The 136,082-nt window shown below is 37.1% G+C and overlaps 1 protein-coding gene and 1 pseudogene across 1 annotated transcript; both read right to left on the minus strand.

Annotated features, from left to right (window-relative positions):
• Window positions 1-32,425: 32,425 nt before the first annotated feature.
• Window positions 32,426-120,020, minus strand: Frk (fyn related Src family tyrosine kinase). The gene is made up of 8 exons (XM_069986952.1): window positions 119,086-120,020; window positions 77,183-77,304; window positions 50,421-50,584; window positions 49,351-49,519; window positions 45,520-45,678; window positions 36,345-36,526; window positions 34,769-34,934; window positions 32,426-34,381 (listed from the first exon to the last, which is right to left on the minus strand). The coding sequence occupies exons 1-8, from the start codon at window positions 119,454-119,456 to the stop codon at window positions 34,170-34,172; spliced, it is 1,545 nt and encodes a 514-aa protein (XP_069843053.1). The 5' UTR covers window positions 119,457-120,020; the 3' UTR covers window positions 32,426-34,169.
• On the minus strand, window positions 54,387-54,803 carry LOC138803142 (coiled-coil-helix-coiled-coil-helix domain-containing protein 2 pseudogene; annotated as a pseudogene).
• Window positions 120,021-136,082: the final 16,062 nt, after the last annotated feature.

The raw sequence follows: 136,082 nt of genomic DNA on the forward strand, positions 1-136,082 counted from the left end.
TCTAGACCAAAACATACATAATTTGAAGTTTCTTTAAAAATCTAAGTGTTTTCCATGATCACAGAATGAGTGTTCAGAAAGGAAAACAAAAACAAAAGCAGGCCTTGCTTGAGGGGATCATTTTACTAGAAATGGTTGGCTTCTGTATTGCCCTTTCCACACTGCAATGCAGGATTACACAATCTGTACTTGCTTGCCTGATCATGGTTGGAAGTCTGCCCAGGCAAGAAAGTCTGTCAGACTCTTATATATCCAATTAAGCACCAAAAATGTTGCAAGTGGAGCTGTGGCTCAAGTGGTAGAGCACTAGCCTTGAGCAAAAGAGCTCAGGAACAGCACCCAGCCCCAAGTTCAAGCTCCAGGACATGCACAAAATAGTGATGATGATGATGATGATGATGATGATGATGATGATGATGATGATGATGATGATAAGGAGGGTACACATGTGATGCTTCTAGTAAGCACTGTATTTAGACTTCTGCCGATTTACAGGACAGAGGTCTCAAAAGAATGACATAACAACAAAAGGTCATCTATTGACAAAAAAAATTAGGTTAAGGTAGTCTGTGAAATATGACATATAGAAGCTCATTTTATCGTTACCAAGGTCCTGAGAGATGTGAGACAAATATTAGAATTCCTGCCTCACAAGTCAATATCCAAACTGTAGTTCCAATTCCAAGAAGCCTGTGAAAATCTGAGAGCCACTCTTGGCTACTGAGGAATTTTTTTTTGTGAAAATACTGTACAGAGGGGTTACAATTACATGGGCAAGATAATGAGAACATGTCTTATCAAGCATTGTAGCCTCCTCCTTTGTTTCCCCTTCCCATCCTCCCCCCGCCCCCTCACCCAATCCTCCCCGCCCTCACCCCCCCAACCAAAGTTGTGAAGTTCATTTTCGACATAACGACGTGTATATCTCATTGTTGCAATGGGGCTGAGGAATTCTTCTTGCCACCACAACACATAGGATACAGAAGAAAGCTTTATTCTTTGTACCATTATTTACAGAGTTGAAAACTTGAGAGGTTATGATGTGCCAAATGGTATATAATTCAAACAGGCACAGCGCAGTCTGTATCCAGAATATTTTAATTGAGTAAGAAGTCACAATATTTATGTGACATCCTTAGTAAACCATTAAACATAAAGTAAATTGCTACTGATGAAAACGGCCCATCGAAACAGTAGGGGAAAACAAAAGTAAAAGTTGGTTCATGTGATTAAGTTAAAGCACTGTGCTCTTGAGTAAATAGCACGATAGTCGGAAATTGTTTGGCTTTTTCATTTAAGGGGCTGGAGGACAAGATAAGAAATGGACAAAACCCTAGAGACAGAGATGTGCCTAGAAGTCCTATTGCTGTCTGTTTTTCTCCAGCTGAAACATTACAGAAACCAGAAAAAGTAGAGCAGAAGCGCCAAGTAAATTATTGAAGTGCTGTGCCATTTCCTCAGCAGCTGGAATCCCCTGTCCATAAAACATTAACATGACATTTCAGTTTTGACAGATTCTTTGGAAGAGAAAGGGTGAAGAACACACCAGCCCTTTGGTGGAGATGGAGAGATTTGTTCAGATAAAAACAAACAAGAACTATGGCTGGTCCACATGCCAGCTTTCACTGAAAATCAGGAAGAACACATGAAAATTTAAAGCTTAACATTGAAATGGATTAAACTTGATTTGTTCACTATATGAACAGGCAGGGTTAGAAGCAGCCAAGACTTTCTTATTCTCTTTAGTCTTTTAGGAGGGATTTTCAGGCATGTGAACTATGCTCCGCACTTAATTTAGACCCCTAGTAAATAACTGAGCTGTGCATCCTTTGTACACAGTAAATTAATGTGTTTATCCATCTTGACTAAAGGGGATAAAATATTTTTTTAATGTAACACTGGGCACTGGTGGCTCACTTCTGTAATCCTGGCTACTCAAGAGGCTGAAATCAGAGGGCAGTTCAAAGCCACTGCAGGCAAGAAAGCCCATAAGACTCATCTCCAATTAAACAGCAAAAGACAGAAGTGGAACTATGGCTCAAGAGGTATAGTGCTAGCTTGGAACAGAAAAGCTCAGGGACTGCATCATGGCCCTGTGTTCAAGCCTCAGGACCAACACACACACACACACACACACACACACACACACACACACACACACACACACACACACACACGTTAGTTTCCTCAGCTGGCAAAAGGCTCATTCTTTTTTCAGGTAATGATTTTTTCATGGTGATTCATAAAGAGGGCAACCTTAACTTTCATTTAAACCATTATGGGGGATATTGGTGAAAGACCATCTGCTACACCATATATAGTAACTAATACTAACAAATACTAGCCCCTAAAAAAAGAGTCACTTCTTTGGCTGTAAGCACTAAGGTTCCAATGAATCTTCATTTTCTTAAAAAGTAAGCTTTTTATTGTGAAAATATTGTACAGAGGGGTTACAGTTACATGAGCAAAGTAATGAGTACATTTCTAATCCAGAATTGTTGGCTCCTCCTTTGTTTTTCCCCTATTCCCCTACCATCCCTTCCCTCCCATCTCTACAACTTCCCCCTACCTCCCCGCCTGGCCTAAATTGTAAAGTTCGTTTTTCGACATAACGTCGTGTACATCTCATTGTTGCAATGGGTCAACCTCTATCCCTATTTAAACAATTTGTTTTTTCCCTTCCCCTCCACAAATTATACCAACATCAAATACAGTGAAAACAGGGGTTATACCATGGAGAAGGAGCATACAAAGTAACAAACAAAAAACACATGGTACCTTATAAATACATTAGAAGCAATAGCAAGAAAGAAAAATCCACTTGTGTCCCTATCTCGGATTCATTTTGCTTAACATCATCTTATCTGACCTTTTCTGCTTATCCCAGACATATACTAGTTATTGCAAATAAGGGAAACCATGAGACCTATGTTTCTTTGGGTCTGGCTTACTTCACTTAATATAATTTTTTCCAAGGGAACCCTACTGCATTGTTGGTGGGAGTGTAAACTTGTTAAAACCACTTTGGAAAGCAGTATGGAGGTTCCTCAAAAGATTCTATGTAGAGCTCCCCTATGACCCAGCAATCCCAATTTTGGGCATTTACCCGAATGATCACAAACAAGACCATACTAAAGCTACCATCACAACTATGTTTATTGCAGCAGTATTTACCATAGCTAAGATATGGCCCCAATCCAGATGCCCCCTCAGTAGATGAATGGATCAAGAAAATATGGTATATGTACCATGGAATTCTATGCTTCCATCAGAAAGAATGACATTGCCCCATTTGTTAGGAAATGGAAAGACTTGAATCTTCATTTTTGATAAAAACATATTTCAGTAAACAGCTCACAATGTTCTGTGAATTGATTGGTCCCTGAAATCTTTTCTATTTAAAAAATCTATACATATATAAACTTTTCTTAGAGAAAGTATAACACAATGGAGTTTTTATCCTATTACCATTAAGACACATCCCTTGTGTCCAATCACATTTCTAGATGGCTGTCCATTTTCATCTGGCCTTAGCATAAAAAGCAGACAGCTTTCCCTCACTCATTTTTTCTTCATGTCTGAAAGTTCCCTTGTCACATATAACTTAGTATATAACTGCATGATGCTTTACTAATATAATAACCTGTCTCCTGTTACAAGATTGTTAGCATGGGTGAGGAAAGCTACCACATCTATGTTTCCTTACAATCCAACAAGTTTCATGGGAGATATGACCACTCCACAGAAATCAATACTAAAGGGCTATTGATAAGAGTCAGCCTGAGATCCCAAGTTCAAGCCTCAGCGCCACAAACAAACAAACAAAAATTAACCCCTAAGCATCATTGGAAGACTCCAAAAAAGTCTTAGCTCTCTTAAATTACTCATTACAAATTGAAAATTGACTAATTGATTCAAACTCATTGTGGAAATTATCTATTTCATTTTCTCTCATCTTTTTATAAGCATAAAGAACCAAAGACATAGGCAAACTGTTTTCCATTCCAAATTATGTTTTGTACATCAGTTCCAGTATTTGATTTCTAACTGTTGTGGTTACTCTAGAAATGACAGTGACAATGTGCATACCTGTATGTTCAGCCCAGCCTTGTCCCCGCTCTGAGACTAACTTGATTCCAAAGCAGGAATAATACGATCATCTGTGAAACCAATATTTGAATTTACAGCTAATTGTCCCAGTACTCAAAGAATAGTTAATATGTGTATTATGCTATCATTCTGGTGATAAGTTTCCCAGAATCCTTTGGTTGGTGCCATTCCTTCCCTTCTCTTTCTCTCTGTGTCCTGGCACTCCAGTCTTGTTCCTCAACTCTAGTTCTTACAATGCTCTCTATCCCCTCCTCCAGTAACCCTTGGAGGTATACTAAGATCATTCGTCTGTATCTCCTCCTGTAGCCTATTCTAACTTCTGTCCCATCCTAATGCAGACACTATTTGGCATCCATCCTTTCACAGAAAAATGTGTCCTATTACTGCCAATTCAATTTATAACTCATTTAAGCAGCAAATATCACCAGTAAATTTGTGAATTTATCATATTATGTAAACTTTCTACAGCTTTCAAAAAACAAAAATTAAGTAAGTTATCTGCTCTTTGTAATTAAGGATCTCCTCAGAAGGTAATGGGATATCTTTCAGCTCCTCTAGAATAATGATGATGTTTTTAAATTTATTTATTAAACATTCTGTTTTCTAACTTCGACATACTGCTTATAAGTGACATGATATGTGACTCTTGCTTTTAAGTTCCAGAGAGATAAGAAAATAATTTTATTGACATTTGTAAAGCCAAACTATACCGGATAATGTTTTTCCTCTTTCATTGTGTGTGTGTGTGTGTGTGTGTGAGAGAGAGAGAGAGAGAGAGAGAGAGAGAGAGAGAGAGAGAGAGAGAGAGAGAGAGAGAGAGAGAGAGAGAGAGAACAGAGAGATGAAGATTTAGAAGGTATGGAAATGGAGATGATAATGATGAGAGACAGAGTGTGTCCTGACTGCCTTACTCTCTCTAGTTAAACAGGCTGTTGGTAAAAAGGAAAGGATAGTAGAGATCATTATCACTTGATGCACAGAAGCATGACTGACATATTGTGGCAGCAAAACTGCTACATTTTAAACAAGGATCCAGATCCTTTGTTCTACCAACTGCCTATACTCGAAGCACCACAGAAAAACTGGAAAGGCAGGAAAAACTATAAAATACACACACACACACACACACACACACACACACACACACACACACACACACACACACACACACACACACACACACACACACACCGGTGGTGAAGGAGAGTGATGTGAAGCATCACTCTTGAAACAAATGAAAAGAGAATGAGAGGGTGGAGAGGGTGGAAAAAAGAGAGATATACAGACAGAGGGAGCTCTGGGGTCTTGCAAACTCGGCTCCTCACACCCCCATTTCATGCTGGATATGTTGCTTGATGTTTCAGCTTTCCTTTACCCTTACATTTATTTTATTTTACCTTTGCTTTTTTATTGTAAAGGTGGTGTACAGTAAGGTTACATTACCTAAAAGTCAGGTAAAGAATATATTTCTTTTCTCTTTTTCTTTTTTTTTTGTTGGTTGCGGGGCTTGAACTCTGGGCCTGGGTGCTGGCCCTCAGCTTTTCAGCTCAAGGCTAGCACTCTACCACTTGAGCCACAGGGCTACTTCCAGTTTTCTGAGTGGGTTATTGGAGATAAGAGTCTCACAAACTTTCCTGCCCAGGCTGGCTTTGAACCACGATCCTCAGATCTCAGCCTTCTTAGTAGCTAGGATTACAGGCCTGAGCCACCAGCACCTGGCTGTACATTTCTTTTTGAACAATGTCACCCCCTCCCTTATGTCTTCTTTTAGAGTAACTGAGAATGAAGACTTTGAGGTGCTGCTGAATGAACAGTGATGAGCAAAGAAATAATATTAACAGGCAAAAGAAATCAACTGAGGACTGAGCCCTCCAGATGGCCATCTTCTCCTGCCCCCAAGAAGATGATGGAATTCCTTACTTGGCCTGCTTCAGATCACTGTACATGGTACAGCTATAGGGAATGGCTCAAGGCAGGATTCCTGGTAACTGAGATAAATTCTTCCCCCAAGAGAAGCAAGTTGATAACACAATGACTGAAGCCCTAGATTAAAACTCAGAGGCCAGTTGGGATTCCCAATGTACTGCCTCCAACATTCAAGTCACTTATCTTCCCAGGGAAAAAGAGTTCAACTGTGAAATGGGACTGTTCATTTTAATGAAAAATGATGTATATGCTAAAAAGTTCTTTTAATAGTAGTTATGGCTGTTTAACAAATTAGCAGTAATGAAATGATAGGCTAACCAGTGGTTTCCTAATGCTGTTAAATTTTATGCTGAAATCACTTAGGTCTTTGACATTAGTGACAAAACAAAAGATAAAAATGTAGTAGTAGGAAATAAACAAAGAAGGGGTAGCAGTGTTCAACAAGAAATGTATTCATTACCTTCCTCATGTAACTGTAACCCCTCTGTACAGCATCTTTAAATAAAATAAAATTTTACAAAAAGATAAAAATGAATGTCATCTGTAATTACCATCATAGAAAAGCTAAAGTAAGGATTCTGGTAAAGTCATATGGGTTTCATAAATTTTATTTGAAGAAGAAAGACAGAGCATCATATGTGTAGATTCAAAGTTGGCTCTGTGGGTTTTATATTTGCTAAAGACCTTAGAAACACCAACAGCCAATAGGGAGAAAATAACACATGTATGAGGAAATTGGCCAAAACTGTTGACTCATATTTTTAGTAACTCATTTGTACAGTGCTGTATGTCAAGATGTTACAGTATGTTAATAAAACATACTCTCACCTCAAGTGTTTGCCTTTAATGACACACTGCCTTCATTCTGGTCATTAGTCTAATGCCTTTTGCCCAAGAATGGAGCATATGCAAGATTGTATGTAGCGTACTTGCCAATTATTCGTGTTGGAAGGAGTGTTTGGTGAGTCCAGCCCAGAGGTGGGAGAGACAGCACCCCACTGGGAGGTGACAGTAGTTTGGATCTTTCTTTCTCAGGACAAACATACCCCCGTTGGTATCAGAAGAGATTCGCATTGTTCTTGCTGGCTCCTGCCTCCGGGACAGCTCCTTCCACAGCCCTCACTGTGGGGCCCTGCATCCGCAATGTGCCATCTGGAGAGAGCTGGCCTCTGCTCCCTCTGGAAGTTGTTAGCTCTGTGCCACGGTTGGCCTCCAGGCTCCCAGGGGACTTGACTCCTTCACAGGCTTTTCTCCGGTGTCAGGAAGCTGATTGTATCCTTCTCTCTCCACTGTCAGCCTCTACTGGTTCTCCAAATTATAGGACTATTCTCTAAAGCAAACCAGGGCTTCCCATGAGAAATGCAAGCTGCTACCCTGAGAGTCCTTCTTAACAAGCACAAGGACTGTGTGGCTAAACTTAAAGAGAGAAACAAACTCACTCGGCTTTCTTTTTGTAGCTTTTGAAAGTAATTTGAAAATTTAAAAACATTGGGGAAAAAACAAGTAATTGAATAAACTAAATAAATCTCTCAATGTAACAGTTTAAGACTTGGGAGTGAGAAAGGCTTTGTGGGGTTGGTTGATCCTGGACTACCTAATAGCTATGATCAGAGACAAGTTACCTGACCTGCTGTTCCTTGTTCCTCTCCTTTTGCATCTGTGCGAGGAGCATGTGGGGCGTGTGTGTGTGTGTGTATACAAGTGTGTGTATACAAGTGTGTGTATACATGTATCCATGTGTGTGCCATAAAAGTTGTTTAACTTAGTATTCACACTCCAAAATGCCCCTAGAAACAAATTATGTTCAGTGAAGTTAGGCTCAATAAATGGGATGTTTTCTCTCATGTATAGAAATTAAGGTTAACCTTGAAATATATATGCCTATACATACATGTATGCATGTAAAACACATACAGGGCCATATGCATGCATGCACAATCAAACTGCCTAAACTATGATATATGAAGGGGTTGGTTCCTATGTCTGAACTCTTTGAGCAGTTAACTAACAAGATGAATACCAAAAAGCTCATATGCATTTTCTCTTAGAAGAGATGGGTCTTAAGGAGAAGGAGGCAACAGATTCATAGAAAGATATAATATTTAATGTACATATGTATAAACGGAAAAAGGCAACTGAGGGGATGGGTGGGATTGGATGGATGGGAGAGGTGCTGAAGGGTGTGACATTGTTCTAGAAGTACTGTGCTCACAAGAAGACTTGTTGACTTGAAACCTCCTTGTTCAACTACTTGGATAATACTAAACTTTTTATATTAAATACATTAAAAATGACATTAAAATGGTTAGTGCTTCATTACATACTTCTACTGATAAAACGAACTTACTTAATTTTCCTACTAGGTAGAAAATCTTTGTATGAACTAATTAGAGCAAAAGCAAACCAAAAAGAAAAGGCAAACAAACTTTTCTTTGTCTCAAAGAACCTTTCTTATGGTAATGAAGTTATGTAGTCTGAAGTCAGGTTTGAATAGCAATCTTTTATGATTTCTAAACTCAGGACTGTAAGGTAACATAAATGACTATCTGAACCAACACCTTGTACTATGCTTATAATCTTTACTATTCTTACTGCAGAAAAAGTATTAGCCCTCCCCCTCCCACATAACCAGACAACTTTATATGACAGTTCTTAGAGAAACTTCATGCTTCAATAAAATGAATGCTGCTTTTAAATGTATGTTATTGGCTCCTTTTTTCTTTTTTTCAATTGTTGTAAAGGTGATGTGCAGAGAGGTTATTGTTACATAAGTCAGGTAAAAGTACATTTCATTTTTAACAACGTCACCCCTTCCCTCGCTTTCTCCCAGTTTTTCCCCCCTGAACCCCCCCACAAGTTGTATAGTTCATTTTCAGCATAGTGTCTAGTGAGTATCACTGCTGCATTTGTTCACCCTTTGTCCCACCATTTCTGTGATTCCTCTCTTGCCCTCCACAAAACAGACCAACTTACATATATGACAAAAGATATAGAAAACAAAAACAGCAACCAAGGAGAGAGGGGGAAAAGCCCCCTTTTCAAATCAGTTTCTTCAAGACCCACTCTTCCCTTCCAGATAGATCCATGCTACCTTCCCTTCTTTCCTAAGTTTCTTGACATCTTCCTCTCTTATCATCCACTAGACAATGGGAGAAATAATCTTAAGTCTCAGTGTGGGGAAAACAGACTGAAATTTTGAAGTGTCAGAAAACCTAAAGCTAATGAGCCTCCCTCTCCTTTCTTCCTGCAATGTGGTTCTAATAAGGAACATGACGAGATTTGAAATTCTGAGGCCATGCCCTCTCACTGTCCATAGCTCTAACAAGTGACCCCATAGCCTTCCTGATCATGAGCATGCAAACCTCCACTGAGCACAAGTCCCTCTGTAGATTAGGCTGACTGCTGGCAGCCTCCCCTTTATACTCAGTTCAGCACTATCAATGGAGCTTTCTGGTCAGGTATCTATCTATTCATTCATCCCCTGACCTTTATGCTCTCCTCAAGAATTGTTTGATGATCAGGACAACATACTCTTTATTTCTCTCTGTTTCTGTTCCTGCCCTGCCTTTCCAGTACCTCCCTCCCTCCCTCCTTCCATTTCTTGTTTTAAGATTTAGGATAGATGTCCTGGTCTCCAGAAAGCTGACCATGACTACTGCTATAAAGCAAAAACTTATTCAGTGACACATGTCAAAACCTGGGAAGGACCAGGAAAAGATGCATAGGAATGAAGGAAATGGCATCTTGTATGTGGGCTCAACTCCAAATACAGTATGAGCAAGTGGGATTTATAGCCAAGGAATGACATAATGGCCAGTTATGGAAACTTATTAAAAAGAAACAGTAGGGGTTGGGAAGGTGGCTCAGTGGTAGAGCACTTGCCTTGCATGCATGAGGCCCTGGGTTCCATTCCTCAGCACCACATAAGCAGAAAAAGCCAGAAGATGGCACTGTGGCTCAAGTGGTAGAGTGCTAGCCTTGAGCTGAAGAGCTGAGGGACAGGGCCCAGGCCCAGAGTTCAGGCTCCACAACCAGCAAAAAAGAAAAAAAAGAAAGAAAGAAAGAAACAAACAAACAAACAGTAGGAGTAGCATGGATTCAGACTAAATCTTCCTGAAAATATTTCGGCCAGAAAGAGGCCAGGGTGGTCACACATTAATTGAATTAGGATGGTGGAGACTGAAGAGCCTGATCAGATGTCAAGGGCTAGAACTTCTTGTAAACTAACAGCAGAGTTCTTTACTAAAACTGGATTTAATGAAAAGAAAAAAAAAACCAACTGTGAATCTCTTGAAGGCCTATGATATGTCTTCCTCATGGTACTTACTGTAAAATGGTCTCAAAAATGCTTGCGGAAGGAACGAACTGATTCTCTTTCTTTTTCTATCATTCATCAGCTCTAAATTGATTACATAGAACTATAAACAATGCTAGCTCCTCTTTAACAAATTCCCTCATTGGACTAGCACATACTTCATTCATAGCCTTGTACATGACAAGTGGAATGGTAGACATTATGGAAAAGAATAAATGAAGAACAAATGCAGTTATGAAGAATATAATTTTGGGGGATAATTTTCTAGGTTTCATCTTCTCTATTATTATTATTCCAATTCTTCATCTGAAATATATCATTTTTTACATTTTTTCATTAATACAATGTGGTGTGTTGAGAAATCTTACTCTCATACCTATCTCTCTCTACTCTATTCCCATTCTACCTGCTATGCTATAGGTTCATATGTTGTTAAAATCATTTTTTTACTATTTTGGGATCTCTTTATGCAAATAAAAATATGATTATTCATATTTCCCTCATTTAAATAAAAAGCTCTGTGATATCGCTACCATTGGGCATCATTTTTTTAGTTTCATAATGTATCTTCAAAATCCTAATCAGTACACTGGAGTTCTTCATTATTTTTCATTACTGCAGAGTATTCCATCTTGAGAATTTATCACGACTTATCGAATTAGCATTCCAAATGACAGACTGTTGCCCCATTCCCACTGTAAGCATGCATCAAGTCTGAGCAGGATGCTGCCATGCTCTCCCAAATATTAAACCGAGGGCTGTCCCAGTATTAAAGCCTTCATCTCACCCAGCTGCATCATTAATACACAAGCTCTTATAAGTAAAAATGCAGGTCTTTTCCTCATGAAATAGTACTAAATCATTCCTCCTCCATTCTCTCTTTAAGTGATTTATTTTCATAGGAAGGAGAAATTTTACATTTATCATCATGAAACTTCATTTTGTTTGTTTCAATTCATCATTCTCGCACTCCCAACACAACTTCTTAAATCTTGACTCTATTATTAATCATATTAGCTACTCCTCACAGATCAGATCAGTAGCATGCACAAATTTGATAAGTGTGTTTCTATTCTTATCCAAATAATCGATCTTCTTGCTTCCTCAGATTAAATCTCTTCCTCAGAGGATAAAAATCTCTTCCCTCCTCCCAAAAGCTTACTTCGCCCCCTCTTGACCTCACCTCCTCCCTCCCACATTCAGCCCGCCCCGCTTTTCATCTCACCTTCACACCTCCTTCCATTCAAACTGTTCCTACCATATTCTCAGATTACATCCTTTCCCAGTTATAGCCACCTTAAAGACATTCCACTGGATCCTGCAATATCTAATTTATGTTGTTCTTTTCACAGTTAAGTTTCTTGAATGTATATCCTGTGCTACGGGACTCTGATCTCTTCTTATTTTTTCCATCATATGACCACCAGTGGCACCAGTCATCTCTAAGTCACGAGTCTCTCTCATGTGCTTATACACTAGAGGTCTGAAAACATCAGGGACATCATGGTGTCAGGCACATGGCTCAAGCCATAAACCTACCTCTTTGGGAGACAGAGGTCAGATTATGGTTTGAGGTGAGCCCAGGAAAAATGTTTGCAAGACTCTACCTCAAATGGTAGCCTGTGATGCCAACTCTGTGGACATGCATAAATAGGAGGATCACAATCTGGACTGGCTAGGTTTAAAGCTAGATTGAATCTGGAAAAGAAAGTAACACACAAAGGGCTGGCAGAATGGTTTACATGGTAGAGTTATTGCCTAGCAAATACAAGGCCATAAGTTAATCGCATACATGCAAGGAATCATGTGGAATATGAGACTTAGCTTTAAGGAAACAGGACTGAGTTCTAAATAAATACTCCCAAACCTGTTTCACATGACCCCTTCAAAGAGATAATCTTTGTATAATAAACATTTATTACAGTGATTGGTCATTGCTTAAAATACTTTAGCAACCTACCTGTTGTGCATATTTCTATGTTATCTTAATCATTTTAAATTTCTTTCTTGAAGGACATATTTAAACACATATTTTAAACAAAAGTTATTTTTTAAAGGTATAAGATGATGCTACACAAAATGAACCCCAAGATAGGGACAGAAGTGGTTTTATCTTTCTTGCTATTGTTTTTAATGTATTTAGAATGTACTATGTGATTTTTTGTGTGTCTTTTGTATGTTCTTCCCCCATGGATTAACCCCCATTTTCACTGCATTTGATTCCTGTGCCCTGCATCTTGTATATACATTTTTTGTAAGTTAGGGAGGGGAAGGGAAATAACAAAATACTGAAATAAGGATACAGGTTGCCCCATTGTAACAATTTACCCATTGTTACCCATTGTAACAAGATACTATATTGAAAACAAACTCCACAACTTTGGGGCAGGGAAGGAGGAGTTGGGGAGGTAGGGAAGGAAGGGATGGTAGGGGAAAAACAAAGAAGGAGGTAACAATGTTCAATAGGAAATATACTTATTTCCTTACTCATGTAACTGTAACCCCTCTGAACAGCATTTTTCAATAAAAAATATAAAAAACACAAAATATATATGTTTACTTTGACTAATCATGTTTTTTTCAAAAGTAGATTGGAAGACACTACAGATTAATTTTCTTATATAACTGCTTTAGAAGGCAATTTTGGAAAATTGGAATTGTTATTTATTATAATTATAATGACATCATTTTCACTAAGATAAATGCAGTATTTTGTTACTGTTATCTTTAAGGAAAGTACCTAGAAATTTGGTCCTTTTTTAATTTTTTATTTTTTGTCAATTATGGGCCTGGGCGCTGTCCCTCAGCTCTTCATCTCAAGGCTAGCACTCTACCACTTGAGCCACAGTGCCACTTCTTGCTTTTTCTGCTTATGTGGTGCTGAGGAATGGAACCCAGGGCCTCATGCATGCAAGGCAAGCACTCTACCACTGAACCACCTTCCCAGCCCCATTTTTTAAAAATTTTTTAACAGCATAAATTAATGAGGCATTTCATTATGATGTTTTACATACTTGTACCTAATCACGCATGTAATGATCAAATTCACTCCATCTATATCATCCTTCTTAGCCCATCACTTTCCAATAGTTTATAGTTGGTGTCATCATGGTATTTTCACAAGTACACATAACATATCTTTGAGCATATTCACTCTTTCACACTCTCTTCTTTCCCCTTCTCTTTCCAGCTACCACACCAGTCCACAGAGGCTTCCTATATAACCCAGTCTGGGCTGGAACTCATGATCCTCTGCCTGGCTTCACAATTACATGCAAGCAAAGCCACAAGGCCCGACTCAACATGTCTTCTGATTATATTTACTGTTTTGTTTGTTTAAAACTACGATCTCTGAACTTATTTACCTGAAATAATGTAATAATAACTTTCCCTAGCTTTCCTAACATCACTTTCTAATGGGGGTAGGGAGTGAAAGAACTTTGATTTAAGAATTCACTAGTTCACCAGGCACTGGTGGCTCACACCTATAATCCTCGCTACTCAGGAGGCTGATATCTGAGGATCAGGATTCAAAGCCAGCCAAGGCAGGAAAGTTTGTGAGACTCTTATTGCCAATAAAACCACCAGAAAACTGGAGGTGGCACTGTGACTCAGAGTTCAAGTCCCATGACCGACAAAAAAAAAAAAAAGAACAAAAAATAATTTACTATCTTCTGCTGTCACTAAGGAAGCAGCCAGTCACTGACCACCAAAGTGGTTCATACTGATGGAAGAGATCACTGAAAGGGAGAGAGAAATGAAGGAAAGTCAATAATATAGTCAGCATACAAACTTAAGGTCATTGTGAGACAATTTTGAAAAGTATGGAGCAACTAGGAAAATGTTTATGTGTCCTTTGGTGAGTTTCATATAAAGTATTCAAATGAGAACACCAGCTTTTGGACTTTTTTTGAAGGGTTTTAAAGCATTAATTTACTTTATTTTGTTTCAATTTCCAGTTAACTGTGAACACTTGTGTCAATCAGAGTTCTCTAGAAAAACTGAACCAATACGAGATAGATGGCTAGATAGATAGATAGATAGATAGATAGATAGATAGATAGATAGATAGATAGATAGATAGATAGGAATTGGTTTATGGCTTCAGAGAAAACTTATGCTCTGAAGTCCCAAAATCTATAAAGGACAAGCCGCAGACCTAGAAAAGTAAATGATGAGCTGGGCACCGGTGGCTCACACCTGTAATCCTACCTACTCAGGAGGCTGATATCTGAGGATCTTATTTCAAAGCCAGCCCTGGCAGGAAAGTCCATGAGACTCTTATCTCCAATAAACCACTAGAAAACCGGAAGTGGCGCTGTGGCTCAAGGGGGAGACTTCTCACCTTGAGCTGAAGAGCTGAGGGACAGCGCCCAGGCCCAGAGTTCAAGCCCCACAACCAACAAAAAAAAGAAAAAGAAAAGAAAAATCAAAGATGTTATTGCTATAGAAGTCCAGAGGCCTGAGGACCAGAACGATTGATGATATGAGTTGTGGTCTATAAACTGGTAGGTTGAAGACCAACCCAGGAAATACTATTTTTTTAAGTCAAGCCCAGAAGTTCCAGCTCCAACAGCCAGACAGGATGAATTCCCACTTACTTACTTATTTACACCAGGCAAGTCTTCAATTTTAGCTAGATGTGCCCACGTATATTTGGAGAGCTATCTTCTTCACTCTGTTTATCAATTTAAATATTCATCTTAACCTAAAACATTTTCATAGACAAATGCCCAGTCATGTTTAAACAAATGTCTTGTACCATGGCCAAGTCAGGTTGATACATAAAATTAACCATCACAATGTTTCAAATATATATATTTATTTATTGTAAGGGTTATGGATTTCTGGATCTTCTTGATGTGATTCAAATTGAATATCAACACTGCAGACTGATCTATTTAGCACTAAAATGATAGACACAAGAAAAAGTCCCCACCCCTCCTTAGGCTACTGTGCCCCTTGGTGCATTTGATTTTCCTGGATCATGTCTGCACACATTTGAATTTTGGGTTACTCTGATTTAAGTTGCATTGTCTAGGACAGTTAATGTTGACAATAGAAAGGGTATAATTGTGTGTGTGTGTGTGTGTGTGTGTGTGTGTGTGTGTGTGTGTGTGTTCCTATAGCTATTATCTAGTAGAATCATATATCCAGCTTAAATGAACTTGAACAGTCCAATGAGAATTGAAATTGAGGTAGCATGGACCCCCTAATGCGTTCCAATGGATCTGAAATTCCCAAATCCCTTCTCCCAAGCTCCTGATTACCTTAAGAACAGTGGTAAACAGCCACCACAAACTGCTCTGCTGGGCTCCTGGAGCACTATTCTAGATCACGCAAATACAAGAACATGTAATGTTGGGCAAAATGGACTGAGAGTTACAGCAGCACAAGTCCTTGAGCTTACGTGCTGATTGAGATAGAAATGATTCTGCAAGTGAGTAAATGCCCCCCAGGAAATCAGTAACCATGCACTATTTTAAAGGAAAAATTGATTTTGCAATCCTTAATTTCAGACAAATATTGGCAGTTTCTTATTGCCAGGAGGTATAAGTGAAGATTAAGCAGTAAGCCAGACAGCTGCTTTGAGCTAGAGAAAAGAAATTCAAAGTCCATTAACAAAGTAGTGAAATAAGTATGAAATAAATTGAGGTGTGGCTTCTAACTACCTAGATTCCTGAGTTCCTCCACCAACTCCTTTCTCTCCTGAATTGAGCATCATACTGCAGTCTGGTGGACTTGATGCTCTGTCAAGGCAAAAAGGCATATTATATTCTTCTACTGCACATAGCTCTTAAAATTTCTGTATATGGCTAGCTCAATAAGGAGATGTACTAAATAAATGGATTTAATTTCTTAAATATATTTCTCGCATTTCTTAATTTCAATATTAATATTGGTTAAGGCACTGCTAATTAAGGAAAATGAAATGTGTATATCATCACTTGTGCACACGTGCATGCATGCACACACACACATGAAATCAGCTGACCCTATCTTGCTGTTATTTGGTCAACATGGTAGATGGAGGAAGTGAAAGCTAGCTCTCATATTTATAATTGCAAGCTCAGTCACAGTTGCATGGGGCCTTTGTAAAATATATTCCTTGAATCCTGTAGATATTAATATTCCTAAATTAACACCTGTATCTCACAAATAGCAATGTCTGCCTAACATACTTAAAGATACACACGGAACTTGTAGTTTTTCCATGTACAGAACCCAAAAGAATCAAAAATCAAGGACAGAAGACTCACCTTGAAAATAAAATGAGATAAAGAGAGCAGAGCTAGAGCAAGGTTTTCATAATGTTTCCTTTTTGTCACAATTTTGAGACATTAGTGTTAGTGATGTTTTAAAAGGAGTAAATTGATGAATTGGTTTTCGAGGAAGAAATAATAGCAGCTTCCTCAAACTCTGTCTTTCTGAGGCAGAGGACACTGGAGTAAGCAGTAATCCAGGTAGAAGGAAATAAGTTTACACCAGGACATCACTCGAAAAAACATCAATGTATATAAAACATATTTGGAAGGGAAAATTGACAAGGATTCATATATGAAAAAGGAGGTAAGACCAAAAAAAATCAAGTACAGTATCAGAGTTTATACTGTTTATGACAGAGATAATGAGGAATCTCTTGATAGACATAATACTAATAGAATTCAAATAATAAAACGGGTCCTGATTCTACTAAAGCTGAGATGTCACTAGGATATATCTGCTCTGTGCCACAGTTTTCTCCTCCATAAAGCTGTGACAGCATCTTTTAAAAGACTTTAATGGGGATTAAATAAAGTAGTATAAAGCAATTAGAACAGTGTCTGGCATTTCTGCAAGCACTATCTAAGTGCCAATATTCAAATAAAATTGTCTCTTAGTATCATGGGAGATTAGTTCCAGCACCTCACACAGGATGCCCAGGTTTCTTATACAAAATAATACAATATTTGCATTATAGCTTATGTACATCCTCCCATATAATTTTAATCATCTATAGATTCTTATAATTACCTAACACAATATAAGGAAGAAGGAGAATGTTACCACTGAAATGCATATATAAAAAAGGATGAAGACATGTTATCTGAGCTAAGAATGGCTTAAAAGGGGAGGGGGATAGGGCAAATCTCCAAGAGCTAAAGTCAGACACTTGGTTGGAGGGGAGGGACACTGGGAAATACCAAGCCTCAACTCATTTGGCCCCCTCTTTTCATTATCTGACGCCAAACAGAGACCAGAGAGTGAGGGGATGAGAGTGGGCCCGTCTGCAGAATGCAGCCTCCTGTGACACCACATGAGACAGGGAAGAGCCAGCGCAGCACACAATGAGCACTCACAGGTGTTCAATCTAGGTATCTGTGATAGCACACACAAAAGAAATAGACTACAACTCTCCAGAAGTGCTTAGAGATGAACAGAAAATCAAGACACAAATTCTAAAAGTCGACTCTCGTTCAGGATATAAAAAAAGAAAACCCAAGAGAAGCTTGAAAAAACATCTATAACATTTGCTGAGAATCTCTGCATGTTTTTTATCTCACTGTTTTCCATGTGCTGACTCTATCATTTTACTTGAGCCTATTTTTAATGATCAATTCTCCTGTTCCCCTTTTTTGATTGAGGCAAATTCTCCTCTCACTTTGTGGCTTCTGGAATTCATTTCACCTCATTAGAACATAGAGATATGCCTTTGAGATCCCACTGGCAAAAAAAGAAGAAGAAATATAATAAAAAGATAAAAGTTGATTGATTGTTGCAGTCACCATATTTCTAAGCAAATTACTTTCAATATCTTTAAGACAAACAGAAAAGGTACAGCAAGTAAATACCAAAATATCTTGCCTTCTCAAAGAAGTTAGAAAAGCAGGAGAAAAGCAGACAAAGGAGTAAGGTCAGTCTGAAACCTTCAGAAACATTTGAAGAAATGTTTCCCTGGTTGGAAATGGAACCTGCCATGCACTGAGTCCTTCAAAGAAAATTATACCTACAACATTTGGTTAGGAATCAAACTCTATGCACAGTTTATTAGATTTTTCAGTGATCCACAGCCCAAGATAAGATCCAAGATTTGGGGCAGCAAGAAGTCTCACACAGTTCTTCTGTTAGAAATGAATTCAGTGGTGGTCTATTTTCTTTTTTAATATGTTTTTTATTGTAAAAATACTATACAGAGGGGTTACAGTTACATGAGTAAGGTAATAAGTACATTTCCTATTGAGCTTTGTTGCCTCCTCCTTCCTTTTCCCCCTACCATCCCTTCCCTCCCCACTACTCCCCACTACTCCCCATGCCCCCCACACCTTTACCCCCCCACACCCCCACCCCAGCCAAAGTTGTAAAGTTCATTCTCAACATAATGTCTTGTACATCTCATTGTTACAATGGGTCAACCTGACCTGTATCCTTATTTCAGCATTCTGTTTTTTCCCTTCCCCACCCCAAATTAGAAAAATGTATATACAAGATGCAGGACACTGACATCAAATACAGTGAAAACAGGGGTTATACCATGGGGGAGGAACATACAAAAGAAACAAAAAAATCACATAGTACATTATAAATATGTTCAAAACAATAGCAAGAAAGAAAAAAAAAACATTTGTATCCCTATCTTGAGGTTCATTTCCCTTAACATCATCGTATATGGTCATAACTTTTGACCTTTTTGCTTGTCCCAAACATGTATTAGTTATTGCAAATAAGGGAAACCATGGGACCTATGTTTCTTTGGGCCTGGCTTACTTCACTTAATATGATTTTTTTTCCAAGTCTTTCCATTTCCTGCAAATAGGGCTCAGTCCATTATGGATAAATTGCTTATTGTAATTTCCCAGGGCCTGCCTATCTTTGAGCTTAGACAGGCAGGTGTATTTCTCAAAATTCATAGCTTTAGACTATGAATCAGATGGGGGCTTTAACAAACAGACACAGATTTGGTCATGGGGTATTGGTGTTGTTGGGGTGGTGGCACAGTTGCAGAAGTACCACAGCTGATAAAACTCAGATATCTCATCATATGGGGACTGAGTCAGATGTGAACAGTATTCTGTTGTTATAATTTCTCTTTTAAGAGACCTACAATTTTTACCAGTGCCCTGTGTTGTATACCTCCTAATCCTAACCATAGCAACTTGAAGTTTAAACACCATGTATTTATTGTGAAAAGCAATAAGATTATTTCCTACGAGTTCTATTTAAAATATCTCTAGAAATTCTTTAGGCTGGAAGAAAGCATCTGATGATTTTTTTTCATAAACAGGTAATATTGTCATTTCTCTGATATTCAGGCATGGAGAAGTTGAGCCTGATTTCAAATAATTATTAAACCCTTGGAATTTACTTTAAGGAAAAGCTCAACCACATAGCTACCCTGAATAAGCAGGCAATTCTTTGGAACATAGAAGATTAACTACATAAATTGATAGCATTTTAGGTCTATTTTATCTTTATAGCCACATAGTATTGACCTTTGATTATGAAACTGGATGATTCCAGCAGAAATACTGGACCAAAGTAAATGTCTAAATAATCCTTAGACTTTGGAGCAGAGAATTATTTTATTTGCTCCATTTTCTTCAGAGCCTAGAAAATAACTAAAACATCATAAACACTTGATCAATAGTTGTAGAGTAAAAAAATGAATGAATGAATGATCTCCTTAACTTAATCTAAAACATCCAGCTCCAGAGTAGAGAAAAGCACTCAATAGTAGATCAGCTTGTGACCTTGAGTGGAAGAAAACCTATGGGTAATTGAATTGGGTTATAATAATGAATTTGTCTGGCCTGAAAATTTATTTATGGTTCAGGAAGCTCTTCTAGAGTCAGCCTATAATGTCAGAATCAGCCTATCCTGACTTCAAGTATCCTGAACTCATAAGCCTTGTGACTCTATCAGCCTTTCTATATATTTTAGATATATTGGTATATTTTGTTTCTTAGCATAAATGGTCATTGAGATAACAAATGTTCTCTTCCCTAGTTCAAGTAAGCGAGATGATCATCATCATAAATTCAGTCTCAAATCATCCCAACCCCAGGTAATTTCTTCTTTGATTTCACATTAATACAAAGAATGGTATTGTTAAAATGGCAATGAATCCTTGTAAAATTCAGCCTTGAAGAAAGATCATGTCAATCCATTTGTTTTTAAATCTAACCTGCAAGCAGGTATTCTAGTGAGTCAACCAGGACCACTATCTTTTGCTTCTCTGCAGACTTTCAAGGAAAGATTCTGCATCACCTGATTGATCAGAGAAACGGCACTGCGAATAGGTGACATATGGAGAATGTCTTTAAACTTGGCTTTTAGGTTTCACTCTTGGCATTGACTTATGTCACCAGCTAGATGGAAGTCTTGACCAGAGGAAGAAAGTAGGAATAAACAAACAATGCTACCTTCAGTATGCCTTTGGGAAATGTTTATATTGCCACCTGCTCAGAAGCCAAAAAAAAGTGTGTTTCTAACTTAGGACATTTTGCTTGGGTGCTTTATTTTATTCATGTATGTAGTATGTGCTGGTTGTTCACTACACTGTAGCCACTAGGCTAAGAGTAAGTCAGATGTCATAATGTTAGGTCAAAGGAAACCTTTGAAACTGCAATAGGGTTCTTTTTATCAGCATGAACTGGGCCCACTTAGGCTGTTCAAAGCCTTTCATGAAGTAGTCAATTCCAGATTAATTGTTCCATGTGAATCATTTGTATCATTTTCATGATGAGGCAGAGTGATCAATCACTCAGCTCAAGATTACAGGGAACAGAGGAAACAGAGGAAATTCCAATACAAACTGAGTTCTTGCTACCAAAGCTCCCCTGCAACATGTTATATTTACTTCATTGAAATCAGCTCACCTACGTTGGCATTTTTCCTCCCATTATATTCATATATAATGCATGAAAATGTGAGTCAAATATCTCTATCTAATGAGGATTGAAAAAATTCTTTGATTCCTTAAGGAACTAAAATTTTAAATAGAAATAAAATATGCAAAATTATAAGTAGTTCAAGAGATATTGCAAATGAAGTAGATTAAAATAGATTAAACATAAAACTAGATTTGATAAGATAAAGAGATCCCTAAAAATCAAATCAATCTCTGATGGGCTAAAAGTGTCTAAAGCTATGTATTTGGAACACTTTTTCCATGTCCTAAGAGGCAAGTCTTACATTGACACCCCTAATGAGAGATTTCTGAATAAAAATCTACTATATTTGAAACTTAAACTGAAAGCTTACAGTTTGTGTTTTTCAGGCTAAAATCTGGGTTCTTAACTTAGTCTTCTTTTCCCTTGAAGGTCTAATACTGAGATTTTCCTCTGACTCCTCTTCCAAGTCTACTCTCTTAAGCAGATTGTCAACGTGGCTCTTGAGCCCTGGTAATAGCTTATGCAAGTCTGGAAAATAGCACTTATTACCCTGTATTATAATCATTTGTTACTTATCCACATTCCTCACACATAATAGCTTTGGAAAACAGAGATTAGATCATTAGAGCTAGCACATATTGAGTGCACAGTCCTGGGGTAGACACAGCTCAATATGCCCTGCTATCTAACTTAATTCTAAAAACAAGTCTGTGACCTAGATAATCTCCCCATTCTCCAGATAAAACAAGTAAAAGACAATTCATCTTAAGACAGGATAGCTAATGGAAAGTGACAGGAGAATTAGAAAATATATCAGATATTAAGCCAGTTTCAGGAGCTAAGACAGACCAGAAAATAAAACTAAAAAAAAAAAATCACTAGAACAGCAGGACATTGAATTAACTTATACAAGAATGAACAGATTTGAATTCTACCACTCTCTATTTTCTCTAGGGATGTTAAGTGAGATACACTATCCCTAGAGTAGTAATTAGGTCTGAGAATAGAAACATATGGTTTTTGTAAATCTGTATCCAGGAAGAATACCTTCACACACACACACACACACACACACACACACACACACACACACACACACACACACACACACACACACACACACACACACACACACACACACACAGACTCCTATGTCATAAAACTCATTTAAGACCAACTCAGAATCATGGTCTCCATGACATATTCAGGTGAACAATTCTGAACTAGAAATCTCCAGCCCAGTTAAGGAGCAATACTCTGGGCCAATGATTACCCACTGAGTCTTGGCTCTTCACCTTCTAACACCTGGAGCAAATTCAAGCCCACTCTCTTCTTTATTTGCACACTGCTTGGTCTTTTCATCCTAAAAAAATCCCTGCTAATTGCTAGCTATATGCTAGCACAAGTGTTCTGATAACTTCAAAATAGATTGCATCATTAATTCAAGTTCCTGGTTGTGTCAGTAGAATTTGAAAATTGAGTAAAAGGTCTCTTTGGAAGTCTCTCCAATATGTAAAAACTCAAGTAAGTTAAATTCCAAGGACATACAACTTAACCACACTTTGTTCAAAGTTTTATTTGCCAGTCCCAATCCAATCACTACCACAAAGCACATGTTCAATAAGTTATGTATTAAAAGTTGAATGAAAGACCAAAATAGATCAACCACTAGTACTCGCTCACTCCCTTATGCCTCAGCCTTCACAGGAAGAGACTTACAGCCCATACAGAGATTAAATTAAATTGCTTAACTATACAGTGACCAACTTATGCAAGGAGGTATTTCAAAATTATGTGATATAGCAGAGGGACAGAAATGCAGAAGTAGGCTCTCCACACACAAGGCACCAAGTGGAATTTCATAGTTGGCTCTATTTAATAGCATATACTTAGATCCAAATATCTCAAGACCTTCATGAAATATTCAAGGTTTTATATTCATGAAACCCTCATTGGGATTCATAAATACTAACACTAATATTTTGCCAAGGGCAAAAAAAGGTTATAAAATTAAGTGATTTCATTTGGCAAAGATCTGTCAGTAAATCTATGGGTATGACTGAAATAGAGGCTATAAATCTAACTACATAGTCTCAAGAGACAGTATGTTTTCTCCACAGCTCTGCTGGACTCTCTCCTAATGTGTTTTCTTCTTCTTCAACCTCCTCCTCCTCCTCCTCCTCCTCCTCCTCCTCCTCCTCCTCCTCCTCCTCCTCCTCCTCCTCCTCCTCCTCCTCCTCCTCCTCCTCCTCCTCCTCCTCCTCCTCCTCCTCCTCCTCCTCCTCCTCCTCCTCCTCCTCCTCCTCCTCCTCCTCCTCCTCCTCCTCCTCCTCCTCCTCCTCTTTGGGTAAACATGCAAGGTATGAAGTAGGGAAAAATGGGAAAAAAAACTATGGAAAATGGAATGAATATATGGGATCTGGAAAGCAGGATATTCTTAAATCCCTTTGTGAATACCCATTTTCTTTCTGCTACATTCATTTTTCCCAGTCATTCCTCAGTAGCTATAAAGGTGTTACTGACAACACCCTTTGTAGGTGTTCTCTTAAATGAGCCCAAAGATAAAATTTTCTTTAGCTCTACAGTCTGTCAGTATCATTCTGGGATTCTCACATTTCACAAATTCTTATCAACTTTGCTCCCAAATTAAACAGATTAACAAGATAGAATACAACCTTCCACTGGTATTTTTCCAGCATTAGCCTTAAATCTTCTTGCTGTGATACTTGAGCATGAGACTAGTGGAATTCAACACAGCAATGTCAAAAGTGAAAAAGAAAATACAACTATCTCAGCAGATGCTGGTGGCTCACATGTGTAGTCCAAGCTACGCAGGAGGCTGATCTGGGGATCACATTTTGAAGCCAGCCAGAGCAAGAAAGTCCTTGAAACTCTTTGTTCCAATAAACTACTCAGAAAAAGCCAGAAGTGGTGCTGCAGCTCAAGCAGTAGAGCTCTAGCCTTGAGCACAAAAAAGTTCAGAGAGAGCACCTCTGGGTGCTCTGAGTTCAAACCCCAGGATCAGCAATGTGGTATGTATAATAAAATGGAATGCTATGCTTCCATCAGAAAGAATGACACCACCCTATTTGTTAGGAAATGGAAAGACTTGGAAAAAATCATATTAAATGAAATAAGCCAGACCCAAAGAAATATAGGCCCCATGGTTTCCCTTATTTGCAATAATTAGTATACATCTAGGATAATCTTATCAGATGAGCAGAAAAGCTCAAAAACTATGTACATACAACCATGTAAGATGTTGCTAAGAGAAATGAACTTCAATATATAGACACAGAGGTCTTTGTTGTTGTTGTTTTTAATGTACTAAGTGATGTTTTTTGTTTCTTTTGTATGTTCTTCCCCTTATGGTATATCCTTTGTTGTCACTGTATTTGATTTTGGTACCTTGAATCTTATGTATACATTTATCTAATTTGAGGAGAGGAAGGGAAATAACAAAATGCTGAAACAAAGACACAGGATGACCCATTGCAACAATGGCACTCACAAGACACTATGTTGGAAATTAACTTTACAATTTGGGGCTGGGGAAGAGTAAGGGGGTAGGGGAGGGAAGGGAGAGTAGGAGAGAAACAAAGGAGAGGGTAACAATACTGAATAAGAAATGTACTCATTACCTTACTCATGTAACAGTAACCCCTCTGTACAGCATCTTTACAATAAAATAAAATTTAAAAAAATACATCCGTACATATATACATAACCATTTCATTTATGCAGAAACACATGTATCTATCTAATTGCTCACATTCTTTAGAAATCTGTCAGATTAATTAGAATGGACCAAAGAATGTAATTCTTCTTTATTCAACTGATTGATTTAGAATTATAATATTGGGTAGATAATAAAGTATAGATTAACTTGTTTTTAGACACACAAAAAAATCAATGTGATTTAAATAAGCCTAAAATGTTAACATAAAATCAATATTTAACACATTAATATTTAAATTTTATGCTGAAGATGCATTAAGGATTTAATGGGAAAAATAAAATTATTCTAAGGTTCAAAATTAAGTAGAGTTAATACCACAAACAACATATCATTTTTGCTGTTTCCAGAGCTAAAAGTTCTAAAGCACAATGGGAGGTAAAATGTCTCACTGGAATAATAATAATTTAACTCTCCTACAACTGAAAAAAATGAGCTATGATTAGTTGTCAGTTTGTGAGTTCATATTGAAAAATGTTTTGCTTCTGTACTAATAAGAATCTAAATGCTTATAATTTTTCAAAATTAATTTTATAGAAGTCTATTCAGAATTCTTTGTTAAAAGAATGAATAAGCAAAGTATAAGAGTGAAGATATATAAAAAGTATTCCAATGCATTTGAAATATAATTGGGCATGTGGGAAGATATTCAGGATGCATCATAAAAATACATATAAAAGAGCTGAAATAGTAAAATCTACATATCAAAAAGGAACCTTCTCGAAGGAGATATGCTGTTAGCTCTATTTTGGTGCAGAGTACTCAGTTATTTTTGATAATGAGAGTTCAGTAAGACATGAACTGTGTGATTTTGCATTGCTATAAAGTGTGGAACACAGTATAGTGGGATATAATCAGTTCCTTCAGTGCAGATCTGCACACAGATACTCAAGTTGAAGTAAATGTTCTTTCAGAATCTGTTTTTCTTTTTTACACAAGCCGGATAGTATATGAAACTTTTAAATTATTTTTTAAGATCCTTTCCTTTTTATCTTATGATCACAAATCTCCACAGCAGTCTGGATCCCCATCTGCTGGTCAGCTTGAGAACTCACGAAAGCAATATATGCTGCTTCTTTGATTTATTTTGGAGCGCCGGGGGTGGGGGTCGGGTGGGGGGGTTCAGGGGAGATAGGGGGTATCTTTTGATGCCAACATCGCTTCCATTTGCACAATATCATACAAGTCACTAGCTTTACAATTTTAATACATGGCTACAAAAAATACAGTCTGGAATCAGAGTTTTGTGATTTTTTTATACTAAGTGCTGTGAGTTTCAGGGAGAAAAAGAGACAAATTGAGACATTGCTTTTGTCATATCTGTCTTTGAAGATGTTGAATAATTCTTGCAGTAGTTTAAAGAGTTCATAAAACAGTTTCATTCTCTCTCAAATGACTAAATATACCTTGGTTTTTATTACTTTTGCTTCTGAATTTCCTTCCAAAAGAAGAGAAGAGCCAGGCACTGGTGACTCACATCTGTAATCCTAGCTATGCAGAAGGTCAAGATCGGAGAATCGCAGTTCGAAACCGGTGCGGGCAGGAAAGTCCATGAGACTATTCTCACCAATAAAGTGATCAGAAAAAGCATGAAGTGACACTGTGGCTCAAGTGGAAGACCACTAGCCTTGAGCCTAAGCCCTGAGTTCAAAACCCCAGGACTGGTTTGAGGGGAAAGAGAGAGAAAGAGAGAGAGTTTCTTTCTGCTAGTCTGACTACATGACCTCTAAGGGTCTTAACTACTTTAAAATTCTACAGTTTTTCTCCAAGAATCCCATTGATTTTTAAATTCTGTAATTCTATAAAAAAAATAAATTGATGAAAATAATTAATTCCCATGATGTATTTTATTCCAGAGTTACTTTGGTCTGACTCAGGTACAAAAAAACTTAGAGTTGAAACTGAGGATATTTTAAGAACATTTCTGCATTATTCTTCAGCCAATCAACTAAATGAAGGAAGAACATTTTCTAAAGATTTTGATGATACATTTTCTTAAAATAGCTTTACCTTTCTTTTTTTTCTTCATTTGCCTCTGTTTTTCCCTCTTAGTCTTCCTTATAATTAGATCCATTAGGATAGTTCCAATGTCCTCCCCTTGAGATATTAAAACCTGAGCTTCTTATCACCTCCTGGACACTATTTTAACCTACTTACAAATGGATCTCATAATTCATCTGCAATGAGCCATATTTTTTCATTTTGTACAATTAGACCTCATGTGCACATTCAAGGAAAATGAATAGACACTGTACTTGGAATCACTTGAAACTTTTTTCTCTTTGTTTCTATTTCTCTAATCTAGATCAAACATATTTCCAGAGAAAAGTAATCTACCCAAAGAACATTAGCAAACTAGGTCAATCTGGAGTAAATAGGCATGATTTTTTTCCTCATGTAGCCTTTTATTACCACAAAGTCAATGGTTATTCCTGAAACTGGAGATCCTCACTCAAAATATTTATTTTCCTATATCCCAGCCTTACATTTATCTAAGGGAAAGATAGAATCCAGACCAATTTGATGAATAAGACAATCTGACTTGTTTGCATCACAAAATGTCTCTGTATATTATATTCCTACTGAAACTAGCTTCTTATGACCATCCTTTAAATTTTGAAAGAAAACCTAGTCGCCTATTTTTAAAATCTCTCTCTCTCCTCTCTCTCTCTCTCACACACACACAGACACACACAAAATTTCATATTCATAGTTAGCTGGTATCTATGTCTCATCTGACTTTTATACCCATCTACAAGAGGTGCTCCCAGTGTGATAGTATGATAAATGTTGCCCCAAATTCTTTCTCACTTGTGCCTTATCCCAGTATAGTCTGACTTTTGCTTCTCCTTCTCAGAAATGCTCTTCCTAAAAACCTCAGAGCTGCTTAAAGGCTAAGGCACAACCATCACTTTCCATTTCTCTTGACTTCTCTTTAATATTCAGTACAACAGGCTATGCTTTATTGTTTTACTCCAGGGATAGCATTCCCCTGATTGTCTGCCCACTTCTCTGATGCCCCATCTCTTCGGGTTCTGATATCAGATGAACCCTTTTGTTCTGTGTCTCTCTGTCTCTCTCTGTCTCTCTCTGTCTCTCTCTGTCTCTCTCTGTCTCTGTCTCTCTCTCTCTCTCTCTCTCTCTCTCTCTCTCTCTCTCTCTCTCTTGCTCTCACTGTCTCTTTCTTCAGACTATTCCCCTCAGCATGAATCTATACATTTATTTTCCAATACCTCCTTAGTTTTCAGTTAGCATCATACTTCAGTTCTACTCCCCAATTACAAGCACCCAACTCCTTCATTAACTCTATTTGGATGTGTTGTAATAACCTTAAACTGAGCTGCTATCTCTTGCAGTCATCCTATCCATCTGCTTCTCTTCTGTTGTCCCAAATCTCCGTTGCTCTTTGAGGATGCATGGAATTGTTCTTGATACATAACTCTGCCTCCAAATGTCTCACCAGTTGTTATGATTTTCTGCATGTTTTTCATCCACTAATATAACCACATAGAGTATAATCCCTTACCCAGAAAATCTGCCTTCCTAAATTATCCTCTCTGCCCATGCTTATTGTCTTTTAAGCCGTACTTTAGTGAAAATAGTATTTGAAAATCCAGATTACATTTCTAAGTGTTCTCAGTAGCTGTCCTGTGAGATTAAAAAGTATTATTAGTAGCTCAAACTATACTGTCCTCCATAACCTGGTTAGTCCTAACCTGGGTCTTTTTTCTCCCTCACTCCTGTATTCCTGTTGAAACAGATTGTTTCTGTTCTTCAGCTGCATCATTTTCCTTTTCTCATAGACTCACATTCAGCATTAGGGTGTCTGGGTGCAGTCATTATGCTATGGCTTGACAACAATGCTGTTGTCGGTGAGTATGAGGAAAAATAACAGCATTGTACCTACTGGGTCCAAAATTGCTCATTGGAGGTTCACCAAGGTTCATATTTCAACCACCAATGTAAGTGCTGGTGACTTCTCCATCAGCCTAGTTCCTTGATAAAGGTGACATATTATACCTCCTGGATTCCTACACTCACTGCCTACACTGTCATACACACTCTTAAATAACTCAACTGATAAATTATTTTACTTGCTATGAAACATACTAATTTTATGCTATATAGTCACAACTACTTTCACCTCTGAAGCTCTCAACTTTTACAAGCTAAAAATAATCTGTTTTTATAGCTATCAGCATGATTAAAGATAGCAATTATGGTAAACTATATCTCCAAGAGAAGCCTTTTTTTCCTGAGTATTTTAAAAATACAAAAATAGACTACTTTAATTAAATACTTGCATTTGAATCATAATTACTAGTAACATTATCACAATGGTACAATTAATAGAGGTCTTTTTATCATTTGTTGCATATATAATCGTGTAAAATATTTCTAATATAACTGCACATCTAAGTATGAAAGCTCATAAGAGATAGAATCTCACTCTCTGTCTTCAGAGTATGGTTATATTACTAATTGGTTTTATTTGTCACCTTCTCAACCTATTAGTAAGTGTAGATTTTAAAGATTGGTTAAAATATATGGTATAGGTTTTTCCGCTGAAATTCTATGGAGCATAAAATTTAGGTGTAAGTTGGTTAATAAAAATCAGTTTTATATAATTCACAAGCAGTATAATGAAAGACTATATACTAATATCTAAGAAATTGTTAAAATATTTCACTTATTCCATATACAATACTTTTAGCCATTTCTTCCCAACATACAATTTCATGGTTATTATAATGTATGTCTGTAAACCTCTGAACTATACTATAACTGGACACTTAAGGCAATCAGAGTTGCTTCCTCTATTTTTTTTTGGTCAGTTGTGGGACTTGAACTCAGGGTCTGGGTGCTGTCCCTGAGCCTCTTTGTGCTATGGCTCTACCACTTGAGCCATAGCACCACTTCTGGCTTTTGAGTGGTTAATTGGAAATAAGAGTCTCACAGGAACTTTTCTGCCCAGACTGGCTTCGAACCACAATCCTCAGATCTCAGCCTCCTGAGTAGCTAGGATGACAGGCGTGAGCTACTGGCACCCCACAATTGCTTCCTCTTTTTATGAAAAAAACTGACTTTTCCCACAGAAAGGCAAAGGATATTATACTGAAGCTTATTGATTTAGAAGCTATTGGATTAATTACCCAAATGAGAAAAGTAAGTGGAAACCACTGCATACCTCTTTCCTTATAGCCTATTCTTATAAACCCCATGGAGTTACTATCATTTGAATGTAGATTGAAGCTAAACTTCCTTAAAGTTCTGGAATTCAATGTTTACTGACTATTTTTACTTGTAACTATTAAATCAGAAAAATAATCACTGAAACATCATCATTCATGTATGTGTGACATTTTGGTCATATCTACCCTCCTTTCTACCCTCTCTTAACCTTCTCACTCTCTTCTTCCCCTTTGAGCCTCCCTTATTCTTCCTAAAAATCTTTCTTTGTTTCTTCATATGAGAGAAAACAAGCAATGCTTGTCTTTCTGTGTCTGGTTTTATTTTATTTAACATGATCTCCTCCAGTTCCATGACATAATTCCATTCTTTTTTCTAGCTGGCTATCATTTGTGCCTCTAGTTTCTCAATTTAATCAATAATTTGAGAAATTTACCAGCCTTATTTCTGTCAAACAAAGCAAAGAGAAGGCAGCGTGGTGGTATCCAGCTATAATCCCAGAACTCTGGAGGCAGAGGCTGAGCAGAAGGACTGTGAGTCAGAAGCCAGCCTGCACTATGTGCATAGTGAAATTCTAACTCAATTTCTTAAGTAAAATATTAAAATAAAAGAGAAAAATCTGAAAGTGTTCAATGATGCAACATAGGCTATGGTCATGGATTTAAAAGATCTGTAGCTCTCCTCTACCAAAATTTCTACCTTTTGTTTTCACTCCACAATAGAGAATTTTTTTGCATTATGTTGATGATTATAAATGAAAAATTCTCCTTAAGGAAACCAGGAAAGCCAAGAACCAAACATTTGTAGATGAGTCCACTGGTACTACTAATACACCGACCTCATTTACTTTTTCTAAAGAGTGTTCTCAATGAGAGAACATGATACAATTTGAATAGAGTACTGAAACCACCCTCATTCTAATTTACATAATGGTATTGTTTTAAACCATCCTAAAAAGTCACCACAAACACACCGCCAGCAAGATTGTTTGGTGCCGATATTATATGCCCAGCCTCACCATGAACATTTTGATTACAGGTACAGCATATGCTTGACACACCACCGAACACCAGCTGGGTCCCGCTTCCTCCGGGAAGTTCCAGCTGGCTTACAGGAAGCCATCCGTCCAGAGCGAAGATTTCCTTTGGGCCACCAGCGAGTCAGAAAAGTGAGGGTCTCTCATGGTTCACTAGATCTCTGTGGTCGCCCGCCAGATACATGTTTTGAGTCAGGGGTGTAAGTGGGCACAGTGTGACATTTCCCCAGCGGCTTGTTCTTTTGGTGTCCTCTAAAGTGACTTGTTCCCTTAGGACACAATTTGCAGCCTTCTTCTCCTCGCTTGACTTTACCATTGTTTTAGATGATAAAATCTTCCGTTTTGCACAACTACCAGGAGTTCACAGCTGCCTCTTTTGACCTAAGGTAATTTAAACGTATTTCTTTCTTTGCCTTCTCAAAAAAAAAAAAAAGTGGCTTAATGGGACTTTGAATTTTTTCCTATCACAAAAATTCGTAAGGTTTTTGTCAAAAGAGATTTGAAATACCACATGAAATGATGTACTCACATCCCTCACCACCACCTCCAAATACCTGAATTACATAAATAAAACATTACATAAGAAGTACTTTGCTACAATTTATGGGAGGTAAATTTAACAAGATCTGGCTCACTGTAAGAAAATTCAACTTATCTTTCTCTGATCCTTTTATTCTATACAGGGAGAGAAATTTATGTCAGTTAAAAAAATCTATTACTGCTTCTCATAACTGAATCCATTATTTTTCCCCATGCTCCATCAGGGTAAAAACAAGAATAATAGATTGCTTTGACAGAACCTTGAACATAAATGTCCCCAAGAATCCGACACAGTAAGTTAAATGAGTTTCAGGTGGTATTAAAACAAGAAAGGAATAACCTTCTTTTTATATTTCAAAACCAGATCCTATTTAAAAATTTATTTTCACTACTTACCACAGAAAGACAAATTATTGAGTGGTTGAATTTGCACAATAAAATGAGAATGTTTCGGTTCATTTCTACCTATGCCCAAGCGGAACTGAACCCAAAGAAATGAACTCAGGGAAAGGAGCTATTTTCTGTTAAGTTTTGCTAATTTTTAACTAACCTACTCCTTGAGTACATTAGACAATATAACTTAAATAAATAAATGAAGTTATCTTTTAAGTCATCGAGTGATTGAAAATATTAATATTGACCATACTTTACAGATATTCTTGCTTCTATAAGTGGTTTTATAATTATTAGCTCCACAAACCCATTGTAGTATCAGGTCTTCAGCAAAGTTTCTGTATGTACTCACCTACCAGCCTAATATATAAGGGGGTGTGGGATGATAGACACACAGACAGATATATCTGCACATAGATTAATTCTAATAATTAGTTTATCTCAGATGATTTTCTCATGGACATCTCTCCAGCAATTAATCTCTAATTTTATTCAGCTAAATTAACACACCAATTAATCTCCAGGGAAGACAATCACATTCCCATGTTCAATGTCAGACCTTCTTCTAAGCCACTCAACATCCATATGAAATGTGTTATTAGTCCAGAGTGGACATGTGACCCACACAGAAAAAGAATCATGGAGATTAAGAGTGAAATTTCCATCTAGCTTTAGCAAAGTGAGAAGATAATAAAGAGCCCTAGTTGCTGCTGGCACTCTGGTATAAACATTGAGAATAAGGATTATATGAGGTTTGGGGTAACATTATTGAGGGTTAATGGTATTAAACCTGGCACCTTCCTTACCTCTTGCCCCTGAGTTTTAAAAAGTTTACAAATTGGTTTCTTGCTTATTCATAGACATATTCTTCTCAAAGAAAAATAAGGGAATACACTCAAAACAATATGTTTTCTCATGGCTTGTTCATTCTAATTGCTATGAATCACATCTTTGAACATACATTTGACTTTGAAACTAACGTGGAGAAGTCTTGTTATTCTTCTAATGCAGCAGAGAATTTGATATACCCATTGCTTAAGAAGGCAGTAACATTGTTACGAAGGTTAACACAAATTTAAGATAGCTAAAAAAGTTCATCTAGGAGTCAAGTTTATATTTATAACCTAGTTCAGACATTATCCCTAGCCTCTAGATCTGAAAAGAGCTTGACTTGCCTTGTGATCTATTTAAAAGTGGCTTAGGTACCAATTTTAAAAATGACTTAGAAGGCTGTAGCAATACTACTCTTACCTTGTTTTGCTTAATGACTTTAATACCTACTTCTTACACCTTGTGGGCTATTGGGTGTCTGTCACATATTTCTGTACATAATAACTCAACAGCTTTGCAACCTGATTCTTAACATTAAGAGATTAAAACTAATACAGATGATTCTCAAATGACACATACTGAGGTATAGAAAAATTCCATCATTTCCTTCTAAAAAACGAGAACGATTTTAATTCTTTTTCTCAACAGCTGCTTCATTTTTTTATGCATAAGAAAAATATGTGCAATTACTTCAAGTACAATCAAGTCATTTAACATGGCTTTCCCATCATTGTAGTTACAGGATATTTTAAAAGAGAGGGGAAAAAATCTCAAAGCACAGGTCCTGCTGTGCAGCAATGCAATCAAATTCCTTCATAATAACAGCTTGATGGGATTCAGCAATCTGAGGAATAATGAATAACCACTCTAATCAGTAAACAGGAAAATGCTACAACAGTCACCACGTAAAAATTGACTATCATCTGTTGATTCTCTTGATCGGCATTTCAAACAATAAATAGAAATGTAAGGATCTTTTAAGAAGAAAAATAACCTCATTAAGTGTGTTAGATTTTGCCAGGCAGTTTGAGAAAATGATAAACCACCTTCTACTGCTCTGTAGTGTTTCCCAGTCAATAAAATATACATATAATCTTTTGTGAAATACATGGCCAAATTTGTCCTTTTACCCACACATGTCAAGATAAATGGGTATTGTGATTGGCTGATAACATTGTGTCTCTGGACTGATTATTTGATTTTTTTTGCTTCCATCAATGTTCATCTTATGAAGTTATTTGTATCAGAATATGAAGAGTCTGTTTCAAAATAGTCCTCAAGTTTCCAATGCAGTGTCTCAAAGGTAGGTCTTTCTTTAGGCTCTGAATTCCAGCACTCCAACATGATACTATAGAATTGCTGTGGACAACTCGCTGGTTGTGGGAGTCTGTAGTTGTGACCCAACATCTGGATTACTTGAGCACCTGTCATACCTGAAAACAATATAGAATGGAACGAACAAAAACAAGCAAAAGATTAGTCTTCAGTTCATAAGCACCAATACACTAGATTGCAAAGCAAATCAATTTCCTGGGCAAGATGATGGGAATCTACCTTCCAATTCCCAGTTTGCAGAGATTAAATCCTGCAGCAAGTTGTGTCTGTCTACAAGAGCTCAATTCAAGAGCAAAGGAGAAGGAAGCAATAAGCCACCTCATTAATGTAAATTATCATCATCAAATTTTATCCCTCAAGCCCTCACAGGCACCGAGTCTGGTCAGCTTCATCACTCTGCCCTCTAAGTCTAGGAAAAACAGCTCAAGGCACACCTAAGGAAGTGACCTACAGCAGAAAGGCTCACTTCGGAATTCATTACTCACCACTATAAGGCATTTTGCCATAAGTAATGATTTCATAAAGCAGGATTCCAAATGACCACACATCAGACTTAATGCTGAATTTATTAGTACGAATGGCTTCAGGGGCAGTCCACTTCACTGGCAGCTTGATTTCATGTTTAGATTCATAGATGTCTTCATTATCTACCTGTTAATGCATTAAAGAGTCGATCCAAGTTAAAGTATTGCTGGGGATTTTTGTTGTTGTTGTTTGTTTGTTTGTTTTGCTTCCCTCACTCATTTAAAGTTTCATGTTAAATTTTAGAGGGAAAAATATCCAAAATGATCTTAGATCAATTGATGATTATAGTAGCTAATTCTGAGTCACACAGGTAAGGTTGAAAAATGTAGGAATTGCATTAATAAAATATTATTTGACAGCCTACTATTATTTGATCAGCCCTGGAAGGACTATTCTATTATATTGGGAGATCTCATATAAGATGCTTTACAAATGATGCTTAGAAATTTAGTAAAAGAAAAGGAAGCGAAGTCTGGGGTTATTTTAATTTACTGGTGATATTGAAGAGCCAGTGGCTTTGATAATTACAAAATAACCACTTGCTAATGCTGAAAAAATAGAATTCAAATGATTCAAACTAATAGATCAACTCACTAGGGTTTTAATTAGCTTACCAAAAGGAAAGTTGATGAGTATGTGAGGATCAAAAGGGAATCTTTTATTTGTTGTACTTCATGTCCCATATCCATATTTTAGAGGTATAATATGAAGATTTAAAAGTAAATCCAGAGATAAATACCTAATATTATGCTTCTATGTTAGTATATTTTGGACTCATGTCACCAAGTAGGTTAAGGAAGGGGAATTTAAAAGTTGGTGGCTGTAGCCAGCACCCTGGCTCATGTCTGAAATTCCAGCTACTCAGGATACAAAGAACAGAAGGATCATGGTTCCAAGTCAACCTAGGTCTAAAGTTAGTAAGACCCTCAATTCAACAAGAAAGCTGGGCTCTCTCATTCCAGCTATATAGAAGACATAAGTGGGAGGATCACAGGCCAGGCAAAAATAAAATGAAACAAAAAGAAACAAAGCATAACAAAAAAAGTAGGAGCCTTCCTAAAAATAGCTAAAATAAAAATGTTCTGGATGAATGGCTAAAATCTTAGCCCAACCTAACAAGAATAGGGTCCTGAGTTCAAACCAGAGGATTCCACCCTCCAGACTTGTAGAATTCTGGCAACATGTAGATTAGTTGGGCATAGAGTAAGCAACAATAGATTCTGTAATCATATAAAGTATGTTGCTTTTGTAAAAGAAATTCAGGAAGAAATACTGGTAGTAAATGAAAAGGCAGACCATAAATTCAAGGACACAATTACACATTTACAACTCAAGTAGATCATTATTTTCTGTGTTTTTCTTCCCTATGTTGAAGAAATTGGAACAGACAGATAGACTATAAGTCTTGGGCTATTTGAAGTGTTCTGTGAACTAGGGACTTGGAAAAATGGTGTTTTGAAGAATAACACAGGGTAGTGTTCTTAGAGGCTGAATGTAAACCTAGTACAAAATGAATTAAAACAAAATCAAATCTACCTTAAAAACTCTTGCAAGTCCAAAATCTGCTACTTTGTAGATATTATGTTCACCAACGAGGACATTTCTGGCAGCAAGATCTCTGTGGATATAGTTCTGAGACTCCAAATAAGCCATCCCTGAAGCAACCTGGGCCGCCATGTCTACCTGTTGAGGCAAATGGATTTTTGTCCCAGCATCATCTAAGCAATAAGAGAAAACAAAAGAGAATGACATTGGAAAATATTTAGACTACTGGATGAATTCTGGGACTTTTGATGAATGATATGTGGTACTGATCTGAGAAAGGAGAAAAGATATCCTGAGATCAAAACACAACTACCATTATCTGAAAGAGCTAAGTTATTGCTATTTTTCAATATCACAAGTCACTGACTCATAGCCACTTAGCTGCTTCTAGATTGCTTTGATTTCTTTGAAACATGGTACAGTTTGCTTTATTCTTTGGATCCATCTTCTTGTTGACTGATCTAATAAAGACAGATTTTTCTTTAAATCTAGCTCACTAATAAAAATAAAGGATGTATCAGTCATTATAAAATGTGCATATTGCATTTGAACTAATAACCTTAGTAAATTTGTATTTGCTTGCTTGCTTTTCTTCTGGTCCTGGGGCTTAAACGCGGGGCCTGGACCATGTTCCTGAGCCTCTTTGTATTGCACTCTACCACTTGAGCCACAGCGCCACTTTTTACTTTTTCTGAGTACGTTATTGGAGATAATAGTCTCATAAATGTCCTTGCTCAAGCTGGCTTCAAACCACAGTCTTCAGATCTCAACCTCCTGAGTAGCTAGGATTACAGGCTTAAGCCACTGGCACACAGCTTATTTAATTGCTTTCTTAACCAGTTATTGTTAGAACAGCTTGTGCATCTTTTTAGGTATAGACATATCTTAAATAGGCATTTAATATACTGCTTGTTGTGTATAGCTAAGTATAGAAAATTTACATAGTAGGATCAGTTACATGATTAGTAAAAGAAGTCAATGCTGGGCTGAGAAGGTGGCTCAGTGGTGGAGTGCTTGCCTTGCATGCCTGAGGCCCTGGGTTCGATTCCTCAGCACCACCACATAAGCAGAAAAAAAAAAGCCAGAAGTGGCGCTGTGGCTCAAGTGGTAGAACGCTAACCTTGAGCTGAAGAGCTGAAGGACAGAGCCCAGGCCCAGAGTTCAGGCTCACGTCCGGACCGCCCCTGCCCCAAAAAAGAAGAAGTCAATGCTACTTTGTGGTGACTTTCTGAAATAACATCAGTTATTCCTGGGTTTTATTAATCTGCCATATTATTAGTAGTATCTTCTTAATTTATGAAGAATTTTTTAAAGTTTCACATAAATTTCAAATATTATATCTTTTTCTAAATAAACCAAATATTATTGCAAGGCCCATTGAACTTGTCATGAAGTTTAGACATAAGCTCTGACTTGAGAGAAAGCAATTATAAAGGAATTAAGAATTGTGATTTGAAGATGGAATGTCAGACTTAATATTAAGTCCAAGGTTTTCTCCCCCACCCCCTCTGTTTATGCTAGACCTGAGATTGAAATCAGGACCCAGGCAATGAATCTGAGCCACAGCTCTACCTCTGATTTTTTTTTTTTTTTTTTTTTTTTGGTGATTAACAGGAGCTAAGAGTCTCTTATGGACTCTCCCTCTCAGGCTAGCTTCAAAAGGTGATTCTCAGATCTTTGCCTCCTGAGTAGCTAGGATTGTACAGGCATGAGCCACTGGTGCCAGGCTCTTTGTTTGTTTGTGACCTTAGATAATATCCTTAATATATTTCTTTCTCAGTTGGTCCTCATCTGTACATTGACAATACTAGCCTATAGAATTAGCCGTTAAAATGAAAATCAAGCCACTTAAAATAATATCTGGTGCCTAGAAGTTTCAATAGATTATAGCTGTTAATTTTGTCATTGTTCCTAAGCAAGATGAAATCATTCAAGTCTTGTTAAGCTAGGGATCCATATAAATTATCTCTGTGGAAGTGGCTAAAAAAAATCAAGTGTATTGTCCACATCTTATATGAGTGTATATAACTATAGAAATAAATTTCTATAGATAAACAACTATAGATATAGATATAAATTTATGAGCAGGAGTTAAAACATAAAAAGTAGAGTTTACTCCCAGAAGTTACAGATTCATGAGAAATAGATTCATGAGGAAAATAGAACTGTAAGAAAACTGAGGAGATCAGAAGTAGTGCTGTGGCTCAAGCAGTAGAGTGTTCACCTCGAGTTGAAGAGCTCAAGGACAGTGCTCAAGCCCAGAGTTCAAGCCCCAGGACCAACAGCAACAACAACAAAAAAGAAAACTGAGGAGAGTCAGCTAGAATCATTAGAAGAATCTACTGTAATGAGTCAATGGCTTCAAGGAAGAGAAAATTGTTATAGTTGTCAAATTTCATCTATCAATTCAGAAAGACAGGACTATAAGGCAACTGATGAATATAATGTAAGAGGAATCATTGGTGGCTATGGTGGCAAGAGTCATTTTACTAAACATAGTGTAGAAGATGTTGAGAGCTGAATACAAGTCTAGAGAAGAGGGAAAATTCCAAAACCTTTATCAAAAAGAGAAGAGAATAAAATCTGGTACAAATAAAAGTAATGCTGAAGGAAAATAATTCCCAGAAAATGCAGCACCAGTGAGGAGCTGTGATTGGTACAGAATGCAAAGGTCATGTTCTTTTTTTTTTCCCCGTGAAAGGGCCTGAACTCTGGGTCTGGGCACTGTCCCTTAGCTCTCCAGTTCAAGGCCAGCACTCTACCACTTGAGCAACAGTGCCACTTTCCGGCTTTTTCTGCTTATGTGGTGCTAAGGAATCAAACCCAGGGCCTCATGCACACAAGGCAAGCACTCTACCATTGAGCTACCTTCCCAGCCCAAATCCTTTTTTTTTTTTTTTGTCAGTCGTGGGGCTTGAACTCTGGGCCTGGGCGCTGTCCCTCAGCTCTTCAGCTCAAGGCTAGTGCTTTACCACTTCAGCCATAGCACCACTTCTGGTCATGTTCTAATTCTTGATTTTGGCACTGGCTGCACAGTACTGTACTTATTTGCTTTATAACTGCATTTTAAACTCTACTACATGATTTATGCCCATTCTACATACATGCTATCTTTCCCAGTATGGAATAAAACAAAACAGAGCTGAGAGAAATTTTAAAAAGGAAAGCCTTAAATACAGAGTGTGCTGTTGCGTATGTGCATATATTATTTGGAAGGCAAGCAACATATTCAAATAGGCTGTGAGGTGAATCTAACCAAGTGCTCACAATCCTGTTGTCTGTGTGTGTGTGTGTGTGTGTGTGTGTGTGTGTGTGTGTGTGTGTGTGTGTGTGTGTGTGTGTGTGTGTGTGTGTGGTAAAGCATTTTAAAGCATTTGCCTTGTATATGCAAGGTCTGCAGGGGCAATTTACCACTGACCTGAATCCCTAGCCCATGATTTTGGGGAACATACCTCTGTAGCTCAGTCTGGCTTAAACTTTATATATACAAGTTTAGAGTTATGAGAAGAGAATATTGTAATGAGTTTCCAGATTCCTGACCATAGCAACCATTATATTTATAAATATAATTTATAAATAACTATAACTATATTATGCATAAACTTATATACAGCTTATGAATATATATATATAATGTATATATATGTACAGCCCAGATTGGTCTTAAACTCAAGATCCTCCTTCTCCACTTCCCAAGTGTTGGAATTATAGGCAGGATCCACCATTCCCATCTTCCTTTTGTCTTTTAAATCCTTTTGCCCTGGAAACACACAGAAAACTACATTTCCCAACTCTCTCTGCAGTTAAGTTGGACCCTGTCATGAATTCTGATCAATACAATATATACAGAAACTAACAACTAAATATGTTACTTCCATGTCCAATGCTTAAGATTTCCTACATCTCTGTGGCTAGAGCTAGAATTTCACATTAGTAATGCTTCATGATGAAGCTTAAATCCCAATATCAAACAGGAAACAACCTAAAAGAAAAGTTTAGCCCACATAAAAAATAATGTTTTTTGTGTGCTAATTTACTAAGACTTACCAATTGTATGTCATGGCATAGCAATTTCTTTTGATACAAAATTTTCTCAATAAGAAAAGAAATGTATGGGAATTAAGGCAAGTTGGTTACTAAACAGAAGCTTCCAAATGTTCTCATAAATGCCTCTCCCCAGACACTCATAATCCTCCTAAACCTCCTTCTGCAAGGCTGGGTTGGGCCATTTGACAAATAAATACGGCAGAAATGATGAGATCTTAGAGTGATCACGTCTAAGATTAAATTCTGAAAAACTGTGGTAACTCTGATGCTCTCCACTCTCTTTCATTTTATTGCTTGCTCACTTGCAAGTTGCCATGTTTCTACTTCCCAATGTAGCAAGAACCATAGGCCTTCTCCAGAAAAGGATGGACCTCCTCAATCCAATAGCCCAGGGTGAATCGGTTCCTGCCAGCAATCATATACGTGAGTTTGGAAGTGGACCAACCCCCTTAGCCTTCATAACTGGAGCACATGCCAATATCTTGCCCACAGTCTCATGAGATTCTAGACTATACAGCATGTCTCTGGATTCCTGACCATAGTAACCATGAGATAATAAATGCCAGATATTTTGAAGCAATAGGCAACTAATGCAATTGATGTTAGGAAAATAGCATCAGTGCTATCTATGAGGTTAAAAGCATGAACTATGGAGCCCAACTTCCATCTTAAATAAGTTGCTGATGCTCTCTATACCTCAGGGCCTTCAACTATAAAGTAGTTAACAATTCTTAACTCTTAACGTAGTCAGAAAAATTCACAAGTTAATATTTATAAAGGACTTAGAAAAATGCCTGCTGTGTCAGTAGCCATGTAACCATGTAACATGGTTTTCAAAAAAAATCTATATGTTCCTCTCTCACCACTGTCCCATACAATTGATTTCTGTTAAATTACTAAATTTGATACTGAGAATAAGTGTTTGAAGTATTGTTTACTCTTGTCTCTATTTCATAGGATTCCCTATTTCTCTTAAGAGTAGGCAATAGGTTGTACAGTTAAGATTCAAATCCATGTATATTTGAAGCTGAAATTTTATGTTCCCAAAACTCTTTTATTTCCCCTCCCTAAATTTACCCCACATATAACCAGTAAGTACTCAGAAGTCAGAAGACAACCACTGTTATTTAGATGGAGTCAGCTGAAGGGTATCTCAATAGAAATACCATACTTGTCTACTTCAGTCGGTCTAAATCAACTGTTCTGAAGAATGAGGAACACCCTGCTGAGACTTGATTTATGAAAATAGAAAACGTTTTATGTTCTTTAAGGAATACTTTAATGCATACATATGGTAGATGTTCTATAAGTATTTATTGAGGAAAAATCTAACCACATGAAAGAGGATATAGATATTTATCCTTTCTAAATTTCAGTTTGAAATACCTGTCATCAATTATCCTCAGTGTTAAAGTTTTCTGTTGTTGTCGTTTGGGGGCGATCTCTCCGATTTCAGAGAACAATATTACAAAGGGAAACTCAGCTAAGCTTAGAGGTTACAAAAATTGTTTTATAAAAATATGTGTTATTTCAAATACCAAATACAACATATAATCCTATTACAGTAGATAATAAAAGGTTTTTACTGGCAGGCAGCATACTGGAGGAAATTGTGTATTATACACGTGCTATTGTGAACAGGGCAGTAGCTTTAAAAGTACAAAACAACCTCAGAAGATACATGTAACACAACCATCATATATCCCAGTATAAATGTTCACAAACCTGTGACACTTTGTATCTGCACCAAAATAATGAGTAAAACAAAAATACTCAACTTTCAATGATAAAAATTGTCTTCCAATTTAATGATGTGTAAACTAATGGGCTACTTAAGTATGACAGATTCATGTCAAGATCATTTGATTAAATTTACACCTTTTGATTGAAAGGGGATAGTATACAGTAAGTATATATTCATTAACCTTTCTGGTTGCTAGGTATTATTACAAATGAAGGCCTTAGTTACCTTGTCAAGGTAACTAAACCCAGAAAATGAAATAGTTCAGAATCAGCCCCTGATAAAACCACTCAAAAAAAACATACAAATGCTCAATGCCAGAAAAATTTTCAGGCTACTAAATGGGATCTCTTCTAGCTGATACCAAGAGTCTCAAACTAACTTGTCTCCAAATCCCAATCTTATGAGGTCTGGTATGGTCTCAACTACTCAGTCCATCAACACATATCTAATGCACTCATTCCATATGCCAGACACTGCTCTACTACGTTGACACTTTCTGCCTTCTGTAGAATTGTATTTAGAAGATATTAAAAATAAGCTAAATAAGTAAGTCATGTAATATAAAAAATTGACTATCCAGGAGAAATAGTTTTCAAATTTGACAGGTGATCAGTGAAGAACTCACCAAGGTGGAAGTGTCAAAGACTTTCAGGAAATGAGAAGTCAGCATGTGGATAAACAGCATGGGGGAATAAAACAAGCAAAAACAACAAAAAAACAAAAGCACAGACCTCAAGGCAGAAGAGTGACTGGAGGGTAAAAGGAATAGGAAAGAAGGTACCAAGTAACAAGAGGAATGTTGTAGGAGATAAGGCCAAAAACTAATACAGAGCCCAGACAAGACTTTCTGAGTTAAACAGATATAAGAACCAATGAGCTATGAACTGTGTGTTCTTTTGAAGAGACACAATCCTCGCTGCTCTCACTAAGTTTCTTATGTCCCCATCACCTGATTATGAGCTAAGCAAAAGATAGCTCATTACTATCCCCATTAAAGTGCTATTAAATTTGAACATGTTCTATTTAATATTGCTCCTTGTTACCTGGGTTGTTATAATACAACTTGTATATAAAATAGTTTCCCCAAAGAAATAAAAGAAGAACCAGTGAGAGTCTTTGAAGCTTCAACCTGAGAAGGGGCAAGCTGATCTGTATTTTAATTATATTTCTCTATTATGCTTTTTTTAAAAATGACCAAAAAGGAGGAAGAGAATTAATGGTATTCACTAGACATTACATTGGAAATGAACTTTACAATTTGGAGGAAGGAAGTTGGGGGGGGAGAGAAAATGAGGGAGGAGGTAACACTGTTCAAAAAGAAATGTATGCATTATCTTACCTATGTAACTGTGACCCCTGTACATAAACCTTACAGCAAAAAAAAAAGACAGACTAATAAAGATGCTATTATCAAACCTAATATAGCCAGTGATGGCTAGAACCCGGGTAGAACATTGAGAAAGGTAACTAATTAAAATAGCAAAAATAATAAACACTGGATATGTTTGAAAGGAAATCAATAAAAGGTATGTTTGGTTAGATATGGGATATAGATGTAGAAATGACACAAAGGTCATTGACATCGTCGAAGAAAGAAATACTGGGAAAGTAGCAGATCACTAGGAAAATCAGATGATCAGTTCTTGGCATATCCTTGTGAGTTGTGTGGTAGAAATTAGAGATGTATGAAAATATTTTTTCTTCTCTTCAGTAGGACTTCAAATGATCATACTTTCTTAACCCACTTGATTGCATTTACCCAAACAAAAAAGACACAGCAATGACCTAGATCACTTCTAGTCAGAAGCTTCCAGAGTCAAGGTGAAACCAGTCCCATCCTCTTCTTCTCAAAGGTGATCAATAAAATGTAGCCACCAGGCAACCAATTTTACACATGGAAAATGAGGACAAAACACTTGTCAAGTGGAGTCCCTAGTGTCTGGAGGCTACTGCCATAGCTACATCTTCCAAACTGACTCAGCATCCAAGTGAAGATTGTGGTTCTATCTATCAGCAGCAGAGTATATTATTCAGAAGCAAGGAATAAAACTGGGGCCTCCTTAATACATTTAAGTAATGACACTGGCTGAAGTGAACAGGAGAACAGAATACGCTTGGAAAGATTCCTGGAGAGTTCAAAATTAGTAGGAGAAAAACAAAGGAGGGGTTAAAATGCTTGACAAGAAATGTACTCATTACCTTACTCATGTAACTGTAAGCCCTCTGTACAGCATCTTTATAATAAAGTAATTTTTAAAAGAAGTATGCACAAATTGAGAACTGATCCGAAAAGGAAGATTGAAAGCCAGATAAAACAAGTAAGCTAATTGCTTCTGTCTGAAAACTGCAAGTTGATCATGTATTTAATGTCCATATTATATGTGAGCTTTACAAAACACATTGTTAGATATGATACCCTGTCACTCTTGTACTTTGGGGAATAAGACAAAAGCAGTCCATAGCTGAAGGTAGTCTTTCTGTGGCAGGTGACATATTCTCAAATGTATTGAATGTATTAAATGTATTGAATTAAAAAAGAGATCTAAGTATATTTTGGTTTTTTATGATCTAAGTATATTTTGGTTTTTATGGCATTTAATAGACCACATTATATTTGCTGTTGTTATTTTGTGTTGTAGTTTAGAACTACCAGCTTCACAAGTTGCCCTAAAATCCTCTTTCCATTTTCCTCACCTTCTCATCTATTCAGTCAACATTAAAAAAAAATTAGAAAAAAGTCTGTCTTTGAATATGAATTTTCCCTAAGAGCTTGATGCTTAGTATTTTATTTATTAAATTACTCATTTTAATAATCATCAATGTTTCACAATGCCCTTAAGTTTTCTTTGACTGCAGGAAGTAGATTGAGGGAAAGCAATAGTATGTTTCTGCTTTGTAGTCTGAAAATATAATGTTGCCTAGCTGTTACTGTATTATAAACATCAACAAGTATAATATTAGCAAATACAAAGAAAAAACTCCAGGATACTTTTCTCCCTGTATGACCCCAAATAGTCTATGTTCCCAAATTTTGAACAATACAATATATCGGGCCATGATGAATAATGTCTGATTCATATAGAAAAACAGAGCATCATGCAGAGCATCTATTCACCAGTTTCCCATATTACATTTTAATACTTGGGTCCACTGTGAACAATTTGCTCTTCTACTACAGAAACATTTCTCCTCTCCTTTAATACACTGTATAAATACTATTAACTATTAGTTGAGCTACTCAATGTCACAGCGTTGACCCTTGCAGATAGATACACAGTGAATATCCTTTGGGTTAGAGAAGGTTTGCTAAATTGACATTTATAAGACAAGCTAAACTAGATTCCTTTTTCCCCTTGTCTTAAGTCTTTCACTTACTCTGGAGGTATTCCTGCAGACTTCCATGTCTCATCAACTCGGTAATAATATAAATTGGATCTTCTAAAGTGCAAACAGCATAAAGCTGGATAAGCTTTGGATGTCTTAGGCTCTTCATTATCTGCGCCTCCCTCAGGAAGTCATTTGGATCCATTGAACCTGAAACAAGAAAAGGAGGAAATCATTTTATGTTATTGACCCATTCCTATTCTTACAGCAGCCTGGTGGGAATCACCAGAGATTGCCTCCTGCCTCTCAGTAATGTAAGAGCATCAGTGTCACAAATCTTCCAAGTTATCAAAGAAGAGAATCAGTTCAGCCAGGGCAACCTAATTACCAGATGTGTTGTTGTATCAGGAGGTATGCAGTTTATATGTGATGACCTGTAGGTGAAGAGCGCTTGATCTGGGTCCCCTATGAAAAATGAAGAGAACAAGAGAGACTGACAGTCTAATTGATAGAACAAGGTGGACATCTTCAGAACACAAAGAGAAGAGAATCTATTAACATGAACACTGAAGTATGTTGAATGTTTAATTACTCAACTCAGAGCTCTTTGTTTCAGGGAGAAACTGATGGCTGCCCTACCCTTGGGTCCCTACTTATAGGAATAGCTGGAAGTAACAACTTTAAAAAGTGGCATTCTATCGAATTTATGTCCTTCCTCTTATAGGTACATGGACCACAGGCTAAGCAGAAAACATTCAAGGACATATGCAAAGGGTACAGCTTCTTTTCACCAGCTTTATAGATTTAAAGTGAAATTGATATTTAACATTTTCTCCTTTATTATCTGCTTCCATTATCAAATCCCTAAAAGTTTGACCAAGCAATAAAGGAGATGATATTTCGGGCTATTTTCAGGATCCATCTATAGTTAAATTGTACTTAAAAGGTCCAACTCTGACTCACTGGGACAACATGCCAAGTCATTAACATCCAATAAAATCTAAAAGGAAGGATACCTGGAGTTTACATTTCTTTAGTAATTTTCAAATCTTTTGTGTCTTGTAGAATATGAGGATTCCGAAGCATTATTAGAACTGATGGAATACTGTCATGTCTCACCTTAGTATTCACTAGGGATACTCTATCGTCCATGAATGCTTAGAAGCCATTTCCTCCATCATGGTTTCCCATAATGAAGATATTACAACCAATATTTGAACCCAGGCATAAATACACTGTATGAATCCAAGGCAGCATCATGACCTATCTATTAACATGAAGCTAAGAAGAGTTACATGTGATAATCCTTCGAGAGTCTCAAAGATCAGCATGCAGGTCCAACAGACTTTGGATTATTAAGAAACCTCAACTCTGCTGCTAGCTCCCTGTGTGATCTTAAGCAAGTGATCCAACCTCTCTGAGCTTCAGTGGTTAATTATCCTGTTCACACTGTAAAGTATTTATCAGGATAATAGCAATACCAGGAACAAGTAGTCAATGATGGCTGATCCTTATTTTTACTATTATACACTTGCATGCTCTTGAGAAATCCAAACAAACCAATTGATAATCGTTTTACACTGATTGAAGAGAAGACAGGACAAGGCCTTAAAATATATTTCCTATTCTTCCATCACATTATTTTTGAACTCCCTCAATTCCAACTCTACCACTGGTTTACTCCACATAATCAAATAGGACAAAATTTAGAGTCATAATAGAAAACTGTAGCTGGAAATAAAGGAGGCTCCTACACCAAAACAAATCACTTAGTTCTTGGTCAAATAGTTGTTAAGCTAGTGGTATGACTAGCCTGTGGTCAAATATGGATACTTTATTATCCAACACTCAAATTTTTAAAAATAATAATCTGATTTATGGAGCTTCCAAGGATAGCACCAATTGCAAGCATCATTCAATTTCTGCATGACAAGGCAACCATTCCCAAGCAGAATATGTGTAAGAGCTGAAATTAGGCTTCTCTGCTGGTAATGTTATTAGAGCACTGCCCAGTGGCCACAATGATTACAGCCCACCAGCTACAGTACAAGGGAGACCCAACCTCAACTCAGCTAGCAGCACAACATTAAATATTAATTTTTGCCTGTCAAAGCTTCTGTGAGAGTTGATTTCAAGCTCATCTTTATTGCGTGGCAGTCAGCTAGGCAATAAATAGCTGCTAAAATTGATAAATGGCCCCAGTGAAGTGAAGACATTTAACCAATCACCAAAACTGTTTGCTGCTATTACACTGTAAATCAATAATAATTATTCCTGTTGCAAAGAAAACAATCATGGCTTTTGCTTAGTATAATAAATGCGATTTTTTGTTGTTCTCTTTTGACCTCCAGAAGGCTGCCTTAGGAAGCAATGTTAGGAAAGATATCTTGCTGCTTGGTTTGTTTGTTTGTTTTTGGTTATTTTGCGGGGGAAAGAATGATTTGGTTAGACAGTTTCATATTTCAACAAGATCAGGATTTAAAAGACTATCTACTTGGTGGTTGAAAAAAGTCTCAGGTGCTGGAGTAGATTGTCTTTAGCTGATGTACTCAGATGACAACTGGTCATATAAAAGTGCCTCAAATTAGTTTACCGGGCGGATAAGAATGCTGGAACCAAACTACTACTGTACTTGTAAATCTGTTCCTCACTGGGTGCATCCATCCAATGCACTTAGAAGCTAACATTTCCTAAGAACTCACTGCATACACTTTATGCACATTAACTCAATGTGTCCTCATAAAACTCTACAGATCAGAAATGATTATAATACCTACTTCCAGGTAAGGAGGTTCAGAAAGGTCAATCAATTGTCCAAATGTTACAGAGAACTGAATCAAGTTTGAACTCAGGTTCATCTTACCCCAGTCTTCATGTTCTTAACTATTATAATCCTAAGAACCCAACATTTTCAATTCCTGCTATTCTGAGCATCTCCTTGCTTTTTCATAATAGACTATGACAAAATGAACTCTTAGTAACCCTCTGAGTTACTTGGTTAGCTCCAAATTACTAAGAAGTTTTTCCCCAAAGAACTTATCATTTGAAAATTTTATAAGAAAGTGTCACTTCCATGGGATGTATGATACTATAGTAGTGATGGATGTGTGTTCAATTTCCAGCATTGCCATTTATTGACTTAATAATAATAACAATAATTATTATATATCTTATTGGTGACTATTATAAACCACAAGTTATGCAAAGCATTTCTACTAATGACCTAATTTAGTTTTCATACAACCTTTCAAGGCTAGCCTTATTGTTATCTCTATTTTTCCAAATGTAGATAAAACTGAGGAAAAGAGTAGTTCAAATTTTTGATCAAGAACAGTTGAGTAGCAAGCCATAGCAAAGTTACTCAATCTCTCTAGATTCTTTCAGCCCATCTTTAAAATGGAAAGACTAATTGATTCTCTGGCTGGATAATATTGATCTTACACTGTTTGCCTTCCAGGGAAGAGGAAATGAAGATGAAAATAAAAATAGTTCCTAGATTTTCAAAATTGAACTTAGTTTTAGATGGACCAAGCAGTGTTTAATACAGTTAATCTGTGGATAGTACCCATGTTCAATCTGTTTTCTTTTTAACATTTTAGTCAATTTTTTATCTAAAGTTAGGAACAAAGGGGAAGAAGAACATTAAAAGATTGAATCCTAACTTTAAAGAAGAAATGCACTGGTAAAAGCTCAGTTGGGCTGTTTTAAGCTTAGCTGATTCAGGGAGCTGGTTTTGTTTCAAGGCTGTCGGTGGGCCAGGGTAGAAAGAATGATGACAGCATTGGATCACTGATCACCCTGGCTGTCCTCTTAGACACTTATCGTAGCAAGTTGTGCTCATAACAATCAGCATATGCCATTTCAACTTTGATATTCTCCTACCTGGTTTTAACGTTTTGACGGCAACTGGAGTGGTATTGTTCCACAGGCCTTCCCACACTTCTCCGAACTGGCCGGATCCCAGTCGCTTCAGGAGCTGTACAGAATTGCGGTCTATCTCCCACTGGTCTGCCGTTTTATAGGACAAATCAAAAGGAGTTGGGACCTGTATCTGTTTCCCAGAATAAGGAAAATACGGTAGACGTGATGCTTTTTGTGGAAAATAATCATCTGGGTACATTTTAAGAGAAAAATGGTCGCTTTGAAAAGAACAATAAAATAAATGACATTCTAATTACTTTAAAGTGGAAAACCATTGTGGGAGGCTGCACTCCTAACTCTTTTCACTGATCCTGTCCCCAAGCCTACAGCCCCAAGTCTGTCTATCTCATCCATCAGCACCCATCAGGTTCACACAGCATGACACAGCCTGACACAGGTCTCTGCCAATTTGCCTACTAAACCCTCCCATGTCAAAACTTATTCAGCATTCCAACTCACTTGCAGGTCCTCCCCACACCCGGCAGTTAAATCATTGATTTTTAGGTATCATATTTTGCAGAATAAAATTATATTGTTTCAAAATTACTATTTACTTGTTCACTCTCTTCTTTACTCTTTTAGTTAATTTTTTTTTTGGTGGGTCATGGGGCTTGAACTCAGCTTGGGTGCTGTCCCTGTGCTCTTCAGCTCAAGGCTAGCCCTCTACCTCTTGAGCCACAGCTCCACTTCTGGTTTTCTAGTGGTTTATTGGAGATAAGAGTCTCACAAACTTTTCTGCCTGGGCTGGCTTTGAACTGTGATCCTCAGATCTCAGCCTCCTAAATAGTTAGGATTACAGGCGTGAGCCATCGGTGCCCGGCTTCTTTTAGTTAATTTTTAAAAGTTCTAATCATCAGCTGGGGATCATTCAATAAACAAAACTGGCACACAGCTCTGCCTTCCTAAAGTTCAGTCAAGTTTAGCATGCACTGTACTGTCTCTTTTGAAACTGACATTGTGTAACAAATACTCCACTATCTCAAAGGAAAGAGAATTCAAAGACAATCCAACATAGCTTGAGAGCATTTCACCTTTAAGCATGGTCTACCCAGCCTGACACACAGGCCATCACTTTGATTGCTGTAGTAGTTTACAAATTCATTCAGTGTGGAGAAAGTTTGTCTTCGGGTAAGGAAAAAGCCCCCTTCATCCAGTCTTCTGATTCTGTAGTGTTTCACAACTCCTTCATCTAAAACTGAAACCCAAAGTAAGTCTGGTTAGTAAGCTTCTTGTCATAACCAAGCATCATGCAGTCATTTCATTCAATGTATACTCTTTAAATACTGAGCAATGTAATCATATGAGGGAGAACAATGAAAGGGGTGACATTGATCAAGATACATTGTCCTCATGGCCTGACTCTGGGATTGAAAGCACTCTATGCAACTATATCATGAAAATAATTTTAGGAAAAACACACACATTTCTTTGTATTGTGATGGTTTTTCTATGTAGAATTAAATTGACACAAAATACTCTATTTTTCAAGTTCTTAGAAAATGCTCAAGCAAATTTATAATGGATACACTTAACAGTAGAAAAAGACTGATCCAACTACTTAATTTTCTTTGAAAAAAAAAAGGATTAACAAAAGAAGAAAAAAGAACTGGGGATCACACTGAAGGAAACAGAAGGTAAAAATGAAGGAGTGTGCTTGGCACTGAAATCATCCCATGCTTCGAAGCCATATAATATGTATATAATACTTCACTAAAACAAGCTATAGAAATGGACTCTGGTGATCTAACTTTACCAGTTTCAGAAATCATAGTGTCCAAAAGGCAACATCATAAAGGTATTAAGAAACAGTTCAACTCTTTCCAGTAACGCTACCCTTGGAATTTGATGATGCTGAGCCTGAAATAAAATGTATCCTTAGTGCTACCTTACCATATTATAAGGAATTCCACAGGTTTCTCATTACACTGTCCCTCAATTCAAGAAGATAACAACATATCCCAGCACAGTTCAATAAAAGACTTTCCACAGGGTCTACATGATGTGGTGTGCATGTACAACTTCTCTGATTAGTCCTAGGATAAATTTGACTTACTGTGTATATGTTGTTACATCTGCCTGCCACCAACCACTGTCTCTTCCATTGTTAACAGCATTCCAATTTTCTCAGAGAATCTTTGCTCCTGTAAGAGCTTGTGTTGTAGAGAGACCTCATCCCTGCCCTGAGCTAAGGAAGGTCCATGAACACTTCTAGGACTCATGTTAGGGAGCTCCAGAAAGACAAAAATAATGTTGCTGTTGCTGGTCTCATTGCTTTGTGTTTCTACTGAAGACTTTGGAGTTATCAGGAAAATTCTTTCCTACAGCAGAGAGGCAAGCTTACCAGAAGCAAAACATCTTGATAAAAAAAAAAGTAGTCTTCATTTGGAAAGCAAAACTTAGCCTCTAGAGTTGGCAACCTGTCTTTTCAGCAACAAGGGTTGGGTACTTTTTGTTTAAATTAGTTTAAATCAGATGTCCTGCACAAGCCTTCAAAATATTGACTGACACAATTCATGCTTACTGATCAACGTATTGGCCAGCATGGATCACAAATACAGCTATCCTGAGGTCCCTCAAAAACAGCTAAGCTAAATCAATGTTCTCATGAAAAGAGAGAAAACAGAGTCAAATATTTCTCACTTCGAACTCAGTAGTATACCCAAATATGCCAGTGGCTAGACAAGATTTTCTATAAAACCAATCAGCACACACCAGCCTAGCTAGAGTGAAAAATTAAGAGGATACCAAGTGTTGACAAGGAAGTGGAATGATTTCTCATACATAGTTGATAGAGGTGTTATTCTTATAATTACTTCATAAAATTGTTTATTGTATACTAAAAATTAACATTGTCATACTTATAGTAATCCATTCCTAAACATGACATCAGTAAAAATGCATTGCATAGTCACTCAAGTGTATGTGTATGAGTCATTCTAGTGGCAATATTTTTAAAACCTATGTCTGGAAACAATCCAAATGCCTACCAGCTGATGTAATAGAGTTAATTAATAAATAGTTGCATATTTGTCTGGCAGAATGCAATATAGATTTGTAATTAAACATCTATAACAACACCTAAAGTGAATCCATACACGTATGGCTTCAGTGTGAAACTGTTTTAAAACAAGCACAACCATTGACATATGAAGTCAGTGAGAAAGGGTTTCAGTAGTATTTTATGTTATGACTGAGTATGGGTTACATGGATGTGTTTAGTCTGTGAATATTCATTAAACATTTGTGAATTGTACAGCTTTCTAACATGTCTCATGCACTGAAAGAATACTAAAAATATGATTATCTGCTCTTGTTTGTGTTCAAACCCCCAAGCTGCTATGTAGTGGAACCAAAAGTTACAGCAAATACTACCTGATTTCTACCTTGGATATAAAAAAATTCTCAGTATTTATAGAACAACATCTTTAAGGAAATAAATTTTCTCATAGGTGATGAGAATCCTGGTTACAAAATGCCTTCCTAAATCACTGCCAGAGTTCACTTGTGATATAGTGATATTTATCGGGTGTCATAAAAATATAGGAAATATTAAAAGTAAAAAGTAGAGAATTACAATGCTAACTTTGATGGTATCTTTCCCTTACCAACATAAGTAAAAAAAAAAAAAAAAGAAAATGATGCAACCAATATAGCAGATCAGCACCACTAATAAGTAATCACATGCTTTTCATTATTTCTAGTAATATTGAATTTGTACTTAAAGCAGATTACACTCCATCATCCTTAGCTAAAAGTGCCACATAAGTTTTTCTGCTCACTTTTAGAGATCAGACAATCATAGTTCACTTAAAATTACAGACTCCAAATTCAAACTAAGAATGCTCAGTCCAAGAGATTAACCAAAACACTCCATTCCTTGATAAAAGGTCCTATTTCTGCCTATCCAAAACCCAGGCCTGCTTCAGACTGAAAAAGGCAGTAGTATTTTTTTAACGTGGGTGGTTTCCTCTTTATTTCTCTGCCTAGAGCTGCTTTCTCCCCTTCCCCTGCCTGCTGAGATTCAAGGGTAGGAGCAGTGGAAGGAGAGTGTGAAGGATGAGTTGGCTCACTTAAATGGCATCAAGGCTGGTGGGCTTCACACTTTGAGCCTGCGCAGGGCTTCCCCTCTGACTGCTGTCTTGGACTCTCATGATCACCTTTTGAAGCGTCCCCTTCCCGCCAGCAGCTCCACTGCAGCTCCCAAGAGACAGGAGTTTCCCAGGCTGCCTGCACCCAGAGCCTCTCAGCTTCTTTTATTGTCAGTCCACCTAGCACACACTCCCCGCATCCTTTGACAGAAGCTCACTTGGATAGAAGAACCCCAAACTCCTCCAGACTATCCATCCACAGATCTCTGGCATATTTGTTCTGGAAGGAGGCCCCCCCCCTTTATAGTCCGGTTCTTGTCTTCTCCATTAGTTATTGGGAAGAGAGGCTTGTGCCACAAGGCACGGCTAATGCTCTCCCACAGGTTATCTTAATCTTCTCAGGCTGTATTGGGCACCTGTTCTTCTCTCAATTCCCAACTGCAGAGAGCAGAGAGGAAGCTCCCAGATCGGCTTCCCTCGAGCCCCTCCTCATAAGATTGAGGTCAAAGAGTGAGGATGCGCAGTTGTGGTTAGTGCTTTCTCCACAAGCAAAATGCCCTTAGCAAATTCTTCCTCCCTTTCACTTCTTGTGTACTTTCAAAATCACTAACAAGAGGAGGGATCCACAAGCAGCAATACCTGTCTTGGACCAGTTTCTTTGTAAACTCTATGAGAATCTGGCTTTGGAATTCTATTTCTTTTTTTTTTTTGAAGAAATCAGTTTATTATAATTAACTCAAAATCACATCAGAACAATGAAGACCACACAAACACCTCTCAGCCCCAACTCTATACCATCTCAGTGAAGTTGTATTAAGATCACAATACCCTCTTCCATGGCCACTCTGAGGCAACCATGAAATTAACAACAAGAAGTTAACTTATAGTTTTATACTCTATAGTGTCACTACCAATTACATTTCCATGTTAAATTAACTTGGTCATCAGAGGTGATTTTCCATTTCTTCAACTTGCACTTCATGGTTAAACTAGTCCATTTGCAATTCTGCACTGCTTCAGCACCTCATTGAAGCCCTCACAGAGCTTAGAATCATCCAGGTTCTGGGCACACTCCAAAAACTGCTTTCTTTCATAGGAGCATGGGCCACTAAGCTGCTGCTGCTGCTGCTGCTGCTGCTGCTGCTGCTGCTGCGCCAGCTGAGTTCCCTGGGGCTCCTGATAAGTGATGCCCGGCCTGGCAGGCTCAGCATTACCAGCTCCACTGAAGCCGCCAGTGATGGCATGGCCCAGTGCGTGCCCAACAGCAGAGTCCACAGCTACACCAGCGGCTGTGGATGCCATCTGGGCCATCAGCCCAGGCTGCCAGGGAGATGGGAATCATTTTATTTTAGAGCATCAGTCAAAAATGCCATGTAAGTAGTCTAGGATAGCCATATTTATTGATCTAATCACTATACTATGTGCTATTTTACATTATCTTATGGTATCTTCATTCAAGTTACATAAGGTAGATATTACTAGGCACATTTTACTAATCACAAAGTTGGAGGTGACAGAGCCAGAATTCAAACCTAGGGCCTTATGACTCTAAGATTCTTCATAACCAGTGGGTTTCCAGTAAAGTTTGAGTTGTTAAAGATGTGTCCACTTTAGTTGGGCACTGGTGGCTCACACCTGTAATCCTAGCTGCTCAGGAGGCTGAGATCTGAGGATCATGGTTCAAAGCCAGCCCAGGGAAGGAAAGCCTTTGAGATTCTTATCTTCAATAAATCACCAGAAAACCAGAAGTGACACTCAAGTGGTAGAGCGCTCACCTTGAGCTGAAGAGCTCAGGGACAGTGCCCAGACCCAGAATTCAAGCCTCAAAACTGAAAAAATAAAATAAAATAAAAAAGATATGTCTACTGCATGACCATAAAATGACATAATTTGCATATAAAAGCCTTTACTTTCATCTTTTTTAATTAAAAGCCCCTCCATAAAGAATACTGTTTCTTAAGTTAAAATCTTTTATGACCAATGAATCCTTGTACTCTCATCTGTCAAGTTACCAGTTCCACTGACTACAACTCTTGGAGAAAGAATAATTGCCCTATATTCTCAACATCTAATTTGATTCAGGTATAGAGCTTAGCCCATAATAAACTCCAGTGTATGGATTAAAAGGCCAACAAAAAATCTGAACAGCTATAAATAATATCACATCTGTCACAATTCATTTATTTACAGTGTAATGAAAATACTAAAAGTAGAAACACAGCAAAATATAAAATATACCTGAAATTTATACAAATTATTGGCCTGAAAGTCTAAGCTTTGCTAGTTATCAAAAAGAACAGTATAAAGTATAGCTAAAGTATCCAGCAAGCCAATAGGTCTATAATTGGGAGTGAGGAAAGGCTATTTTTAATTCTGCTTTTTAAAACAAGGTAAGACATCTTTTAGTTGGAAATTGAAGTAAGCTACAATAAACACAAATTGACCAATTTCATTTTAATGGACTACAAAAGATCTAATGGCTTTCAAGCTAGAGATTAAAGTTAATAGATGACTGAAGAGCTAAAGTATACCTTATTTTCTTAATAAGAGATGCAAATCACAGCAATTAAAATCACTTTGGCTATTGCTATTGGTCATAAAGAAAATACAAACAAATGTTTGCCAGATCTTTATAACTACAAATTTAAACCCTTAACTATGGGCTGCCAAGGGTTTCAAGAGTCTTAGAACTAAAGAGAAGGCAACTTGCTATTCCTTTTGTGGTTTGTTGTGACCTTTATTACTAATGAAACCTACTCTAAATCCTGCAGCATATAACTGAATGACAATACCTGTTCACTTTTCTTATACTAGAATACTCTGAGTCCAGACTGGTTAAGCATTTAGTATTTCAGCTGCAGAACTATATATGCTAATTATAGTCATCCATCGACAAAGTCAGTAACATTATGATTGAACCCAGTGACTAGGAATCCAGAGTTTACAATCATTACTCTCATTATGCTGTTTGACCTAGGAGAAAATATTAAGCTGATTAATCAACCGATTAATCTACCAGAACATGTCTAAGAATTATAATCTATTGCAAAGATGTAGGTACATATATGAGGAATACAATAAAGATCTGTTAAACATTGAAATCGTTCACCTATTTATGAACATTAACTTCTATTTGAACCATACACAACACAAGTCATCCAATCATTTGGCTACCGCCCTAACCAGAATTGGTCATTCTGGGAGCATCCTATGTCATTTAGATGAGATCTGAAACTGCAGTCCTATTTGTCAGACCCCATGCATTCATATGGCTGGAGACAGGAACAGCAGCCCAGCTACTGCTGAACAATAAGGTCTTACTTGACACCATCTCGGACAATAGAAAAGAGCTTGTCACTAAATAAAAGTCTTGTAAGATTTTGTCATATAGGACTTGAATAATTATAAAGTCAAGATATTCCAAAATTAGATAGTTAAAAAAGAGAACTCTCAAAACTAACTTTGGAACATAGCATAAATATAGATTTTGAGGCTGTGTCAGAAAGCCATCAAGATGCCTAGCCAGTGCAGTGAATAATATCAGTATAATAAATGGTTTGGCATTTTATAGATAACCAAATGGTTGATTGAGCAGATTTTCATCTTCTAGCAGGTCTTCTGGCCTCAGCTAGGCATAGCTTTATTCCTACTGACTGATACTAATCTGTTTCCACACTGAGTAAAACAATACGATTTCTTTCACTGAGCAAAGGATTGAAAATCAAGAACTCTCTCCACTCTAATCTTATTCTGCCAGTGATTTGTTCTTTGACCTTAGGCAAGGAATTTCATTTCAGTTTCCTTACCTAGAAAATGAGAATAATGATCTTATCTGTATGCCCCCACAGGGAGATTTTGAGTGTCTTTGTTCACAAAGAATGATAGATATTTCTAAAGTGCAATGTGTGAGTGTCGTATTACAATATCAGTACTATTAAATAGCATTGTCAACAAATCAAAGACAATTCCACCAAAGTAACATTTTCCACAGTAATAGCTACACAACAAGGTGTCTACCAAACATTTAGGGCTACTAATCCTTGATGACAGAACACCTACACATATAAACTCCTATCGATTTGCCTCATTTTTACGAGGTTTATTACAAAGGTAACACCAAGTTGAATAAAACATGTCATCTCTCATTAAACATGTTGCATCTCTCATTAAAACAGAATTTAAGACACATGCTTACTTTACACTGAATTTTTCCTGCACAACATATAGAATAGGACTCCAGTATGAGTAATTTTGAAAGGAGATAGTATATCTAACTTCAAATACTGGGCCAGGTATGCCTGTACTTCATCTACTTTGGAAGCAGAAGGAGGAGGATAACAATGCACAGCCAGCTTGAAAAGAAGTGTGAGATTTTATCTTTAAACAAACCAAAACAACAAGAACAACAAAAAGGCTAGGGGTATGGCCCAAGCAATAGAGCAATCACCTAGTAGTAATGAGCCCTGAGTTGAAACTCCATATATGTTTGCATATAGATAGATGGTTCCTATAGAAAGGTTATTGACTTCTAAGGGAAGAAGTCTTCTTGGACCCAAGGAAACAAACACAACTGATTCATTTTATGCATACAACTTAACTCGTCAGTCCAGGAAAGTACCTGGCTTCCATCCAGGTATGGTTAATATACTTTGAACACTGAGTCAGTAAGTTTTGCTGTTAAACTAATAGATTGAGTTAGGTTCAGATTCATTAAGAAAATGTCTATGTTAGTTGACTAAAGAAATAAAAAAGCTAGCCTACTTAAACAGTACAGGGTTGATAGCTCTCATGTCTTGGAAATTTCCAGGAAGTTAACTAGTCTAGGAACAATGTTTGTCAGAGGTATCTTAATCAGGCAAAACCTAACTATCTCCTCCATGTTATATAGCACCCCCCCATCCATTTCTGGCTCCCCGAATTGAATTCAGTTTAGCTGATCCATAAATTTTCAGAAGAGATTGTCAATTTTATCATTTTCTTGTCTTTCACCTAAGCAGATGAACACTTTTTCATTAATAATACATAATTGTAATATTTCACATCTTGTCTGCTAATTTACTTGAAAAATATTGTCTAGCACAATTTCACACAAAAGTAGTGTTTTCAATACTTGATTCTGCAAAGAACACTTCAGAAAATGACTTGATTTTTTATTCCTCTCAGAACTCCTAACTTCACTAGGTGTTATTAAGTACAATAAATCGAAAGAATTTAACATCCTCAGATTGTAATATCTTAGTGACTTGAAGAAAATCTTACACAGGGTTAACATATAATGTGACATGAGAATAGTACTTTCAGTTCTCACAACTGCCTTGAAGGAATTTATTGGAATGTTTAAATGAATTAATTTAATTACATCTATCCCTTGTTTTGGAAAGGTTCAAATGGTTGCATCAATTACAAAATATTGCAAGATAAAATTTAAAATCAGTGGATCTGGGGACTAGGACTGTAACTCAGTGACAGAGCACCTGTAAAATATGCACAAAAACCCAGGTTCAACCTCCAGCTCTTAAAAACTAAGATAAAAACCTAAGGTTCCTTTGAAGGAAATATAACAAAAGGTAAAGGACAGACTGATGACTCTAGAAACATGGCTAAATTATTTTATGTTAGGTATGCATCCAAGTTGGTGAGATGTTAGCAAAAGATTTGGCTCTGCATCTTTCCAACAGCTCATAGTAAGAAGGAAACATTTTCAGTTACCTAGTTCCCTGGATAAAATATCAACAAACTATTAGTCTAACATACACACACACACACACACACACACACACACACACACACACACACACACACACACACAACTATTTCTGGTATTAAAGGGAGAGAAATTTCTAATATAGAGCCTCAAAAAGAAATACATAGAAAAATGGAATAAGGAATATCATCAAAAAATTCCTAATAATAAATATGCCAGCACATTATACAGGATCAATTCTATGATGATCATTATTATGAACCAATTTCCAATGTGAAATTTAATCAAATAAGAGTTAAATGCATAAGATGTTGACTGTAGCATTTTTACATAATTACCAAATTGTAATAGTAAGTCTGAGAAGTAAGTCTAAATTGTAAAATCTGTGTAATTCTACAGATTATCTAGCAAAAAGAAGTGTATGCATATATATGCATGTATACACATCACATATATACATATATATAATATATTAAGTGAAAAATAGGCGGTTATAAGATTGAGAATGCAATTTCGAAGATGAAGATACATCTGACAACTCACATATCTTGGATTGTTAAAGAACCTAGATCATATTCCTTGTAGAAACCATAACTGCATATGGGCAAATATGATTAATTTTGTCAACATGAGGGCAGATCTCCAACTGACAGATTTTTGAGTATTTTATTTGTGTTCTAAGGCAACTCTTTCAAAGCTACATAGCTTTTAAAATAGAAGAACACACATAATGCCTCTGGGTTTTTTTTTTTAGGAAAGCAACATAAAAATTAACCAACTAAAGACAAGCTCAATCAAAATATAGTCTACTATGATACTGATACTGTTCGTGTAAAAAAGGCATGAAACTTATTTCTTTTGAATTCAGAGTTTAAAATCACAATTCATTTTTGTTTCCATAAGTCAGCAAGAGGTAATGTATTTCTCTTTTTGCTTTATCTGCCAGAAAAGCCCAGGATAAACCGACTTCTTAACCTAGATACTTATCTCCCATTAGAGACTAAACAAGATGTTGTCTATTGATTTTGTCTTTTTTATGTTTTAGTGTTTTATACTGTGCTTCAGCATTTTAAGCCAACTTAAAATATTTTGTAGATGAGGAAAATCTTACCCCAATTGAATGATAAATATTCAAATGCAGGATATGCCTATTAAATATAAGAACCAAATTCTAAAGAAATGAACCAAACTGCCTGATAGTGGAAGCTGTTTCTCTAGGATTTCTGCTCATGAAAGTTTCGAGATTTTTTTCAGAGTCTGTTAATAAAAAGACAAGGAAAAAAGAGAATATGAACTATGCACTACAAGAAAATCTCAAGATGCTTTAGTTTTTTTTTGTTTTTGTTTTTCCATGATGAAAAAAAAAATGAAGCCCAGTCTTAGATTCCAGCACTGCAAACAATTTAGATTACTCCAGACCACTAAATGCAGTAGTAGCAGATGTAGAAGTAAATAGAGCACCTCTCTTGCTTCTTAATATTTCACTGCATGTCTACTTAGATGACTGCATTCATTCCACAATTATTGCAACTGTTTATTTTCAATCTACTTCTACTGGACTTTGAGCCCTTTGATTGTGGGGACCATATCTTAAGAAAACGTAAGAGCACCCAGTAGGCATTAAATAAATGAATACCCCAGGGATGGATGGATAGATGGATGGATTCAAAGTCATTAAAGGGAAGCTTCTCCTTAAGATTATACAGATAATAGAGACATAGAAAGTGCTGCTCATTATAATTACATAAAATAGGAGCATAATTTTGCTTTTTTCTTCTTTTATGCTTTTACCTCCTCTGTATTTTACTTTTCACAAAATTGTTTAAGAAACACCTGCAGGTGGTTATAAGTTGGTTCTGTAGAGAAAAGGTATTGAAAGAAAGTCCCTGCCATGCTGAAACAAAGAGCAATATAAGTTTTCATCTCTGGTGTGCACAGGCTTTTAAGACAACGATTTGGTTCCCATGCCAAAATTTCCCATAGACTAATGCAAAGCACATTTCTAAAATGCATTATAAGTGACTTCATGTTTAATGAAATCCTGATAGTTATAAATCAGCAAATATGCACGTCATTTTAAATATTCAGTTTAAGATTGGAGCTACTATCTTATTAAGTTGTATTATAGTTACTTCATTCAATTTTATTCTATGAACACATATTTCATAGTAATCACCACCTAGAAAATAGATGTGTAAAATCATGACGTAACTTTAAACCCTAGTCAATCCTACCAATTGGCTGTGTTTTCATTTATAGCTCAAGTTCCTAGACGTTTTAAATCATATTTTTGTCAAGTAAAATCAGACATTTCCTCTTGCAAATTAACATACTGATCATGAAAACTGCATGTTGTTTTCTGGCATGCCACAAGAGGGAGCATATGTTTGACTGAACCCCTCAGGTGGCCTTATTACAAGAATGGGAAGCAGAAGCTGGCCAGCTTGGATTTTTAACTAAGGATCCTAGGCCACATTTATAAAATAAAGGGGGAACTGGCTCTCATTTTAATAGACAAAACTCCTTGATTGCCTTTCAATCAAGACTTAGCACCATGGCTTTTCAAAACTCTTTGCCTCTCCATTTCTCAAAACTTTTTTTTCTCTTTTTTTTCTACTGTGAGAACATAAGTTTGTTATCTAAACAAAAAACTAGATACAAGGATCAGTTCTAGAACTATGAAAATGTCATCCATAATGAATTAATCATGAGCACGTGTATAGTACCTACAATGCAATACCTTTGTTAACTATTCAGGCACACTGGTGGCAAAATGTGAGTAAACAATACACAGGTACATATTTTATTTTAAAGAGTTAAAAAATACATCACAGAATCCAGGTAGCTCATGCCTATAATCCTAGCTACTTAGGAAGCTGAGATCTAAGGACCATGGTTCAAAGCCAAGCCAGACAGTAAAGTCCATGAGACTTATATCCAATGTAAGCACCAAAAAAAAAGCTGGAAATGAAGCTGTGGCTCAAGTGGTAGAGTGCTAACCTTGAGTACAAAAGCCAAGGTCAGTGACTAAGCTAAGCCCCAGGACTGGCACATACAAAAGAAAGTATATTGCAGAGTTTCCCTATTGTTGATTTGAGGAGAATCATATGATTTTTCAAGGGAAGTTCTTAGTTCCAGACATTATCTGTACAAAAATATTAAGTTGTGCCCACTATTTTCCATAGATTTTCATTAATTATTAGCTAGAGTATTGATTTTTGTTTTGTCTCTCTTGTAATGCTATCCCCTATTAATCTCTTACAGAAAATCATTTGTTCTCTTTTCTGGGTTTCTTAAAGCACTGTGCAGATAACTTGATTATGACACTTAGTCTGATGTAACCTATTTATTTGTTTACCCAATGATTCTTCAAAGTAAACATAAATGAAACTTCTATGATGGATCAGTAAATGAATAAGTTGCTGAATAAAGTAAATGATTAAAAATTAGCTCAGAACAAACCTCCCAATAATTTTAAAAATTATTTTTCTATGCATTACTTTTCATCCCTGTGACAAAGTCCTGGTGATAAAAACAGAAGGTGGAAAATTTTTATTTTGGCTCAATTTTTCAGAGTATTATCTCATAATCAGCTGGCTCCACTGCTTTCAGGCTTATGGTGAGACAGAACATACTGATGGCAGGGTGTGGTGGAGGAAAGCTGCTCACCTTATGGCAGCCAGAAGCAGAGAGGAAAAGAAGGGCCTGGAGACAAAATGCAACTTTCAAAGTCAGGCCTCCAGCTCCCAACTGCCTAATAGCCCACTCAGCTATCAAGTCAAGGAACTAGTGAAGTTAGTGCCTCTAGGACCTAATCTCCTTCCCAAAGTCCATAATCTGGCAACCAACCCTTTAATACAAGTCACTGGAGCTGAAGAAAAGCACTTCATAGCCAAACCAAATTATATGAAAAGGAGAAGCAAGGGAAAAATTCAGGAGGATCTTTTTTAAACTATACAACCTCTGTAAGCAAATATTTTATTAAAAAAGGAAAAGGAAATTATCTGCATGCCAGACACTATGTTAAGAAAGTAAAATCAAAACCTTTTTTAAAAAGACAAGAAGTATAAGGCTTAACCATGCAATAGCCGTTGTGAATCTCTCAGGAAGTAAAGTATGATTTAAGGTTATGTGAAAGATCCAAGCTGGAAATGAATTTTGGTAAAACTATCAAAGATTGAAATGGCATAGTAAATAGGGAATTAATGTCATTTGTAAAGCAGAGCTATTGAAGGCTTTTGACTCTTCATGATAAAAGAAAAAAAAATGATGACCAAATTCAATGTATAATTCTCCTATTGTACATAATACAAATAAAGAGCTAGAAGTTTGGAAAGATTTGATTATATTTTCACTAATGGATTACATAATTGTATCATAGCACACAGCAGAGTATATATTACTTCAGAGAGTAATCATATCACATACATACTAATAGTAAAATTTTAGGGTTGAAATAGCATGAAATCTGCAAATACACACACACTTATGAATGTTGGAAAGTAAATGTCAGAAACTGTTAAAAGTTTGGTACAATTATATAACTTATCAGTCTTATAAGTAAAGTTAAACCAAAAAAAGTATGCCTTCAAACTTTATCAGAGAGAAAAAAAAGAAAAAAAATCTTTATTGGCTATATAAATTCATGGCGTTTAATGGTGTGAAGGAGAATTTTAAAGCCAACTCAATTTTCATTCTTCTGAAATTACTTTTTACCTGAATCTCATAGAATTCTTTAAAATATATACTTGATATTGAAGTACACTGGAAAAACACCTGAGGGATAGATATTTTTAATATATTTTGCTTGGGAAACTATGCCCTTTCAATCTGAAAATATGTTTTTTTACCTCAGGAATTTTTTCTTCTGCTCCATCATTACTGTTACCTGCATTTAATTATGCTAGTACATTTAAAGAGAACTCTCCACTTTATACACCAGCCTTCCTTACTTTCATCCCTCTTTCTTTCCTCCAGAGCTCCTCAGGCATGTACGATCGCCAGCTGTTTTTCGCATGGGAGACCATTTTGTTCACTGTGATGACTGTTATGCCTTATTTCACAGCATTTTTGTACTTTCTTGTGACCATAGTTTCTAATCAAATGTGTTCAAAATTGTTCTTCTGTTCCTTTTAGTGTATGTATTTTCCTCTCTATCTCCAGGTTATCATGTGTCATCTCATACAATTATTTTTTCCCAAGCAACTTTTTATATTAAAAAACTCTCAATAACCAAGAAGTTTAGATAATTTTGTGCTAAAGATTTTTAATTTATTTTCTTATCGGACTCAGATTTTAATATGCTTTGTCAAGTCAGGGTAGAGGGAATGCAATAGTGATTTTTCTTAGCATTACTACTGAACCCTCTTTATTTTTTTTTAAACAATATCTTTCTTTAATGACCCTTCGGAAATGGAAGCTTCTGAGCTGGCTCCATCCTCACCTTTATGCCTCAACCCTGGGACCGTTAGATGAAGTCCCTGCCTTAACCTGGAGGTAAAAGAAGGCTACCACTCTCCATTTTTTAAATCCTAGTCACTTATGAAATAAGGCTGAGGACAGGCAAAGGGATCTGGAAGACAGGGCCCAAGTCAGACCAGTCTGAAGATGTTGGAGTGATAAGACCCTTGAGCCAGCATGGTTGAGGGAAGTAATAGGAGACAGATCAACAGACAGACAGACAGACAGACAGACTCCTTAAGGTCCTGCCTGGGTGGTCATGGATACTGACATTCTCTTAATGATGAATTTTCCAGTTACTCTGAGATTCGTGTTTGCTAAACACTCCCTAAAGCCCCTTATCTGGAGCATCCCTGGGATCCCCCTGAGACCACCTGAGAGATGGAAGGACTCTGGGAACACTCAAAGGAAGGAAGCAGAGACCCCCACCCCACCCTGCTGCTCTATAGGACCATGAATCCAGCTGCATCTGGGCCCTACAGGTCCTGCACATCAATGATGAGGATCAATGCTGAAGTTGTTGGTTCTGCAGCTGTCATGGACCCAGACTAGGCCACGGCCATCCTCCATGTGGTGACCTCTGGCTTCTAGGAACTCGGTCTTCTCCTCCATGAACTCACTGTCCACCTCAGAAGGTTGGATTGTAGTTCTAAGGGCAGAGGGCCCCAGGCCAGGCTGTCACCTGGGTTCTGGTTCAAGGTCAGGACATTCAGCAGAACCTGGATCAAGCTGCTAAGACTCAAGGCAGCTTGGTTGGCTTCTAGGGCCAAGTAGGTCACACAGAACCTTTCTGCTGGTCACACCACAGTGGGCGGCAGGAAAGAGAGCAGGTGCTTTCCTGGCTGCACCGAGTTCTCCAGGCTGGGTATACAGTGGTTAGGAGTCCTGTTGGGCCAAAAGAAGTCCAGCATTTGGCTTCTAAGCAGGATTACAGAGAGGGTGATATGGCCACTACCAAAGGACCAGTTCATGGCCACAATAAAGTCATCAGGGCCCATAATCAGTACCTTGGAAGCTGTGGGAGCCCCATCCAGCTCATAGATGGCAGGAGCTGCCTGGGAGTCATTGATGTGGTCCTGGAGGTAGGCAGCTTCCACCTTGCTGAGCACATTGTCCACGCACTCAGTGATGCTTTAGCTGAACAGCTGCCTCTCCCTGCATCTGAGCCCTTCCTGGAGACATTCCTGCCATTGGGTCTCCCAGCACTGCCTGGCTCCTTGCAGGCCTGAGCTGGCTGAGGTACTGCAGGCCCTTGGTTCCTCTGTCCCTGCTACTTCCTAAAGTGGTGGCAATGTCACCCTGGAGAGGACTTCAGCAACTACAGCACCCTTGTGGAGAAGCCTGTATGTGGTGTGTCCAGAGGTCCCCTCGTTCTCAGTTCCCCACCCTGCATGCAGGTCCTGCTCTTATTAGTGCTCTCAATATCCTAGAGGTCTTCAGTCTCCCCAGCCTGGTATTCGAGAGCAGGTGTTTCCTTCACTGGGTGAAGACCTTCACTCTGAAGGTTGCATTAGCCCCGCATAGTAGGTCGGAAGATCTTCTATATGGTTCTGCCATTACTGAGCCCTCTTTTCTACAGAACACTGATGGTTTATCAATGAATTTACATTTAGGTCATAAATTAGGGGAGTGTGACATTGAGTATCTAGAATCTGATTACCTTTTTTATTCATCCTCAAATAAAAAGGAACTTGGTATATAGAAAAAAATTAAGACATGCACCTGTCTGTTTCCATTTGTTTCGTGGATATATGTTTCCCTCTGTTCGCACAGCAGAGCGGCTACTGACTCTAAAATATTTCCACTGTCTAGCAATCATACAGACTCTGCTATTCTCGAAGAGGGCCGACCTTCTTCTTCTCTCCTGGCATGAAGACTTCCAAGGAGACACACAATTCACTACTTCCCAGTTGCTATGATTTGTGTCCTTCTCCCCAAATGTTGAAGTCTAATTATCAATATGATGGCATTTGGAGCTGGGACCTTTGGATAATAATTAGGTTTAGAGGAGGTCATGAGGGTGGAAACTCCATGTATGGTTAGATTCATGCCCTTCTAGAAAAAGAAACAGACCAGAGCCCTATGTCTCTACCAATGAGGGGATACAGCTCAGGGCAGCCATCTGCAAACCACCAAGATGAGGAACGTTATTGAAACACCAACCTGGTCAACATTTTGTTAGATCTTGGGATTCCCAGTCCTAACAGCTATAAGCTGATGAATAATAACTTAAACTAAAAGCACTCACCTTCCCCAGTGACAACCATATCTTAGAAATGTCCTTCCTGCCTTGCTGTGAACCCTGCTGAATCATCTCCCCTCTCCTTCCTCTGAACAAACGCACCCAGCAATTGTGGAAGACAGCCTCTGACGAAGGTCTCGAAGGTCATGTCAGGCGCTGACACCCCTGGCAGACATAGATGCTGTTGAAACCTTGAAACTCTCTACTCAACAAACGAGTGCTCTCCCACCCCACCTCCATCTTACCTTGCTTCCAGCTGCCATGCCTGACTTCCTGTCTAATATTTAGAGAACCTGGTTGTAAGGATGTGTGCCATTTCCCCTTCAGCCAGACTTTCTTCCCAAATAAAACCTCTTGGTCTGTTAAGTTCACCTTCCCTGCTGTTTTTCTTTTCTAATATAAGCAACGAGTGGCTGTTGCCTACCTGTCCTCACGCTGACCCAGACAGCATTGCTGAATGGTGAATGCATGTTGAACCTAAAGAACGTGTGAACAAAACTCACCAGAGATCAGCATTCTTATTTCTTCTTTACTGAAAGCCTAGCTTTCACACACCAGTATGCAACACTATCATCACCAATGCAGCTTTGACTTTTTAAAATTGTTATTGTAAAGGTAATGTACAGAGGACTTAAAGTTACATAAGTCAGGTGATTACACATTTCTTTCTGAATTACGTCCCCTCCACCTTCCTTTTCTCTCTTCCAGTTTTTCCCTCCCATCCCTACCCACAAGTTGTATAGTTCATTTCAATATTGTATCTATCTAGTGAGTACCACTACTGCATTTACTGCCCTTTGTCCCTCCATTTCTGTGCAACCTTAACTGACATCCCATTTTCTGGGCTGGAAGCTGCTGTCCTGTTTGTTAGACAGAAAATGAAGGAAGCTTAAGGAATGCCAGGCCACTAAATCACTTCCACACAGGAAGGCAGAGGCCAACTGGCTTGCAGGTCTTACCTCCCTGGGCACACACTGAGTTCAGGTCAAAGCATCTTCCATCTTATCCTTGATAAGGATCACAACCCTCATCAGATGCCAAGGTCAAGTTCTTTCTGGCCATTTTCAACATTTCCACAGAAGCTTGGAAAGTATCTATCCATATACTAACAGATCATTGATGAATAGACTTAGTTTACAGTGCTATTACAATTTTTGAATATCTTAGCTAGGTTCTTGAATAACTGAATAGAAAGTAGGTAACTCCTTTCTTACTTAATAACAAATTTATTTGTATAGAGTTACATACAAAGGGAAATAATATACATCACTTCTTTGTTATAATTTCCCTAAAATAGCCTAAAGTCTCAATACAAAAAAGTGTTGTTAATAAACAAAACAAGATAACTAAATAAGATTTCAGTGAGTCAATATAAGAGGTTCACAGAGAATCAGAAACACACACACACACACATACATTCACATACACACACATACATTCACATACACACACACACACACACACACACACACACACACACAAAATCCCCATAAAGAATATTATGGCCTCTTGTCAAGTACCACAGGTTCATGTTTATAATCCTCAGGAAGCTGAGATCTGAGGCTCAAAGCTCAAAGCATAAGTTGGAAAGTCTATGAGTCTCTTTAATAAACCACCAAAAGACAGAAAGTGAATTTGTGACTCACATGGTAGAGCACTAGCCTTAAGCAAAAAAAGCCCAGGGATAGTTACAAGACCCAGAGTTCAAGCCCTAGGACTGGCACACAGACACACAGACACACACAGACACACACACACACACACACACACACACACACACACACACACACACACACAAGAATGTTATAATCTCTCATAAAGAATATTATGGATTTTCAGTAAAAGGTTTCTCCCTGAGCCAGTACCCAAGAGAAAAAATTATTTAGCTTCCACACCAGTGTATTTGTATGTACTGATACAAATGCAGATATATGTTCTACATAATAAAATGTTAATTTAACTTTATAGAGTATTTAAAATATCCCAATATAACTTACTAGTAGTAATGTTAAGAAAAGGCAGTATACACCATAACTCAAAAAAAGTCACATGCTATTATAGTCTATGATATTTGCAATTAAGCAGAACACATCTAAATTATGACTTTAATTAAAAGGCATTTTCTAAGATGGCACCAACATGTTTAAAATTTAATACATTTTATATGAGATACTATAGTCATTAACATAAAATTTCCTTTTTGCAGCCTGTGCACATTTTAACAAGCAACACATCTTTAACCAATATCAAAATGCTCCCAGAATCCATAGAAGTTTCATTAGATAATAAATTTTTAAAAATAATTTTTTCCAGACACTTAATACTCACTCCTAGTTGGGAAATACTTACATTCTTGGTTAATAGTAACAGAATTACTGACAAACTGCAGTAGCCACAGGGTCCACATTAATTTTAGAAGAATGAATGCGTGGCTCTGGAGACTGATAGTGAAAACACAGATCCTTTAGTCTCTGAGCTAGTCAGATTTGAATTCGTCATCCTATCTGAAAAGTTTGGGGGCATTCACGGTAGCTGAGCAGTTGGTGTCCAGTAAGTTGGGTCTAGACACTTTGTCATGCACAGAGGTAGAGGGCCACACAAACAAGTGATATCTGTTCCCAATCTGCCCTTTCTACAAAGAAGAGAGCAGATTTTCTACCTAGGGACCAAAAAAAAAAAACCCTGACTTGTCAAAGTGTGAAATTGTTTTTGTAAAGGAAGTCTGAAACACAACAGATAGGGGGATTATTTGTGATCATGATCTACACAACCCAGACTTAAGAAGCTTAAGGAAGTGACATGACCTTGCCTATCTTTCTTTGCTCTTATAAAATGAAGAGGTGAGCATCGAAGTGTCTACTTGCTTTATAAAACTACTGGAAAACTTAAGGTAGGAAAAAGCATGCAACAAAACCCATAAAACTGTTTTTTTTCTGGCCAACGAGTTTATAATCTGGTTCAAAGAGCACATGTTCACTCACAGTGAAAGAGTCACTCACAAATAAGGGAATCTTTGAACACATCTGTCTAATATGAAAGATGCATACAAGGTCAATGTGAAAGGGCAGGTACATATCTTCCCTAAGGAAATTGTTGTTCTCATTACTTTTAGTTGCTGTGAAAATCTATTTATACAGCATGCAGAAAGATCAACAAAGCCATATCATTCTGAATCATCCATATCATTCAGGAAGTTGTTTCATATTACTCTGGCCAATTCCAAATATCAAAGTTCCCCTTAATAAAGACATAATTGTGCAGCTAAGAGATATCACATACATAAATCACGCAAATGACATTCTTTCTATAAAGAAAATTCTACCGTTTGTGCAGTATTTCTAGCAATGGCAGTCAATCACTTAGAAGGATTTAAAAAATTATTTGGCTTTAAAAATTCTTGTGTATTCATTTTAAAATTTAAAAATTAAAATTTAAATGATGTTACTATAGGAGCTTATTTTCAAGAAAAGACTTTACAGAAACCTCAATTATAATTAAACTTTTGAATACTTCATGGGCCCTACATGGTTCATTATACAAAATGATAACCATGGAAAATTCTCTGATGGAAATCAGTAGACACAATCCTGAAATTTTGCTTTTGAGGGCTGTCCAATTATTCTCAATTAAACCAAGTTAAATGTTTTAAGCAGAAAGCCAGACACACAGGCCTCATACTTGTAAGCCTGGCTACCCTAGAGAGCAGAAAAGTCTAGGAGACCATTACTTCCAGTTACCCAGTACAAAAAAAAGGCATACTAGAGGGTTGGCTCAAGTGGTAGAGCACCAGCCCTGAGTAAAAAGCCAAGCAAGAACATGAAACCCTAAGTTCAAGCCTCAGTACCAGCATATACAGAGGCACACATGCACACACATACATACATACACACACACAGCCTCAAAACCTATCTTAGGTTATTTCTGTGATCCCTCCTCTTCTGTAGTTCATGCTCTACTGTAGACCTCTTTGAGCTAAAGCTATCATTGCTGCTCAGTGACTCAGGCCAGACATCTGACAGCTTTTCTTCATTTCCTTTACTCCATTTCTGATCAATCACCGATTGATGTTTGTAGTATTGCGTAGATATTTCTCAACTTTATTTCCTCCTCTCCATTTCTCCTTACTATATCCTAGATACGACTAACATTTAAGACACAAAGGACTTAATCTAGGAGCTCTCTCCAGACTGCTTGCAAAGTACTCCATGGTGCAGACCCACCATGACCCCAACCTCAGCATGAGGGGCTACATCTGAACCCAGCTTCCTGTAGGTCCCTTGGTTGCCTCTATTGGGCAAAGGAAGCTTCAATTTCCCACTGCTTCTAGAACCTATGGATTCTAAAGTTTCTAAATAATCCTGAAAATGGTCAATAGTAAAATCAGCCTGCCTTAACACTAAAGCAGGCTTTTCATTCCAAATCCTAAGGCTACTCCCAAATTTTCCAGGTTTAAAAAAAAAAAAATAGCTGGGAACCATTGTGCTCAATGAACCATTGAGCACAATGGTTCCCAGCTACAATCCCAGCTACTTGGAGACACAGATTGAGAGAACTGTGGTTCAAGGAAAGCTTGGGGAGTTGGGTGGGATATTAGACCCTTATATCAAGCAATAAACTGTGTATGGTAGATCATAGTGTAATCCCAGTGCATGAGAGATCTAAATGGGTGAATCACACTCCAGGTTGGCTTGGGCAAAAATGCAAGTCTTTATTTTTAAAAATAACTTAAACATGGCATGGCTCAAATGCAAGAGCACTGGGTAGCAAGCACAAGGCCCTGAGTTTAAACTCCATTACCACCAAAAGAAAAAACATCTAAAAGAGCAGAGGAACCTTCCTGCTTTGGAGGATGGCCTGTGTGAAGCAGAGAATTCAATTCACATGCAGAACAATGAGACTGGGGTCTATTGTCTTTCTCTTCAGACTCGACTCACTTTGAACCTGTGATTTCAGACATAGTCAGAGATGCCAACTTGTGTTTTCTCCTCTCACTTCTCCCCAGGCTGATGTCTACAAATCTCTCATCTACCCTTCACATGAAAGATAACTGCCTAAAACAGAACGGACCAACCAATTCCTCCCCAAAATGCTGGAACAAGGTCCAAATTCCTCATTCTAGCTTCAGCTTTCTACATAACTTTCTATTTATCCTGTCCATCCTACACACACACATACACATGCACACATGCATACACACACACACACACACACACACACACACACACACACACACACACACACACACACACACCTGAAACATCCTCCACTCTTGCCACCATTCCACACACACCAGATGTACTCCTAACACCGTGCACATGGGTTAGCCAGAAACAACTATTCTCACATTGCCACCTTGTAACAAAAAATGGCACAACACACAAGTCCTCTCCTCCAGGAAGCCTTGTTTGGCACTCCCTTTAAGACTTGGCTCCTGGCCACTCTTTGTTCACAATAAGACACTATTACAGTCTTCCAGATTGAATTCAGAGATGGTTCCTTGCTGAGCTCTACTACCCTTTATCTAGCAGAGGGTAGGCACATAGTAAGTATTCTGAATGTTTGTTGAATCTATAACCAACAACACCAGCAAGTAACATCAGCTCCTCACGCACTTGTCAAGGAGATTTTTTTTCACTTGTGATCTCCATTTCAGTCTATTACTATTGGCTCTTGAAAGGATTTCACTGAGGGAAAACTTGGAAGTTCTATATTGCTCCATAGATTTTTACACATAGAGTTGCCTAGAGCAAAATGACAACAATACACTATGGAAAAATCTTTTCTGAAACTCTCACCAGCTCAGTGATGACCCTCTACTGCACATCCTTAAAGGGTGCTTTAAACAGGAATAAAAATACTTCATAGGACACCAAACATCCGATTACCATTAATGGTTAACAGCAGTAATAATTTCCTTTTACATAATTGATTGATACCAGAAAATAGCCAAATCTGTTGAAATACAGTCAGAATTTTATTTTATTTTTTTATTAAAAAAGCAATTCGCTCCCAATGACAAATAATAGTAAGGCCACTAAAACTGCCTGTCAGGCATTTAATGAAGACAGATTCTCTGGCTACCACATATAATATGTAATATCCAAAAGCGGCTGCCGTAATTCACAGCTAATTAGTGTCTTGTGGTTAGGAGAGGTGTCATGGCCCCAACTCTCTTTTCTGATCTCTTCAGACCTCACAAAAGCCTACAGGCATTCAAGGATCACAACAACCCAATTAGTACCTACCCCACCCTTGGGCTGCTGTGTCCGGGAGCCACCCCACCATCAATAAATCATGCTTTCTCATGAAGCTCTTCTCTGACAGCTGCAAGCCATTGCTGCCCAACGAATAAAGACAATATTTCTAAGGAAAATTCATGTGGGAAAGACAGAGATTGAAAAGGGATATTATTTGCTTTCCTTTAGCAACAGAGCAGTCAGCAAAATTGAAGACCATCAATTCTGACTGATTAAGGAGACAACTGCACTAAGAAATAGATCTATGAGTGAGACATCTGAAGATCCTTAGTGATAATCAACAGTCAGCAATTGGATTGTTTGTTTGTTTAATGTAGATAAATTGAAGACCTTTTTCTTCCCATCTTTTCCCCCTAAATCCTTCCCTCTGGCTAATAAGAGAATTTCCCTTTCACTAGGACATAATAGGATGTATTTACTTTATCCTCCAGTGAATACACAGCAATCAGATAATTTGTTTGAAAGACTAAATTGTTTGACTTCACTGAAAAAGAATCTATAATGATATGCTGGTCTCTAAGCAAGGCCTACAAAGCTTCCTAAATCCATAAGCAAGCTCTAGAGTATTCTCCACACATTGCAGCCAATATCCTCCTAATTTTCTTCTAAGCCTGCAAAGCTGTTTTGTTCCAGCATATTCTTCCTAGACAGGGTTCTGAGCAGTCACTGTAGCCTGAGCATTATTCAAACATGAGTCAGGTAATTCTACATTTAGTTTGTTCTCCTGGTGGGAATATTATTCTTCTATATTTTAATGCTTCTCTGAAACATTTAATCCAGCTTTTGGCTAAATAACTACCACCAAATTTGATATATGAATATTGGGAAAGGCATACAAACAAACAGGAATGCAGTTAGACAAGAAATTCTCTTATAGCTCTTCTTATTAAGCACAGAGAATTCAAAAAGGTTCAATATCTTCCTCTGAAAACAACATTTTCATGGAAATAGTCAAATATATATCTACAAGGATGTTCACTGTATCATACATATTTTATAACAGCAAAATAACTCAAAACTGTTTTAAGTATTAAAGATGAAATAGGTCAAATAAAATGATGGTACAGGCATGCAATGGGAAACTATGCAGTCTCTCACAGCAAAATATAGAAATACCAAAGGGCATGCAAAAATATTTACAGGATAATACAAAACAGAAATTAAAATTATGAATGCTGGATCATATCACAAATACACAATTACGTGCATGTGTGTTAATGTAGGAACTCACACGTTTATATTCTAAACACAGTCTAGACAGATGTATATAGTTCATGATATACAAAATGTCCTCAATTTCTTTTCAGATGTATGGGAGTGAGAATGTGTGTGTGTGTGTGTGTGTGTGTGTGTGTGTGTGTGTGTGTGTGTGTGTGTGTGTGTAAATAAATAGAGGTCAAGTGCATGAGATATATATTTTTTAAGTGCATGAGAAAGATATTTTAATATTTAAAATTTCCTCAGAAATGATACTCTAGAGTATTCTTCTCTGAGCTGTTCTGTTTATCTGACATTTTATTTTATTCATGACTAGAAGTCATTATAACATCACCTGGCTTGGTACAGATGTGCACTATTGTGAGGATCCAATTTGAGTCGGGAAAGGCAACACCACCATGACAAGCCAGGCAGAGAGCATAAGGTACACAAAATAATGCAAGATAAGCATTTACTGCAAAGCAACAGGAATGAAAGAAAGTAAAACCTCTTCTCCTACAAGGCTTATATCTGCTAGAGAAGCAGAATACTTGCTTGAAGAGGGTGACCATGTAAATGGCAGGCCTACACAGTATAAAGAGAGAACATTTCACACCTAGAGAATTTAATTTTTAAAAATACACTACAGAATTGCAATAGAACTAAAAACACAGATTTTAGCAAGGCTATACCTGTGCTGATGGCTCATGCTTATAATCCTAGCTACTTGAGAAGTGGAGATCTGGGAAATCAAAGTTTGTGTCTATGCACAGAAAGTTACCAAGATCCTTTTCAACCCACAGCTGAGTACAGGGGTAAGTATCTGTCATCCCAAGCTACATAAGAGACTGAGATTGGGAGGTTCACAATTCTAGTTCAGCCTGGACTGAAAAGTTTATCACAGGCCTGGGAAGGTGGCTCAGTGGTAGAGTGCTTGCCTTGTATGCATGAGGCCCTGAGTTAGGTTCCTCAGCACCACATAAGCAGAAAAATCCAGGAGTGGCACTGTGGCTCAAGTGGTAAAGTGCTAGCCTTGAGCTGAAAAGCTGAGGGACAGCACCCAGGCCCAGAGTTCAAGCCCCACGACTGGCAAAACAATAAAAAATAAATAAGTTTATGACATTCTATCCTCATGAAGGAGAGCTGGATGTAGGGTGGTGCTGTGATTTCAGAAATGAGGAAAGCCCCAAGTGGGTGAATTGTGGCTTAGACTTGCACCCAGGTTGGAAGGGATACCAAGCTCAAAAAGAACCAGCAAAGAACAGGGCAGGCTGGAGGTGTGGCTTAAGCAATAAACTACCAGGTTAGCAAGCACAAAATCCTGTATTCAAACCCCAGTGCCACCAAAAACAATGAATAAAAGCTAATTACTTAAGTAATTAATACAGAAAGAAAAGAAATAGGAGGAGAGAGCAAGAAGACCATGAGAAAACAATCAGCTCCCCAGACTGAGGGAAAGAAAACAGAACTCGACAAGACAAGAATCCCTAGATCCGTGTCTGTGACTTTGTACTTACATCATATCAAAATGGCTCACAGCCTCAATGGGAGCAGAAACCTTGAAACCAATACAGTAAATGTAGGGAAAATACTAGAACTCATGCATATATGCAGAATAGAATTTCAGGGGTGCAGAAAGTAAGAGGGAGAACTGGCAAACTGGCCACATCAAGCTTCAAAGCTGCTGTACAGAAAAGATATAATTTCAACCTACAAGGAAAGCTTACAGAATAGGAGATGACTTTGCCAACTCTCCATCTGACAGAGGTCTAATAAACAGAATACACAAGGAGCTCAAAAACTAAAACCCCAGAGAATCAATCATCAAATTAATAAGCGGGCAAAGTTGCTGAACGGAAGTCCATGTTCAATAAACACATGAAGACATGTTCAACATCCCTGACCGTAAAAGAAATGCAAATCAAAACGACATTATTCCATCTCATGCCAATAACAACTGTCATCAAGATCACAAACAGCAAAAATGCTGGCAAGGTTGCAGAAAGAAAGACACCTATTATACTGTTGTTGGGGATATAAATGAGTACAACTACTATGGAAATTGTGCTTACTAAACACTACATTTATCCAAAAGATGACACATCAGGACAAAACAAAGGCAACTGTTCATCACAGCATAGTTCACAATAGCCAAGTTATGGAAACAGCCCAGAGGCCCCACCACAGATGAATGGATTTTTAAATGTGCTATAAATAGACAATGGAATTTTTATGCAACCACCAGGAAGAAAGAAATTATATCATTTGCAGAGAAATAGATGGATCTGGAAAACATTATACTTAGTAAGTCAAACCCAGAAAGACAAAAAAATGTGTGTTTTCTCCCATATATGAACCTTAAATCCATACAATCACACATAGAGGCATATGCCTACTTACACCATTCAGTTAGCTAATGTATAGTATAAAAAGGAATGGATCTCCATAGAGTAACAGCTAGCAGACAGTTTAACAAAATGACTACCAGACGCTGAAATAAATGGTAAAGGAGGGACAGTAGTGGGAGTGAGGGTGCATGAATGAAAAAGGGAAACAGGGAACAAGTACGGCAAGAATACTCAATGTTACTATATATGATAAAGGAAGTTTGGAATCGCACCAGGCAGGAGTTGGGGAGTGGGGAGCAGGGGAAGAAACAGACAGGCTGGGAGAGAATGATAGAACTGATGACCCTGAATAAGAGGCCCTGAACACTTAAATGGACAGAATAAATTGGAATCTGCTTGTACAGCATGTTGAAGTTCAAGAGAAAAAGATTAAATTAAGAGATCAAGACCATAAACACTCAAACCCATACTGGAATCTCACAAAACAATGCCCATACCTGAGAGGGAGAAATCTCCTGTCTGGCTTTCACTTTCTCTGATTAGGAAGGCACCTGTACGGTTTTCTGAATATAATAGTTGCTTTTCTGCATCTGTTCTTTTGATTGCTCCAAAGAACCACCTAAAAGAAAAATACATAAACCTTGATTAACCAATCAATGTTCTTTTCTTAAGGAGCAAGAAGCTTGGCAAGAAAGTATTCTAACATTCAGCAATACTCGATGCTCTTCAGTGAAATTACTATAGATCCAAATGGTAACTTTTGACACTTGAGATCATTTATCAGCATCAGGATGTCAGTAACCCAAATCAGAATTCATAAAAATAAATTACAAAGTGGGAATTGTCTAATATCCATTCTACATTCCTTCTCATTTCTGCATTTGGTCTGTTGGCCTTGAAATGTAAGCCTGCACATTACAGACTCTAAATTCCCCAGTCACTATTAATCTGTCTACCAACACCTCAGCTAGCATGTTCAGAGCAAACATGCCAATTAAAGTATACATGTGCTTCATATTAACATGGGAGTATGAAACTCCGCTTTTCCAGACAGTAATTCCCTTCTTTCCCCACCTCCATTCCTCCCGAGACAACTATAATATATGATTCTGCATTTTAAGAGACATTTATTAAAATAAATGAAACACTGAGCAGTGGAGAGATTGTACACAGGCTAATTTCTGCCTTAGGACATATCTTCTTGGTGCTTTACTCTTTATCTTGTCTTTACCTTCATCCTTCCAGAAATATGAGTCAGATACTGAACAGGCAAATTCATGAATGTGATCAACTGAACAAAAAAATGATAGCTCTTTAATATCAGAGCCAGTTAAAAGTGGACCAGGTTGGTGAGACCAGTGTAATCTAATAACAGGAAGCTGAGGTATCATTTTTTCAAAAATGGCCCCTTGCTATGGTGCCATACATCATTACATCGATACTGTTAAGGATTTCAGGTAAAACACAGGTTTTTTCAGGTGTCTTCTTTACAAGTGGTAACTCCCCAAGGGAGGAAATATAGACTTGTGGAAGGAAATATTAGGAGAGGAGAAGAAATGCTAGCCATCAAATATTTACACAACCCATTGCCCTTTGACAACTTTCATGTCATAACACTAGAGAATAACTGTAGTAAAGCAATGAGTGAAATCCTTCAGCCATTTGACTTTGTCAATACAAAAGAATTTATAGTCAATCATAAGTCCAGATAAATAATACGGAACTTTTATTGTGAAAATACCATACAGAGGAGTTACAATTACATGGGCAAGATAATGAGTACATTTCTTATCAAGCATTGTAGCCTTCTCCTTTGTTTCCCCTTCCTATCCCATCTTCCCCACCCCACCCCACCCCCTGCCCCCTCATCTCCCACTCCATGGCCAAAGTTGTAAAGTTCGTTTTTCAACATAATGACTTGTATATCTCGTTGTTGCAATGGGTCCACCTGCATCCCTATTTAAACAAGTTGTTTTTTCCCTTCCCCTCCACAAATTATACCAACATCAAATACAGTGAAAGCAGGGGTTATACTGTGGGAGAGGGACATACAAAGCAACAAAGAAATTATCTTATATTTTAGAAACAATCACATGAAAAAAAACATTTGAAAACTTATCTTGGGGTTCATTTTGCCTAACATCAACTTATCTGACCTTTTCTGCTTGACTCAGACATATACTAGTTATTACAAATAAGGGAAACCATGGGGCCTATGTTTCTTTGGACCTGGCTTACTTCACTTAATATAACTTTTTCCAAGTCTTTCCATTTAATATGGAACATTTTTAATACCATAAAACCTTCCAAGATGTCCTGAAAATTTACTCTGGACATAGTTATATCATGGCCAAAAGTGATATGCAGAAGTTTTATGTGGCTCATAATTGTTAATGCAAGAGATGCTTGGAAGTTCCTATCTAGTAAGCTACACTGGGGACATACACAGGATTTTCGGTGACCTAGATTGTTCTTAGGCAAAGAAAAACCTATCCTAAGAATTATAAGGTAAATAGTGCCAAGATAGCTCAATGTAGAGATCCTGCCTTATACGTTTGAGGCCTGACTAAGCAAATGGAAAAGTAAAATTGCTATAAAATGTGTGTCCAATTTTTACTCTTGAAAATTAGCTTGAAATTTATTGTGATGTCTGCTTCTACATATTTATTTATAACTCCATGTGACACTGAGGCATGTATTGGATACCATCAAGGCCCTGTATTTTTTTAAAGTTTGATTTAAATAAAATTTTAAAAAATTCAAATCTTCTTGACAATTGATGGGTGCTAGAGAATTACACTAATAGTAATGCACCTAGAAGGAAGTGAAAGGAAAAGAACTGAAAAGGAACATGATAATATAAATATAAATGTCTATACTTATTAAGACTTATCTCTACTAATGATCAAGTAACACCCATATTAACTCTTATCATGTTGGAGCAGGCAACTACTCAAAAAATCTCAGCCATTTAAGACAATAAAGAATTGCTTTTTTTTGGCCGAATGTCTATTTAGGGTCATCTGGAGCTCTGCTCTGGAACTTTACTCTCAGATTTTCTATCTCCATGTGTCCATGAATCTGAACCAAGACTGGAAAGTGTGGTTAATCAATCATAGGCTGCTTGCTAGACCTTCAGTTTGAAGCCTCTATTCATGAGGTAAGTCATACAAAGACAGCAGAAATGCAGTCCCACCATTACCCCAGGAGGCAGAGAACTAGGAACAATTGGGGCGCTGAACTAGTTGCAGTGATTCAATCTATAGACTATGATTGGCCCAACTAAAATCACATAAGGCATGGAACATTCCAGTTGGCATGGAAATATCCATAGGAAAATAGAAATACATCATTCCTATGCCTGCAGAAATAAAAGAACACAAGAGCATAATTTTAAAAAAAATCTCAAATTGACCCAAACATAAACTATGGGTAAAAGGATGCAATCATGAACAAATGGGGCAAATGCCATCAATAATCCTTATGAAAAAAATATACAAACATTGTCTACAGTATATATGATAATTTCAAATAATTTGCCTTTGGACTAGTGCAAAGATACATAAATTTAAAGGGGAAATGTTGATAATATTTATTGCATCACCATTTACACTTCTGTATTATAAGATTACCATTTAGAGACATTAAAAGATAAGCCTCAAAACTTGAAAAAATACATGCAAGGTAGATATATAAAAATAGAACTGTTATTCAGATTACATTAAAATCTATATTCAATAAAAGTCAAAACAGTGGAAAAATTGGCAAAAGATATAAGTGGACAGTTTGGAGAAATAGATCACAGCCTCTGTGCTAGAAATTAGGTATTATAGTGAAAACTACAATTAAATCCAATTTTACACTTTATCTCATGTATTGGGAAAATGCATATTGGGAAAATATGAAACATAACCTTTATACAACACTAGTGACATTATAGTTTGGTACCACAAATTTAGAAAGCAACTTAGCACTACTCAGTAAAGCTGAATATTTGCATACTACTCGATTTTGTTTCCTAAGTATAACATTCACTGAAGAATTAATTCTAGCACTGACAAATTAGAAACAAAGACTGGTGTAGCTTAGTTGTAGAGGTCATGCCTAGCATGCACAAGGCCTTGAGTTTGATCCTCAGCAAGAACCACCAAAAAATAAAACAAAAGGGCTGGGAAGGTGGCTCAGTGGTAGAGCGCTTGCCTTGCATGCATGAGGCCCTGGGTTCAATTCCTCAGCACCACATAAGCAAAAAGAAAAAAGCCGGAAGTGGCACTGTGGCTCAAGTGGTAGAGCACTAGCCTTGAGCTGAAGAGCTGAGAGACAGCATCCAGGCCCAGAGTTCAGGCCCCACGACCGGACTCAAAATAAATAAATCAGTAAAACAAAATAAAAAATAAAACAAAATAAAACCATAAGAGAGAAGAAATGAACTGTTATGTATATTAAATGTAATATTGTAGGTTATTTACAAGAAATAAATTGTTCATATGCCAAAAGATATATACATGACAGGCTTTGGGTCATACCTGTAATACCAGCACTTGAGAGGCTGAACCAGCACTTGAGAGGCTGAGATAGGAAGATTGCAAGTTGAAAACTAGCCTAGCCCACACAGCAAGTTCTAGACCAGCTGAAGCCATGTCTCAATAAAAACAAAGCAAGGGCTGGTAATGTGGCTTAGTGGTAGAGTGCTTGCCTAGCTTCCATGAAGCCTTGGGTTCGATTCCTCAGTACACATAAATAGAAAAAGCCAGAAGTGGCGCTGTGGCTCAAGTGGTAGAATGCTAGCCTTGAGCAAAAGAAGCTCAGGGACAGTGCCCAGGCCCTGAGTTCAAGCCCCAGGACTGGCGGGGGGAGGAGGGAAAATGTATGCCATTGTAATGTCATTTGTATAAAGCTTAAGCGAATATATTTTAAAAATTGTAGCATGTTTTGTCGGGGGAGGATTGGAAGATGAACAAGATGGGGACAACTAGAGAGACAAATAGTGGGCATATACAATCCTAATATTAAATGCACATACTCACGTATGTGCATTCACAAATGGAACGAGGTAACTTGAGGGAATGGGTGGGTTTGAGATAGATGAGAGGAATGATGGAAGGGGTGACAGTGATCAAGATGCATTGTATTCATAAACTGACATGTTGAATTGAAACTCCTTTGCACAACTGCATAAAGATCATTGAAACAGCTATATATATTTTATAGATATATGCATTCCTAGTGAGAGTAATAGTTAAAATATCAAATATTTCCTTTTAATTCCAATTCCAAAAATGGTAAATTTTCTTCACACATATATTTCAAGCTACGAAGCAATATATCTATCAGCTCAATGCATTTTCCTGATTCAAAAGGCCATGCATATGTGTCAACATTAAAATGCTTGATACAAACATACATATGTAAACATTTACAAGAATTCCACTTTATGAAGCAAGTCAAACTTTATAATTGTGATTTTATTTCCTATATTTCATTCTCAAGCATAAATCCTCTATTGCATCTTTTATGTAGATATATTTATAATATACTCAGATAATCAAGTCTCCTGATGACATATTTCTTCTACCCACTATATTTAGAAGCAAGCAGTTTTTGTAAATTAAACGATAAAGCAGTTTTAGTAGATCAAGAGGGAAGCTCTATAATAATTGTTCAAAAGCCATTTGGGACTTAATGGATGGGACCATTGCTTTACAAGACAAATCACACCAGAATTGAGTCCACACTAATGATGAAATGGATATGAATATTTGACTAGATGCAGCAACTCATTCAACGCCTGAAATTTTGCTTGGCTTAGCTCCCAACAGGAAGGGAAGAATGTAAAATAAAAAATTCTTGTCTACATTTAGTGTCATAATAATGCCATCATTCATACTCAAAGATGATGCACTTGCTATAGATGGAATCTTCAAGAGCACATGATGGATAGAGACAGCTTGTTCCACTCTTCACATTTGTGAAACATTTCCTTATTTTGAGGCCTGTTCTCCTCAGTTCTTCCTTTTAGACACCCAGCTGGTCCTAGGCTGAAAGAATACAAACTCCAGGCCTGGTTCTTGACCATAGCCATTTTCAACTATCTCTGGAAGCTGATGATCTTCTAGGCAGTAAACAGTGAGTGCCAAGAAGGAATTTAGAGGAAAATCCCACCCATCAGTCTTCCTTAATGTGGGGTCAATATTGCATGAAAACTTATTGGAAATGGAAAAATCTCAGAACACACTTCAGACCTACTGACACGGAAACTCTGGGGTTATAGTTCAGCAACCCATGTTTTAATAAAACCCCCAAGTGATTTTCACCTATATATGGGAAATATTGATGTGCAGAGATAGCAAAAAGAAGCATAGTAATGTATACAAGACCACTGAGAGTAAATTAGAGTTTGAAAAATTATTTAGTTAAATGATACCACATACATAAATACTTTATTGATATTTAATCAAGATAATTTGTATTACTATAGAATACCATATCACCAAAAAGATATTGGCCTCCTCAAAGGAAGATCTATTAAGGGAATAAGAAATGCTCCCGTAGTGTACACCTTGGAAGGAAGAGGACCGAGAGGGGAAAACACTAGGAGAAAACGAGGGAAGAGGTAACACTTCTCAAAAAGAAATGTACTCATTATCTGACTTATGTTACTACAGCCCCTTCACTATATCACCTTTACAAAAAAAAAGAAATAAAAAGAAATGCTCCCATGAGATGAAAACAGAAGACAAAATAAATGCCTATTTGAGATAAAAGTAGTAAGAGACTAAAGCATAAAGTTTATTTTGTAAGCAATTAGTACGTGTCTAAATTATCAAAATTATTAATATAATTTTGTAACATGTAATCATTATCAAATCAATATAATTTTATGATATATTAATATAATTCTATAATTATAAGCAATTATCAAATGTCTAAATGTATATAATCAAGTCTGTAAATATATTTCATACTACCATAGGAATATCTACCCTAGCAAGCCATAGTTGGATGGCTAAATTTCAGATCAATGGAAATACTGTACTTCTGTTTAAGAACCAACACACCAAAACTTATACTGCATACTTCTCAGAGAACAGCAAGGGACAATGAATGTGAGGACAGAGACTTTCACTGTTTACTCTGTATTTTTAATAATTTGGATATTTACAATAAGATGTTGTAGACAACCTTAAGATTTACTGAAATATGAAACTTTAGAAGTCACTAAAGATTATGCTACAGGGCTGGGAAGGTGGCTCAGTGGTAGAGCGCTTGCCTTGCATGCTCGAGGCCCTGGGTTCGATTCCTCAGCACCACATAAGCAAAAAGAAAAAAGCCGGAAGGGGCACTGTGGCTCCAGTGGTAGAGCGCTAGCCTTGAGCTGAAGAGCTGAGGGACAGCGCCCAGGCCCAGAGTTCAGGCCCCACTATGGGACCCAAAAAAAAAAAAAAGATTATGCTACAAAAATCTACAGGTTGCAAAAGTTTGGACCACGAAGGTTGGCCATTAGAACAGACAGATAATGGCAAAAGATCATGTGACATGTGAATAGGGATGAGCAATGGAACAATGCCTGGTTTCAAATCTGAATAGTTACAAAGGCAAAGAGGGCCCACAGTTAAAAGCAAAGACATTTTTCTGGGGAAGCTCTCCTTCACCTCTCAGGTCTCAATTTTCTCATTTGGAAGTGAGAACACTGATACTTCCATCTTAGTCTCATTTTGACATTAAAAAAAAAAAAGCCTATCTATAAAGAGCTTAATGTCTAGGTACATTCATACATCAAGGCTATTGAAGGAAGCAATTATAAATTTGTCTTAGACGTGTCAGGTTTGAAGTCAAAATGAAATACGTGACTATGTGAACACAATTTGTTGCTTTTTCTGTGTTTTTCTTGAATGTGACTATTCTGTCCTGCTTACCATTATTGTCTAGGACACGCTGCCACCAGGTGGCAGTATTTTTAGTATTTTTACTAATCAAGAAAAGATGAAATCTGTACTAGAATTGATTAACTGGAGGCTCTGTATTTTACATGGGGGAGTGAGAAGAGTCAAAGTGAGGTTTAAGGAAGAAAAAAAAACAGGAGCTCTGCAGTACTGCAAAATATCAACATTTAAGTAATAATATGGATATGATATCAACCAAATGGTAACACTTTAGGGGAATCAACATTGGGAAAAATGTCTTACCTCCATTAAAAGTTCATAATTTCATCTAATCGAGTTTGTGATGCCATAATGAGTGGTGAAAAGGAGGTAAATAGGTCACTCATAATTCCAATCAGGCTGAGATAATTTCCTCTTACATTTTAAAAATAGAAACCCAGGCTGAAAAACTGCTGGCTAAGGTTTACAGAAGATAACCTATAATTTCTTTTACTAGAATCTCCCTAAAAAATAAAGAGGCTAGTACTTAAAGTACTATAGACAGATTCCAGGAAGAAAATGAGTTAGAAAGAAGAGAAGGAAGAAAAGTCAGAAAGTAAAGTAAGTGGATAAACCTGGCAAAAGCACCCAGTAGGAAAGTAACAAGAAGATTCCCGGAAGGGAGTTACACAAGGCCCAGGCAGTGTCCTTACTGTTTTCATTATTACATGTTCTAGAATGACTGAAGAAATCATCAGCCTCACCAATGCGGCTTCAGAGACTTCAGAGACACTGACATTTACAATCATAGACCACAGGGCACTGAGATGGTTGGTCACTAGTGGTTTCTAAAGGGCTTGAATTCAGAGTCCCCTTGAACTACTATGGTTTTGCATGACTCACTGGCATCTTTCTGTGCTTAGTCAACATTGCCAGGAAGGCCTCTGTGAAGTTCCACCTTTCCAGGTAATTGAGCCCCACCCCTTCTTCAAAGGCTCCATATAGGCTCAGTGTGTCCTTGGCTCACGGTAAGCTAGCCCTGCCACTAGTCCCCTTCCTGCTCCCCTCCCCCATCACAAGAAGAAAGAAAAGAATGCTTCCATAGATTTTGTTATTCATTTTTTTCTTTCCATTTTCCCCAACAAAACCTTTGTCCAACTCATTATCAGTAAGTGAGTCATAGCAATAAATTGCAACATATTGCTATATAGTCTTTTTTATATTTATGTTGTTGTTTTGGTCATGGGGCTTGAACGCAGGGCCTGGGCACTGTCCCTGAACGTTTTCACTCAAGGCTAGCACCACTTGCTGTTTTCTGGTGGTTAACTGGAGATAAGAGACTCAGGAACTTCCCTTCCCTAGGCTGGCTTCAAACCCCAATCCTCAGATCTCAGCCTCCTGCATAACCAGGATTACAGGCATAAGCCACCAGCACCCAGCTAGGTTATATTCATTGATCATATACAAGGAGCACCGGTGTCACAAGTTTTAACCGTATTAATCTAAGTATCTCTCCTCTGATCACGTTACCATCAAAGGATTTATCTACAGAAAATATGACTTGGGTATCTTACCAATACATACAAATATCTAGATTGTTTTTGTTATGGTTGTTGTTCTTTGTTATGTTTTGATTGCCTATGGAATAAAGCCTATTGGCCTGGAATTTCAGGTTGTATACAAGATGTAGCTATTAGACATTCCTTCAATTTTATCTATCCTAGGATTGCTCCAGCTAACTTCACTGGGCCATCATTAACTGTAGTGGCATTACTTAAACTTGCCTATTCAGAATTCTTAAAGTACTACAGGAACTGGTAGTAATCACCTGGTATTAATCACCTGGTAGAACATAAAGTATACAAAGCCAATGCTGAATTTTTATGCATATATTTTCTCTTTGGAGCTGTTACAGAAATACTTCTTGATGGAACCATTCATTCTTTGAACTTACATGTAGTCATTTTATATCATCTTTGAGCTTATTCTGAACCTTGGACTTTAGATTACGCCAGTGTTGCCATGTAATCTTTGTGTGTGTATGTGTGTGTGTCTGTGTGTCTGTGTGTTTACCATATAATATAAAGTGCTTTCTCTGCTATGAGCAAGTTGTACCACAATTCTAATATTAATTGGCCTGAAACTACAGATTATAATATATCTCTCTCTTCTATAGAGTAATTGCATATAATCATAAAGGTCAGAAATGAAACTGACTTTTCTGTCTTAAAAACACAAGCTTCCCAGAATGGCACACATGTAAACTATGCTGATAAACTTACAACATCACTCTGGGACAATTACAATGCAGGCCTTGTAGTCACACAAAAACCAGGAAGTCATTACTTGAGTCACTTGATAGTGTTTTTTGTTGCTGACATTCACTTTTATAATCAACTTATAGAAGGGGAATTTTGAAGGAAGTAATCTGTGTTTTTGTCACTAAAGGAGATGACTCTTTTTATAAGAATCTGGTTATAATTTCAGCCTACTTCCCTGTGTCTAGTGATCAAAAATATGTGATTCCTTGCACACAAAAGTTTCACAAAGACTACAGCAAAGTTCAGACAGGTCTTTAAACTCAAAGCATTGTTTTGATTCATAACCATTTTTGTAAAAGGAAATGGAATCCAATATTGATTTCTCTTCTAAAGCAAGAATGTGTTTATACATATGCAGACATGACACTGCCAATCTTCTAGCTAAAATATAAATGTAAATTATAACATTTCTTTACAATATATGATAAGATTTATCTCAGAAACAATATATATACACACATATATATCACTCTTATTCCTATGAATAAGCTTTTCATTGGAAGTATATTTCTTAATAAACATGTGAGGGGTTCATTTCAGAAGCAGTAGTACTACTTACTTCATCTTGAGAAGAAAAACAAAAGGGATTTAATTTCAAAAAAATTAAATTAAAAAAAATTTAAATCCCAGTGTCATCAATAATATTACCCACTTTATGTGAATCATTAAATGTTCTTAAAACACATTAAAATAATTTATTCTTTGGGAATTACCTTCAAAGAAAATATAAAACCAATTATTGAGTTTAGGAAACTAGTTGGTATGTAGACCCCATTTGGGATGAGTTAATAGATGTCATAGTTTCAATTTAGCATCTTATTCTGTATTTCTTATCTCTAGGACTTTTTTACAAAGGAAAAACAAAAGGAGTATTTGACTTCTGATTTTCAGCCTAGAACTCATGATATTTTTTGACTCTTTGTGAGCTGTAGATGAATGAACATTATAAAGCACTTTATTATTAAACCTGATGTCCAGATTTTTTTACCTTAGCTTGGCTAATATCTATTATCATTTGTTTCCAATTAAGAAATAATAACCACCACTTTACTTATTTCCATCATAGTTGTTTATAGAAATGTAAAACACCAGAAACTACACATATCTTCCAACAAGCTTCAGAGGAGGGAGACAGGATGTTACTTAACAAGAAGAATGATGTTATGATGTTTTATGGAAATAATTATATATAGTATAAAAATAGTATTTTTAATTACAATGGAAGGTTTGTGGTAGAATTTTTCTATAGTTATCTCTTGCTTTTGAGAAAAATAACATGCAGAGCAAAATCTGTACTGTCTTAATGATTATGTAGATGTGGTGCCAAAACAAGAATGAAAGTATGATGTGTGTTCCTGTGTGTGTGTGTGTGTGTGTGTGTGTGTGTGTGTGTGTGTGTGTGTGTAACTGAGGCAATCATGGTACATGAAGAAATATATACCATTATCATGGATCTTTGAGGGTTAAAGTGAAGCAGGTATCTCCAGGCAGCCAATAAGTGAGACAGTCCAAAGATAAAAACAGCATACAGTCAGTCCTTTATTCATTCATTTTTCTCTCCTTCTCCTTCTCCCTCATCTCTATCTTTCTCTTTAATAATTTGGTCCTGTGTGTTCAGGTACTAAGCATTACTGTAATCAATAACTAACAATTATAACACTAACACAATAATAACTTCAGTTTGTTTATAATCCACATAAATGCCACTCCCTGGTTGAAAATGGTGGATGCTGAACATGACTACAAAGCTGCTTGTTCTCCTCAGAGGAGACTTAGAACCAGTGCCAGAAAATACACCTTTTGTTTTTGGTGTACACAAGCTATTTGTCAGGAAACAAAGGGAAGGCTCAGCCGTCACTGGTAGATTTTTGTCAGAAACCTGAGCGTTCACCTCTTGCTTGTTTTTACATAGAACTAGAAGAAAAGGCAACCGCATAGATATTACTTGCCTCCCTTCTCAGACTGTTATAAGTCTGGATGAAGTGGCCCCCTCCAGTTCCAGCCCCACGCATACCTGAAGAAGAACTTCTTCAAAGACTCAGTGCTCAAACTCCAGTTTCTAGACGATGTCCCAGGAAGAATGTGTACAAGACAAACACTACCAGAAAGCCTGAGGTAGTGGTCAGGACGCTACAGGTCATAAATGCAGTGGGGAATTTTGAGGAAGGTCAATCAGGGGCCACAGTTTTAAAGAGCACAGTCTTGTTTGCAATTCTGAGTGGACTCACAATAACCTTTCCAAACCTTGTGACCTTTGGTTTACTTTGCTGCGTGCTGCCCCACACTGTGGCCTACTTCTTTATTTCCCACACATCCAAAACATTCTGCATTTGACACATATACTATGCAGAGTTTTGGAAGAACAAGTAAATACAATTCAGAGTTGAAAGCAAGTTCAAACACCTATGAAAAGTCTTTGTTCATAGAAATAAATGACCTTTCCCACAAAGAGAGAATTTTCCCAAACTTGTTTTCCTTATATCTGGGTCCTCTGCCCCTTTGCTAAGGTTGCCCACCTCTTCCCCCTCCTTTTGATCTGTCAGAATTTTACAGTTCAATTGTCCCCATGCTTTGGTATGCACAGCAGTTTTGTTGTCGGTTTGGTTTTGTTGGTGGTGGTGTTTCTCTAAGGAAGCCTCACTCCAGACTAGATTCTGGTTTTCCCTTGTTATAGAAAAACACTCATTAAAATAATTCTGCTCAGTAAAGGCCCATATCTATTTCCGGTCTTGATTTATAGCAACATAAACAGCCAGAGCTTTGAAAATAGAATTGGTTTCAACACATCAAATCCTTGGGCCAGTATCCTTTCACACCACTCTCCATAGCAGAGTACAGCAATGAAATTACACATGCTTTTGCTGTCTTTACTAAGTATGTGCTGGGAGAAGGAAGGTAACATTTCTCTCACTTATATTTCTGTATTAAATAATATACTTTAATAAACTAAGTTCTTGAACTAAGTTAAAGTGCTCACTTTTACAAGGTATCTTCATTGGATGACATTCTAAGGGTACACAATGTAAGTATTATCTGTAAATAGCATGCAAGCTATTGACATAGAAATGTAGTTTTGAAAAAACTGAAATCCGATCTCTCCTCCATGACTGCCTTACTAATTACAAATTTTAATTAAGGAAGATTTCACCTCATCATTCTGTGATACACAGACTTGCAGATACTAAAACATCTTCAGGGCTAAATGAGGGGAAGGAATCAGTAAAATAATGTTGTAAACTCTAACCTGATCTTTATGATTCAGGAAAGAGATTTTTTTCAACTTTATAGGCTTATGACGACCTGTTGTTGAAATGAGAACACAGGACCGAAACACCCTGAAACCTTAGATTTGTGAATTAACTAGGCAGAGATTTCTACCAAGGTGAATGGTGACAGCCTGATTCTGAAGAATCAGAAAGCTTTATCCCAGTGACTCCTATTCATCTTTTGGCGATGTTTCAGCTCACAGGTCTTGCAATAAGAGAACCTCCTTCTCTTGATTACCTGTGTTTCACCACTGTGTTCCTTTTCCTCACACCCCTTTTTTAAATTTACTTTGTTTTGGGGACTTCTTTGATTCCTTCCTATTTTCTCTTACTATCTTTGAAAGCTAAGGGGCTATACTGTTTAGCCTATGTATTAAAATTCACAAGCCTAGCACAACACTGGCATTAAATAATAGTCTCAATATACTTTAGAATGAATGCATGAATGAATGGGCAAATACTTCTTCTAGGCTGTGAGTCTGAGAGATAAAGGTTATAGCTCAATAAACCAGACAGTAGGACAAGAATATAAAGAAAAGCATGTGAAGAGCTGTTACACGGAGCAAAAGAGCCACTCAGGTTGAACCAGTCTTAAGGTGACCTTGTAGTAAATAGATTCCTATTTCCAATTCCAGATTGCTGAATTAGAAATATGAACCTATCCCAAATCATAATATAATCTATAGAATGGGTGTTAAATAGTAAACAGTTATGACTTAGTAAGAGCAACATTAAGTTCTAAAAATATTCCTGAAGAACAATAGAGAAGACTTTAGTGAAGTTGAACGCTGACTTTTCTCTGCTATTTAGATATAGGCATGGTTGTAAAAGAGTCCAAATTGAAAGTATAAACCAAGAAGAGATCTAAATAAATACTAGAGTAAAACAACATGATGATATTATTTAAATATATGTTATGAAGCTTAAACTTTCCTAAAGTATCAATCATAAAAAATTTGATCAAGGGCTGGGAAGGTGGCTCAGTGGTAGAGCGCTTGCCTTGCATGCCTGAGGTCCTGGGTTCGATTCCTCAGCACCACATAAGCAAAAAGAAAAAAGCCGGAAGTGGCGCTCTGGTAGAGCGCTAGCCTTGAGCTGAAGAGCTGAGGGACAGCGGCCAGGCCCAGAGTTCAGGCCCCACGACCGGACCCAAAAAAAAAAAATTTGATCAAGCATTTCAAATTATCATTTATTCCCTCAATAAAAAATGATATTATAAAATCATTGTCACATGATGATTCCAAGAGAATGAAGTAAACTATGGAAGAAATATGTACACAGAAGTTCTTAATATTTTAGTACTACTGTAGTGTTTGTCAGATTCTTTAAATACTTTGGGGGAAAAAAATCTCTTACTTCAGTCTAGATAAAAGTTACCCTTTTTAAGATTGGTGTCCAAGTCTCAGACCTATAATCCCAGCAACTCAGGAGGATCACAGTTTAACACCAGCCCAGCAGGAAAGCCCGTGAGATATTTAGCTCCAATTGACCACCAAAAAGCTGAAAGTAATCTGGGGCTCAAGTGGTAGCACACTGGCTTTGAATACAAAAGCCCAGGGATAGAACTCTGACTTGCATTCAAGCTCTAAGATGGAAAAACTATGTTCTCTCTATAGATATAGATATAGATATAGATGTATAATGCTTCTTTTTCTATTTCTTATTTAAAGAAAGGAGAATAATTCATTTTAGTATAACTCTGTCATGCTGAAATCAATCCTTTCTAAAATTTAAAATAAATATATATAAATACATATATATCATTTGGTGAACTATTTGGCAATTTCTTATAAAATTAAATGTACATTAACTCAATGACACAACATTTCCACTCTTGTGGAACTAAGTTTGGGTTTGGCAAAATGAAAACATTATGCTCACATATAGACTTGCATGATAAAAAAAATATTGGCAACATCTGTAGGTGTCAGTGACAGCATTTGAACTCCAGGCCTATTTCTTGCTAGGTAGGTGCTCTTATCATTTAAACCACACCTGCAGTACTAACAACTCTACTGGTAATAGGCAAAATATACAAGAGCCCAATGCTGACCAAAAGGTAAGTGAAAAAAAATTATGATGTAGTCATACAGTGAACTCTATTACTCAGTGAAGTCTATTACTCAGCACTAAAACTCAACAGACTAATTATATATGTAACAGTGTAGCTGAATATCAAAAGCCTTATGCTGCACTGAGGAAGCAAAGCCGAGGAAAGTAAATATATAATATTTACATAAAGTACCAAAATAGGCAAGGAATGGTGACAGAAATCACAATGTTTTCAATGAACATTTTCTATGTGTTAACTACTGTGTGTTTTTATGACTATACATATTTATCAAATTTCACTCAAATATAAGCTCAAGATTGATTTGAAAAAATGGGTTTTAAATATGTAAAACTATATTATGTGGTAGAAACATTTTATTTTCTTAAACTTGAAACCACTGGTTAGTTTTTCAAAAAGGGATTTAAAAGTCTGACCTCAAAAATCTCCTTTTTATAGTTTGTGTCTATGACCTCTTGAAAACCTAACACACACAAACATATGCACACACACGCACACACACACACACACACACACACACACACACACACACACACACACACCTGTCAACAAACAGATCCATAGGAATATACTTGCGCTGGCTTCTGTCTCTTTAAGGTTCTGTCCTCAGCACTGATGTGGCTATGAAAATATCTACTTCCTGGAAAGAGACTTAATTTCAAAAGGGCAGGTGCTTCAGGAGAGAAGGCCTTAAATCAAAGAACAAGAAAATTTTGGGCTTCATGTAAGGGAGAAATAGGAATAAATATCATCCCAGTAACATGTCAAGTAACATCACAATGTGCCTCAATTTCATCACTTATAAACATAGAAATATTCTTAATTTTTAGAGTTTAGAAGGGCTCAAGCCTAAATTCAAAAGAGTAACTAGTTTGCTATAACTTGTTATAAACATGTATGCTTTTAATTAAGTGGAGAGGTTTAAGAAAGCATGTATTAAGACTGGTAAATAACAACATTTATTTTCACTTTTATAGAAAAATGACTAAAACCTAATCGTATAATTACATATGAAATCAACTCTTAATTATAATATTCTATTGAATTTTAATTTTAAAGGGAAACTTTCACAACTAATGCTCACATCACCAAGAATCTATGACTGGACCATAAATATCTTTTCAAGGAAGCAAGTTCTTTCTAAAAATATTAAGACCCACCCTTATAACTGTGACCTTTTAAAAGGTTAGACCTACTTGAAGACACACTCAGTACATATACTTTCAAATTTCTTTGTTATAATCTACTGCTCAACAATTTTTTTACCTGTGACTAATCCTTGCATGTTATAATCCTCTGTTGATAAAATGAATAACCGAATGTCAGTTCTGTTAACCAGGGTGGCAAATAGTGTTAGAACAGGCTGCCAGTCTCTATTCAGACTTACAACCAAAGTTAGTTAGTTTCCTCCCTGTGAATTATGCTCCACATATTGCATCATCCCTGGCCTTGATTTACCCACCTGCAAAAATTGGGGCAATAATCATACCTTTTTTGCAATGCAAAAAAATTCAGGGAACTGTTTAAAATTAAAAAGAGAAACAGAATTTTTAACTCTCATTTCCAGCCAAGGAGAGCCAGAAATGTTTCTCTCTCTTTCTATTTCTCCTCTAAAGAAAGGGGAATCTCCTCTCTAAAACTTAAAAAAGGGGAGGAAACAGGAGATTATTAATGGACTATTACAGGTCTAAAATAGATTCAATAAAAAAATTAAGACTTAGGAACTAAAGCAGTAATAATATTTATAGGTTAATATAACATGAACGAAGAACTTTGGGGTTTCAAAAAACAAAGAAGCTGATATGCAAATATGCAAGAGTGGACAGAATACAGGTGATATGGGGAAACAGAAATATGGGGGTGTTCCCTTGAGCTGGGGCTCAAGGGAGATGCTGGCCAGTGTCCACGAGTCCTAAAACGCATCAAAATATTCTTTATGATATCTGTATCACCAACTGCACTCAATGGTCCATGTCATACTTCCCTTCTAGCACCCAGTGTGAGTTGGGTCTTCAAGCAATTCCCCAGGCATTTCAACTGCATGCTCTACAATTGACCCCAACCAGTGAGGTCCTCGCAGGTGAAAGAGTTTGTTTTCCAAGTACCAGCTCAAAGTCTCATGGGTCATATCTCGGGGCTGCCCCATACTTCTGATCAGCCAGCTATAAACCAGGGCTTCTCAGAACATTTGAGAGAACATCTCATGTTTATCAGTTTATTACAAAGGATATCAGTTTATTACAAAGGATATCAGTTTATAATGTGCAGTCATGACTGCACCTGCAGTGTTTAAATAGGTGCTCAATAAGCATTCCCACAATAAGTAAGGGAATCTTGACTTTAGACCTAAAATTCAGTTGAGAGGCAAATAATCAGTAAGAATTAAGAAGTGAGTTACACAATATATTAGATGGCAAAAAGAAATTTTGAAAGATTCATGCACAGAGATGAGAGATGGCAGCATTTTTAAGTGGAAAAGTCAGGAACTCGAGTAGAGGTAGGACATCTGAATAAGAAATTGAAGGAAAGGATGAGCACACTTCACGGCGTCTAAGTGTCAGTCTTCTAGAAGACTGGTATGCAATAAAAGAAGAATTCTTTAAAAAGTAAAAAGACATCCATTAGGAAGTGCCAGGATGGTTAGTGCCTGTCTATTAGTGCTTTGAAAGCAAGCTGATTGAGAGTTTGAGACCATCCTGGGCAAAGGTTAAAAGATCCTACACCAAAGGTAGAAAGATCCTACACCAAAAGAAAAGGACTGGAGGGTAGGACAAGTGGTAGAGTGCTCGCCTGGCAAGCATGAAGCCTTGGGGGTCAATAACCAGTACTAACAAGATTAAAAGAAAACAAAAACAAAAACAGTGGTTAGTTACCATCTCTAATACTAGAATTTTTCCTCACTTTTTTTTTGGGGGGGTGGTGAGTCATGGGGTTTTAACTCGTGGCCTAGGAACTGTCCCTGAGCTCTTTGTGGTCAGGACTAGTACTCTACCACTTTGAGACACATCTCCACTTGCGGGTTTTGAGGAGTTAATTGGGGATGAGTCTCATAGGGACCTTTCTGCCCAGGCTAGCTTCAAATTATGATCTTCCGATCTCAGCCTCCTGATTAGCTAGGATTACAGGTGCGAGTCACCAGTGCCCAGCATTTTTCTCACATTTTTGCTTCTTGAAACTCTTTTTAAGTTCCTTTTCATAATTGGATAAAGTAATTGGATAGTAATAAAAAAAACTATGTCCATTTTTCATAACTACTATACTAACATAACCAAAAATCTATAGAAGACAGCATTGCATCTCCCGGAACTATGCCTCCAATCAGTCTCACCCTGCCTGACATGGCCCCCTCTGAACCCTGCTGACTTGCACCACAGAACAATTCCTCAGGGAATATGTAGTAACTATGAAACGAGTGTGGCAGAAAAATCACTACATATTTGTGTGGTGGGTTTAATGAACGTGTTTAGTCACATAGCACTCAAAGACAAATCTTTAATAAACATGAGGTACATTGATGAATGTGCACATTCCACTCAGCCGAGTTACTACAGTCCATGTTTAAACACTTTACATTGTTAATTAATGTTGGCTAATATTATAACTTCTGCTAATTACAACTCAAATGTCAAGTAACATTACAGCAAACCCTTTCATTCATATTTCATGGCTGTGCTTCATTTCTTAGGGGAGGATAAAAACATCTTTCAGATAGAGAGTAATTTAATGTGGGACCACATAAAATAATGTTGACTCATTTTTTTATATTTAAAGCTATTTTACAAAAGTACATTCTGCATTGAAGGCACTGAAAAAAACCTTCTATCAGGGTATGAATAATAAAGATGCAATCAATGATTGTGATACCTATTTACTAGATACCTATTTATTAATAACAAACTTCTGTTGTCAGAAATGCTAGCAGCTATTTTGTTCATATCTCATATTTTCCCATGTTCACTCAAAATCTGTAAGAAATGCAGCACTCTTAAAACTATGCAATAAAGCAAGCAGCCACTTACTTTGTAAGAATCCATTTGAAATATCAGACACAGCTAATTAGAAGTATAAGTGAGAATAAGTCTCTCTCACCATCAAATTTTGAACTTGGTTGTGTTTGGTATTATTACTAGGATAAACAGAGAGAGAGAATATAAGGCATTTTCCTCTTAATATCAAAACTAAATATTCAGGAATAATTGGAATCTACCACTGTACAACAGTGGTCTCAGATTTGTGTGTGTGTGTGTGTGTGTGTGTGTGTGTGTGTGTGTGTGTGTGTGTGTGTGTGTGTGTGTGTGTGTGTGTGTGTGTGTATACAGGTCCTGGGGCTTGAACTCAGGCCTGTGTGCTGTATCTGAGCATCTTTTGCTCAAGGCTAACACTCTAGCATTTGAGTCACAACTCCATTTCTGGTTTTTTGAGTAGTTCATTGGAGATAAGAGTCTCAGAGGCTTTCCTGCCCGGGATGGCTTCAAACCATGATCCTCAGATCTCAGCCTCCTGAGTAGCTAGGATTATAGGCAAAAGCCACCAGCACCTCGCTTTTAAATTGTATTTGAATCCATTGCTCACACACTTTCTCTTTCTTATTGAGCAATAGAATTCACATTATAGACTCTAATCAAAAGTTCACAAAGTGAATTTTCAACTAAAACTCTAATGCCTTGTCCTTCTAAAAGGTTCCTATAGAAGAAGTGAAAATTTGAGAAATAAGGATTGAAGCCAGAGTTAGGTGGGATTAGGATATGATAAGAGAAACGCAAGTCACTAACAAGCCTTCCAGGGGTTAAGTAAGTGAATGATATAGGTAGCTGCTGTACTTCATCAGAGTAACTCCCACTGGGAGTATAGATTGAGCATAGAGTCAGAGAATCCAATGAAAAGACTACTATGCTGAACCAGATTGAAAGAACTGGCCAGAGAGGGATAATTGATCGATTGATTGATTGATTGATTGATTGATGCATTTTGAAGGAAGAGGCAAAATGGTATGCTGTTTGGCTGGCAGTAAGGTAGGAAAGGAAAATGGGAGCAGAGTGATTCCCTGAATAAGCAGAGGGACCCAGCTGAGGAAGACTGTGGGGCAGATTCCTGGGAGGAAGGCGGCTCTTTTTTCTGGACACACTGGAACTGTCTGGAATTTGGAAATTTCCATTTTGATACGGTGACATCAAGTAGATCACTGAATATACGTGCCTTAAACAGGTAACTGAGAAAACGAGGGCACATGGAGCATAAAGGTTAGAGTGTTGATACTCTGTTATTAGAGGAATGATAAAGAGTCAAATCTATATGAGTCAGCAGTATTAGAGAAATGGGTGTCCTGTGGACTGATTAAAGGAAGTACAAAAGGATGACATACTTATCAAGTGTATTAAGTAATGTTGGTAAGATAATAAAGAGTGGGAACTGGCTAATGGGTTTTTCGATGTGAAGTTCCCTTAGTGACTTTTGTGAGGAGTAGCTTCCTGACATGCTTAAAGTGGAATAATTGCAGCAACTTCAAAAAAGAATAAATTAGCAAAATTTAGATTGTGGGCAACAACAGGTAAATGAACTAGACTATGGGGAACTAGGGCTGGGACATAGCTGGGTTTCATTCCCAACACAATCAAACAATGAATAGGACTAAAAGAAATGGAGCAAATCAAGCAGTTATAAAGAAAGGACTTTACATGGATTTACAAAAACAAAATCACAAAATATATCCACAAATATTTGGATTCAAATCAACAAACCATGAAAGACACACCATAGGATTTGGGGAAGTTCTACCCTGAAAGGATTATTTGGTGATATTAACGTTATCAACAAGTGCTCATTATACTTCGTCATTTGATGTTTAAGAGCATTCTGTGTCTTCTAGAGATATGTACTAGAAAACTTACAGGAGGAATTGTATCTGTATATGTATATGCCAAATATTTACATTAGAATAGCTGATGATGGCAGTAGAGGTGGGAAGAAGCAATAAAGATAAGGTCAATGTGTGTTAATTTCTGAAGCTGAATAATTGTATATTGAGGGCAATATTATCTATACTGTTGTAAGTGTTTAAATTTTTCCATAGTAAAATTTGAAGGAGAGAGAGGAAGGAAGAGAAATTAGGGAAATGAACCCTAAGATATGTATTCAAATGGTTTTTTTTCTTTCATATGATTGTTTCTAACACATTTATAAGATTATTTCTTTGTTGCTATGTATGTCCTTCCCCCACAATATAACTGTAAAAAAAAAATGAGGATGGAGATGGGTGGGAAAAAGGGAAAGTAGAAAGAACAAGAAACAAAGGAAAAAGAGGAGCCTGAATTTGCACAGGAGAGGAGCTCAGTATGCAATAGCCAGAGAGGAAGTAGAGCCAAGGATTGTTTTAAGAATTAAGAGTATTGATTTTGTTAACTGCTATATAGCCATCCAAGAAGAAATTAGTTCAGAAATAAGTAATTTAATTCTTTACTAACCAGGATTCCAGTTAGAATGGCCAACTCAAGAGTAGTCAACAATTTTCAAAAGAAATCAATACCTATATACTGAATTTTGATTGAGCCAATGGAATGCTTAAGAATAGGGCACATTTTTAAAGTTGCTAATAACCTGACTCTTCAATTTCACCACAACTGTTTCATTCCAATTCACCCATTTGAAGCATACTTTCAGATAACCCTCTAGCTAATAACACTGATTGAAATTTCTGTTTCAAAGTTGTAATCTGCTGCTCTATTTGATTAACAAAATATTATTGCACAAAAGGTAGAATATTAAATGCAACAAATATTTAAAATCAAAAAGGACACTAAGCAAAAGGAAAAGAATGTACATATCACCTGATATGGAAGAAATAACTGTAATGTCAAAGCTCATAGAACTCATAAACTTTATAGACCACAATACAGACAATTTGCCCCATGAAGGTTAGAATGTGTTTATGACTTTAACTAAGTATCACTATCCCACAATACTGTGAAATTTGTGAAATTTATTGTAATCACTTCATCACAATAAAAAATTGCAAAACAAAAACAAAAAGGACACAAGAAGAAAAAGAAAAAGAAAAAAAGACACAAGAAAATTAGTTATATTTGAGTATGTCATGAAATCATTGGTCCCTTTATAGAATTATTGTTAAATGTTTCCTTCAATCCTCACTGTACTGATTTTTTTCCAATACTAGTGGCTGAGCTAACAGGTACTGAGTTTCTGTGTTGGAACAACTACCATGAGTAAATAGTGAGCAGGTGAATATCTATTTCCATGGTTTCTGTTTACAGTAGAGAACATTCATAGAGATTGTCCAACACTTGTAACTTCCTTTGTAATAGAAATTTAAGCACTGCCAACTCCTCCTTAATTTCTATCCATCTTCTCTGCTATGTTGTACTCATACCACTGATTTTCTCCCTATCCCTCTGACTCTCTTTCCCAGACACCAGTACCTATAAAGTCCCATCAAACATTATTTCAAGCCGTCACTTTAAATGTGAGTGATTTCAACCCAGCGCTGGTGGCTCATACCTATAATCCTAGCTCCTCAGGAGGCTAAGATCTGAGCACTGTGGTTTGAAGCCAGCCCAGTCAGGGAAGTCCATGAGACTCTTATCTCTAATCAACCACCAGAAAACCAGAAGTAGTGCTGTGGCTCAGAGTAGTAGAGCACTATCCTTGAGCAAAAATGCTCAGCAACAGTATCTGGGCTGTGAGTTCAAGTCCCATGACTGACACACAGAAAAGAAAAATGAAACAAAAATAATAATAATAAAAACATGATTTGATTTCAGTTTTCCATTCTAGGAAAAGCATCTGGACAGAAAGGGAATGGGTAGAAGGAGATCGCTCTGTTACTTTTAAAATAAGTTTCAGCAAGTACTTTGTTTCTGAAAATAGATCAGTAATTGGATTAATGACAAGGTTTCTTGCTGCTTGAACAACGCCTTTTTCCATGACAAATCTCCCAGCAATGGGAATAGAGCAGTTATGCTCTATTCTCTCGGCAGAGGCAGAGCTTCATTAGATAAGGTAAGCAAGCTCCTGGAACTCAGTGAACCAATTACTTGACTTATTCTCAGAAAATATACTGACTCTGTTGGACCAAACTGATCCATTATATTTTATACTCCTATTTCTTTCAAAAGGCACAAAATCATGGTAAGCATAAGTCACTAAAGTATATCAAATGGAAAGCTAAAAATCATAGGTTTGAAATATAGGTTGGAATTATTATTCTCATTATAGCCATTGTACACAATAAAATCACTAAGTGTGTTCAATGATCTGACTGTATGTAGTGATGCAGTTAGAAATGGTAAAACAAACTGCTTTTTGAAATTGCTTATCTTCCAAGGACTAAGAAGCAAACATTCCTGGGAGATTTCCTCCCTTTTCATTTGAGGAAAATTAACTCCTGTGAAGTTACTTTCAAAGTAAAAATAAACTGATAATATATCTTTGAGAGGGAAAAAATAGTATTTTGTCCATTAAAGAAGTGTGATTGCATTACAAGATAAGTATCAATCTACTAAACTATAAAGGAAAAATGAATAAAAACTAAAACACTGGAACTGTGCAAACAATGACATACACCTTCAATCCCTCTCCAACTGTGTATTCCTTTAACTTCTCGAAAAGCAATTTCCTGTTCTACTTGTGAACAGACCAGCAAAATAAAATCTGTTGTCATCATTACTATTGATATAATATTTCTTTGAGTATTAAATCAGTCGCTATGATATATATTGAGTTTGCCCAAATAGAAATGGACAGGCCCATCTGAATATGCCAGTGTTTCCTTTCTTTATTTCTCTGAATCTTTGGGCACCAACCAAATCTACTAAACCTAACTCTTTACAGAAGTCTTTTGGCTAATCATTTCAGTAAGACAGTCAATCTTTCACTAGCGAATGTAAAAGCTCACTACCAAGTTGTTTTAACCCAATTTTCCCAGGACCCTGAAATACTGACTTGATTTTGACATCTATACACTAGGTTTGTGTATTTCTATGGGTTTTCTTTTCACTTTGTGAAAGATAACCAATACCCAAGTGGAAGTAAATAATTTGAATGATATAAAGAAAGTAGAATGAAGGTTTAAACCCCTTTCAATATCCTGGCATATTCTTCACTCTAGGCTTAGCATGAGTTAAAAACAGCATGGGGTGAGTCTCCTTAGGATAGATGCTTACAAAACACAGATGCAAAAGCCTCAAGTATTTTTTCAAATACAGACAAAATAATATAAACAGAGAATCATGAACTTCCCTGAATGTCCACATTTGTCTCACTTATGTGACAGAATCCTTTTCTCCACTATCCTCAACCACGAACCAGATTGTGCTGCTCAACACTGCTGTACCTTAGTCCCTGCCTAGCTTGTCAAGCCCTCTCACTGTATGCTCTTTCCTTAAAAACAACAGCAAACATTTACTTTGCTTATACCCTTTCGGTTTTTAAATTTTTATTATAAAGGCAATGTTCAGAGGGGATGCAGTTACCTAAGTCAGGTAATGAGTACGTTTCTTTATGAACAGTGTCACCTCTTCCCTTGTTTTCTCCCTGCTTTTTTCCTTCCCAATCTCCCGCCCCCACAAGTTGTATAGCTCATTTTCAACACAGGTGCTTATACGCTTAATAAGCAAAATCATCTGTTTATTCTTACCTTGCTTTTCTTTTCATTGTCTTTAAGTAGTTGTACAAAGATGTCTCCATTCAACATGTCAGTTTATGACTACAATGCATCTTGATCAGTGTCACCCCTTCCATCAGCTCCCCCCATCTCTCCCAACCTCACCCAGCCCCTCAAGTTACCTGGATCCATCTTCACAAATGGACCTTGAATAAAATGACTGTATTTTCCCACCCTTCCTGTCTCCATTCATCTGTCCCTTGTCCCCCTGACCTCCTCATCCAGCCACCTCAATAAGACATGTTTCAGCTTCCTGATAGTCATTTTGTTAAACTGCAAGCCAGTTGGTCAGAGGAGTTACATCCTCCTCACATATCCCATACTTTAGTCCATTTGTTTGTGTATATATACATATATCCATGTATATGTTTTCATATTAGGTTTACAATTTAGATCTAATCACCACAAATGAGAGAAAACATGCACTTTTTGTCTCTCTAAGATTGACTTACTTCATTTAGCATTATTTTTCCAGGTCCATTCATTCTCTGCAAATGACATAATGTTATCCTTCCTTATGAGTACATTATATATATTAGATATAATATACATATACAAATGTTCATAAATACATGTTCACATGCATGTTCCATTTTATATATAAATATATACAAACATATGTATATATGCATACATATATGTGTCATTTCATATATACAATGGAACTTGGTATGTATGTGTATTTACATATAATGGAACTTCGCATATATCACACACACACTCACACACACACACACACACACACACACACACACAAACATTTTCTTCATCCACTCATCCATATGGTTTCCATAGTGTGGCAATGAACATGAATAATCATCTTCTTTTCTGGAATTTACTCTAAAAATTCATCTGCATCAGGTACTGGTAGCACATGCCTGTAATCCTAGCAACTCAGGAGACTGAGGCCCTGAGTTTAAGCCCCAGAACAGGCACAATAAAAAAGAAAAAAAGTTCATCTGCATCTTTTTACTACATCTTAAGCTACTGTGCCTCTTCTTCCCTTTTCTCTAATGTTTTCTTCGCACCTTGTACCTGTCCTCTACAGTAGAGTTAAAGACCCTCCTGAGAGCACTTTGCTAGCTCACTCTACAGATAAATAAGTGACCGGACTCAGAATCAGCCCTACAAATGCTCAAACTCACAAATGAGGAGATAAGGCAGGATGCTGTGTCAAATTCTCCAGAAAACAAAAACTTAGTTTCCAACTGGAACTAAGGAAGGAATGAAATGTGCAAGGCAAGATGTGTAGGAGAGCACACTAGCCAGTATAAGAGCTAGAAAAGCAAAGCAGGAGGCTGGTGAAGGAGAGACTAGAACTCTAACCACAGTCATTTATCGTGATTCAGTCAAAAAACATGTCACCTTTGGCTTAGAATTAGTCAGCCAACCAGAGAGCAAATTTTTAAAAAATTATTCTTTGGTTAATAGGTGAACATAAAACATTCTTTTGTCCTATAACTTAAGGTTTTAAAATACAAAATATGCCTAATAACTATTATTTATTCATTATAGTAGATTATAATAGAGATCCCTATAAAAAGTTAATTCGTATTCTATCAGATAGGAATTTTAAGATATTTTAAGCCATGCCTCATGTGTAGACCTGGTCATATATTACTTTTTTAACAAGCCTTAAACTCCCCAACTTAAGAGTCCCAGACAGAAAGTCAATGCCCCTTTATAAGTCTGTCACTTTTTTCTAAGCCTCCACCCATCATTACTTTAGAAAACTACTCTTTAATATCACAAATAACCCTTCCAAACAAACTTAATGTTCCTTATCTCTTCCTTATTACCTTAACATTTCTTTAGAATTTGACCCCAACCTCTTCCTGGACATTCTGTTTTATTGCTCTGAAATAGATGACTTTTGTTTTTTCTGTAACTTTTGTTAGTTCTTCAGTGCTTCATTCTGTGGCTCTACCTCCTCCCTGTTGTAGTTAGGTTTTTTATTTATAACACCTAGTTACTTGTCTCCCACATCTAAAGGTCAGCTATTTGAGATAGGTTCCTCGGATGTTAACTGAGCTCAGTTAATTATGAGTCTTCAATAAACTGGTGAGACTTCAATAAGCTGTGAGTCTTTAGTTTTTCTGGAAATTAGCTTGAGGGTTTTTTTCATAGTAATTTTAGAACTCAAAGAACAATGAGAAAGCAAAAACTCAACATTCAGATTTCTGATTTTGTTAAATTTTCTGCTCTCCTGTTGTCAACAAGAGTCAATACAGCAAGCTGATGGCCAGTGTGCAAAAAGAGTACCCTAGAGGGTATACAAGGAAGGTATGAACCAAAGAGGGAATTTCCCCAATCTACACATTGCACTTAGCCAAGTTATGGATGCTTCTGAAAATCTTCTTTAGATTATCACTCTATGGTACTATAATACACAGGAAGTCTACAACATTATATTCCTATGATGCCTATAACATTTCTGTGTCATTACTTCATAATCCAACTTTACAGAGCAGACATGTCCTTTCATCCTGACTTTTGTGTTCTTAAATTTCTACTGGACATTTTCATTGAGATATCCTATTAAGACTTCAAGTTTGGCATGCCTAAAATTCAATATATTATCTCCCTTCCTACTTCAACTGTTTCCTTTCTCTCCATCAAAATTAATGTATGAAATGAATATTTCTCTTAATATTTTACCTGATTCAAAAATTACATGTTTTTATTCAAGCTTCTTTCTCTTTCCTTTATCTATTTTTATAATTTTGCCTCTACTATTACCAGATAAGCATACACTAGAATCCATTTAATTTTAGTTTCTATTTTAGTAATGATAAGAAAACTTGCTATACAGAGCTATCGTAAGGATTAAATTGGATTTGCATGCTTAATACATTAAAGATACTAAAAAAGTTCCTTATTTCTTTTCTCCTTAACTTTTCTTTAGTGCTTAGTACTGAGATTTTTCACCTTCCTATCTTTGTTTTTCAACGATGCTACAAATAAAAACTAAGGCATAATAGCCACCTGCTGAGTTTATTTAGCTTTAAACTCTGCATTTGAAAAATGAGGATAAAAAGAAACACCCGTTTTGTTGGATTGTTCTAAAGTATAAGGCAATGCAAGAAAAGTTATTTGTGTTTTGAAGTAATGCAATGGTACATCTTCAATAAACATCAATTATTATAATCTATTGGTCAGCAACAATAAATACAAAGCCATTGGAAAAACAGTTTACGCATCCTTTCTACAAAGGTTGGAGAATGCATCTAGGAAGATGACTGTATGAGCTGAACCTTGAAAGGATGGTATGATTTCCCCCATATCAGGATTGACTGCCTTACCCCTGCACTCATTCATCCATTTATTAGTGTCTTCATTCATTCATTAAACAATTGGGTTTTTTTTTCCTAAGAGCATACGACATAATAACTTCTATGCCCTATGGCATTAATTAGCAACTGTCTGTGTTGAGAAGATGTAAAGAAGCCTGTGAAAATCCAAGTGGCGACCAAGCACTTATGGAAGGCCTGGTGTTCCTCTGTTGAACATAAACAATCTAGGAAAGACTAGCATCAAACAAAGCCAGTGTGTGACTATGATGCATCAAGACAACAACAAGATGAGATACCTCACAGCAGCATCTGAGCATCCACAAAACCATGAACATTGTCCAACCACAGAATGCCCAGACATCCATTCATCTTGGCTCACCTAAATGACTACTGTTTCTTTACCAATTGAAGCTTCAGTTTCCAACTAATCTTCCCTCCTCAACAACATTTTGTATTCCAAATCATACATCTATCACTACTTTCTATCATATCCAATCTGAAGCAAGGCCTTGTTTCCTTAAGTTTTTCCCAAAGCAATACTCTTGCTGGGCACTGGTGGTTCATGTCTATAATCCTAGCTATTCAGGAGGCTGAGATTTGAAGATCAACATTCAAAGCCAGGCTGGGCAAGAAAGCCCATGAGATTCTTATTACCAATTAATCACCAAAAAAGCAGAAGTGGAGCTGTGGCTCAAGTGGTAGAACACCAGCCTTGAGGAGAAAAGCTCAAGGATAGCAGTCAGAGCTTGAGTTCAAGCCCCTGAGTTCAAGAATATCAATAGATTGATAGATTGATAGATAGATAGATAGATAATATATATACTCAAAATTATAAGCTCTGCCTAAAACCTCCTACTGAGATAATTATTCTTCTTAATCCTGTGTTCTGTTTTCCTCCAACAAGTATAATAGAAAAATAGTCCCTTTACTAGAGTAAGTACACAAAAGTGTTTCTTGGAGCTATGAATCCCTTAGCAATTCTTATCTTCCACAGTGAGAAATTCTGTGAAGACTGGCAAAAGTCTGCTTCCCAGAAGTGTCACAGCTATCTTTCAGAAATGATTCTTAGACTTCATAAGCAGCACAATACTAAGACTGACATGATGATATCTCTGAATTAACATTCAGAAATGGCAAAAACATACATGTGAGATCAGAAAAGCATTATAGTTACCCTAAATCTTTCATAAAACTGGCCCTTCAGAGGAACTATATGAGATTCTTCTGAACATCCAAACCAAGTTTCCAATGCACTTTGAAATACTCATTTCCATGGAAAAACTTGTTTGAATATAAGATTCTACATCCCTTTAAAATGGTATACAAACTATAAAGTTCAAAAGTTCTAGTAATTACATTTCTTGAACTGTATTTTCATTTTGCTATCAAAAAGGCACAGAAATCATGAAGTGAAACTTGAGAAAATTAGTCTAGATTTAAAGACACACTAATATATGAATTTTAAAAAGATGACATAAACAAAAACATTAGCACATAATTAGCTCAATGTTTAAATATTTAAAAATCTGAGAAAAAAAACTTTAGTAGAAAAAAATGATATCATGACAGAACATTTTACAGGGGATAGTCTACTATATCTGAAAATAAAGAAAAAAATCAATAAAGTGGATATATAGATCACTTGCTCTATATTTGCATATATGCATTTTAAGACAGGGCTTCTATACCATTAGTCTTCAACAAAACAGCCACAGAGAGACTAATACTAAAGTCACAGGCTTTAGGGAAACGGCTGTAAAGAGCCCTGAAACACCATTAAAGCTGTTATTAATATGCAGAACTACCTTCCCTAAAGAAAGGGTTTGAAAAGCCTTCAGTGCTAGAAGTCCTAAGGACCCCATTAAAAAAAAAATGAAAGCCAAAAGAAATTCCACAGAGAAATTAGCAGTTAATTAGTAAGATAATTAGCAAAAAATAAACATAATTATTTTGTTGAGTAACATTTAAGAATTTAATAGTTAACTCTACTGATATTCACCAAAGAATCAAAAAACTTTCACAATATAGAAGCTAAAAAAGCCTTCTGTGCACATGCTAATTTGAAATTATGAATATCAGCTGTAAAAACTGAATATAAGTCGGGCCCCACAACATTAATTTTGCAAATTGGGTTCACTTTAAAAACCCTGACCTCGCCGGGCGCTGGTGGCTCACGCCTGTAATCCTAGCTACTCAGGAGGCTGAGATCTGAGGATCGCGGTTCAAAGCCAGCCCGGGCAGGAGAGACCGTGAGACTCCTATCTCCAATAAAACCCGCCAGAAAGCCGGAAGTGGCGCTGTAGCTCAAGTGGTAGAGCGCTGGCCTTAAGCTGAAGAGCTGAGGGACAGCGCCCAGGCCCAGAGTTCAAGCCCCACAGCCGACCAAAAAAAAAAAAAAAAAAAAAAAAACCCTGACCTCTACTTTGAGAATAGCTATAGCATAGTTTAGTACGTATGTATGTAAATTTTAGATGTAATTTCTATGAGTTTATCATCTGCTCCTGACTTGATATTCATTCCACATTATAAAGAATATTTGAATCCGTCTGTGACTCATAGGTGTTTTCTCTTCAAGGTTTGAGTAGAAGCATTGGATTCCTGGAAACCTAGAAATTATGCTGTTATGACTGTGAGTCCTACCAAAAACCAAAGGATGGTAGATAACAGTGGCTTAATATAGTCTTTAATATAGATTTGCCTGATAGGTTTGTGTGTGTGTGTGTGTGTGTGTGTGTGTGTGTGTGTGTGTGTGTGTGTGTGTGTGTTGCCAGTCGTGGGGCTTGAACACTGGGCTTGGGTGCTATCCCTGCGCTCTGCAGCTCAAGGCAAGCGCTCTACCACTTGAGCCACAATGCCACTAATGGTTTTCTAGTGGTTTATTAGAGATAAGAGTCTCACAATTTCCTGCCCCGGCTGGCTTTGAACCTTGATCCTCAGATCTCAGCCTCCTAAGTAGCTAGGATTACAGGCGTGAGCCACCAGCGCCCAGCTTGCCTAATTGTTTTTGTTAAAGCAACTCAGAGGAACACTGAAGAAAAGAGGTGGCTCTCAAAGGTGCTCTTCAAGAGTTCTAATGTGTAGCGATCCTTCATTTACCCAACAGTGTTAATTATGTGTAGGAATCATACTAAGCTCAGGACCAAGACAAAGGCTCCATTTCCTACCAGATACATGCAAAAACAAAAACAGAATAAGGAGAGAGGAAAAGTGCTGAATGTTCTAAGCAAGAATTCTTACTCTAGAATACTAAGAATGACTTGGAGAGCAAGGAACACAAAAGATGGGGCCAGAGAGATGAGTTCTAGGTGGTCAGGAAATGAAGTAGAAAGCTAGGGGCAGGGAAACAAACAGTCTATCTGAAGGCCAAGTCTGCAGGTGAAGGAAAGTACGGAACTATATAAGTTGGCAATTATTCATTTGACCAGGGAACACTAGTTTTCCCTGAGACCATATAGATAGAATACTATGAGATTTGAAGAGAACAGAGGAATACCAAGTATGATCCATTTAGAAAGAAGAGAAAAGGAAGCTACTAACAAAATAACACAGAATTATGAAACACTTTCTATGAGAAGGGTTCTGTGCATCACACCCTTTGGGCACAGAGTCTCATTTATGTCATGTAAAGATCCTATAAGAATAGTTGATATCATTATTACGGACTTCGAGATGAGAACCTGAGGTGGAAATGTTAATAATTTGTTCAGAGTCACACAGATAAGTCTCCAAATTCAAATCCTAATCCTTTAAGCTCACATCCTATGTCATTAAGACATCAGAGTACCAGACTGGGAAGTGGTTCAGTGGTACAGTGCTTGCCTAGCATGCATGAAGCCCTGGCTAGAAGTGAGGCTGTGGCTCAAGTGGTAGAGTGAGCAAAAGGAGCTCAGGGACAGTGCCCAGGCCCTGAGTTCAAGCCCCAGGATTGTCAAAAAAAAATTTGAACACATCACAACACATAGAAATCTAACAAGATCACAATAAGGGCCAAGAAATCACACCCAAACTAAGAATCCAAGAATTATAGGAAGAACCCAGCTGTCACGGCCCCCAAGAAGGTGGATAACATGGCAGGAAATACCAAACACTTCCCAGTCCTAACTCTCAATATTAATCAACTTAACTCTCCAATTAATCGACATAGACTGTCTAGTTGGATTAAAAAGCAAGATCCTTCTATCTGCTGCCTTCAAGAGTCACACCTTACCCATAAAAACATATTTTGAAAGTGAAAGGCTGGAATAAAATCTAGCAAGCTAATGGCCCCCATAAACAGGCAGGAGTTGCAATCCTAATAGCAGATAAAATAGACTTCAAATTAAAATTAATGAGAAGAGATAAAGAAGGGCTCTACATACTAATTAAAGGATCTCTCCTTCAGGAGGATATTGCAATTCTAAATATCTATTCACCAAACAACTGAGCACCCAAATTTATCCAAGAAACACTACTTTCCCTCAAATATCACATAGATCTAAAGACATTAATTGTTGAAGACTTTAACACACCACTATCCACATTAGATAGATCAACTTGGCAAAAATTCAGCAGAGAAACTGCAAATCTAAACAACTGCATAGATCAACTAGATTTAGCAGACATCTACCGAATATTTCACCCAGCAACATCAGAATACACATTTTTCTCAGCAGCACATGGAACATTTTCCAAAATAGACCAAGATTTTAAGTCACAAAGAAAACTTGTCCAAATTCAGAAACATTGAAGTTATGCCCTGCATTCTCTCAGACCATAGGGAATAAAATTAGAACTCAACACCAAAAGCCACCAAAGAAAGTACCGTAACACATGGAGGCTGAACAACACACTGTTGAATCACCAGTGGGTCATGGAAGAGATTAGAAAGAAAATTCAAATGTTCATGATATTCAACAAAAATGAACACACAAATTACCAGCTTCTCTGGGACACAGCAAAGGCAGTAATCAGAGGCAAGTTTATAGCTGTGGGCTCCTACATCAACAAATTGGAGAGATCTGAAACCAACAATTTAATGAGACATCTGAATCTCCTTGAAAAAGAGCAGCAAGAGAAACCCCAATCCAGTAGACGGAAAAAAATAATTAAAATTAAATTAGAAGTAAACGAATTAGAATCCAAAAAAAAACCACAGAAAGAATCAACAAAACAGAGTTGGTTCTTCGAAAAAATTAACAAAATTGACAGATCCTTAGCAAATCTTATCAGAAAAAGAAGAGTACACGCCCAAATAGACAAACTCAGGATGAGAATGGAAACATCACCACAGAAACAACCAAGATTCAGAACATTATAAGGGAATACTTCTCAAACCTTTATGCTAATTAGTTTCAGAATCTGAAAGAAATGGACGATTTCTTAGCAAATGACATGCCGAAACTAAACCATATTAACCACTGAAATAGAAACAGTAATAAGAGACCTCCCATATAAGAAAAGCCCAGGACCAGATGGTTTTACAGCAGAATTCTACAAGGCCTTCAAAGCAGAACTCACACCAATACTCCTCCAACTCTTCAATGAAATTGAAAGAAAAAGTTCACTACTGAACTCATTTTATGAAGCCATCATAACCCTCATCCCAAAACCAGGCAGGGACTCATCAAAGAAAGAGAACTATAGACCCATATCTTTGATGAACATCGATGCAAAACTTCTCAACAAAATTTTGGCCAATTGACTTCAACAATTCATCCAAAAAATCATACACCATGATCAAACAGGATTCATTTCAGTGTTGGAAAGCTGGTTCAATATACCCAAATCAAGTAATATAATTCATCACATCAACAAGAGCAAGGATAAGAACCACATGGTTATCTCAATAGATGCAGAAAAAGCATTTGGCAAGATCCAACACCTCTTTATGATGAAGGCTCTGGAAAAACTAATAATCTGTGGAACATTCCTCAATACAATAAAGGCTGTGTATGACAAACCTACAGCCAGTATTATACTTGATCGTGAAAAACTAAAACCATTTCCTCTAAACTCAAGAACGAGACAAGGATGTCCACTATCTCCACTTCTCTTCAATTTAGTATTAGAATGCCTAGCTATAGCAATAAGACAAAATGCAAATATAAAGGGGATCCAAATAAGGAAAGATGAAGTAAAACTCTCCCTCTTTGCAGATGACATGATCTTGTATTTAAAGAATCCCATGGACTCCACTCCCAAATTACTTGAGCTGATTAGAAACTTTGTCAAAGTAGCAGGATATAAAATTAACCCTCAAATATCAATGGATTTTCTGTATGCCAACAATGAGAAGAGCAGGGCTGAAATCAGGAAAGAAACTCCCTTGGTAATAACCCCACAAAAAATAAAATACCTAGGAATTAACCAAAGAAGTGAAGGACCTCTATGATGAAAACTTTAAAAACCTGAAAAAGGAAATCAAAACAGAACTTAGAAAGTGGCAAAAACTCCCATGCTCCTGGATTGGAAGGATCAACATCATGAAAATGGCAATACTTCCCAAGGCTATCTACACATTCAATGTGATACCAATCAATATTCCAACCTCATTCTTCAAGGAAATAAAAGAGGCAATCCAAAAATTCATATGGAACAATAAAAGACCCCAAATAGCAAAAACAATCTTTAACAGAAAGAACAGTTCTGGAGGAATATCAATTCCAAATTTCAAATTCTACTCCAAAGCCATAGTAATCAAAAGAGCTTGGTACTGGCACAAGAACAGACCTTAGGACCAATGCAATAGAATTGAAAACCCAGAAATTAACCCACAGACCTATAGCCATCTGATCTTTGATAAGGGAGCTAAAAAAATAGAATGGAAGAAAGACAGCCTCTTCAGTAAATGGTGCTTGAAAACTTGATTAATCACCTGTAGAAAACTAAAGCTAGCTTCTTATATATCACCCTGCACCAGAATCAACTCCAAATGGATCAAAGACCTTGGAGTCTTTGACACCCTGAAAGCAGACACCCTGAAAACATTCAGGAAGGAATAGGAGAAATCCTAGGTCTCCTTGGCACAGACCAAAATTTTCTTAATAGAGACCCAGAAACACAACAAATCAAAGAAAGGTTGGACAAATGGGATTGCATGCAGTTGCAGAGCTTCTGCATGGCAAAGGACATAGCTAGCAAGATCAATAGAAAGCCCACAGATTGGGAGAAGATCTTCACTAGCCATACAACAGACAAGGATCTCATATCTAAAACATACTTGGAACTCAAAAAAATTAAATCCTCCAACAACAAATCCTCAAAGAAACAACTGCCCAATAAATAAATGGCTAAAGACTTAAAGAGAAACTTCTCTGAAGAGGAAATAAGAATGGCCAATAGACACATGAAGGAATGCTCAACCTCTCCAGCCATAAAAGAACTGCAAATCAAAACAACATTGAGATTCTACCTCTCCCCAGTTAGAATGGCTATAATCAAGAACTCTAATACCAACAGATGCTGGAGAGGATGTGGCCAGAAAGGGAACCCTACTGCATTGTTGGTGGGAGTGTAAACTTGTTCAACCACTTTGGAAAGCAGTATGGAGGTTCCTCAAAAGACTCCACATAGAGCTCCCCTATGACCCAGCAATCCCACTTTTGAGCATTTACCCAAATGAGCACAAACAAGACCATACTAAAGCTACTATGTTTACTGCAGCATTATTTACCATAGCTAAGATTTGGAACCAACCCAGATGCCCCTTAGAAGATGAATTGATCAAGAAAATGTGATATTGATATAATATATATATATATATATATATATATTCTATAGAGAGAGAGAGAGAGAATGGCATTGCCCCATTTGTTAAGAAATGGAAAGATTTGGAAAAAATTATATTAAGCCAGGCCCAAAGAAAAATAGGTTCCATAGTTTCCTTTATTTGCAATAACTAGTATATGTCTGGGACAAGCAAAAAAGGTCAGATAAGATGATGTTAAGTGAAATGAACCCCAAGATAGGGACACAAGTGGTTTTTTCTTTCTTGCTATTGTTTCTAACATATTTATAAGGTGATTTTTTTGTATGTCCCTCCCCCACGGTATAACCCCTGTTTTCACTGAATTTGATGTTGGTATAATTTGAGGATGGGAAGGAATAAAACAAATTGTTTAAATAAGGATACAGGTTGACCCATTGCAACAATGAGATGTACAAAACGCTATGTTGAAAAACGAACTTTAAAATTCTTTGGAGGTAGGGGTTGGGCATGGGGATGGGAGTATAGTTGAGGAGGTAGGAGGGAAGGGATGGTAGGGAAAAAACAAAGGCAATAATGTTTGTCAAGAAATATACTCATTACCTTGCTCATGCAACTGTAACACCTCTGTACAGTATTTTCACAATAAAAAACTTATTAAAAAAAGACATTATAGTACCCAAGAAACCAATCTGCATTATATTTTAATTAAAATTCTATACTGTTAATGTTTAGATCTAGTTAGGATATCCAATGCCAGAAACGGAAAAAAAAAAAAAAGCTCTCATCTTTATTTATCACATAGATTTCTAATGCAGTATTTACAATTTAAAAATCTGAAAGAAATATTTTAAGCTGACAACCAGTTAATTGAGAGAAGGTATTGTTTATTTTCTATTATAGTGTGATATGAAACAAATTAAAAAGCATGGTAGGCAATGGTTACTTTTAAAAGTTAATCTTGGAAGTGGTGCTGTGGATTGAGTGGTATAGCACTCGCCTTGAGCTGAAGAGCTCAGGGACAACATCCAGGCCCAGAGTTCAAGCCCCATGGCCAACAACAAAAAAGAAAGAAAGAAAAAGAAAAAGAAAAAGTTACTCTTACTTTACTGAATAAAAAAAAGATTGCGCCTATTTTGACAATGACACTATAGTGAGATGCTTAAATTTGTCAAAAATTAACAGCAGAGAGGATTAAGAAAGACCATCCCAGCACTCAATAAATATTAATTCACTTGAGCAAAACAAAGTAATTTGAAGAGAACAATTTTTTTCAAAGAACAAATTTAACCAAGTTGGAGAATAGATTCTAATCTTTAAGACTAGAATTCAATAGTTTATGGTTTATTTCACTCACCTAAATTATACCATATCTGATAAGAACCTCATCTAACGCTTTAAGGAGGAGCAGAAGTTAGCAAATATCTTAATGAGGAATCCTAATGGGTTTTTTGTTTTGTTTTTTGTTTTTTGTGGTTTTTTGTTTTTTTTTTTGGGTCCGGTCGTGGGGCCTGAACTCTGGGCCTGGCCGTTGTCCCTCAGCTCTTCAGCTCAAGGCTAGCGCTCTACCACTTGAGCCACAGCACCATTTCCGGCTTTTTTCTTTTTTGCTTATGAGGTGCTGAGGAATTGAACCCAAGGCCTCATGCATGCAAGGCAAGCACTCTACCACTGAGCCACCTTCCCAGCCCAATCCTAATGTTTTTTTATGTCATAACATTCTAACATTTTCAGCTTATAAACATAAACTGCCAACAAAATTGTGTCACAAATACTTTACTTTCTTTTACAAGGGTACTTCCCAAAATGCTGTCAGAAAATGAGAGACAAAGACAGAAAGGCAGAAACAGAAACAGAGATCTACTTTTTTTTTTTTTCGGTTGGTCATGGGGCCTGAACTCTGGGCCTGTGCGCTGTCCCTCAGCAATACAGCCCAAAGCTAGTGCTCTACCACTTGAGCCACAGTGCCACTTCCAGCTTTTTCTGCTTATATGGTGCTGAGGAATCGACCCCAGGGTCTCATGCCTGCAAGGCAAGCACTCGACCACTGAGCCACCTTCCCAGCCCAGAGAGATCTACATTTAAGTGGTAGGTAAGGGGAAAATGCTGTCTACAAAAAGCTTTTCTTCTTCCTCTTCTGCTAAGCTATAAGGAACCACAAAGACACTTCTGTACTCCTATTGGCTCCTAAAGCCTTTCTACACACAAAAGTAAGCCACCCTCAAGTTTAGAAGACATGGAGAAACTTCACAGGTTTTATAGAGTCACTCATAAGTGTTGAGATATTTCTTAACATAAAGCCAGATACTACACCCAACAAAGAAGATATCAATTCCTATGACTGTCCTGAGTCCTTCATTGAATGCATGCATGAGGCCCTGGGTTTGATTCCTCAGCACCATATAAGCAGAAAATGCTGGAAGTGACACTGTGGCTCACCTAGTAGAGCACTAGCCTTGAGCTGAAGAGCTGAGGGGCAGAGCCCAGACCCAGAGTTCAGGCCCCAAATAAATAAATAACAATAACAATAACAATAAAAATACAATTCAGAGATTATTCTAGTGGGAAAGGGGTGTGGCGCTGAAGAGAACTGACTCTTCATGTCAGGCAATGTTCTACTACTCAGCTACACCCCCAGTTCTGATATTTGTTTTCTTTTCTTGTCTGAGACAAAGTCTCCCTGTTCAAAGCCTGGAACTTCGATTCTCCTACCTACGCTTCTCAAGAGCTAAAATTACAGATGTAGTCTATCACACTTCAGATGTTGGGATTTCTTTTAATAGAAATTGCATTTATGCTATTGAGACACTTATAGAGTCAGAATCACAGAAGTGTATTTCATTGTTGTTAACATCATGAGAGTCTGCCATTGGCACAAAGGGCATCAAATGGGTTGTCTATACTGCTACCTTTGGCATGTCCAAGTTTAATGAGGCAGAAACCACCAGATGCTGCTGGCTTATCACCATTTATATGGTGATGACCACCCACTCCCTGCTACCACTGCCATCATCAGGATATTAACCTCTGCTGATGCATGACCCTAAGAGAAGTACAAAGACAACACCTAATATATATATATATATATATATATATATATATATATATATATACATATATATATATATATATATATAACTAAACGGTAAAGCAAACTTTTTAAACTCTTTAAAGAATACTCATGCTGTGAAAACTACACTTTCGCTGATCATCTTGACTTTTTCAATATATTTGATTTTTTTTACTGTAAAAGCAATAAGATACAAAGCCATTTGTCTTGACTCCATGATTTAAAATATAATTTTCATGTCATTGTTTTCAGGGTGAATTTTAACTTTATCTTTAAAAATACTGGATAACATATTTAAAGAGCACTCTGCATATGTAGAATGAGGTTTTTAAAAGATTCCGTGTTGAAGAAAACGTATTCATCTATAAGAGGACCTAAGAATAAACTTTGATTGAAGATAAAATAAATGCAATGCTTTTTCATAGAGAAAAACCTTTAAGAATTGGATTATTATATTACTTAGTGTAAGAGATATAGAATAAAGCATTTTTAACTTGAGTATTAATCTTTTAGTAAGGTGATTTATAATAGTATAGTTTTTCACAACATCTCTACTTCCAGGTATTAAAAGAAGATGAAATCAAATCTTGAACTAATTTGCCCTGGCCTTAATAACTCCAGAAGTGCTTATACTGTTTTCTTACTAATACAAGTCAAGATTAAAGACATAAACAGATATACACTATATATACCACATTAAATTGGTCTAATTAGAAATTTGATGACTCCTCCACTTTCATTGGTTTCTCACTGCCTACTCATCTCACATAAATGAATATAAACAATTATCCTTCTTCAATTCTATTTACTGAGCTCAATTAACCTCATTAACTTTCACAATGTTCATAAGGAAAAATGAAGTATTAAGTTTGAAAACCTCACTGAAGAAATAATATCAAGGGAGCCAGTTTTGTGTTTTGGTTTGGTTTTTAATCTGCTTCCTTGGGTAGTTAAGCACTGTATGGGCCTCTTGGACCCTCTTACTCTGAAAACTGCAAGTTAAAAAATTAATCTTTTTTGAAATTAATGGGAAGTTTAGAGGGTTTTGTGCTAAAAATACTAAAGGTGGCAAGAACCTTCAAAAATTAGCCCAGGATTCCATGTAAAGCCTTCATGAACACAAAGAAGGAAAAACATATCCTGTCATGTGGAGAAGCAGTATGGTAGAACCTTCAAGTCTGAATTGTGATCTTAAGAGAGGATCACTCTAGCAGTCTGAGCTGGTAATGACATATGGAAACACTGTTGAAAACCAAGACCAAGACACAAGTTTTGAAGTTAGGTGCAGAGAGAAAAGAGTGTTCTTAGCTATAGATCATCCTTGAAAATAATAAAATAAATAATAATAAAATGGCTTCAATACTGTAGCTGCCTCATGTTGTGTTCCTAAGCAAAGGCAACCAAAATTGACAAGGGCCTTGTTCTAAGCAAAACCTTTTATCCAGAAGCTTATCTTGTTTCAGTCCACTAGTCTTTACAATTTATAATCCCATCAAAAACAAATGTAGTTAATAATACATTACATATAAAGTATAGGAGTTTGTGTTTCCAAATCATCAAAAAATCCGGAGGTCTAGGCAACCCCAGAGATCTTACAAAAGAGAAAATAGAGTCCTCGAGCTGTTAAACAAATCAAATATATATAAATACTAGTAGATTATGAATCCCAGGCACTAAATATTAACTTTATAGTATTTATGCAAATATGGTTTGCTACGCTTAATATAAATATGCATAATGCTCTTATTACCTAGAAATTACATAGTAATGAAAACACAAAAATATATGTAAGCATTTAATGACTTTTTAAAAATAGATGTTCCTTTGCTGTTTAGGAGCACCTTAGTTTTTTCCCCATGGACTTTTATGTGAAATTGAGTAAGAAAAGATGTAGACTATTGCAAAAAATAAATGTTCACACAGATAGTTTTCTCATTTGAGAACTAATCAATCCCATCCATCAAAAGTCTAAATTTCAATTAATTTCTAACTAGTCATAGAAGTCTATCCCTTCTTAACATTTATAAGCTTTTGATGATGGAAAGAATCTCAAATATCCTATCTGGATTATAAGTGTGAAAACTGATGAAGATATTTCATGACTGTGACCTTACTATCCTATCCTGTTGACAGTGAAGGATGATGCACCTCTCATGAAAGAAGGATCATAGGAGAACATAAGTGCTTCACCATTATGATGCCATTCTAGAAAATAAGGCCATTTCCTGAGAGACATTCATAGTCTTAGCAAAACTGAGACCAACAGATCCTTCTGGCTTTCCATTCTACCAGAACCCACAAATGCATTGTGAAAACAGTGCTTTACCTACTTTACAGTCAACGATCAGTAAAATAACCTTTCAGTAGATAGATAGATAGACAGACAGACAGACAGATAGTATGAGCATGTGTTTTTCCCTTTTTGTTCAACTATAAACAAAAGGTTGTATAAATTGTAGGCCTTATTCAAATAGTAGGATAGTTTTTTTTTGAGACAAAATCTTTACCATTCTAAGAAATAATGTTTCTTGTTAAATTTTACTGCCTCTCCACCTGGCCAGTTTTTAGTTGGGACCACCAAGAGATAACCCTCTCGGAGTAGCATATCTTAGAATGGGAGACTCTAAGAGAAATGTTTCTGTCATGATTTCACCAGAAAACCTAGTCTTGTTGAGATATTATCTGTCTTGTTGGTAGGTTAGGTTAGTAAGGTTAAACTATGTAATAGAAAGTATTGGGATTGGTGTTTGGGTTTGAGTTATTACTCCAAAATGCGTCTAAAGTTAAATCACACAGAAAGCACTGGGTTTTAGATTCGAATATACAGAAGAGTCCTATGCAGTTCACTTTTGACAGTGAGGCCAGCATTGTGTTACATAAAAAGGAGAAGTAGAGTATTATTAAGTGCACCCCTTGGTAATGTTGAAGAAAGCCCCCGGAGGGTGTGCAGACTGTAATGGAAATGATTTCAACAACCATTAGTTGCCAGGTTCACTCTCTCTGGGGCAAGGTATGCTTTCATCCATGAGTCTTCTCAGTGCCTACACATAGTTTTCTAGGCAAATCTGCAGATAAGGAAGCTGTAAGTGGATAGAAAAGAGAACTTCACCAGGCCCTCAAAGAGTTAAGAAATCAAGTGTGGGTTTGTACTACTCACGGCTCTGCTTGGAGGCTCCTGTCCTCAGCCACGTAGTTAGAAGGAATGTAGCCCTGCAGTTGCTGGCCAAAGCCATCTCCCCTTTTCTCCAAGTGTCTGGCCAACCACCAGCCCTCATGAGAAGTGTCCAGGACTTGGAGTTTGTCGCCTGCATGGAAACTTAGGTCCTCTGCCGTCCGGGCATGGTAATCAAACAGAGCCACAAAGTAGTGGCCATGGCTTCTCTCTGGAGTCTGTTTCTGTGACACGGGGGCTTCAGGGGGATAGTGGGCCGCTGGGTTCGCAATCACCACCGACTTGTCAGCCTCTTGGGACAAGCAAGGGAGACAGGGCTGCAGGTATGCCCAGAGCCTCAAACAGATGTTGCCCATGGCACCCCAGTGGGAGGAGGGAGAAAGGGGCTTCTTGCTCTGGGCGTCTGCAGATTCACTGGATCAGCACCAGCTCACCATACTTTGGAGAGAGTGAAGAGTCCGGTTTCATAAGAGTCTGAATTCTGTTCTCGCCTGAGAGACTCAGCACCTGGCTCTCTGGCGTTCTGGCCCTCAGTTCCAGCCCCAGGGCAAAAGCCAGTCGGGACTGGGGGCAGCTGCTCTTCTTCCTGCCTGCTTCACAATCCCACAACAACAACAACAAATGAAATACAATTAAGAGAGCTCTATTTAGACGCACACAGGAGAATAGAAAGCAGTCACCTATCCCTCCGTCCTAAGAAAAAGTTAGCAAGAGAGGTATTTCCTCTAGGTAAAAAAAATCTCCCTCCCAGCTTGGCCCAGGCCAGTCACTCTCACCCAACTTCAAATCTGTTTCTGTGGTTTCACCAGTCCTGATCCCAACTGTCCTTGCCTTCTCGCTAATGAATAACCAACCAGCTAGGGCTGCTGCCTTTAACATCCTGAGCTATGTGCAGACTGTAATCATTCCTCCTTACTTCCTGGTTGCCTTCAGTCCAGAATCTAAACCGGACTCCCTCTTCCCCCTCCTTTCTCTCACACCCATAATAGACCAGCCCCCTTACCAAGGAGCCAGACTCTTAAAGCAGCCGCCAAAATGTATACTGCTTTCTTTCACTCTGGAGAAACAGGCTAACCCAGGTAGCTTTTTGTCTTGTTTTATGTTCCCAACATAAAACAGGACAGAGATTTTTCTTTCCTCTCTCTCTCTCTCCACAAATAGGAGTGGGATTGTTTTGCCACCACAAGAGAAAATTTTAAAAAAAGAAAAATTAGTGTGTTGAGGTATTGTTGCCAGACACAGGGCAATTGGGAGGGAGGGGGAAAGGAAACATTAAGTCCATTTTTTCCCCAATCACCAGAAATAGATTTTAATAGCCTCAGAGTATATTCATGGTCTGGAAAAGTAAAAGAGCAGCTGAATAAAATGCTGAGAACCTGCAATGCTGCCTTTTCCCACAGAGACATTTAATTTCCAATCTTTCATGAACTATTTTTGAAACACACACACACACACACACACACACACACACACACACACACACACACACACACACACACAGGGGGAGTAGGTGGCCAATAGAGAAATAAGAAGGCAACTCTCACTGTGAAGATTCTTTTGGTTGAACATGAACACCCAGGTCTACATAAATCTTACTGTCTTGGTTGATTGCAGGAGATGGGGAATGAATGAGGCTGAAGTCTGTACAGCCATTCTAAAGCAGACAGTGGGTTTTGCACTACTTCCTCAAGGCAATCTTCAGCTGTTCCTGGATTTTAAGAGCTACTGGACAAGAAGTTTAGACAGTTCAGCATACTGCCATTTATTCTACCAGAGAGCACTGCAAAATTGTTCGTGACATGCCACTTATTTTCCAACAAAACATTCATTTTTTAAAAAATTCTCTCTTAGGGACTGGAATTGTAACTCTGATCAGGCTATACTTAACAGTCATGAGGCACTAGGTTCAATCCCCAGGATTACACAAATAAATGCTCTCTTAAAAGCCAACTTTGTTAATAAGTGTTGCCCGAACCTTGAGCCTGGTTTTAAGACAATCTTAATCCTCCTGTACTTTGTCCAATTGTAGAGTATTTTCAGTAATTAAAATAATCAGATTCAAGGGAAAAGGAGGAAGGAGGAAGGAGAAGGAAGAGGAAAGAAGGCAAAAAGATTGACAGGTTGGGAAGAAAGGAGAGAAGAAGGGAGTGAGAGAGGGAGGGAGGAAGGAAGGCAGCAAACTATGGCCTTAGCTCCACCTGCTATTATTTCTTTGTTCTAGCTAGGCACCAATGGACAGATCATTTGGTTAAAACAAGATCCTGTATCACGCCCCATGGTTTCTCGGATTATTCCCAGAATCAATCAGACTATAAGTAACAAAAAGCAAAAATACAAAAGCCAAAAACTGAACCAGGTTTCTACATAGTTGTTGATTTTTGTTTTGTTTTGTTTTGTTTTTCTTTTTTGGTATTGAGGATTGAACCTAGGACATTTCACTTGCTAGGCAAGGGCTTTGCCACTGAGCTACATCCCAGCCCTGTTGTTGATTTTGAATATCATGGATCCTCAAAGTGAATGTAGATACAATTCCATATTTTAGTCAGGAGAAGAAAAAATAAGTACATAACAGTGACAAACTATATGGAATATTTTGTTTCAAACACAACAAGAATTATAAGCATATACCATTATGTTAATATTCTTCAACAGAGCTGTAGACGCTGAGGTCTTTCCTGAGATTTAAACATGAGCTAGAAATGAAAGAAGACTTGGGAGCAATAAGAGTGAGATTCAAATACAACTTGTAAGTGGGGTATGAAATGCCAAGATCTCCAAGATTCCACATGCCTTCGCTGTGCTTATGACAAAGCAGCTGGCTACACTGCACAGTCACTGAGCAAGTGAATAAAATTGAAAAGTTGGCCAACCATCCAAGGATGTCAGGAGAGCACTGGCCTGAGACACAGAACCAAGAGTGTGAATGACTTTCCTCATGCCACAGTGCCAGAATTCTCTAGTCACTCAAGCTTGAAGCCTTTCAAGCATCTTTTATTCACTCCCTGATTTTTGCAGCTAATCAATCACTAAAGTCTGCTCAGTCTTCCTTTTCATTTATCCCACAAACTTTTTGGTTTAAATCTGTCTGAATGACAGCTGGGTAGTGACCAGAAAAAAAAAAAAGAAAAAGATTCTTAGAGTTTTACAGGGGTCTCGTCTCTTAACTAATAATATCTCTTTTCCAGCTTGTTCTTATCTCTAACTCATACCATGGTGAGTGGTGTTTGTCATAGCTTACTGAACTGTTTTCATGATAACCATGATGGCTGAGGTGAGCCCACATAAGGAGAGCAATTGGTTTCTGAGAAGTTTCTATGCACTATGCACCATTCTAAGAGCATTGCAAGTGGTACACCATCAATTCTTACAAAATAAAAAACAATGCCTATGAAGAAGGTAGTTGAGTCTTCACTCCCACCATTCCTTTCTTTCCTTCCTTCCTTCCTTTCTTTTTTTTTAAACCAAAACAGAGGTAACTTGTCCAAGACCATATAGCCACCCAGAGGAGAAACCTTGACTTGCATCATGGACTTAATCTGATTGCAGAGCCCAATACTATAAATCTTCGGTTTGGGGAGCGGGGGACATTGTTGTTATTGTTGTCATTGTGGTTAGACTCTTAAAAAATGTATATGCATGTGTAAGGTATTATCATGAAATACCTTTGAACAATTAACCCTCCAGTACAACTAATTGACACTAATTATTTTTTAATGGTGCTAGGTACAATGGCTCATACTTGCAATCAGTAATCCCACTTTGTTAGGAAGCAGAGATCAGAAGGATAATGGTTTGAGGAAAGCTTGGTAAAAAGTTAATGAGTTGTACATCTCATTGTTGCAATGGGTCCACCTGTATCCCTATTTAAACGATCTGTTTTTTCCCTTCCCGTCCACAACTTATACCAACATCAAATACAGTGAAAGCAGGGGTTATACCATGGGAGAGGGACATACAAAGCAACAAAGAAATAATCTTATAAATATGTTAGAAACAATCGCATGAAAGAAAAAACATTTGAATACTTATCTTGGGGTTCATTTCACCGAAGGGGGGGAGGAGATGGAAAGGGATGGGAAGGGGAAACAAAAGGGGAGGCAACAATGCTTGATAAGAAATGTACTCATTATCTTGCCCATGTAATTGTAACCCCTCTGTACAGTATTTTCACAATAATAAAAAAAAGACCTGAAAAAAAAGTTAATGAGATCTCCATCTCAACTGATTAACCAGTTGGGCAATGATGGCTTGTTGCTGTAATCTCAGCTACAGAGGAGGTATAAGCAAGAGGATTATAATCTCAAAATGACTTGGGGGGGGGGGGAATGTGAAGGATAACTGAAGCAAAAAAAATACAAAAAGCTGAAGCGATGGATCAAGTGATTGAGCATCTTAGCAAATGCAATGCTGAACTCAACCTCAATATTTCTAAAAAAAAAATTAATCCCAAATGTTATGCTATGCAAAATTCTTCTAATATGATGGCTGTAAAACCTAACTGCTCAAGCATTAAATACAAGACCCAGCAAATACTTCCATGTTCATTTCTGTGCTTCCCCTAAAGTACCAACAGCTTCTGAGGACTGAGGCCCCCTCTACAACCTCCTGTACCTGCTCCTCTGATGACTTCCGTCTTAGAGTTCCCTGTAGGAACCACGCATTACCTCCCCTGATGAAAATAATCAAGAGAACTCACCTCTGAAACCTGGCACACATTTCTACTTTGTTTGTTGTTGAAACCCTCTTATTTACCTTTTTTTTTTTTTTTTGCTGTTCCTGGAAGAATAGAATTCTCTTCCCTCAATCTTCAATGCCTTGTTCACTATCCAGTATATAATAGTACATATTCAAAAAGTATTTGTTTAATTGGCATAGGAAGGAAGGAAGGCATGGGGGGAGGGAGGGAGGAAAGGAGGAAGGATTGTGGTGAGATAAATGTGTAAATATTTATAATTGAGAATAAAAGTCTATTGTATGAAAGCTCCTGGAGCACAGAAGAGTGCCCATATTTTTATGTTTTTTCTTAATTATTATTATCTTTAAGTAGTTGTACAAAGAGGTTTCAATTCAGCCTGTCAATGTATACATACAATGAATCTTGATCAGTGTCACCCTTTCTATCATTCTCCCCTCATCATCTGCCCCAACCGGACCCATCTCCTCAAATTACCTGGTTCCACTGTCACAGATGTACATTAAACATTATGACTGCCTTCACCCACCATTTCTCTCATCATTCATCTGACCCCTCCCCTTAAGTCTTGCCTCTCTCAAACAAAATAGGTTGGAGCTTCTGTTGCCTCTCAGCTTTTTCTCTCCCCTCCTATGGCTCTCTGCAGGTTGGCTTTCTTTGCCAGAACAATAGTCATAAATCACTCTATGGACACAATAAACTTTAACAAATCCTCACTGCCTGGAAGATATGGTTTAGAATTCAAAGCGAAGGCATTCGTTTTTTATCTAATCTTTATCAGATGACCCTTTCAACATCCTCCTTCCATTACAGCCTTACAGTAGCCCTCCTGCTCAACCAAACTGGTTTACTGGGTCTCTTGGTAAACCTAATCTCTCCTTGCATCTAGTTCTGTCTCCTTGGACATTCCTTTCTTTAATATTCCTTCCCCTCTAGCATATTCCTGCCTGCACTTCAAAATCTGAGCAAAACCCTAACACCTCCTCTAGGCCTTCCTCTGTTCATTCCTACACAAAGCTATTTCTCTTGAATTTTTCTAGCTCCATTTCTAATCCCTACATACAATCTTAAGTGAATTGAACCCTTCTCTTCTAGCTGATTTTCTGAAGAGTGATACACACAATCCTATAGCAGTTCAATTTTATAATGGGACAAAGGAATCATCTCCAGCCCCTGCTAGGCTAGGCCTTAGCACTACTTGACATTCTTTTCTGTGCCAGTTGGTCAGCCATAGTTCCCTTCAATTTCCCATTACACTATTAAATTGCCCACTATTCATCTCAAGGTCTCTATGGATATTGTTTTCTCTGATGACCTTGTCACATACATTCACTGAAATTTCACCTCTCTTTGATGTTGACTAATTCAATTGCCTTTTCTTGCATCAAAAGTGTATGTACAGCTACAAACAATTGCACTTTTCTCCTGGGACAAAAACTTCTACCTGCTTTTCCGATATTCATTTTATTTTTCATTTCTACAGTTGAATATTACTTTTATAGAAACAAAAGTAAGCTAGAGACTACATTTCTTTGCCCTCCTTAATGCATGAAGGCAAACTGAAAGCATGTAGAGTCTTTAGGTAGAGTTTCAGGAACAGAGTCAGTTGAGAGATGTATTATTTTTCCTTTCCCTCTTTTCGCTTTCCTCCTACCTAGAACTCAGTTAATAGGGCTGCATAAGCAGTATGCATCTTCAACCATAAATGGACCTTAAAAATAGAGCAAAATGATCAGAGGAATCTATGTCCAGAAAGCCCAGGCATGTCTACTATTAAATTTCTCAGTTACATGGTATAATTTAACTTTATCTATGTAGAATATTATTAGCTTGATTTTTATATGCAGATAAGACAAATCTTAACTGATACTCTTTCAATGATAGAAAAGATGGCTCAATTATCTTCTGTGCCCTAATACGATTCCCTATGACTCATTTCATCAATTAGTGATTTCTTCAAAAGACTGTAATTCAGTTCATTTCTCAAACATTAAAAAATAAAACAGGATACAAAGAAGAAGAAAATAAGATAGGAGGTAGGAAAGAAAGCAAAATTGTCAATCCTTTTTCCACTTAGTCTTCTACCGTGCCTCTCCCTCTTCCTTCAGCCACACTTTCTGAGAAATACTGAACATTTCCTTTCATAGATTTCTCCATTTCTACTCAAGACTGCAATTTGCCTTTGCCTTATACCATATCACCAAAGTAGATACACACAATGTCACCAGTGTCTTGCCATTTGTCAAATCAAATCATTTCTTTTCCAGTTTCATCCCATTTGACTGTTCCTTACAGTCTGACCTAGATTGATGTTCTAAATATTTCATGACAATGTCTTCTTCGTTTTCTTTCACCCAACAGTTCTCAGTATCTTTTAGGTTGGTTTTCTTCACCTATATATCCCCCAGTGTTGATGTTAACTGGAAATGCTGGCTGGAACCTTTCTCTGGTGTCTTTTCTTCCCCTAACATACTTTCCTAGGTGGACATGCCTTTTGTTTATAGCACTTCCATTACTAATAGCCCCAAATCAATATCTTCATCTGGACCTGATGAGATCTTAGCCCATTCAGCCATAGCTTACTCTATGAAACCTCCCAAAATATTGCAAAAGGACTTCAAGTTCAAATAAAACACATCTCCAAATAGCATTCATTTTTATTCTCCCAAGTCTTCTAGTTTCGTGCCTTGGTGAAAGTCATATCAAACTGAACCTTAGGAAGTTCTCAAAATTCATCTTTTTCCCCGTCCTCTATTAGAGTGGCTAAGATCTGTGATTTTTTAATCCTAGGGTTTTTCATATATTCTCTCTTCATGATCCTAATCCTTCTTTTTCTCACATTCATTATCTATCAATTTATTTGTTAGATAAATATGAGTACTCATTTATCTTTTATGAGTCAACTCTATTTCTTTCTATTCTTTCCTGACAAATTCATTACATAGAATTAGTTATTTCCACATTTATGACATTTATACTTGTCTCTTTTGCGGGTTCTTGATCTCTGGGCCTGGGCGCTATCCCTCAGCTCTTCAGCTCAAGGTTAGCACTCTACTACTTAAGCCACAGTACCACTTCCAGTTTCCTGGTGGTTTATAGAGATAAGAGTCTTACAGACTTTCCTGCCCAGGCTGGCTTTGAGCTGCTATCCTCAGATCTCAAGCTCCTGAGTAGCTAGGATTACAGGCATGAGCCACTGGTGCCCCACTTTTATACTTTTCTTATATCTGTCTCACTCAGCTCATTCTAATCTCTATATGTACTTACTGTAGACTTCTTTTCTTTCCAGTGCTGACAAAATATGTCATATTTAATAAGCATTCAATTAATACACTATGCTTACTGAAAACAAATGAATCATTCATGAAGAACATCATTTATAATATCCTATATACTCTAATATCCATTTATGTATAATTGTATTGCTTTCCTCAACTGAATTCAACTGAATTGCTCTGTCTGTAAAGAAACCACATCTTATATTTCTTTTTACTATGCTTATTGCTTATTTATGCATAATTTTCAAAACTTGAAAGATATTTTGATAACACAGAGTGTGCTAGAAATCTCTAGGTAGATTTACAAGTACAATCTTCCTCCATAAAAGGAGAGTCTAGACTAAAATTCTATGCACAGGAGGTCTCCTTATTTTCAGTCTTGTCCCCTAAAATCTCTTCTCTAAGTGACAGGCCGAAACAACTTTTGTAAAGTATCCATCAGACATGTGGTTTTACATCTTTTCCCATTACACAAAAAAGCAAGTTGCAAGCTTACTTTTGGAAACAAAGCCCCTTCTAGAACACATCTAGCCTGTCTCTTCTTCTCCATCTGACACACTCCTCTCTATAGCCTCAGAGACCCACCCCTCTGGAGGGGGAGTTTGGAAGTTCCTAGAAAAAAAGATGTGGAGAATGTGTGGTGCTGATCACCCTTGGTTTCATCAGTTTACATTTTATACATGTGTTGGGTTGTCAGATTATGCCCTATTAATATGTTCTATTATTGGAAGTCAATTCAAATAACTTAAAAATGATAATTAATGAAAAATATTTACAAAAATGAACGATAAATAAAAATTAAAAGGTATGGTATTTATTATTGTTATTCAGAGTTTTTCCTTTTTCTGTTTCAAGAAGCTTACAGAATTATACTTTTTATTCCTTTGAAGGTAAGTATGGTCATTTTACAATGAAACTCTATTAGAAGAGATGTATCTGCCTTCCAGCTAAACAGCTCTAAGAGGATATGTGCAATTAAGTGAGCTTCCTTCCCCTTTTGATAGTAATATTCCAAATGAAGTGTGCTCTATTACTCTACATCCCTGGATAAGCAAAAGGTGAGTCTCCACCTACTAAATAGATAACCTAATCAAGGACAAATCTTGGTTGTTTTAAGCCTCAGAAATTTGTGGGTTGTCTCCTAGAGGAGTTATCCTTATCAATACTGACTGGTAACTTAGATAAGGTTAGGTATCTGCAGTAAATGAAAATATCTTAAAATATTAAATACACTATTATTGTTTCCTAATCTCAGGAAAAGACTTGTGTTGAACATTTAATCTCTAGATGATGATGCTATTTCAGAAAGTTGTGGAAACTCAGAGGTAGAACTAAGTTGGAAGAAATGTCACTAAGGCATACTATCCTTGAAGGTTATACCTGGTCCTCAGGACCCTAGACCCTTTCAGTTTCCTGTGTACTATGAGGTGAGAACATCAGCCATGTGTTCTTACTGTCATAACATTCTGTCTCACCAGAGGATCAGAATTCATGGATTGAGCCTTCTGCAACATGAACTAAAAAAAATTCTTTCCTAAAATTATATTAAGTGAAGTAAGCCAGACCCAAAGAAACACAGGTCCCATGGTTTCCCTTATTTGCAGTAACTAATATATGTCTGGGACAAGCAGAAAAGGTCAAAAGCTATGTACATATGACCAAATAAGATGATGTTAAATGAAATGAACCCCAAGATAGGGACACAAGTGTTTTTTTTTCTTTCTTGCTATTGTTTCTAATGTATTTATAATGTACAATGTGATTTTTTGTTGCTTTGTATGTTCCTCCCCTATGGTATAACTCCTGTATTTGATGTCCATCTTATTTGGGGAGGGGAAGAAAAGAAAAGAAAACAAAATATTTAAATAGGGATACAGGTTGACCCATTGTAACACTGATATATACAAGACACTATGTTGAAAAATGAACTTTACAATTTAGGTGTGGGGGGGGGGGGAGAGGGTGTAGTTGTGGAGGTGGGAGGGAAGGGATGATAGGGGAAAAACAAAGGAGGAGGCAACAATGCTTGATAGGAAATGTACACATTTCCTTGCTCATGTAACTGTAACCTCTCTGTACAGAATTTTTGCAATTAAAAAATTCTTTCCTCCTTAAAAGACTAAACACAAAGCATCCTATGACCTAGTAATCCCACTTCTAAGCATCTATCCAAGTGACCACAAACCAGGCTACACTAAAGCCACCAGCACAACCACGTTCATTGCAAAATTATTTGCCACATACATCTAAGATATGGCATCAACCCAGGTGCCCTTCAGTGGACAAATTGATCAAGAAAATGTGATATATATACACAAAGGAATTCTATGCTTCTATCAGAAAGAATGACATTACCCCATTTGTAAGGAAATGGAAAGATTTGAAAAAAAGCTAAGCAAAGTAATCCAGACTCAAAGAAAAATAGGCTGTATGGTTTCCCTGCTTTGTTAGACTAGAATATGTCTATAAATCTACAAGTTAATCCAATGGATAATAGAAGACAAATAACTACACTTGGATATGATTAACTAATTAAACATAATTAATTAAACATGATAAAGCATTCACATAGTGAAAACAAAGAAGGATATTCCTAGGAGAGGATCACAATGGCTCATATCTATGTGCAAATAACCATATAAAATGATGATTATTGAAATGAACTCCAAGAAATGAAAACAATTGGTTTTCTTTTTTTCTGCTTATGTGGTGCTGAGGAATTGAACCCAGGGCCTCATGCATGCAGGGCAAGCACTCTACCACTGAGCCACCTTCCCAGCCATCAACAATTGGTTTTCTTAATTATATTGTTTGCAGTTATTTCTTTTTCCTTCCTTTTTGTTTATTTCCTTTTGTTGCTCTTTTTATTTCTGTACCCTTTGTCTTGTATATAAGTTTATCTGATTTGGGGAAGGGAAGAGGAACCATAGAAACTGTGGGACAAAGGGTGAACCAATTCAACAATGATACTCATTAGACATATGTTGGGCATGAACTTTACAACTTGGGGAGGAGAAGGTTGTTACTGGGGAAAATGGGAGAAAATGAGGGAGGGGGTAATACTGTTCAAAAAGAAATGTATTCATTACCCTGACTTATGTTAACTGTAACCCCTTTACAATACAATTTAAATTAAAAATAAATCAATCTTTTTCCTCTTTTTAACTTATTCTGCCAAGTACTTTGGTCACAGCTATGCAAATGTAACCAACGTATCTATCTTCTGATAGCTAGTGTCCTTACTTTCAACATTTGTAAAAAATATCATTATGAAAATTTTTAATATTATTAAGTTACATATTTGAATAGTAGTATTCTACTATTTCATCTGATTGACAAAGTTAACTCAATACGTAAGCTTAACTTTATTGTATCCCCAATTTTCTTCTGGTCAAATGTATTTCCAACTTTATATTCAAAATTTCAAGAATAGAGCAAAAATTTATGTAAAAGAAATTTGTCATACCATGATTCTGAGTAGAGAAATACCCATTCTCTTAAGCAAAGAGTTTCAATAATTATTCTAAAGTAATGACAAATGTCCTTAGTACACTGGACAAATTTCATAGGGGAAGATTATAGTCAATGATTTATAAAATTTAACTGGAAGTTAAGAAATGTATTGAACTTAACAGGAAACAAAATCTACCAATGCATGACTACAATAAAAAATAAATGTAGCAGAAATCATTGTTGAAAACACTAAATTATAAAAGCCCTAAACTTATAAAAGATGAATGGAGAAGCAGCAAATAGCTGATCGCCGTTTTTAAATTGTTCCAAGAAGACTGCAGTCTAGGGCTTATTTTCCTTGTGCGTAATTTTGTGTAGGAAACAATTTTTCAATTCATGCAGTAATATTTATACTGCACTTTTCTACTTAAATGTGTTCATAAATATTAATCAATTCTCACAACCCTAGCAGATAGCTAAGTGTTACCCAGCGTTGACAACTGAGAACTTAAAATGATGTTTTGCTCTGATGCCAAGAATTGCTGAGCGAATTAAAAAGAGAGCTGACACTGGAGTCCAAAATCTTGGCCCTGACTGCTGCTGGAGTGAAGGAAGCTGTACAGAATTTACTGATCCTGCCCTCCTGTCTTCTACTCTGACAACAAGGAGCCAAGAGCACTCACTCCAAATCACTCTTGCATGGTCAGCAAAACGATTGCACATGCCCTTCCTAGCCTAGCTGGTGCTGTTTCTCAGGGGCAGATAAAGTAAGATAAGGGAACCTCATGACAAAGAAACCCCTCAGTTTGTAGGTGCTCAAAAAAGGCCACTGTGGCTGGATAGAACAATGGAAGGACAGTGACAAGTGGCAACAGAGGAAGACGGAAGGAACTCGCCTGACATTGATTCCTTGACATTCCTTAACATTGATTTCTTCCTCAAAGTTCTTTCTGCAGTGTAGTTTCTCACTTTCTTTATGGGCTCCTTAGTACTTATTTTCAGTATTGTAAATTAAGTTGAGTCACTTCACGGCACATTTCCATCTCCTACATGTCTTGTATATCTGTTTCTCTTATGAATATTCTCATTAAAAGCTTATGTGACTGTTGCCAAATGATGCAAGGTATTTCTGAAATTACTTAAGGGAAATTATTCATTTTCTCTGATAGTGTGTAATGATGCCAAATATCTGTATATATGCAAAATTATAAGTGGTCTATTTTTGTGCAAATTTGTAAATACCAGACAGTAAATAATCAAGATTACTTATTGAATGAATATCACCTTCATTGTCATTTAAGCTATCCTAAAATATTCTGTTCTGTTGAGCCACATTTACTAGCTTCACTTAAGTTAGTTTCAACCATAGTTTCCTTTCCTGGATTTTGAATATGATTCTACTATTATGGGATTTATAATAAATGAGAAATTACTATTTTTCACTCATTTTAAATTTAATAGGACTGCTACAACAATGTTAAAGAAGCAAAATATATGAAATAGCCCATAAGCTCCCTACAGAATTGCTTCTGGCTGGCTACTGACATCTCTAAAGTCTTGTATATTTATTTTGAGAGCAAAAGCTAGTAAATGAGCTTAACTGCTCAACATTTCAGACCAACTCTGGGAAAATTCTAAGTCATCTATATACCAGATAAACTATTTAAAAGTAAAAAGAATGAAAACCATGAAGTTGTAAGTGCTTACTACATTTACATTAGTAAAGCAACTCTGATAGAAACAAGAGCACATTACATGCTGCTGTGTTTTATGTGTAGAGGTATTGTTGCACATCCATATTACAAAATAGAATAGTGAGGCTGAGGTCTCAGTAACTTACCTGAAGCACATAGTAAGGGACAAGCAGGAACTAGTTCCTAAAACATCTAATGCTGAGGTTGTAATTTTTTGTGATTCCCTTGGTGGTTGCTCTTGCTATAGGCCTTTCGTATCAGGAAGACTTCCTTACACCCTGGAACTTCACCCCACTGGCATGCCCATGTTTATTTCTCCTTACCATCTACTTCAGCCTGTTTCTCAGGCAGCAAGATCTTTAAACCAAAGCTCTCCACTCAAGTCATTCATTAGTAATTTGATCCTTATACAAATGCTTGCCATGCTGATTCAGCATGATGTTTCTCTAAATTATGACCTCTCATTCCTTTGATTTATTTAAAATGCAATTACCCTTTAACCTCTTTCCTTATCATTATATCCCTGTTTATGGTCCTTTACTCCTGAACAAACAGGTTTATTAACACAGCTTAGATGCCAGGAACTGGATCTTGCAGGGCACTGGAGCAATCCTGTATGTCTTTCTTTCAGAGAAGATAAGGAATCTTCTTTGCCTGGTCTTAGATCTCAATGCAACCACTACCTATGATCAAGTGTCTTCACTTGACCCATCCTGCAAGATCACCTCCTGCTGTAGAGCAGTAAGTACCACTGGACAAGGGTGTACTTGACAAGCCAGTAAGTATTAGAAAGTAAAAAATGTGTTCATTAAAGGTACTAGGTAATGGGAGAAAACACAGAGAAAGGAAATTGGAAACTGGAAGTTTGAAATTGAATCCATCTCCAAAAGAGGTGTTGTTGAAGTAAAGGCCTAAAGAAGTTACACACGTAGCTTGGAAAAGAATATTCAGGTAGAAACACCAGGCACTGCAAGAGCTGTGAGAGGAAGCTTCCACTGTGTACTAGAGGAATAGAAAAGAGGCCTTGATTGACTGAAGCAAGGATAGGTAGCAAGAAATGAAAAAGGATAACAGCAGACAATGAAGTTTTTAACAAATCACATCGCTGGCTTAGAATTGATTCTCACTTAGGCGGGAAGCCTTTAGAAAGATATGAACAGCAAGGCTATGTTATGCTTAAAGGATCTCTCTGTTGGGTTGAGGATAGAATGGGGTTGGGAAAGGACAAGAGGACCAATTTGTAATCTGTGGGTGGTGACTTAGACCTACATGATAGCCTGGAAAGTGGGTAATCATGGCTAGATTCTGGATATTTTTTACAGTGGTGAAGCACTTGATAATGAATCAGATATAAGATGTAAGAGGAAGAAGAATTCAAGAATGGCTCCGAGAAAGAGAAAAGAAAAAGAATGGCTCCAAGCATTTTTGCCCAAGAAAGTAGGCAAAGAAAGCTTCCACAAGTAATCCTGGGGATAACTATGGATGCAGAAAGTTTGGGGGAAATCCTATGGAGTGACCATCTCCATGAAATCTCCCAGTGGAGATGTAATGTAAACAACAGGACCTGTATACAAGATCTGAGAATTGGGGGGAAGGTCAAGGCTAGAAATAAAAGCATAAAATTTTCAAAGTATACATGTATTTTCAAGGGATCAAATCTGATGTAACAAAGAAGACAGGAGACATAGGCAAGGGAAGAAAGATATTAAAAGAATGCAGGCATCAGGAAGATGAGGAAGAACTAACAAAGGAGGTGGAGAAGAAGTAGCCAATGAAGGAACAAAGCTCATATAAGCCAACTGTTTACTAAGCAGGAAGTGATCAGCTGTCAAATAACTATCATAGGTAAAATGAAGGGAACAGTGAATGATTGTGATTGGATGTAGTAAATAAGTACTAATGGAAGCCTCAGAGTTCTTTTCAAGTATCAGAAGGAAAAGTTCATCTTTATATGCTAGAGAGTGTGGCAACATAGAGATTTCAGACATTGAGACACATTTCAGCTTTCAGCAAAGAAGAGAAAAATAAATTGGTACCTAGGAAAATGCTACACTGTATTAAAATGAGAGAAGTCACCACACAGTTTGCATGATGATGAGAACAATTTAGTAGAAATGAAATATGTTGTTAGACAAAAGGAGAAAATGATCACTTAGAGAGGTCCAGTGCTCAAAGCAGGGTTGGCCTATCTCATAAATGCAGACAGTGTAGGGCAGTGACTCTCGAGTTTTAGAGTGCACCAATATCTCCAAGAGCTTTTACCTAAAGTACAGACAGCTGAGTTTCTCTGTCAGAGTTTCTGATTTCCTGCTTCTTAGGTGAGACTCAAGAGTTGGTTTATAGAAAATTCCCAAGTCCATTTGTAGGTCTGTAAAGCACAGTATGAGAATCATCATCTACAGTAACAGAAGAAGTGGAGCACCAGGCTATAGATGAAGTTAGGTAGCTTAATTACAGTTTATAGGAAAGTCTTTTTTCTTAATTGCTTCTGTTTTTTTCAGAAATATAGAAGGTCCCCAATACTTGAGACTGAAGATGAAATGAACGGTGGTAGTGGTTTGATAAGAAGAAAAATATGAGATGATTGTCTGGGAAGTATTATAGAAATTCATAGAACAATGAAGTATGGATGCCTAGGAGTGTGAAGCCCTCGTGAAAATACGTAAACAATGGTTTGTGTGTTTTCTTCAGAATCAGTTGCTCAAAGTAATTGAAGTGAACAAAAGGAATCAGATCTGTGTATTTGTTAACTTAAAAAAATAAGATAAACCCTGTAACAAGTGGCCTAAAATAATCTCCTATTACTCAAGCACTCGTGATCAGCTGTGTAGTCTTATTATTGAGTTGGATCAGGTTAAGTAGCTCATGGATGAGTTCAGTTATAGTCAATGGTCAGCTGAGAGTTCTTCCTCTCCTATGTTGGACAGTTCATTGATTGGAGGCTAGGTTGATAGAGATAATGTCATGCTAGCTCTGCTTTTTTCGCATGGTACATGTGGCACATGCAGGGTTTCTAGAAAAGAGTATGGGATTCTCAAGACTTCTTGTGTCACATGTTAAGAACTAGTAAAAGGTCATTTTCCAATGCATGTTGTTGGCCAAAGAAAATCACAAGTGCAGACTACATCCAAGGAGTGAGAAATCAAACTGCCTTGAGGGGGAGGACGAGCATGCAAAGGAATCATTACAACTATTTTTAAAGCTAACACTACAGAAGGTATAGTTTTTCTTTAGGGTATATACAGATGGGAAATAAATATAGGAAGTGAGACTCATCAATGAAGTAATTATAATAATTCCCTGTGAATATTCATACCTTAGCAAAAAGAAGTGATTAGCATAGTGGCAGAGAGGAACAGTAAGAAGATGAGCATTAGATCGTGGATACCATTGGTCTTCAAGGACTGTTGTTGGACACTTGGGGATAGGAACTAGAAAATGCAAGAGGCAGTAAGAGTATTGTTTTGCTTCTGAAGTTATAAAGAAAGTGGGAGTGGGTCGCTAAGGTAATGTACACGACAAGGCTAGATATAAGAAGCACTAAAAATTAGGAGAGATACAACATGATTATAAAAGAGGAACTGCTTTGAGGGGAGCCAATAGAATGAGGGAGGAGGAAAGAAGAGGGTGACAGAGGATAAATACACTATATGTGCATGAAAATTGTAAAATGAAACCAACTAAAACTAAAAGGAGGAGGGAAAAGGAAGTAGGTTAAGAAAGAATAATATAGATAGGGTGAATTTGATCAAAGTACATTATGTATATGTATGCAACTATCACAATGAAGTCTAGTTATAGTAATGTCAATCAATTAATTAATAAGAATAAGCTTGGGCTCAAGTGACACCATCAAAAAATTGT

The sequence above is a fragment of the Dipodomys merriami genome, unplaced genomic scaffold, assembly GCF_024711535.1.
Source record: "Dipodomys merriami isolate MVZ:Mamm:240054 unplaced genomic scaffold, mDipMer1.0.p SCAF_335, whole genome shotgun sequence".
In the NCBI taxonomy this organism is placed as follows: domain Eukaryota; kingdom Metazoa; phylum Chordata; class Mammalia; order Rodentia; family Heteromyidae; genus Dipodomys; species Dipodomys merriami.

Bases quoted from the DNA above. Each gene is read 5' to 3' on its own strand.
- Frk (XM_069986952.1), bottom strand. From the start codon at position 119,456: ATGGGCAACATCTGTTTGAGGCTCTGGGCATACCTGCAGCCCTGTCTC. The intron at 77,305-119,085 runs GTGAGTAGTACA...TTTTTCTTTTAG, and splicing joins AGGAGCCTCCAAGCAGAGCC to GTGGTTCTTTGGAGCAATCA. The intron at 50,585-77,182 runs GTATGGGCATTG...TTTGGGTTTCAG, and splicing joins AGGAGATTTCTCCCTCTCAG to TTTTAGATGAAGGAGTTGTG.